A 137,790-nucleotide genomic window follows, 5' to 3' on the forward strand; every position below is an offset into this window, starting at 1 on the left:
CAAGTTTGCAATTACAGCTTCATACTGAAGGTGTATTTAAAGTCAATGCGACTACCAAGTTCGATAGCGCGAGACATGAATCTAGTTCATCGCGCGTGGAAGTAGACTCCTCTCCAGCTATATTTCGCTCTTCCCACTTCCACAAGTCGGTACACAAGCTATAGTATGATCATGAACGCGTAATTCAGCTCGCTTTTCGTCCCCAACCCTCGCTCTTATTCCTCCACGAATATATGCTTAGCACAAGTTCACGAGACACACGGTTATACACTGAGTACTTGCCCAGAATACAGCGATTATTTTTCAATGAGTTGTACCCAAGTGTTGCTACAGCGTACCCTAAAGATATTTACTAGGTTCAACTTTTCCATCATCCAATCACAAGTGAGTGTCTATACACGAGTTCAGGGAGCTGGGTTACAATTGTAACCAATAATAGTATCTAGCGTCATCGCGTCATGTTATGCAACCATATCCAACAACACGGCGTCTCACAACACCATCCACGACCATTTAAATTCCCCAAGACCCCTACTTACAACTCAGTATCAAGATCCATTTGATCCCTTTCAGCAATGCCAAAATGCAACCAACAAGCGTAAAAAGATACTTATTCATATTGCATTCAGATATCAAATATACACATGAATCTCCACTCAAATATCCTATTTCCACGAAACAAGCGCCCTCAATAACGCCTCGAAAAAAAAGAGCTTCGCAAAGCCCACACTTTATCATCCCATCATGCCTGCATCTCTGCATACCAAACAACAGGGTATAACCAAAGAGAGCCCCATCATCTTTCCCATCTTTTCCTCCTCTTCCTCTATCCTCGTTCCTCGCCTATCCGTCCACCGCTCCAATTACATCAATATCCATGCCGCCCCACCCACAAACAACACAACCATCAAGATGGTCAGAATCGCCGCGCCCGCCTTATCTCCAGTCGTAATGTCGCTCTGGAACTTGGGCAAGCGATCATCATCATTGCCACTTCCCAGTCCTGGATTTCCCTCACTAGTACCTCCCGTATCCCTACTGTACGGCGGTGGCACCCTCTGCGCATTCAGCACGCTAATAACGTTAAGTGCCGTCATCTGTGGTCCTACGCCGCCAATCCCATCGAAACCGTTATTCCACCACTTCATACCACACTGATGGGGACCGCCGTTATGTTGACTGGGCCCCTCACACGTCTGGGCGGCGGCAACGGCGGATTTTTGTAGTTTGGGCAGGATCTGCGGGGTGAATTCGGGGGCCATTTGCATGGTAATGCCGAGCCAGCGAGCGAGGTAGGCTTTGAAGGATTCTTGGTCTGCGTCGCAGACTTGGTTTGCTTCGCAGATTTCTACCATGACGCCGCCTTTATCTTCGGGAAAGAAGATGGCCACCTTGTTGATGAACTTGGTGAGTTCGGTGCGCCATTTTTCGGCGCCGTTGGTGTAGTTGTACATCTACAGTATATTAGTACACGGAGCATGAGTTGTGGATGTGACAGTGTCTTACATATGCGGCTCCGGCTATCATAATACCGTAGTTGTAGGTCCAGGGCGTTTGATCGGCGTCGTGACACGGGGGATTTGTGGTGATACTCGTTCCATCGTAGACCTGACCATCACCCGGGAGAATAGGACTTTGCGCCATCCAGTCGAATGCCTTCTCCGCCCATCTGGCATAGGTATCGTTCTTGGTGTACATGGCCAATCGCGCGCCAAGATGGAAAAGTCCTCCGTTGGAAGCAGTATTTTTGTACGTCCACCCATTGAGCCACGGATAGATCTGCCAGCGCATGCCACCGCCGCAAGTGCCATCGGAAACCTCCTTCTGGTAGCGACCTACGAACTGGTTGAAGACAGACTGTGTCATGGCGAGCCAACCGGGCTGATCGGCAGGAGGGTCCTTGAGTTTGTATTCGGCTGCAGCAATCATGGAGAAGGCCCAGAAGACTTGATCATCGTTTCCTTCGTTCTTAGACTGGTTCGAGGGCATCTGCGGGGGTTAGCGACAGACCTTCAGCGATGATACATGGTAATACAGACCAGGTCGAGGTGCTCTCCGAACTGGTGTATCAGTCCCTCGCGAATCATATCGTTGTACTGATCGTCGCCGGTGTAGTGCCAGTAGTCGAGCAGTGTGCCGAACATGGCACCCGCCTGCCACCAGTAGTAGGGTGGGTAGAGGATACCAGGATACCCTCCAAGTACATGTACGCCTTTGTCGTCGATTGTCGCGTACTGCGCAACGAGCTGTTTGGCGACTTGACTGGAGACATCTTTGATGGAAGCTATAGCACGACGTCAGTAAGTTCTACAGGCGCAAACGACTGCGCGACAAGGACGCCGGCGTCTTACCCTCTGAATTGGGATCTAGGACGATGGCCTGGGTGAGCGGTCGCACGACATCTGTTGACAACAGAGAGAGCGCCGCTAGCGCTCGCGCAGGGCTGAACAACTTCATCTCGACATGTGCTCTGCGCCTAGAACAATGCTAACGAATGGCTACCCCGCAAGTGCGTGAGACCAAGTGGGGAGAGAGCAGCTGGGCGGGACCAAGCAAACAAAGCAGAGTGGTGACGGTTGACTGCGAGTATGCAAGTACAAGGGCGGGCGGTGGCGGAGGAAACGGCAGGAAGAAAAGCGAGTGTAAGTGGTAGTAAACAGGCGTCCAGCGGTTTGATGACGGATGTGAGAAAGAGAGGGCCGGGAGTGATCGTCGCAATCGCTTGACGAGGGAATGCGGATGGCGGCAACTGGTGCAGTCGACTTTCAACTCTGCTCGACGAACACGGGCCCCGGCTACCCTGGAAATCGCATGGTCGTATTGGGTGGTGCAGTCAGCAAACCAATACGCAGCTGGATCTTGCTTCCAGCCTGCCTAAACCTCGTAAAGGCAGGTCAAGTTGTAATTCACACTCAAGCGCCGGTCCGCAAGCGGCCTGGACTCGTCCAAGCCACACAATACAGAGTCGACGGCCAACCGGCTGCTCTACCGTCTTGACGTGTTTTGCGAGTAGGGCCCGCCATCTGGGTTGGAACTGAGGGGATCCCGAGTGAGGTGGGGCGTAGGCAGGGAATTGTGGCGCAGGCGCCTGGCTTGGCCGTATTTCACCTGCATTTGTTTTGTTTCGATGCGTTTCTCAGTGGGCAACACCTGTTCGCTGCGCCTTAGTTGCGGCTGGTGAAGATGATATCTGATATGGACGTTGATGATAACCGTCGCACAAGCGTTTCCAAGCAAGCTTGCAGCACTTGCAGCGTGCTTGAGGCCGCGTCCGCTGTCTTGACGGCCCTCTGCCAAGACCGGAGCCAAGCGGATGTCAGGGTTTTGTGGAGACGCCCGGAAATTGCGATCAATGACACTTGGATATAATTAGTCGACATTCAGGCACGACAAAAATGCAACAAAAAGTCGAGGTCAAAGTCGTGAACATGATGCTTTTAAACGAGAGGTAGACGCGCGTTTTGCACGCGGCCTTGCGGAGCCCCATTTTAGTCTTCTGCCTTCCTTCGGCCATCCTCTACATCCTGAACACACCCCAAGTGCTCTCCTTCTCTACACCCTTGTTCTGCCCGCCACACGCCATCTGCAATCCCATGCCAAGCACTCTCCGTGTATGTTCCGGTGGAATAATACCATCGTCCCACAACCTTGCCGACCCGAATGTCGCTTCACTCTCGTGCTCGATCCGTGCCTTTAGCGCAGGATCCACTTTCTTGCCAACGGCTTCCATGACGGACGACAACTGTTCCGCACCCATGACCGAGGTCTTTGCATTGGGCCATGTGAACATGAGTCGTGGAGAGTATGCGCGGCCACTGTACATGTATTAGCGATGCTCTGTCAAAGCGTAGAAATAGGAGTAAACTTACCACATGCCGTAGTTTCCGGCGCCCGCACTAGATCCCACAACGACGGTGAACTTGGGTACATCAACACAGCTCACAGCTGTCACGAGTTTCGCGCCGTTCTTCGCGATACCGCCTTTCTCGGCGTCCTGACCGACCATGAATCCTGAAATGTTCTGAAGGAAGATGAGAGGGATGTGTCGCTTTCCGCACAACTGGACAAAGTGTGCGCCCTTGAGCGAACTCTCGCTGAAGAGAATACCATTGTTGGCTACGATACCCACGGGATGACCGTATATCTTTGCAAACCCAGTCACGAGGGTAGAGCCGTACAATGGCTTGAACTCATCGAAAGACGAGCCGTCGACGATACGGGCGATGATCTCATGGATGGGGATCTGACGGCGCAGGTTGGTACCGACAATACCTGACAGCTCCTGAGGATCGTACAGAGGCTCTTGAAATGTGGGCTGCGAAGTGACAGTTTGGTTGCGGTGCCAGTTTAGGTTGCCAACGCTCCTCCGCGCAAGGACAAGTGCGTGTGCGTCGTCAACTGCGAGATAGTCGGTAACACCAGAGACCTCGCTATGAAGCTTGCCTCCACCAAGGTCTTCCGCTGAGACTACCTCGCCAGTCGCTGCTTTGACCAGCGGTGGGCCTGCGAGGAAGATGTGGCCCTGGTTTTCCACAATGATGTTCTCATCGCTCATACTAGGCACATAAGCACCACCCGCGGTACATGGTCCCATGACAACACTGATCTGCGGGATGCCCATACCAGACATGCGCGCTTGATTGTAGAAGATGCGACCAAAGTGATTGACGTCCGGGAACACATCTGCTTGATTGGGCAAGTTTGCACCACCAGAGTCAACGAGGTAGATGCATGGTAACCGGTTCTCTTGGGCGATGGTCTGGGCTCGCAGATGCTTCTTCACCGTGACCGGGTAGTATGTACCTCCCTTGACCGTAGCGTCATTGGCGACAACCATGCATTGAACACCGTTCACCGTACCGATACCGGTGACAATGCCACCCGCAGGCACATCGTCTTCGCCGTACATGTTGTAACCCGCCATCTGGCTCAGTTCGAGGAACGGCGTGCCCGGGTCAATCAGTGCAGATATTCTGTCTCTAACCAACATCTTGCCTCGCTGTATGTGCTTATCTCTAGCTTTCTGAGGTCCACCTTGCGCGATCTTTGTGTGCAAGTTGACCAAATTCTCCGTGGCCTCGTCCATCTGGCGCTTGTTCTCTTTGAAGTCTGCATTGCTCGTGTCGACTGTCGTGGGGATGACAGAGACGGCTTCGGCGTGGTGGGAATGCGTGAAAGTTGCAGTGTTTCGTACTGTCTGTGGGGAGATCTGGGACTGGGCGTGCGATGGTATCGTAGGTCGAGTGGTGGACGAGAGAAGGCAGCGTTGTGTTTGCGATCGAACGACTACTGAGGGACGAATCGAATGCTTGAGCAAGGTCAAAGCCTCTCTTGAGGGCGCCCTAGGAACCATTTTGAATTGTGAGGTATGTTCTCGGACGGCTTAAGCAACCAATACAGCACACGGTGTCTATGTGAGGGGAAATTGGCTTCGCGCGGTGTTTCGATGTGGTATTGAGGCTGTGATAGTCCGTGGGATAGATTCTTGAATCTTAGCTCAATAACATTGCCTGCCAGAGGTAGACAAAAGAGACACACAAAGGTTCCGTGCTTCCGCTTCAAAAGAAATCAATCTCGTTGTTTGCCGAAGCGCATTCGAAGCTGGCGTTCGGATGACATCTCAAGACCGTTGTTAGCCGTACCGCGGCTCTGCGGGGAAACCACGCTAGTCACAACAAGCAGGTACCAAAACACCGAAGACGCATCGTGATCTAGAGTACTTCATTTTTCAAATTATGAATTCACTATACAGCAGTACATATCAAAGCTTGCCCTCAACTGACACCTCAACAACCTGATCCAAACCCTCATACTTTGGGATATCAAGATTATACTTATCCGCCATCTCCGGGCTCAAGAACCTCCCACCAAGGAAATGCCTCCCAGTAAACTTCTTAACCAGCGGCTTAGGCGCAGTCAAACTAATGAGAGCCGGTGGCATGAAGCCCTTGCCAGGCCCAGAATCTTGCGGGCCTTCCTCGATATCCCAAGATGACGGTGCATCGACGGCGAGAACGGGAATGGAAGTAGATGCCAAAGCCTCGATGACCTTGGGGAAAGGCTCGCGCACTTCGCCCGAAAAACTGAAGCCGAAGATTGCGTCGACGATGTGGTCGGTTTGTTTTAGTGCGCCGGTGAAGTCTTCTGTAAAGGGTACCTTGAGGTCTTCGAGTTGTTTCTTGAGGCGCTGTGAAAGGTTAGATAAGTGCTTGCTCGGTACTTGATGCATTGCATACCTGGTACAACTCATTTTTGCTCTGCTTTGGGTAGTAGATTGTAGGTTGGTAGCCATAGTGGAAGAGATGACGGGCTGCGACTAGCCCATCACCGCCGTTGTTTCCAGGACCGCATGCTACGAGGATGCGCTTGCCTTTGCTGAGAGGTTGAAGTTTGAAGACTGGAAATTTAGTATTGTGGAGAGGGCCTGACACGGTGCTCTCGTACCCGCTTGTGATACTGATAGTCCAGCAAGTTCCATCAACTGATCGATAGAGAATGCGCCCGAGGACATGAGTTCTTGGTCGAGCGCGGCTGCGCTTTTAGCGGAGAGAGTCTGTGACGGAAATTTAGATCTCATTGACGGGCCTGATACAATATGTCATATACTTACTCGAAGAGCCATTTTTTAGTATCGAGGTCACCAAGGTTACGTGTAGTAAAGTTGAGAGAGAGTTGTCACAACAGATACTACTGAACTACTCATGGGGTTGCAATTACATCACTGCTCAAGGATGATGAGGTGAGCGCAAGTACTCGCACATCACCACAGCATTATTAGCTTACGAACTCCCATCAAACAATCGAACCAGCGACTGAAGATACAAAGTCGAGCCCACAAAAGAAAGCCCTCCATACAGTCTAACGTGCACACCAAAGTATCCCACTCGTTGCACGTGCCCACCCGTCTCGGCAGATCCTCGGCCCCAAAAAGATATACCCAAACCTCCAACAACCACCCGCGCCCCCAACACAGGCGTCGCATCAAACCCACACAACACAAGATGGTTCTAAGAATCCGGCTCGCCCGCTTCGGCAAGAAGCACGCTCCCTTCTACAACATAGTCGTCGCACACGCACGGTACGTTAAAAAAAAACCGCCTCATCTACAATTGGCGAAACCCCAATCTCGGAAGTCCGCAAATACTCCAAGACCGATAAAACTAACAATTCAACCTATACAGAACGGCGCGCAATTCCCGCCCCTTGGAAGTCCTCGGAACCTACGACCCCAAACCGCAACCCCCACGACCAGGCGACACCCACGGCCGGCCCTGGAAAGACATCAAACTCGATCTATCGCGCGCACGCTACTGGGTGGGTGTAGGAGCCCAACCGAGTGACACGGCGTGGCGGTTACTGAGCATGGTGGGGATACTAGAGCCGCAGTACAGGGTGGGCAAGATTGCGGGCATGGTGGTTAAGAGTGGGAGTGCAGCAAAGTCACTGATAAAAGAGGGAAACACTGCGGAAGCAGAACCTAGTGTTGTGGTGGAGAACATGGAGGGCGGGACCAAGGAGACTGCCGCATAAGGAGGGGGAGAGTGGGGATCTGAGCATTGATGGAATTTGCGTGGCTGGGGTTATATTAAGCGTTTGAGGATGGCTGCTTGAGGGACGAATGAATCACGATGTGAAGGCTCCGTAATTGGCCGTCACTGTGATTACAGCGGAAAAGAGGAAAGAAGCACAGCACGATATCCAGGCGTTGGGATTCAAGGGACGCCCTGGAAGCAAGACACATGATTGGTGAGATAACATTGGAAAAAGCGTGGTACGTTCTGTACCTCTGCTCCAGATTACTACGAAGTTACATATATACTGTACGACCTGTAACAATACAACAAAACGTCGACATCAGCATCAAGATTGACATAACTCCAACACCAACACCAAAGCCATCCAGCCCCAACCAGTCTAATCCATGTGCCTCCAAGGAAAACTCCCGCTAAATGCGTTTCTTCAAAATTCTCCAGAAAAACCTGTCTCAACCCGACATGATGCTATTCAATGCGAAGCAACCAGAAAAGTATTCGTAATCAAACAAACCACCATAACAACAACACCGTAAATGCTCAAAGCAAGCGCCAAGTTACGCAGCAAACCCCTTCTAAGGTCCCGGTTCGAGTGTCCCTCACTGGTAATATAACCTTCCGCTCCCTCATCTTCATCGTCCTCGTCCTTAACAAGCCGTTGGTGATGTGAAGATTCGGGGTCGGAAATCTTATAGTAGAAAAGCCCCGGAAGTATAAAAGAAATGGTTGTGGACCCCGTGCTACCAACATAGGCCAACACCTTCTCTAGACTGGAAACCGTCATGGCAGTGATGAAAGACAGGATTATCAGAACGGTGGAAATGACTGCGAATCTTAGGTCGCTCATTTCTGTACTCTTGGGGATACCGGGCTTGGGTGTGTTGTTGATGAGGGTGTTGCGGGAGGGACTGCCGGCTTCTGCTTGTTTGTTGCGGAGGCCGCCTGGACGCCACTTTAGACATGCGTCGATACTGGCGCGGCAGGGGTGGATTTGAAGCGGGTACGAGAACATAACGAGGATAACGATAGCGAGACGGCCGATGGTACTGGCTGCTGCGGTGGGGTACATGGATACAATGTTGCCGTGGATGTTGTCGCCGTAGGATAGGTAGCCTGTGATACCAGTGAGAATGTACAAAGCGCACGCGCCGCCAATGGAGGCAAATATGACGGTCGTGGTCTGGAAGTGAGAGTTGTCGGAGATCTCGTTGAGGATGGAGAACATATTTTGATGGCATGTGTAGGCGAAGACAATGACGGGGAAGGCTGCGAGGGCGGAGACGGGGCCGGCCCATTCGAAGACACGGACAGTTCCTCGGTCTGCTATTGTGTCGCCTTTGAGGAAGTGGGCTACGACTAGTATGACGAGGTAGGCGATTGAGAAGAGGGCGATTACACTGGTGTATTTGAGTGAGTCGAGACGGCGGAGGAAGGATAGCGGGATGACGATGAGCCTGTGTTGGTTAGTACATGAGGACCTCGAATTCCAAGTGGACAACCTACATGAAGGCTGTGATCCAGAACTGCCTGTCAACCAGGAACGTGATATCCCCAGCACCCGGTGCGAATCCGCGAACAACTCCCGGCATCAGATCGCCGATGATGATAAGATAGCTGACTGCCACGCCGAAGCACTTGATAGCGATAGCGGCATCGAAGATGATGGACAGGTTCGGATATGTCATCTGGGACAGTGTTGCAAAGGATACGTGTCCGCGATCAATGTATCGCGCGCATCGCGTCTGCAGGTAGAGGCCGAAGCCTGCTGTTGTGCCAGCCCACGCGATAACGAATATGCCGAGGAAGATGCCCATTTTCGAGAGCGCGGAAGGCATGGCGAGGAGACCGGCACCAAGAACTATCCATCATGGTCAACATGTTTTCTAGGGGCTGGTTGGTAAAGACCTTACTGGTGTTGGCTAGGTTGATGACACTTGATATCCATGTCGCCTGTCCTTTGAATCCAACGTCTTGCTTTCCTCTTCCTCTCCTACTTGCGTCAGCGTCAGTCCAACAAGGACGAGATGGGCGTATCTCACCGTCTGCCTCTCAGCGACCCGGTACTCGAAGTCATCGGATCTGCCTCTGTTGTTGGCTCGGGGCCGATGGCGGAGTAGGAAGTCATGCTCTGGAGGGTGCGAAATGCGCGGTTCGGGTTATTGCGCGATCATCCGTCGAGGACTGGCGGAGTTTCTAAAGATGCTGCGATGGCGAGGTCAAGCGAGTGACTACAGTCAGGTGGCTGTGGAAAGTTGGAGCTATCGGTGAAAAGTGAGGTTTGGTGCTCCGCTGACGTCTCGGTCTCATGGCCCCAAAATCTGGGGGCTTATCAGCGGCCGCTAAAATTAACAGCCGGTTCCGCCCAAGGCAGGTACGCGCGACCGCGTGAACTGCCCGGGATGAACATTGAACACCGAATCCACCACAACTATGGACGAGTACGAGGAGGCGGTTCTTTTCACATTTGCGCTGCTGGAGACACGGTTGGATCGCCTGGAGTATGTCTTGGGCGGTCCACACGACACTACCAAGGACAAGCCTAAGGCAATTCCGGACCGCATACACAAGATCGAGCAGTCACTACAGCAGCTAGCCGGCAAGACTGCATTGCTCGATGAAGCAAACAACCTGCGTATGCAATTCCTCAATTGCTCTAGTTTCCAAGGCTAACATCACTAGTGAGCAAGCACAAAGACGTCCTCAAACCACAACACAACAACGACGACGATGATGATGACGACAGCTCCCCACTCGACACCACCCAAAAAGCCGCGTTGGTAGTAGAACGCGCAACAGGCTTCGCAACAACGGCATCACAGCTCCAAGCTCTCCAAGACCAGCAGATACCCACCACTGACGGCTTCACCAAGTTGGCTATTTTGAGACCACGCATTGCCGAAGCAGAAGACCGTCAGCTACAACAAGCGCTCAAGATATCTGAACTGAGGAGAAGGAACGGGTTGTTGAACCAGAGGTACAAGCAGGTCATGTTTCTTGGCGCGGGAAGATGTTGGGTCGACTATAATGAGAGGCTTACCAAGGCGCTGAGGGCACTTGTGAGGGAGGAGTATAGACGCAGGCCTGATAAGGAGGAGGAGGGGGTGACACGCCGTGAAGAGGAAGAAGAAGGAGAAGAAGAAGAAGAGGGCGAGGAGGATGAATCAGAGGATGACGAGCTTTGAACACTGTTGCCAGTCTCTCGCACATACTCAGTTCATCAACTTGGAAACTCAGCGACCGGTGTCATCAGTATCCGACTATCCGCGAAGAAGCACCAGTTGCCTCCTGAGACACTACAACTATTTTCATCCGCATTGCGTTCAACAGGTAAGTCAACTTCATGCGCTGTGCAAAATACCGACGTCAGACGGTTTCAAGGCATGGCTGAGGCGTAGCTGACAGATGCCAGGTGCTTCACTTTTACCATGGGTGACCTTTGTTGAGGCAGCCGCCACAACCGGCTGCCGTACAGTATCTCAATATTATACATCTGATAGAGGTTCTGGGTCGTACCGACTCGGCAGATCAGCAACGGGGGTATGGGGCGAGTGTGACAATCGTTGCAGCGATCTGGACTCTCGAATCTGTTGAAGGAAGACAAAAAGGATGACACCTGCCTCGCATCAAGCAAGCATCCGAAAATGACATATTGCCAAAACAAACCTCTGCGATGACGATGGTAATGTGGGAAAGCAAGCAGTATGTGTGTGTGTTAGACTTGCGATTGTGCCGATGCCAATTGGCCTCTTTCCTACATTGATCCGGAGACAGTTCACCACGTCACGCGTAGCAGCATAGTCGAAATCATAGTTCAAACATGAAAGAGTTTGTTAAGCGCCAGCGCCATCACAAATTTCTAGCTGATGATGTAGAGTGATGTAGTTGCTGCACAGTGATGTGTCTGTAGGGCTGCGGAGCGTTCAGTGCCGTGTTTCATCGTCGTCTCGCATCAGCAGCAGGGTGACGGCTTGCAAGGGTTCCCCGAGATAGCGTAATGCCGCCGATGAGGGTCCGGAGTGTCAATTTCTTGCGGAACGAACTACTGCACATATCAGCCACGCAAATGAGGCGCACGTGTCATCGGCAACCATGGAATATGTGACGGGGGAAACGTGGATGGCATGTGTAGGGAAGACGCAGGGTGCAATGAATTAATGATTTCCAATCTACCAGCGCTGTCATAACTGGGCTGACAGGTCATTCACAATGCACAAGTCCATATTAAAGTGCCACAATTATTGGACGGGGATGTCCTGCGTCTAGAGATGTTCTCGAGGTGTTCTTGAGTGACTCGGGTATGCATGATGAGGCGTCGCCAGCAGTCGTATTCAAGGAATCCCTTTGAACGACGTATTAGCTGGACTGCGCCACATTCTTGGCTGAGGCGGATTGAAGAGTCGTGATTGTGAATAAACGCAGTTGCCAGCGAGTACCCATAGTTTCTGGCCTTGACATGTCGTGCACGCCGTTGTCTACTGTTGGGTGTACAGCATTTGTATCGGCGGCTCGACGGCCTCCAAGTCGACTAATGCACTAGACGCGCGTGTTCTTGTCCAGACCTTTGGCTGATGGGCGCGGTGCCATTTTAATCTCTGCGGGACCCGCTTCAATCCCCGTATCCTTAGCCATTCAGCGCGGCCAATCGAGAACCACTGGGAACCCAACTTGAAACCGTCGCATCTCTCGTCTTCTCCCACCCTCGCTCCAAACCCTCCCTCGACATCCACAGCCTGCTGCAACAATCGCCTACTTCGCAGCCGCCGTCCACGTCGCATTTCCAAGCGCGCCCACCAACACTGCTGGTCACTGGACGCCCGCCTCTCTCTTGCTTGCGCCCTGTGCACCCGTTCGCTCTGCACGACACCAATTACCGAGCCGCCGATATACTTGCCCTTCGCTGCCACTACCACATCACTGACTGCGCGCATTCACTCTCTTTGACTTTCCCGTCCACCACCTCGTTCCATTCACCCATAATACCGCACTCGGCACTCACGCTCATTCTCTTTGCCCGCCTGCGCGACAGTATAGCTTAATCGCCCCTTTCAACCCCCCGCCTACCCACTGGCCAACATATGCCCGCTTACGGCTCACTGGGCGGCTCACCTTCACTACACAAAATGGAAAACGGAGGCTACGGCCAAAGATCGTCGGGCTTCAGCCTGGGTCGCATCATTGGAGATCCCTTTGCGCTGGCCACCATATCTATTGGCATTGTGAGTAATATCCGGAAGTTCGCGGCAGTCGCTGGGAGCCTGCTGGCTAACGTTGTATAACAGCTCGCCTGGATCATCGCCTTTGTCAGCTCCATAATATCTGCTATTCACGGTGGCTTCCCCAACTTCGCGTGGTGGACGCTGGTCTTCATGTTCTTCTGCATCACAGGTGTCACCGTCACAGTCGCCTCGGATGCTGAGAGGACGTACCATGTTGCGGTAGGCAGTCTTTCTCCGAACGCCAAAACACATTTGCTGATTCCTATAGATTGTGGGCTTTCTTGCCGCTGGCCTGGTCTTCACTACCTCATCCGTAAACTCCCTCGTCTACTCCCCCGTCGCTCCCTTTGAAGCCGCGGCAGCCGGTTACATCCTCCTCTCCATGATCGCCGTAAGTCATACCCACACTCCAAACACAAAACCCTCCTAACAACCCACAGATTGTCTGGATCTTCTACTACGGCTCCCAACCCCAAGCCAGCCACCGCACCTTCGTCGACTCCTACGCCCTCCACAAAGAGCACCCAGGCTCCCGCTCCTCGCGCCCCATATCCAACGGCTACACCAACCGCCCGGAAACCCAAAACGCCAACATTCCCCCGCAAATGTACACGTCCGCCCAACTAAACGGTTTCGAAACCTCGTCCCCGGTATCCGGCTACCCAGGCGGTCCCGCAGGTGCCAACGGTCGCAATTCGTCTGCTCCGCAATTTGGCGGCGGCATGAGCATGAATGGCAATAACAACACTATGACGCCTACAAATGACGAGCAACAGAATCCGGAGCAGAACATTGAGTATCCGTACCGTGCAAAGGCGATTTACAGCTACGAAGCCAACCCCGACGACGCAAATGAGATTAGCTTCCAGAAACATGATATCCTGGAGGTTAGCGATGTTAGTGGGAGGTGGTGGCAGGCTAAGAAACCGAACGGGGAGACGGGAATTGCGCCGAGCAACTACCTTATCTTGTTATAGGATGACAAAGGGATGAAGAGACTGGATCTCTCCACCTTTGGTCACCACTTTGGCTGACCGCTTCACGACCCCGCCACGAACGTTTCCTTGTCGTCAACTTGTATCCAAACTTCCACTCGGCACTTCGATGTGCAGTTACATTAGTCGGAGACACCACCATCCGACGAATTTCGCTGTGGACTCCCATTTCTTCTTTCTCGACCGACTTGTTAGCAGCGCGGAACGAAACCGACGTAGCGAACAGCAAAAATGTCGCGTATGTGTGGATGTTTGGGATTGGATACCGTGTACCGAAAGTCGCGCACGGGTGTTCTGTGGCTATACCTTTCTGCACGATACCCCAGTTACAACCTTGTCTTTTTCTTTTACACCAGATTAATTTCAAATCTTTTGTTACTTTTGTACTATCAACCATTCCACCACTTCCGTTCATTTGCACCTTGCCACCTTTTCCCGTTCACTTTCACCCTTCCACCCCCCGACCTTTCATCTTACTTTCTAGATGTGCAGACTACGCACACCATACTCTGTTCACTTCTTTTGCTTCGTTTCGGGTTAAGAATGATTTGGGATGTTTTGATAGGGACCGAGAAATAAGTATATGCTGGGCAATGGTGTTTCGGGGTCCTGTTGGTCGATTATTGACTATGTATTTCCTAAAATTCTTTCCATATCGAGAATATGAAAGAGAGAGAGAGAGAGAGCGAAGACCTACTGGCACACCAATCAGCCAAAGCCATGTACTTGGCACTGTGGAAACACAACAAAATGTTCTAATGGCAGCAGCAGCAGTTGAAAGCAACAAGAACGTTAGAATCACAATCTGAATACGAGCAATGCAATACCAGTTGTTACACCACGAAGTTCCCCAAGACCATTAACTTACGCGCACATCCTTCTCAGTTGTGAACTTTGAGCTTAGCCTCCTTCAACTACCAAAATGGACTTGTTCTACATTCCAGACACACACACCTGACATGAGAACACCGCAGCAGACTGAATAAACATGTGCAATGAAATCTAATCGTTTCGCCCAGCCCTGCACATGACCGCACTGTTCAATCTGGATGAGCGAGAAACAACGATACTGGTAAACCATTACCGGGAGATTCTGTACATATTCACGTATTCACTAAAAGTGTAACCCATATCTCTCCTTTTTTTCCACAATAAATTGCACTGTCCAATACCAACGAACCGAAATGCGAAGGTAGAAACATTGCATGTTATCTGCATCTACATCTGATTTCCTTTGAGCAATGCTATTGTTGAACTGGCAACGTCTTTGATTACCCGGTCAGTGTATTCGAGTTTTGAAGAAATGTTTTGCTGAGGTAGCAAGTGAAGTAATTAGGCGTTGCGCAAAGAGAAAAAAAAAGTTAATAATGAACAAGGTTATTTCCACGTTCACGCGTTGCGTAACTTTGAGAGATAGTAAAGAATGGATTGAACGTCTCCTTCTTATTCTTCCATTGTTTTCTAGCCCAATCTAGCAAGAGAAACTGATAAGAGAGAGAACGGGTATCTAAACGCCAGAAAGAAAAAAGCTCACTAAAACACCAAGAAAGAACTTTCTAACTGCACCCCACTTCCCCCCGATGAGTAAATGCCATCCCAAAACTTTGACATGACAGATTCTTGAAACCGCTCAAACCGCCTTGTCGAATCAAAGCCCACCTCAGGGCCAGAGATAGCGATAACCTTTGTACCCATCTACGACCTACTCCAGCCCGCGGGTATAGTACCCACGCCTAATCAATGTACCGTCTCCACCCATTCGTAAAAAGACACTTCTTCCCCTTATCGTCAGGTCCCACATGGAACCTTTCCCATCTCGCATCCTGTCCAGCCCCAAGAACAAGAATCGTCTCATCGTTCAACCAACCGATGAGTCCCTTTGTCGGTCGACCACCCGGTACACCCGGGATCCCTGCACTCAATGTCGCCGATCTGCCATGTGGTCCCCAAGCTGTCGGTTCATCGCCCATGTCAAACTTGATCGTCGCAGTTGGATAGGTATCCGAGAACTGGCGGGGCAGTAAAGGTATTTTGGAAAGAATACCGTATTTATGCTGCGAGGGGTCCGCTTGTGAGGCTGCGGTCGTTGCAATGACGAGGTCGTAGATGTGCAAGGTTGACTTGTCGGATGTGACGGCGAGGGTCGAGCCGTCGGGCGAGAAGGCGAGGGAGAAGATGGCGGCGGGGTCGACGCCGCGTCTGAGCTCTGCTAGTTTTGTGCACGAGGGAAAGGACCAGAGGCGGATTAAGGTGCCTTGCTCGCTGGCGGTGGCAATGAGGTCGCCGGCCCTGCTTATCCCGATTGCGCGGAGCGGGCTCTCGTGGGCGGGTATGATACTGACGTTGCCCGTATTGAGGTCGTAGATCTTGACTTGGCCAGCTGCCCTACCAGGGAAAGCGACAATGTCCTTACCCAACTCACACAGTCCGAACGGGTTGTTGACTGTTTCGTATTCCGCCGTCTTGGCCAGCGGCACTTTCATCTTGTATATGCATATCGAATTCAGCAATGCGACGATCATGTGTGTTTGCGACAGGCGCACGCGCTGTACCGGCGTTTTGAACTCGACCGACGTGGTGAACCGTTCCGTCTTATCGTTCCAGATTTGGACCTCGTAGATGATGTCAGTGTCGTTGACGAGGAGCCAGTCGAAGTCCTCAGGACGCACCTTGTTCTGAGGGTACTTGGGCTGCTTCCCTCCTCCGACTAGGGCAATGTAACTCTTGTTGCCGAGCATCTCTGCGCAACCGATGCCGCCGCCGACTTCTATGGCGGATGTTAGTACGATGTAGTTGGAATGTGTGGAATGTGTATAGTCGGCATGCGCGGGTTTTGGGTACCTCTGGCAATTTTCTCCTCGCATGTTGTAGACGAAAATACTGCAAGTGTTAGCTGGATGCGATGAGGCTGGAGGCTTTATGCGCGCGTCATACCGCGAAACCCCGTCTCCAAGGCTACCGAGAAGTGAGAGCAGTCTGCGTTGAAGGATGCCGAGAGGACAAAGGGCCCTGTATCCGAGTCCAAAATGGGTCGAGTATTCATATTGGGCGCAGCGAGTGGATGAGATGTTTGTAGGTTGTTTCAAACTGCTATAATGCTCAAGTGGGGCGTCTTGAGTTGCAGTGTGGAGTTGGGCGGAGTGTTGGGCCGGGGAGACTGCGACGGTAAGGTGGCCAGCAAACAATGCGGAAGGCGCTATCGCGAAGTCCACGAGTGTGGTAGACGCATTTTCGCAGCAGCGACTGAGGCAGAGACGAGAGTGAATAGCAGCGGGAGGTTTGGTCAAGAGAGATATCGAGGGTCCACGGCTCCTCGAGCTAGGTCATTTACCATGTCATCCGCCTAAGCTCTCCCCGTAATGCGGGAGCTAGCCTGTTACGACTAGCGTAATTCGAGGAACTTGAGATGGAAGTGCAACTATGCTTTTGAGCCGCATCAACTCTGGTGAGATGCGGAAAAGTACTGCATGCCCCGCAGATCGGACTGAGAACTCAACGAAGTGGTTATGGAATATCGATAGTCCTGAGTTTTGAGAATCGCGAGGACCCTGACGGAAGTACCCCGCTGGGGCCTGCCAGAAATGAAACAGCTTTGCGGCTACCAATTAGACTTGAAGCCAATATGGTCTACAACTATCACTACGTGTAATGCGCGTGCAATCAACCATTGACTCGACTCACTCTTTGTTGTATATCTTGCCCGAAGTAGTCAGTCGCGCCAGGTGGTCGCGCCAAGAAGGAGGTAAGACCGGGGTGTTATACGCTAGCGAGCCCCTTTGCATCGCGCAGGGAGTAGCTGCCAACGTCCCCAAATTTCCACGACGACACCGCTCCGACACAACACCACAGACATACGCCCCCGTCTCACCTCCAAGCAGTCTCGTCTTCACGCCCGACTGTCTCCATTGCGTGTACTCGCCGCCTCCACCACCACCCATCACATTCATCGCCCCCGAGTTCATCATGTCTTCGGTACGACGCTCCCCGACACCACGTCTCCCTCAGGCACACGATGCCGCCTTACCCAACCACAACCACACTTGCCATTGACGACGACGGCTAACAATGTCACAGGCGCTTAACAAGACGCGCAGAAAGAAGAATGTCAAGAAGGGTATTCAGTTCTGTCTGATGGTCTGCGGTGCCTCTGGTACTGGCCGGACAACCTTCGTCAACACCCTTTGCGGCAAGCAAGTGCTCGGACACAAGGAGGTCGACGACCCAACAACTGCACACGTCGAGGAGGGCGTCAAGATCAAGCCCATCACAGTCGGTACGTTGCCTTGATGACAATGCAATCGCCATGATCGTCGTGTACAGCGGCTAACAAACATCAGAACTCGATGAGGAAGGCACCCGCATCTCGCTCACCATTGTCGACACACCCGGTTTCGGAGACCAGATTGACAACGAGGCCAGGTAGGCATCTTGCCGAAACTACCACAACACAAGCTTACCACGCCGCAGCTTTTCAGAGATCGTCGGATACCTCGAGCGACAGTACGACGGCATTCTCGCAGAGGAATCGCGTATTAAGCGTAACCCCCGATTCCGCGACGACCGTGTACATGTCCTGCTCTACTTCATCACACCCACCGGTCATGGGTATGTCTGCCTTACCGCTCAATCCGCTCCCGCTAACACATGGCAGTCTCCGTGAACTCGACATTGAGCTCATGAAGCGCCTGTCGCCCCGCTGCAACGTCATCCCCGTCATTGGCAAGGCCGACTCCCTTACACCCGCCGAGCTCGCCGAGTCGAAGAAGCTTGTCATGGAGGACATTGAGCACTACCGCATCCCAGTGTACAACTTCCCCTACGATATCGAAGAGGATGATGAGGACACCGTCGAGGAAAACGCCGAGCTCCGTGGCCTGATGCCGTTCGCCATCGTTGGATCTGAGGACATTGTTGAAATCAACGGCCGACGGGTACGGGCACGCCAATACCCCTGGGGTATCGTTGAGGTGGACAACCCCCGTCACTCCGACTTCCTCGCCGTTCGAAGTGCCCTCCTCCACAGCCATCTTGCCGATCTCAAGGAGATTACGCACGACTTCCTATACGAGAACTACCGTACCGAGAAGCTTAGTAAGAGTGTCGAAGGTGGTGCTGCTGCGTATGTCCTACCCTGCTATACTATAACATGATTTCAGTACTAACATGCTGCAGTGACTCGTCAATGAATCCCGAGGATCTTGCCAGCCAGTCAGTGCGCTTGAAGGAAGAGCAACTGCGACGCGAAGAGGAGAAGCTGCGCGAGATTGAGGTCAAGGTCCAGCGCGAGATCAACGAGAAGCGACAGGAACTCTTGGCACGCGAGAGTCAGCTCAAGGAGATCGAGGCCCGCATGAACAGGGAACAGAGCGGCCAACTGCAAGACCACGATGCAGACGAGGCCTAGGTGACGACGATGCATCTCTAGCTTTCAGGATCCGGCCGTTGCATCCCGTGCGGTCTTGGTCAAGCAAGGGTAGCGCGCTTGCCCCGGGAAACCATCGAGTCGTCAAAAGGTGTATTGATCATTACATCACAGCTGCGGGGCGTTTGTAATAGGTGGCTTGTTGCAATGCCGACACGGAAGGATTACATGGTCGGATGCCGGGCTTCATCATTTTTTCTTATCTGGGGACCCTTTTAACCGACAGTGATAGCTCTTGGATCACGTCTGTGGCTACACTGTCTTGACATGACACTGACTTCTCGTATGTTTTCTTAGCTCTTTTTTCGATAACTTATTCCCCCGATCTTTCTTGGTCCTTTCATGTAGGAAGTAGTAATTAACCATTCTAATATCACGCTGGTGGTCGTTGTCGATGTGGAATCCATGCTTGTGATTGCTTAGGGTGACTCTCATTGCTGCTTGTTTCATGCGTTCCTCACACGTCTTTGCGTGCCTTGCAATGATCGCTCCTTCCAATCGTGACTGTGCATCTTGGGAATGGGAGCCGCGCCTACCGCACAATGAAATCGGCAGTACCTATGAGAAGCTCTAAAAGCTACTAACACGCGGAGTGACGTTCTCTTAGACAGCCACCCGTCTTCTTTAGACAGCATGTTCAAGGAGACCTGCGCTTTCCGCAAGACTGATCGGACAGTACTCATCGTGTCATGCTTGAAAATTCCAGTCGACGCTCTATTGAGCATCTCGGTCGACGACCCGCTCGGAAGCTACTATGACCAGTGCGAAAGAAACCCAAGCAGTAGTTCGAGCTAAAGCCTCTTACTCTTCTTCGTTCCTGGTGTCGCCCCTTCCGACAGTGACTGGACATGCTAATATAGAGACCCGCGCCTTCCGCAGAATTAATCAACAATATCTCTCACGCTATGCTGAAAACTCCCGGCTAACGCATCTTCCGTTAATCGTGTTGAGGTGGATGGCTATGTGGCGTCTGTACGATATTTGTTCTGTGCGCCTTCCCAAACAATCGCAGGATTAAGTTAGGTCTACCATAGCCTCATTATGCAGAAAGTCGTGTAAGCTAGCAAGCTGCGCCGAACGTATCCATCGGTCTCGCCGTCGGTCGTATCTTCTCTTTCACTCTTACCCAGACGCCCATTCGATGTTTCCCTCAAGCGTCTTCTTGTCCCTTCGCATCCATACCGGAACCCTACTCCGCGGAAGGTACAATAAACTAGCTTGCGTTCACAGACCGATCAGTCTCACAAAACACCGTCCGCATCCACTCGGCAATTTTCGTCGTGCGCCCTTTCTTTTTCTCCGTAGCGAGCTACCTAGGTATTTTCAGCAAATGAACGGGATGCGGCACACCTCGACACCTGAATATCAATGTCATCCCTTGGGGGCAGTAACCAGATACCCTGTCGAGAGGCATTTATTTGCAGTAGCAACATGTCGACTCCCTGGGTCTAGCCTAGGTAAATGCTGCAGCAATGAGAGTGAAGCCAGCCAAACCAACAGTGTCTGTCGGATCACTGCCCGCCAACTCGAGAGACGCTTTTGAACTGGATGACCATGATGCTGGTGCCCTGAACAATGCCCAGACGTTTCTTTCAGAAGGTTGCTGGCGCGGCCTCTTACTCGACTCCCGTATCTATCATCTCGGAGTGAGTAGGAACAACACCTTTCGCGAGCCGTCATTATACTTCGATCAGCGACACCGACTGCTTCCGTCTTCGCACCCACATCCTGCAGCCCAAGCATACTTTGCGTCCGCATTTGCCGACAGTACCATTGCGGAAGCTTGGATAACGTCCTTGCGGAAGCTTGGATAACGTCCTTGATCAACCACCGTTGTATTCTGACCGGCATTATTGAATAGGTGCATGTATACACATACGGCCTGCAGTTCTGATGCACCTTGCTTCCGCAATCGCTGACAGAACTTGGATGGGGGAAACCGTAGAAAGCCACTGCTGCAGTCAATTCTAGGCCTTTACCCCAGGTCTTTCTTCCACCAGGCGACCCTCCCGCACCGGTCAAATTCTGCACGTCATGGTGGCGGCTCGTAGCGACCCATTCAAAGACTTTGTGATCGGTGAGGTCTGCAAGTGCCGACGCGCCTTGCCCTCGCATTTTCCCTATCAGCTTCTAGTCTTGCAGAGCCATGCACCGTCTGCATCGCGGGCGTAAAACGGAACAGTCTTTGTTGTGACTATGGAATCAACAGGCCAGTACGTTGTAATAACGGAGACGTGACGTTCTTGACCACTGCAATGGGTCCCAATACAACTCACTGCAGTAGCCTTTACACAAGGCCGCAAATTGGACCCTCAACAGTCGCCGGCGCTCGTCGGAAGATCATCGCATCTACGGAGCTTCATGCTCTTTGCATCTTGAGGCGGGGATATGCCAGGGATTGGCTTGTCGCCTCTTGACCACATGCCGGCTTTATCCCTGAGGACTCGGGTACGGGAAACACCTAGGCACAGCGACATAAGCCAAGGCAAAAAGTATGCACGTCTCGGTGCTTCAACATTGATTGAGCTCCCAGTTCCAGATCGATTGCTTCCACTCCGTATCATGCCAGGTTAGACATGTTGACCCTGACCACGTCAACGGCCTGACCTTTGGCCGAACAGACAATTCGAGACCCTACGATGCTCCAGAGACTTGCGTTTTCCCCACCGACAGCGCATACATCGGCCCGCTTCAAATCAGATCCCTCTGACTTCGCCTCTCAAGCTCCCTTTGCATATTACGACAGCGACGTATGACCTGTTACAAATCCCTCAAACCAGTTATGATCCATTAGCATACTACCTTGGTGTCGGTCCGCTTGCACATCTTCTTATGCAACATCGGCATACCGAACGTTGCCGCCTCTTTAAACCATGTCTTACAACTCTTCTCACCGTTCAGATCCCTAGATATCGGACTCGTGGCTAGATGACATTGGCTTCATTCTGCCAAGATCATCCAACTGGTATCCGAATCGTGTGGGTCAAGGAGCAAAGCCGAAGCGCAACTATCTGTCCATGTCTCGGTGCTGACCATCATACACAGATGGGTATAGCTGATGCGGATGGGGCTAACCGTTGCTGCAGCACGCCGGAGGTGACCCCGATACGGATGTGTTTCGTTCGTTTTCGCAGAAGAGGGTATCGTTGAGACGACTTGAATGTGTGCAGACGCGTGAGACTCGCAGATGTCCTGGTCTGTTATGCAATGCCGTCCTGGGAACAAATCCTGCATATGCTCAAGGTTCGACTCAACGCCACAACCAGATGGCGGCAACTGCGGCGGGGAACTTTCACACCTACCAACACAAAGTCGTCGCGTACGTTGTCTCGTATTCACAGAACAGAGCGCAAAGAACATGTTCTCGACCGGCGTACATAACCGATACCTTTGTGTATGAAACGTATGAACCGAAGTTCGTCGATCGTTAGAGCGTTTGGTTCTCTGGCTTGCGTGCATGGCGCACGCCCTAACCCCACCTTTTCCCAACGGTTCCACTTTATCGCCCTGATCCGGCTGGAGATGGACGACCATTATCATCATAACCGCGCAGTGCGCGGCTGTCGTTATTATGTTCGGACATGGCAACGCAATGACTCAAAGTGTTCTTTGGGACCGAGGCGGCGATTTGCCGGTTCAGCTGGTCCCTAACGACCCACAGCCTATCAGCTGCCGCGAAAGCCTCGAACTCTATCGTGCCTCGAGACACGCCTTCCCGGCTGTGCGACCTAGCATAACAGCATGTGCACTCGTTTTATGCCGCATCTACAATACGGTCGAGTGTGTAGTAGCTACCTAGCTAGCTAAACGCTTGCAATCTCGGCCATCATGCTATCATCAGCTACTGCGGACTGCTGCGAGCCGCCAGGAACCGAAGACTAGGCATACGCTCGGATGGGGAAAGCAGAGCCTCCTGCTAGCTGAATCTAGTTGTACTGTATACAGGATCGAATCACAAAACCGATTGACGCCATCTTATGCAGGCGGGGTCCCACTGGCATGGTTCGGGAATGCCAGGTGATGCAGGTCTCAACACAGCCGCCAACCGCACGTCAGCAACCCACCTTCAGAGTTTTCAGGAACGTCCTTCGATCTACTGAAGTGTAGCCTGACACGCGCTCGCCGAACTCACCGGACAAGTCGAACCATCGAAACGAAAGATGACGAACTGACATCGAGGCCACAAAAGGATGGTGTTCGCGTGAGCCGCTTGGAGCGCGACGGAGACTACGCATCGACCACATCCGGAAATATCTCTACAAGGTTACTTATTGGATGCAGATTAACTTTACCCTCTTTGATATGTATTACTCCGTAGTATACAAACTCGTCCCGGTTGTGAGCGATTGGGTCTACCGAGTGGCCACCTTGTGTTCTTTCTCTTGACGCTCAATGCAGGGACCCAGCTACCTACCGAACCTACATGTAGCGATACCAGGGGTTTCGTCACCCCCCTTCAACGTTCTGCATCGAGATGGAGTGGACCCATTCCCTGAAAGCGACAATAGATGCGCTCACAGATAAGTCTAGACTCGCCAATCGGGTTGCAGATCGGCCTGGGGAAGGGAAAATATCCCTGCCAACGCTAACTCAGCCACTCTCGTCTTAACCGAGTTCCAACAAGCCTTGGAAATGGAGTCGCTCTTCAGCGGCGGAAGCAGGGGCACGTCTTCCCCGAAAAGCTGAAATCTCACTAGCTGCCTAGTTTAAATCGCTCCTGCTACTATCGAAGGACGATTGTGCACTGGTATGACACCAGCCGACTATACTTGCACGCGACTGCGGCGGTAGAGCTAGTAAAATGCAAGACCCCTCTGACATCACGCACAACATGCTGCCTGGTGCTGGTGCAAGAGCGGGTACCGCTTTTTGCCTTCACCTGGCTGCTGGCGTAACCGGCTCGTCTATCATTAGTTGGAACTTTCTTTTGTACGACCTGCTCGCTTCCTCACCCTACTATTGGTGACGGCTGTATAGCTACTTCTTTCCACCTTTACTGCTGCACGTCAAACCAGGTAGTAGAGCGACTGTACGTTTCCTGTAACGTGAAACGCCACCAGATCACTTAACTCAAAGTTCTACCCTTCTTTTTAGTTGGCGTACTCGATCGATCATACATCTTGTCTTACTTGAGCCCTCGCTTTCTTCTGGATTCATCTTCACACAAGCTTCCTACCTTTTACACACACCTATTACCATTCCGCACGTAGTAATAACCATCCTACCAAAGCCATGGATAGACCACAAGTCTCCATACCTCCAGTGAGTAACCCCAGCCATGTCACATACTTGCCTCACCATACTGACCCGCAAACGCTAGGCTGCGAATATCCTTGGTGTATGTTTTCTCTGCTCCACCCACGTTGTGCAACTTGAGTCATGATACTGACATACGATCTTCTGGTTCTCTAGACCCTCGGCACTGGTGAGTACCTCCGAGACTGTTTGTGGCTGAAAGGACCTACGCTAACTTGAGTAAAGTGTATGTAACCCCCACGTCAAGCCCTTGACCAAAACAAGAAGAGTTCGCTAACGGAGGTTGTGATTGTAGCTGTTGGTGTATACAAATCATCCCACAAATATGGACCAACTGGCGGCGAAAGAGCACAGAAGGCCTACCTGGCACCATGCTCATACTCTGGTCAATATGTACGAACTTCTCGGATGGAACAATGTTTTTGGTAGACTGAGCTGACCAACCATCCACACAGGCGGCGTACCGTTCGGTGTCTACGCGATTGTCCAGAACTTCAACTTTGCTCTCAAGTTTCAACCCCAAGCTTTTGCTGGTCTTACCTTGATCGCATGGGGCCAAACACTCTACTACCACAACAAGTGGCGTGTATGGACTGCGACTCTAGCTACCGTCGCTCTGGCTGCTAGCTTCGGTATCATGGAACTCATTCTCATTCTCACCTTGCGAGGACCATACAGCAGAGGTGTAGAGTGGCCCATGATGCTCATGGCCATCTCAGCATCCGTTATCCAAGTCATTGGTCTTATTCCTCCTTACTTTGAGCTTGCGAAAAGGAATGGTCGCGTCATCGGAATCGGTAAGTGAACATGTTACTACCTGTCTTATTCTCTCTCTCCCCCTTATCCATCGAAGCCGCGTACTGATGTTCCTGTTCAACAGACTTCTGGTTCCTAACCATCGACTACCTCGGCGCTTTCTTCTCCCTCATGGCCGTCGTCGCACAACAGTGGTTCGATGCTCTTGGCGCTAGTCTGTACATCGCTTGCATGGTCCTCGAGACGGGTATCTTCGCTTCCCAGGCTATCTGGCTGTGGCGCGTTAGACATGTAAGAAGGGAGGCGAAGAAAGCCGGCAAGACGTACGATGAGTACGTTGCGGAGAACCAGGGAAAGAAACTACCGAGGTGTGGGAGTGAAGAGACGTTTGTTGATGTTGAGACGGGGTGTGAGAAGAAGACGACCATCGGAGGTGGAGAGTATGATGCTGGTACAGATGCGGAGAAGGCTACCATAAAGGCGTCCACGACCCAACAGGAACGTACCGATGTGACGACAGCAGATGCAACATCCACATCGGCATCAACATTGACATGGACGCCCATATTCGCGTCGATGACAACCGCGCCATCATCCGACACACTTCAGACTCCGCTGGCCGCTGTCTTGAAGACTAGCACGTCTAGATGATCACCATCGCCATGATCAATTGTTCTTATTCTTTCCATGATTACTTGCGAAAAGCTGCATATCTCCTTTGCCTTCATGTCCTGTACGATACCTCACGATGCGACCACGGTGTATTATTCTTTCTTCTTTCTTCCTTCTTCCTCTCTTCAGACGAGGTTTGATGGGAAAAAACTCTGCTTCTCTTCCGGTAGGAGATCAAAAGCTCTTTTCGGTTTGTAATCAAACAAAAGTGTTCCTCTGGGTGGACCTTTCATTTGCTGCTTGGTGGTGGTGGGGAAAAGCGAGGCTTGGGACTAGGCGGGACGGAATGGCATGTATGAATAGGAGTTCGTAATCGACTATTAAGTTAATACTTTCCTTTATTAGTTCAAGGGCGGATTGAGTTTATGCGGGCCGCTGTTACAGGATAAGACTTGTTAGCATCACTTCAGTCGTCATCTACTGCATAAAGCAAGGTGGCATACGCTAAAAATTGACGATCAAAAGCGTTATTGGAGGACTTTCTATACTACCTTTTCTCCATCTGAGCCTTGCCTCGTTCTTCTTTGTTCTCAGCACCAGGTCGGTTGGTAGAGACGGTGCCTTTGAGCTTGGCACTTTCAGCAACACCTTCACCCTTCTTGCTCTTTTCTGGCTGACTGGATACTTGGGAGGTATGGTGAGTGTCGGCATTAGATAGGCCCTCTTGCTTTCCAGAAGTCTCGTTTTGGCTCTTGGGCTTTCCGCGAGGATCGGGCTGTGCTACTTAGCATTGGAAACGTGAGAGCAAGATACACCTGTACGAACCTTATCAGACACGTCCGGAGGCGCCGCTCCTGACTCCATAGATTTTGGAGATTCTTTCGGTCCATGACCCACCAGGCCTGCTTCTTCACCAGGGTCGGGCCTGCCAGCACCCGGTTGGCTGGGGTCGTCTTTCTTCTGAATCTTTGTGTGGCCCATGGCTTCGTTGCTCTTACCATTCTGGGACTCGGGTTCGGGTTCATGCTTAGGCCTATCCGCAGAACTTTCCCCAGCGCCAACTATAGACGCTGCATGGCCTTCTGCAGTGGATTCTTTCTCGGAAGGCGCGTCATTCTCGCCGCCCAACTGCCTCTGAGCCTTATGCGCCTTCGCTTGGGTGTCGTGACTTGATCCGTGGCGTAGATTCTGGTTGCTAGCGAGATAGAGACCGCCAACGGTGACCATAGCAGCACCTGCTATCCTACAAACATACGTTATTCAAAGCTCAATTACCATTACAATGATCAATCTAAGGGAGCTGTTACGCTGGGATTAAACATACCATGGGACATCGCTATTCTTCAAATTGGGGATACTGCGCGTGCTGGCATATGCCCGACTCTGGGTAGCCTTTTGCACTGGATGAAGCCCAAAGCTACGCGAACATTTCGTGACCTGTGTGGTGCTTGTAGTTGAGGCTGCTCGCAGCTTTGTAAAGCGAAGTAATTGCATTGTGAATTGGAGGTAAATGTTGAGTGAAATAAGCATGGCAAAATGATTGACAGTTATCTTGATGATATCCAGAAACTCTGTTCTGCCTAACATAAGAATATCGTCAGAGCGCAGTAATCGGTGCGTCATCGGAGTTGTCGCAACGCAGTATGAGCCTCACCGAACACGTGAAGTTGTCACTGTTCGATAGTGATTGTCGAGCTCGGATCCTCTACGTAAAAACAATGTTTGCTATGCTCGTCAGCAAGTTACAATGGTCCGTACCCAGCTGCACCCTGCGCATCTCCATCTCCCCGCTTCGTCCAATCAACTTAAGCGTATAGATTGTAATGTCGCCAGATATTCCTCACGTGTGTCACAATATTACAAATCGCAGACGTAGACTGTAGTATGTACGGAATGCAATCGTATACAAGCCTACAGAATTAAGGTAAGGTGGGATGGAAGCCCTGTATACCATGGCACAAGCAAACCTTGGCAGTCACGTTACACAGATCGAGCTAGCAAGGTGTTGGCGCATCCTCCCCCAGATAGGCATTTAAAAATAGAGCTCTCCTATCTTAATCGAGCAGTGTTTGGGTACTTTGCTTAGGACTGACGTCATTTTGACAATATTATGATTCACTGCACGTGAAAACACTGTATCCCGTAATTATCTTACTGAATGCAGGTGATCTCCAGCTCTAGTTCTGGCTGAAGCTGAAGTTTCAATATCATTTGGATGTCGTCTACTGATCTACCAATGGTGTGCTGATGATCGGCAATTTAGAGAACAGATGAGGGGACACGTGATTTGTGGGCAGGGATCCTATAACCACACATCGATCTCTAGTCACGCTAAGGGTGTCATCATATCTCATCAATTGTGTGAACGTCAGCAGTTCGTCAGGTTATCCAATCTTGGCTTAAAGACATGATGCTTGACATTTGCGTGTTGGATCGATTATTCAGTAGGTGCGTAAAGGACCTCTTGAACTATGGTCTGGCGATGTTGCTAGAGCGGGATTTGCTTGATATATCTAGATAGGGCTCACCGCTGAATATTGAGCATTTATCGCAATTATTGTGGCTCAAGAAAGGGACGACACATGCCTTCTTACACACATGCTTGGCGAGGCAGCACCAAAAAGTCCATCCAAGACTATCTCTTTACGACTATTTATAAGTTTGTTAATCTGGATGTAAAGCTAATGCGTTGTGCCGGGAGTGAAAACTAGGGATTCTTGAGCTATCTCAACCCTTATGAAGCGGTACCTTACTTGTCCTTGCTAAGGCTATCGAATCACGCCAGCAAACAGCGTTCCGCCGAATGTTAGGTCTTCACTCTATGCCTATCTCCATCGCTACTAGTAGGTATTCATACTCTATTCAGTTTTGCAGTAAGCTAATTAGTCCGTACATGTTCATAGAACTAGCATTAGATGCTTCTGGTCCCTTGTATATCTACATGCCCTCATCATAACACTCGCACCACGTAGTAGAACTTTCTTGCGTGAATTATCCATGATTAGCCAGGTGAGTCGAACCAGGCACAAGTTGTATCTGTAGGCATGATGAGGCCTATATTATAATGAGACATCATAGCTACGAGATATTGGTATTCGGTTAGTGACAACCCTGGAGCGTGGTAAAGCAACATCTAGCCGCGGCCAACGTCCGCGTGGCTTTACAATTGTTTTCAGTATGACCTCAGGAAGAGCTAGTATAGTGAAAAACGTAAACTCCCCGTAGGGAGTGAATTAATTCTCGTAAAACGTCTGCACTGCGAGGGTCCGGTTTAAATATGCTGCAAGTAGCCACTACGATCGAATAAAAACTTATCCGCATTCTTCGACGTTGACTACACACCAAATCTAGCCATGGATATTTCATCATCTTCTGGAAAGTCCCCTTGCAAGCCTCGCTCATGCAGGAACATTTCCTATCCGCCTACTCCACTTCTCGACAAGGAGTCATTCCAGCCGACTCTCCAAATCATATCCTATAATCATGCAACGATCCCGACTACGCCAATGGTGCTCATCTACGACCTGCAAGACAAAGCTCGCCAGTCGCGTCACATCCGTGTCAGTCCGTTGGAAGGTGTTTCGATATCTGCAATGATGGGATTGCGAAAGGAACCACACTATATCTCAATTCTTCAAGCAGCAGAAGAAGAGATACGCAATGCTATGGAATCTCTAATCAAGGCGAATGAGTTCCGCAAACGTTCTCCATCGACCAGCAGCGGTGAGGTTGTTGCTGAGTGGGCTGAGGGATTGGGGGAAGAAGACACGGACGAAGTTGTCCTGCAAGACCTCGAGGGTGAAAACAGCTACTTCGAAATGGATATGCCGATCATGAGAGTAGGCTGTAGCTGTTTGACTGGCTGTTACAAGAGCGTTGTTTTTGCGGAAGACCTAGCCAATCGTCCGTGGCCGAAAGAGTGGGTGGTTACTGTGGAATATTTCAGTATCTTCAACAGTGTATGAAAGCTCACATGGCAAGACATGTTCATAGACTTTCGAACGAATTGCTTATAAAGCGAACCCAAAAATCAGTTGTGCTCTATGGCATCTCGGAAAATCTCATTTGCGATGGCCATTCTCTGCACCTAGCAGTCTCGATGGTTGATGATTCCTAGGAGTACGAGCATTGAGAGCTCCACAAGACTAACCGTTCGCACCAGGGTACCAAACATGCGTTTTGCGCCGAACTTCGCTCTTGGGTCCCACGATCTCACAGTCTTACGGTACCATGACAATGTTCATTCCAAACTCCGCGGGGTTGGTATCCCAGCGTAGCATTACGAATAGTGACGTGCTCAAAAATGACCCCCAAGACCGGAGCCAGGTATGACGACTAAAATACTTCAATTTAGTGGTCATATTCTCTACTGTTATAAAATCATTGTAGCAAGGAAGCTTTTCGAGTCCTGCAAATAAACCTCAGAAATAAATTGATCCTGCGACAAGAAGATTACCAACCTCAGGTTTGTAAACAAAAATGACGCGCGGCAACACTCAAGAAGTCAAAATGCATTACAAAGGCCCAAACACGGGAGACGACTACGTTGTCTACATCGCGAGTGCTGAAGCAGCACGGGACTGGAAGAAAGACAAGACAATCCCACTTGTAGACGTGCTGGATGGCTTCTTCGTCTTCGTGTCACACAAGTATGGTCTTACAAATGGAAGATATCTTAGAGTACTGCTGAATCTTTCTAGACAAGGAGCGCAAGGCATCCTAGATCGAGCGTCGAATGCACAGCTAGAGAGTGAGTTCGGAACGCACAAGATTGAGGAAGTCGCGCAGATGATTATAGAGAAGGGCCAGATTATCCAAAACAAGGTAAGTGGATTATATGTCATTCTTCCTGGTAACTGACAGCTTCGTAGTCATCGAGCAAGGAAGGTGATAGGAACCCTTCGAATGGCCCTGGTATTAGTAGCGGAGGAGGCGTTCACAACTAAAACGACATGTACGGTAGACGTGTGCCAGTGTTGAGTTTGTGCGGCGATTGGGGCCGGGTCGATTTTGTTTACATTGATGATCAGATTCGTCCAAAAAATTGTAAGAATCGTCTATGGTTCATATGGGAAAGCAAGTGAGATGGAATTCCGACATCAGAATATCAGTGCCCGTACTAGTCAGCGTATGTCGCTCTATTGAATACAACGCCTTTGATGTAGCTTACCAGCCACCAATGCTTACCACGTATCATAACTGATGCTAGCAAACCACTGCGACCTAGTAACAAGCTCTTCATAAGAAGGCGATATCCTCCATCACATTCCATTCCAGATTTTATCCAGCGATGGTAACCTCAACCTCAACTCCAGATTCTATATTGATAACAATCTGCTTAACGACCTCGGTAGGAGCCTGTAGATCCACAAGTCCTAAAAGTGCATTAGTCCAGAATGCCGTTCCCATCCAAAAGCCTATTAGCTTCTCTGATTGTACTCACGCTTGTGAATGCGCATCTCATACGTGTCCCACGTGTTCGTACCCTCGCCATTGGGCGCTTTGCGAGTTGTAATCTTAAGGGTTTTTGTAGGCAGACGGACAGGACCCTTGACACGGAGTTCTTTGTGTTTAGCGCGATCTATAAGCTCTTGACAGACTTTCTCGATGGCTTTTACATTGCGAGATGTCAGGGTGATGCGGATTTTGTGGATCTTGGGACCGTCGCCAAAGTTCTTGCCGTCTTTATCTTTGGCTTGTCAGCAATGCATGCGGTGTCAAGTCGCTGCGGAAGCTTTGGACATACCATAAGACATATTAGCGAAAGTAGATGGTTAATCGAGGTCTTTGGTGGATGCGGACGGATGCCTGATAAAGGGTTGAAACTACAAATCAGGCTAGCGTAATGATCACGTCAGATGTCGCTCACGATGACTTATCAATGATGAGCTACTCACAAGTTGCGAAATACATACCACACACTAATACGAAAAGTTAACCTCGAAGGGAAGACATCGCAAACCCAAGGAACATATGTTGACTAGTGGTATCGTGTTCCACGAGCGAGTGAATAACGTAAGTGAGCGGATCAGCCCTGCCACGCGACGCGTACGAGCACTCTTTAACAGGAATAACAAACCATGTCTTTATTTAAACGATCTATATATAGGGACAGGCTTTTCTTAGCTGCTTGGGCATTCGACCTAGGCTAATTAAAACTATCTGAGCAGTATCTCGCTCATACGACATTTCATAAACTACTGTACACGGACGCGTTTACGGTTCTCTTTCACAACATGATACTCCTCCAACACGCACAAAATACTAGCAGGAGAAGAAAAACAAATTTTTCTCTTCCGATCGGAGATCAGAGCCCAATATCTTTCTGGAGTCTCTTCTTGGGTCCGTATGCTGATGAAAGTATTCCTCCACGCGGACCTTTTGCTTGCTTTTCTGCGACGGTGGAGAAAAGGTGGAAGTGAGATAGAGCAGAATAGCAGGTATGAATAAGAGCCCATAATCATTGATACGGCTTTCCTGATACTGTGCACCTTGCTTGACAACTAGGTACGCCTGACCTCTTTCTTGGTGTTGCAATGTGTGCTAAATTATGTGAAACTCAACGTGCTCTCGTCCGCACCCGTCCATCTAACTCACCTGGTACAATATGGCACATCGATGAGGAACAATTCCGCATTTGACTAATCACAACTAAGCCTGGTGCTGTATTGGCATTGTCATTCTTTTCGGGTTCATCGCGCCCTATTGACAATTCTCCGTTAAGCGAGATGGTGACGCCGGGTAGCAACTGGAAGGATTGTGCTTTGTAGGTCCGTCCGCGAAGCTCGTATCCAACTACTATAAAACGGGAGCTACTCACGTCTTTGCATGCACATACTAGTTTCGTTGACTTTTGCTTCTAACTTCTTCGATCCTCCAGCCTTGACATCTGGCCATCACCATGGCTGTAACTGAATTGCAGCTATTCCACTCGCCAGGCTCTTGCAGTACAGCAGCCCACATCCTACTCAAAGAGTCCGGACTTCCCTTCTCAACAGAAAACATCAATGTCATGCAAGGCTTCCCAGTGGAATTTCTGCATCTAAACCCAAAGGGCAGGGTACCGTTCTTGCACATGAACGGCGAGACCATCACCGAGATGCCCGCCATCATGACGGCAATCGCGCAACTCGTCCCCGACAAGATATTCCTTGGAAGCACAAACCTAGAGACTGTTCGATGCTACGAATGATTCAACCTCGCTGGAGAACTGCATGCGCAGGGTTACTTTACTCTCTACCGTCTACATTACTTCACCGACGATGAGGCTGCTTACAAAAATATCCAAGAGAAAGGACGCGCGAAAATTGATAGGTGTTATGGGATTATTGAGGAGAAGCCGGAGGGGTTGCATGCAGTAGGAGTTGCGTTTTCGGCTGTGGATGCGTATCTTCTGTCGTTTTATCGATGGGGTACTGCGAATGAGTTTGCGATGAAGGAGAAGTATCCAAAGTACACGGCGCTTGTACCAAACCTGGCGGGAATGGAGAGTATCAAGAAGGCGTGTGAGGTGGAAGGTATTGATCCGATATTCGGGGGTCGACCGCAGTTGTCGGACAGCATGATCGAAATCTAAGATCAGATGTCAGCGGAAAGTATTCAATAAACAGCGGGTAGCCTTATGATCTATGGCATTTTCTTGACTGGCTGAAAAGGTAGAGGCTATTTGTCATGACTGAACAGACTTAAAATGAGCATCCGGTATGGTAACGGAACTCGCTCCAAGCAAAAGTTCCGTCCCGTTCACCAGATGTCCAAGTTGCTTGGCAATGCAGGCAAACTATTCCCGGAGTTACGGGAAGCCGAGTACTCGGACGAAACACGGTTAGATATCTTCAGGTGGTTGCTGCCGGCAGAGACGATAGATGGACGAGGGTTGATGCTTGTGTATACTAAAGTGCACGCTTCTAAGATGTAAGTCTAAGGATGCAGATCTCACCTATTCTCGGCGGCAGATAAGTCGTTAAAGATATCTTTCTGATGGTCAGTTATTGTTTATACTTAAGACTACACTTCATGTTCGCGTTGCAAGTGATGGACATTGAAGCGAGTCCAACAAGTGCACGAGGGGTTTCCCTGTAGATGCACCTTTACCAATCACGGCCGCCTACGATCGTAGCCACATCGCAGGTATGTCTGGCTTTATCGCACGGATGACCGGCTTCCTATTCGTATCGCATGCTCCGCGCGCTATGGTCTGGCTCATATGCAGATGGGCTGGAATTGCGCTATAAGCATGCAATCCTCATGTGAGCTTCAATTCGTGCGATAGTCGCTAAACGCCTGCATCGGTCATGAACGACTGGAAACTAGTGCGGGAAGCTCATGCGCCATTTGCGTCGTATAACGCGGGGCCTAGCCATACCACAGCTGGTAGTGTAATTTGGAGGGGTCAATGTGGGGGCGTGACGAACGCTACCTAGGTACGATTCGCTTTGTTATTCGCCGTTGCGTTGTCTACAGTGATTTATATCTACACTCGATCTGGTTAATGATATCAACTAAATGTGCGCCATTGCGCCAAACATAGCAGGGAGGCAGAGTGGTATTCGAGTAGACTGACGCAAGCCGGTGACGTGGGTAGACCAAATCCAAAACAAAGAGCCTTAGGAATCAGTGAGCTCATTCGTGCGCCTGTCAGCGGACCGCAGCGGGAGCTATTTGACAGCCGGATAGCCGTCCTCAGCTGTGGTGATGGTGCGAACGCTCTTAAAGAACAAGCTATGGATAGCACGAATTTAGCATGTGCTGAGCTTCCCCATCTATGGTGGTCCACTGACATACCCGCAGCTTTCTTGGTGCGGAGTGACGATCTACATTATGCCACATGCAAGAGCGCGGTCTGCAGTCCAATGAGTAGATGCCACGTTGGCTCAAGGATCCCTAGCGTAAGCAACATGCAGCGTTCGCATACATGATACTCTATCGCGCGGCTTTCGCAGCAGCGATCAGTCTCGAGCGTGTCGCAGTTGTTACAGGAGATCCCAGCATAGTCGCAGATGCCGTGCGTATAAGCGCTTCTCCCGTACAGACATTCCATACGCGCGACGCTCCATAATCCAACGATATGGATTCACCGGAATGCCTTGGTTGAATGTACTGCAGTCGTGATTTGTTATGGAGGCATGTTACGATCACCTCTGACGACGTATATCGCGTGAAAGACCTGTGAAAGCCAATGACACTTTCATCGAGTACACCATCAGTCTGCAAACCTACCATTGCCTTGTTCGATTGAGAAGAACGTTAGTATTATGCAGCGTCTGACAGAGAATTGGACTAAGTAGTCACTGCTCCAACATCCACTGACGTCGCCATCATGCGATACATCATGGCATAGTTGGATTGATAAGGCTGGGTGCTCAGGGTCTCTATAAGTAGACCTCGGGTCGCTATCGAGAGTCTCTTGACCAAAAACGAATTACTTACAAGACCATGGCTGGGGAACCAAGATCAGGCCACGAAAGAGCTGACTCAGCAATCGACGGAATTGACCCGGTCACTAAGACCCTCGTCACAGCGCAAGACTTCTGTACAGCGGTGTCTTCACTGGTAGCGCAAGATGGATTTAAGGTGCTCGTAGAAGTTCTTGATCTCCTGCCACAGCGGGAAAAAGATATCAAAACACGAGACGATGCAATACGACGCCTGGAAGACAAATTAGCTGCGCAAGAGAAGTCCCACAAAGCACGTACCCAACAACAGATCTCGGATTTTGAAGACAGATTTCAGAATTGGGTTGAGGAGAGAAATGAATACAATACCAGATCAAAAGAACTACAGACAAAATCGGACGAGAAGGATAAGGAGTTGGCACTGCTACAAGAAGATCTGAAGATACATAAATCGAGAATAGAAGACCTTGAAGGAGACATTACTCAAAAGACTACGAGGCTGAAGGACATGGCTCAACAAGCTGGGATATTGGACGCGAATCTGCAGAAGATGCAGACAGCTGTGGATAATCACCCAAAAGAAGTAGAGCAATCACACAATGATATCGCCGCTCTAAAGAAGTCACTTGAGGACAGCAAGAACGACTACCAAACACTCGAGGAGAAAGCCTCAAAGACGAAGAAACGTCTCGAGCATCTATTACGATTCTCCGCGAAAATGGAAGAGCTAGACTTGCCACAAACGTAGGTCACTTGAACTGCTTGCTACAAAGCGCGTTAACAATGATATGGTAGGGTCAGCCGAATCAACGATCTATGGCAATCTGCAATGCAATTGGTTGTACGTTTTGTTGACCGAGAATTATCAAAGGACGTTCTCCAGGTATACATCCGTCGCGTGATAAGACTGGTTGAAATGGCTCACGTAGAAACAGATCGATTGGAACAAACTCCGCAAGAAAGATGTCTCGAAGGACAAAATTCCGCTCCCTCAATCCAACTCTGATATAGCAAAAATGATGCGAGTCGCTATAGTTCTTGGTACTCTTGCCACTCTCGTTGATAAGTTCATATTCCAACCTACATATTTGTTGGACGAGAATAGCGGGTTACGCGAGATTCTGTGTCAGCAAGCCAAAATCGATCCAGCCAAAGAAAGATTCACTCGAGGTATCCTCCTTTCTATTTCTGCTGAAGCGCAGGAAGTAGACAGTGAAGAAGAAGAAGAAGACGTTGTCGATTTGGTCGTAGACAAATTGCTCGACGATGCGATCGTAAAGATCTTGATCGATCCGGAAAGTATCAACACTTTCGGAACGGAGTTGGAGCGCCTGGTAATGCAATTCCAGGATCAATGGAAGATCGTGCAGCATGGAAAACAGAAGCTTGAGACGAGCTTTGACCATCCCCCCTCAAATGACCATCCATGGCACGTTCTCGACATGCACATCAGAAACTTCAAAGGCGAACCATCCAACGAAATACCTTATGGTACTAGTATCTTTGAAGAGGACAAAACTGTCATCGTCCCAAGAGTCTATCTTATTAGAACCGAAAACGAACGGATACCACAGACTCACGGTTATGTTCTTCGGAAGACTCACTTGGATGCTGCAGAAGAGGAAGCTCGCAGAGATTCTCCAATCGCCACATCCACCCAGGCACCCTCAGGCCGCCAGCGCCGCAGGCGGTCATCTCAAACTGCGACCGTGACTAGTCACACGCACTCCAGCTCTAGTGGGAATAAGGGTGAGCGTCTTCTTTCTCTAGCTCGTGGGGCGCTAGGTGTTTGAATGGTGTGACCGTCGCATTGAGAGACTTGCGTCTCATTGAACGACACGACAAGGGCCGCTGGCGATCAAAGAAGAAACTGCAGTCTTCGTGCAACATTGTGCACCTCCGTCCAGACTATTGGTCTTGCGTGTGTAGAAAGGTTTATTATAGGTGTTTAATTCACCTGGTGGCTATTCCCAGTAGTAGCTAGAAACCGATAGTATGATGAGACACGAGTTGCTAGTTTGAAGAATGGAATCGGTGGAAGGAACTAACCATCTCTTTTGTTTTTAGCAGAGCAGATAGCTTGAACTACGAAGCTACTATTTCAGATCTGCTAGCGATCTGCCATACATATGACGGAGCATCGAACAATGCTCAAGGTACAACTATACACAGTACAATAGCGCAGGTGTAGATGTTCATGCTTCAAGCCACGCGATGGCGAACATCAAAGCCTAAGACTTGCTGCCATTGGGACCTAAAGAGCCACTCAACCGGAAATAGGCTAAATTTACCAGTACATACTCATTGGATGATCATTCAGCTCATGTCGCATGCTTGGGGATAAACTTGATGTTCGCCTTGGAAATGACGGAAGCCGAACAGGATTTTGGGGTGGAGAGGGTCTGGACGCTAGACTGCTTGAAGGCGGATTAGCGCAAAACTACAACGGTACCGAGGTGGGGTTAAGTATACGATGATGATTAAGCGCCTCCAGCTCAAACTGCCGCCGGGCTCACCCTCGAACTGGATACCAAAACCTCGTCCGCTGGAACGAAAGTCGTCCTTTCAGCATGCCTTATCCACCCAGGATTATTCCCAAAGGGCCGTGGACTACTTCGTTAGATTGGGATCTATGCGCAACATTCTACGGTGAGATACGCATACCATTTCGACACTACGTACGCTCAGGACAAGAACGAACGCATGCCTCGCTTCACAGCTTCACGTCGTTTCCGCGCTTGCCTCTGGAGCTACAACACCATGTACTGTCGTTCTGTGATCACGCGACGCTCTTCCGACTCATGCACGCGTCAACCTCAACGCGCAAAGAAGCCGCAAAACGTTTTTGGTCCAGATCTGCGGCACGGTATCACATCCATGGTGGTGGCCCATGGCTCCTTTCTGGCGGATTCGCAGGCACCACGCACCACGATCTCGAAGCACTCAAGTGTATGCAGTATATTCTTGTAGAGTTCAAGGATCAGTGGCCGATTCTCCACAGTGAATGGGTCGATCGCGGACCGCAGTGGATTGACTTTCCAGGTGAAGAACTAGAGATAAGCTTTATAGAGCAGCAGATCATCGATTTCTGGGATACACTGCGTCGCCGCTTTCCCTGTGCTAAAGACGTTGTGCTGAGCACCAAGTTCTCCCATGATTCTAACGAAGAACCATCTAGAGAATTGGTCCAACTAGCAGACGGGTGCCCGGAAGGCATCTATGCACGCGTATCGTGCTTTCACTGCGATAATAAGGACGGGATACGACCCGTGTGGAGGCAGCTTTGGCAGCCGACCCACTCCGATAGCAGCTCAACGTCGTGGGAGATAGCTGATTCCTCATGGACACCGCGATTCCTCTCACCCCCAATCCAGAAACGTTCCGGACCCGTGGGTACATGGTTGCACTGGGTCAATGATGGGGCCGAAAAATACAACTACATGAATGATGCTCGTAGGATTCTATTCATCCAGGCAATCGAGTCATACTATCTGCACACGCTCAAGGCGCCATGCATTTGCCCATTCGCTAGATGCGGCTTGCAGTTCGAAGAACCTGGACAATGGGCAGCACACTATGTGTCCAGTGACGAAACAGTGCACTTTCTGGATAAGACGTTCTTGTTTCCATGCGAAACGCTGCAGGCTGCATTTGCGCGCCAGGATGCGCGTGTAAAGCTCATACTACAGCGAATCGGCAAGAGATTGATGGAAATGCGAGATGAGTGGGGTGAGGAGGGGAGTGACCAGCGACATTTTGCCACACAGCAGTTCCTCAAGCAGCTACGGGACGACCCATTGTGTGCGTGTCAGAAGGTACCAGAGAAAAGTCGCATTTGGCGTGATTATCAAATTGCCATGAACGACGAGTGGCATGAGAACCAAGAATGAGCACCAGAGAGAGGCGGCAAGGTCGCCAACTTCCTCGCTAGGTCTTGGTATAGCAGTATCGAAAAAACTTTGACTGATGAGTATATTCGTAGCATGCTGAGCGAAACCGTGTGTTAGGATGTTGCTCGGTGAGAGTAAATCTGTATAGCTAGAAGCGCCTTTCTACTGCAAAGAAAATTATGAAATATTAAGCTGTCTTTAATATTCTAGGTAGCACCTAGTCGCTCTTCGCAAGACTGATTATGCTGAGGAATGCCACAATAAGCGCACACGTAGTTACTATGTAAGAACTGACACCCAATGCACCTTGTATGTCAGTCCTTGCAATCGTCCAACAGACACCGAATAAGAGACTGGCAGGGATTGTTACTCCGACAATTACAAGGATGATCAAGCCAATGTTCCAATTTTCTTCATAGTACAAGCCCCATCCCTTTGCTGACACTTGTCCGGTAGCTTGCAATCTACCACAGTTTCGTTTCGGAAGTTGGTTGAGGATGGACATTTCTTTTCCTGCAATCAGTTCAGGGTGTTTCAAGTAATGGAGCATCTTGGACGGTAAAACAGGGGGCCCGAAGTCTAGGGGCCCAGCTGGTTCGCAGTCGTACTCATCGTTTGACGTTAGTGGAACGCACTGACATGAATCTTGTGTGCAGCAGAGCTTGTGGAGACGAGGCTCTACATCGTCGTTTAGACGCAAGTGAAACTTTCATGGAGTAAGCAATGATACTCTGAATATGTCTTGAGCCGTGTTACTCGACTAACCTGTGTGAAATGAATCCCCGTTATTGTCTTTAGTGATGGGAAGAACCAGCGTACGTTGAGAGTACGTGATAATTGTTCTTTGACGAAATAGAACAGTTGCCGACCGCTCTCTATCGTCCCTATACTGTCCTGGCGCAAGGATTGTCCACCTTGGCTCTGGTGCGCACAAGCCAATAGCAGAAGATCTGGAACAAGTGGTAATTCGATATTTGCTGATTTAGGTGTTGTTCTTGTACCAGGACCGCCGTGTCGCGGTAGAAAGTCGTTATGATTCGCGTCTTTTGAAAAAGCCCTTACGAAGCTTCTGGCTGTTTCGCGAATCCAGATTTTTGGTCCCGGGATATAACGTTCACTGGATGAGTGTTCATCGTACGAAGTGGCAGTAATCTTACCACTAGCGGATCGCTCCATCTGCTCTATTAGCCTAGAAATACCACCTATACGATGTTCCTGAACATCTCCGAAAGGGGGGCCCCACAATCCTACAGAACGTTAGCATCATCCATCCCAATCATACGTGAATGATACAAATCGGATCTACTGCAATTTTTGGGGAGCGAGTCGTACTCTGCTTGACCACTTACACATTGCCACCGTAGCCGGATCGATCCTGGCTGTAGGGGTGGTTCCAAACACCCAACCACAACCAGAACAGCTTTGATTATGCCAACAGTCGAAATTGATAATCGACAAAACTTTGACAGTGACGCTACATCACAACGATCTTTTACAGCAACGTCGATGTCTGATCGGCATGAGTTCTTTGGTAAAACGAATTTAGTTAGTCTTGCTCGGAAAAACTGGAAGGCAGAACTGCGAACGAGAAAGGTTCGAAGCCTAGCAAGGTCCTCGAAATAGTCGTCATCAATAAGCGCCAGCTCTTCGATGTCATCAACCTCGGGCTGCGCTTCAACGACCTCGTTCGCGTCTTCTTCCTGCTCTCGGCCATCTCCGTCGCTTCTTCCTTGCTCTACCAGAGGGTGTGGTTGCCGTGAGTTTCTTGGTGTATCGTTGAATTCTTCAACGATGCAATATGCGATATATGGCGCTTTGCTCCGCACGAACCGAGACGCCATCCTCTCTAGATTCGTTTCTGCCTCACGCCGGAGGTCTTTTGCGAACAGTTTTAGCAGCCGCGCAATATTTCGTTGCAGTCTATCCGATTCGACAGACGGGTCCTTCAAAGCCAAGCGATAGAGGCTAGCAAGTTCCACATCCTCCTGAAAAACTCTTTGAAGTTCGACAGTGGCGCTCTTCTCTACTGTTGTTAAGCCACTTGATGTAGAGACCAGCGTTGTCGAAGATTCAATTGACTGTATAGATAGTCTATCGTCATCATATCGCATGCTGTAAGCTGCTTCAATTTGCGCTTGGAACCACGCCTTGTCCTCTATGCGATGCCCTTCACGCGAGAAAAACTCGACTGATGATGACAAAAAGTACTCTTGTAATGTCCATGTTCGAGAGGCCCATGCACTTTTGCGGAATGACTCCTCCCAGTTGCTACGTTGAACCGTCCCTGTCTCAGGCGGAAATGAGAGGTCTGACAAAACGACGTAGCATCTTGTCGCGTCCTTGTACAATTTTGCCATAGATTTGATTGCTTTTGACATCTCGAGAGAGTTCGATTCGATGCAGCATGCATCGATCCAAAAGTTTTTCAGTCCGTCCTGCGATGCCTGGTTGGCACAGAGCCTAAGCTTTCGATAACCTTCCTTCTCCTTGTAGGTGTCATTTAGTAAGTCTTCGAATGAGATCTCGGAGTCGCTCCATGTGTGTGAAAGAATGGCGTAGGGAGGAAGGTTATCATCGTCGAAATCTACCAAGACGGGCTTCCCTGATGCGTCCAAGTGGAGAAGCCGCATAGCGTTTGTGATCCTGGCTTAGCCTAGGAAAGGCGAGGCACAAACGACTTTAGTAGTGTCGAGAGTAGAAAGGCACAGTTGTAACAGAGCAAAGCAGTTAGAAGAAGCTTATGCTAGGCTGGTAGGAAGGCTGTCTGTCAAGGCAGTGCGTGCGACCAGGCTGAGCCGATGCTGGGCACATCAAGCATCCCGCACCGCCCCACCTTGCAACCTGCGTTGGTCAACGTTCGCTATCTGAACTCAATCAGGCTACTGCGTACATGGAATGCGTAGCGATGTAGTTCGTGAAGACGTGAAGACGTATACCTATACAAGGCAACCTAGGTAATGTGCTATGCAATCAACAAGCATGTATGGTATTCCTCCCACAGTATTGTTCTTCCGAGGGCTGGTACCATACGCACTGCGCCGCATGCTCCGAACTTGGCCATCCGAAAGTCTGACCAGCACTATAGTCTTCCCTTCTCCCCTATTCTACCTCTACCTAGTCATGTCTCAACCACCAAATTTCTCCTCAACGCCTCCAACTCCCCATCACCGAGTCCACATACCTCCCTCATATACCGCTCCGCCCCACCAAACCGCTCATCCACCATATCCAAACTACGCAACATACTTTCTTTCCTCGCACCAACCATGCGCAGGCCAGCTTGTCGTCCCTTTTCCAGGATCTCCGGCGGTATCGTCTTTTCCTCACCCACATCCTCACCTCGTATGCTCTTTGCAATGTCTTCGGCGGATAGCGACGAACCAGATGCTTGTGCCGCCATATACTTCCTGAAGCCTGGACTCATCATCAGCCTCGCTACAACATCCTCGCGGATGTTTGCAAGCCCCAGTTCAGTGAGTTGGTACTCATCTGCAATCTGTTCGCGCGGTACACCGAGGAAGTCGAACAGCAGACCAAAGAAGATTCCCGTCCGGTCTTTGCCTGCCGTGCAATGAATGAGTGCACCGCAGCTCTCTTGTTTTCTCCCCTTCTCGCCATTGCTTTGTAGCTGCTGCGGCGACAAACCAGCCAAGTACCTTAGAATCGTGCCAAAAGCCTTGCCAGCGTTTGTCGAAATATCAGCATAAGCCTCGACGAAGCCTCGCACATGTTCATCCATGTACTTTGAGTACCGCTCCGCCAACCTCTCGGGACTATAATCGCTTTCTTCAAATACTGGTGTCCACGTCCGCTTTACACCTGCTTCTTCCATGGCTTGGATCCATCCAGGTCGGACGTCATCCTTGCCATTTGCGTCTTTGCCGATGATGCCAGCCCAGCCTTTGTCGACTTCGGGCTTACTACGTAGATCGAAAACGTGACCTACGCCCAACTGATGTACAGCTTTCCAGCCATCGACATCTAGCTTCGATACTTCGGCGCTGCGGAAGAGGATGTTTGGGCGGAGAGCGGAACCAGATTTCGTAGTGAGAGAGTGGGTGGCCAGGCGCAGGTTGTTGATGTTGTTGATGTGGGTGTAGAACGGTGGGGTGGAGAGAGGAGGGTTGCTTTGCGTTGTCATGTTTAGCTGTGGTGTGGGTTTGTGTTGATTGGCTGGTTGGTTGGTTGATTGATATTGGATTCGGCGGCCGCGTTATGATTCGTATATAAGTTTGCAATGGTGAAGTGTGGATTGTCCGGACAACGTCAGCGAATTCACGGAGGACGGAAGCTATTGTGAGCCACCTATGAATCACTAATCAGCGAGCAAGGATGTTCACCAAACCGTCGTCCGAGGTCAATGTTCGTATGTCGGCTGGTACCTGTGCAGCCCCGCCATCCCACCATCCCACAATCTCTCTCTCACGCTAGCTATGAGCCGAGGTTTGAAGAGTCATGCGCCTAGGTCTGATAGAATGGAAATGGAGTACTCGATTTATCTTTCTGGCAATCTAGCAAGAACACTAGCGATGGGGTCTGAACGCCAAAGTAAAGATGCCACCAACACCAAGACTGAAACGTCTACCTCCTCAGCACAAGACATCTACCACCACTCCTCCGCCTCCCCACCCGCCCAGAGTGGATCTCTATAATTAAGCTCGAGATGGAATTTCACACACATAACACACACACACACACACACACACACACACACATCCAGTCGATCAGATTCGAGAAAACGCTCTAAATTCGACTTGTAGGGGTATACATATGCATCAGCCAAAAATCTCAGCCAAATCAGGAATATCATGGCCAGGCATGTGGTATTCCTTCGGAACCTATACACCCTCAAAATAACATTGGAAAATGAAACCCAGCACATTGTGTGCTACACGCGCCACGACGCCAGCGAAAGCTCTTTCGCATCGCAACGGAAGAGAACAAGGATCTGTGTGACTTTGGAAAGCCCAAAAGGCCCTTACGAAGGCTTATCACACCCAATCCGTCCCAACAACTCCTTGCGATCGCCATGACCAGGAATACTAATCCCGCTCGCACGCGAACTCTCCCTCTTCGCCTGGCGCCTGTGACTCGCCCCGTTTAACCTTGCAAACGTGAGCGCATCGACACCAACTTCCTCTTCCTTTGGCGTCATGGAGCTCATTCCACTCTCGCCGCAGGTAGTCGCCATGTTGAAAATCGTCTTGGTCTGATCAACCTCAACCTCGTCATCCTCGCCCTCGTCGTCGGAGCGCAGGTCATCAGCGCCAGTGCCCTTGAGCACCTTGTATACGACCTTTGCGATGGTAGCAAACCATATGCAGCAGAAGACTTGGAGTGTGAGGAGGAGCGCGAGGAAGTAGTAGCGGATTTGCGGGTTCCAACAAATCGGTCCGTTGCGGTCGTTGTATGCCTTGAGAAGATTGCCCCAGTGGTTGTTGCCGCCGTAGGCTTCGAATTGCGAGGTGTTGGATGCGGGGACAAAGGACGTTTGCTTCGAGGTGGAGTCGGCGAGGTAGCAGCCCGGTGCCATGTCGACGGGGGCGTAGGCGTAGATGGACCAGCAGACCATCATGTAGAGGACGTGGCGGGTGACGATCCAGGCGAGGACGAAGAGACCGAATGCGTAGTCACAGGCGTTGGAGTAGCCCATGTACTTGAGAAGTTTGGCGGTCTGTAGGTGTCAGTTCGTGCTTGCTCGTTCAGTGAGTTTAGACTGCTTACTGGCAAGATGATGTCGACAAAGTCCATGATGGTCAAGATGACGATGCCGACGCGCATGTGGAAGTAGCCGTACGACAAGCACATCAAGGCGGTGGTGAAGATGTGGTGGGTGAACATTTGTGCGTAGTCTTTGCGCTTCTCCTCGATGTTGACAACGAGAATCTGCTGGACCCAGAACCCCCATTGAACGAGGTAGTACCATTTGAAGAGGCCATCGGCTTCCCGGAACGGCCAGCCTTCCCATATGCCGTGGAGGTTCAGCCAGAACTCGGAATGGTACATGATGTACTGTCGCTCTGTTAGTATTGCCATGATGTGTATTTGTTGTATACAACGTACCATTCCTAGAGACCACGACGCGGTGTAGTAAATAATCAACCATGCCTGCTCCTTGAACCGGTCCAGGCCCTTCTTTGTCCTGATACCACCGAGTCTCGCTAGCGGGTCGAGCATGTATTCCATGACTGCCACGCGTACACCGGTGAAGATGACGGTCCACAGTAGTACAAAGGGCAGATCGTCGGTGCCACAGCCGTACATGTCGGTCTCGGGGTTGTAGTAGGACATGTGGAAGAACTTGGAGGTCCGGCTTCGAGCGCGGGGGAAGAATGTGTGGGTGAGGCAAAGGAGGGTGAGCAGGTTGACGGAGATGCCTGTAGTAGTCAGTCTCGGCGTGAGTCGTGGTAGCAGCGAGTGTTTGCGAGAACGTACCAATCTGGTGCTCACAGATGAGCGTGCATATAGAGGCCATGAGCCCCTCATCCTCGACCTTCTTTGCCTGCATCTTCCGCTTCGTTGGCGCATTTGGCAGCTTTTGGGCGTGCATATCTGCCGTGTGTGTCTTTCGCAACGCGCCGTCACGGTTCTGTGTTGTCGCCATGGTAGCTATTTTGCAATGTGCCCCGAGGTGGGGAGCGAGTAGTGTGTGTTGGAGCGACGCTGTCGAAAAGCGGCCCGATCGTGGGGTCAATGGCGGAAGAATGGCCTCCCGGTGGTGATTGCAGTCGGGCAAAGGATTCCGGTGTGCAATGCGGCGTGTGGATGCTTGGGTCAAGTTGAATTGTCGCTCAACAATCACCTCTTAGCGAACGTAGTCGGGTGCGTGTCTCAGCAACCAACAGCCATTGAGCAGTGAAAGGGCCGAAAATGATGGGTAGGGTAGGTCCTCGATTGCGTACGGGAGGAAATGCCGCGGGGGGAAACGAGACGCGCCCGGGCAGAAGAGTTGTCGAGGAAGCGGTGTGGTGGTTCCAAGCAAAGATATTCAGGGTTTAGAGATGGATGGGGCAAGCGCGGATCAACAATTTCCTGGCCTGGCCACGCGAATTGGGCGTTTTCCTGCGTGATAGCTGCGTGTCTTGGTGAGGGGATTGACCAGACGTATCCAATTGCTACCTCTGTATTTCTGGACAGGTGTCGCGGGAGCTAGCAGCAATCGCTATAGCTGTGTCTGGAGCGCGCTATCTGGAGGGCCACTTCAAAAATGGGGCTCGCCTAACTCCGCTGCAGCATGCACCCTCGAGTGCGACGGGGACAAAGCAAGTGAATGTTGCATAGAGGAAAAAGGAGGTGGCAATCCTACGAGAAAGCTCTGTCCCGTCCTTGTCTGCTCCTAATGCAGCCCCTGCAGCCGTTATCGTCAAATTCCTGCAGGTAGCATTGTTGCCAAGAGCGCGCCGATGAAGCTTCGTGCTCCGAAAATCAAGGGTCGCGAGCGTTTCACCTTCCCGACCAATCACACGCCACACGCCTGCTACAGCCCCATAGTACCCCGCCATGGCCTGACTTGATATGCATGCATAGCTATTGGAAGAACCTGGTACGTTGAACCATAGCTGTCACGTCGAGTCCACTATGAGATGGCAAAGGAATGCAATGGTGGTGTTACATTACTACGGCTAAAAGACATAGAACAACTATCCAAATACAACCGCTTACCCATGACGCCAAACAATTTCTCCCAAGTAAATCTGCAGCTCCTTCTACAAACCTTGATCGCTTTCGTCTAGTTCTGATTTTGCGAGTTGAGGATCCTCAGGATAGCGAGGAACAGGTTAATGATGTCGAGGTAGAGGGAGATGGACGCCGCAATCTCCTCCTCAACATGGTAGTGGCGCATAATCATCTGTGTGTCTACCAGAATGTAGCCTGAGAAGATGAGTGCGCAAACGACGCCATACCCTAGCTCGACCGTGCTGCTCTTGGGGAAGAACATGGACATGAAGCCAAACAGTACCACGACCCAAAGCGCTCCGAAAAGGTATGGGATCCAGCTCGTGAAATCGTACTTGGACTGGCAAGCAAACAAGCTCAGCGCGATGAAGATGCCTAGGGTAAAGAAGAGCGCTTGCAGCACAATCTTGGAGTCGGTAAACGAGACAATGACGGAGATGGAGTATGCCTCCATGGCGGTGAAGCCGGCGAGGAACAAGAGGTTGGTCGGGTACGACTTGCGCTTCCAGAAGGTGAGGCCGAGGAAGACGAAAGAGCCGATCAGCGATGCCCACATGAGCGACGGGGTTTGTTGAATGAAGCTCTTGTATGATTCCGACATCATCGATAGCGCGCTTACGGCGGCCGTCGCGAGGAGTTGAACGGTCCTGGCAGAGAGTCAGAATGTGCGACTTTCGTCTCGTCTCGTCGCTACGGGGTACTTACAGGATGGCATAAACCTTTCGAATAAAGGCCATCCGGATGTCCAGCGTGGCCTCTGCCACAACACCGCCGAACTTGAAGTCATCAGGCAGATTGTCGTTCTCGCCGCGAGGGACGCCGCTGAGGAGGGCTTCTTGGGGATCGTTGGTCGCCTGGTAGCTGGGTGGCGCCTGGGAATATGACGGCGCGGGTGCTGCCTCGTCGAGTGAGTCGCGCTGAGGCACGTTCTGGTATTTAGGTGCGCCCATGATGATGAGGTTATCGCAAGAGTCGACTACGTGCGATGCGAAGTGCGAGGTTGAGATGCGCGTTGGTGTAGGTCGAAGGATGAAGCGTCAGTGAGATGCGCTAGGGCTGTGCTGGCTTGATGAGGTCACATCTGAGCCGCGGAACTTTCCTTCACGTGCCTGTGTCACGCAACCCCCCAACATCGAATCTTCCAGCTTACTCCAGGCTACCAACCCCCTCGTTCGCGTTACAGGTACCGGCAGACTCCCAGGTTAACTCTCGAAGCTTCACTCTGTATCGCTATCTGAACTCATTGCTGACCAGCTTCCGCTTCTTGTGTCTTGGAGTGCGACTGCGATCCCAAGCAGCCAGACTTGAGCATCTTGCACCGCAGCTCAGCATACGCGCCAGAAGGATCTTTTGATGCTCTCCTATCTTTGGCTCTGCAAATGTATTTTCGCATAGTCCCAGCCGCACACGGCCCAGGTGCATACGTCTGGGCACGGCTACCAATTACATGACTCCAATGCGGTTGTGCAACCACACTGTGGCTGCTTCCAAGAAAGCCACCATGTATGAGGTCTCAGCCTTGCTGCGAGGCTGTGGTGCGATAAGAAATATTCGCACGCTGTAATTCTTCTTCTCTTGTATCGCTCACTTCGTCTCAATACTGTCCTTTCATCGCGACTTGACCTCTGATGGCTGATCAAACCGCGCCATTCTTGCAAGCCCCCGTCCTACTTCCTCTGTCGATAAATGATGAAGAATTCAGCGACGTTATCCCGCTCATGAACTTAACCCGACGCGCCAACACGGATGCACAGATATCCAAGCAATTCAACTCCCCTGTTCCAAGATCAGAGACCGAGGGCGAGGTGGGAGGTTCCTCTGCGTGGGCTTTGATACTATCCAGCTCGCATACACAAAGCTGATATACGTAGTTCATTCTCAAGATATGGCAGGGTCTTTGCATCGATATCTGCGGGCTCATCAGCTTCGCAACATTGCATTCCTCCCGTGCTCTCTCGCCCCTTCAACAGTCTAACAGATGCCGTAAATTCGCGAATTAGAAACAGCCGCTTCCATGAATGGCGTATGGGAGTCTTTCTCGGTTGCTACACGTCCTTTGTAGTCCTTTGTTGCAACATCGCCATCATCGTTGTTGGTGCAAATCGTGGATCGAGTAGCGACGCCAAAGGTATATATACGATTTACCAAGGCGATGACGTGTCTATTTGGCGATTGAACACCGCTTTACACGTTTTGATCAACGCACTCAGCACAGTCCTACTGTCTGCATCGAACTATACCATACAAGTCCTGAGTTCCCCAACACGGATCGAAGTCGACGCAGTTCATGCGAAAGGGTCGTGGCTTGATATCGGCATTCTCAGCCCTCGCAATCTGCGAGAAATAGCTAAGAAACTTGCTATACTCTGGTTGACTCTAGCTGCGTCATCAGTTCCTCTACATCTATTGTTTGTCTTTATGCGAAAAGTTCTGTCTTCATGAAGCTCAAAGTCACTAACTACAACGCCTTGGTATTTAGAGTTACAACTACATCAGTAAACATGGATTATCAAATCGCTCTGAAGGACTATGATTCTAACTCCTGGAAAGAAATCATGTCCGCCACCGACTCGAGCACGTGGACTGGAGGTCAATTCTGGAACATGACGGACCGGTGGGAGGATTTCTATCAGACACAGTCTCTGGCTTCCCATGGAAATCTGTTTCTGGCGATCGATCGGATAGCTTTCGAAACCAGGCTCTTCCCAATCAATCCGAATCTATCGGAAGCCTTTACGACTTTCCTGGGGAACGAAACTTCTACTCAGTTGTTGGTAGGGGACCTAACAACGGGATTAGCCGGTTGGATTAAAAGTGACTAGTTAACGATAGATGATGGTGATACATGGAAAAACACTAAAAATAGCGGCGACATGCTCAGAGGAAGTTTGCTCCACGTACTGCAAGCATCATCGGAAAAACGAGACGTTATCCAGGATAGAGTGCAAGTCAGCCTCTACTTCATGATCGTCGTGGTATGCTTCAACATATTCAAGCTTGTTATACTGTCCTATGTACTTGTCACAGATCGATCAGCGTACCTTGTCACCCTGGGTGACGCTGCAAGCTCATTTCTGAAGCAGAACGACCCTCATACGAAGGGAAAGTGTGTACAAGGTCGAGATGAGATGCTTCTCAGCATTGGTCATCCGCTAGGTCATCACGACTACACAGACGGAGAGATAGAGGCTTCCTGCCAACGTTTGACAGGGCTATGGCGTCCGCATAGACAGCCGTACAAGCAAGGAGCTACATTCGACCTCCTACTCTTGTAACGCTTCCTTTCCTACTCCTGCAATAGTCGCTGACTATCTAGATTTGTGTTCCTGATGGTCTTGTTCTCGACTTGGGTTGCATGGACTCCAAGTGTAAAGTGGGAATGGGAAGCTGTGTCTAACTCTGCATTGTACAGGTCGACAAGTGCATCTGCTGTAGCCACACTTTGGAGTGCATGGCTGGCGAACCTACCACAACTTTTGGTCTCCTTCTGCTACTTCACGGTGAACCTGGTCTGCACATCTATGGTGGGGAGTGAAGAATGGCAGCACTTCGCAACGTCGAGAAAGAGCCTCAGGGTCACGAAGCCAAGTGGAAAGCAAAGATGCCTATATTTCCTACAACTCCCGTACAGGTGGAGTCTTCCACTCACCGGGATCGGCGGAGCGCTTCACTGGCTCGTTTCCCAAGCGTTCTTCCTTGTTCGGGTGGACAACGTGGACGGAGGAGACTCTACTTCGACGTGCGGAGTCTCTCTCCTTAGCTTGTTGGTCTTGATCGTTGTCCTCTGAGGTCTGTTGTTTACGATATGTGCCGTTGGGCATAGAATGCTCCCAATAAAGGCTCCTCTCGTGGCCTCTTGTAGTCTCGCTATCAGCGCCGCCTGTCATCCAGCACACGACGAAGTCGATGTGCATCTGGCCAAAGTTCAGCGGGTTGTCATAGACAATGCGGTTGTTCATGGCTGCGGACATTGTTCGCTCTCTTCCAGGCCTGTCACAGAACCGGAAGAAGGGAAAACATACTACTAAAAGCAAGGACACCCTCGTTCCTAGTTGAATCCACGCTTCGACCATATGCGTTATGCGATGACTCGGTTGACCGATATCTCGATAGCTGCGACAATGGAACAGTTTTCGCAGCCTAGATCAGAATGTGCTGATAAAGCAAGGTACAGCCATACACTTCGGAGTCTCTTGACAACCAGCTTGTGCTGGCTGATGCTCCCACAGTTGTCACTCTAATACTCTTTCGTACTCGATTTGTAACCTAGGAAGCGAAACACATTTCTTTGGTCGTGAGGCCTAGTCGCCATTTTGTTCCGACATGCGATATCTACTCAACAAGCAGTCGGAGCCCAAAGTCTGCTTGACATATTCTAATCGAGTAACGACAGAACCACAGCACGTAGCCACTGCATCAGCTAGGGGGCACACGAAATGTGCAGCACGGCCTCTAGCTGTTCTATGTGGCCGCAAGAACCATGATGAAAAGCCCGGGAATGAACCATGGTAAATTCTAACAGCGTAATCAGGTATACCAAGTAGCCTCTGGGATCTCGTCCAGCAGTGCAAACCTCCCCAACTCGCGATTCTTGTACGCGACAGGATCATGCAACGTGTGCGTCCTAACATCCCTCCAGAATCGATCCAAACCTACTCTTTGACTCGTCGCTTTCGCGCCTGTCACCTCGAAGACTCCAGAAGTAACTCGCAGGCTGGTGTCCGTTGTGACGACCTTGACGCTTGCGACCCACTCCGCCAGCTCACCTCGCTCTCGCGCCGTCAGCTTTCCACGGATGTTCAAATCACCTGTGTATTTATTGAAGATAGCATCGACTTCTTGGCCTGCGCGATCTGCTAGGGCAGACGCGGCACGGAGGTGAGCGTGGAAGTTTCCATAGCGTTCGAGGATGTAGAACTCATCTGTCGCCTTCTCCTTGTTCTAATCGCACATCAGCAACGTGTAACAGGTTTCTCAGAATACTAATAAACGTACGTCGCCACCAAAAGGCCATGCCCGAGTGCCCTTCACCGTATACCTTGCTGCATATTGCTGTGCACCAAGAGCAATACCAAGGTAGAAATTGCTGAAGACGAGCTGAATGGTTGGGAGAAGTAGCGTCGCAAAAGGTGTCTGCAGCGCACGAGGGTCTGGTTCTTTTCTTTCAACGTCCCAGCCGAGCGCATCCGTCCAAGGCACGCTCACATTGGAGATTTTGACACTACCAGACTCGGTTAAGCGTAGGCCGATGTTGTTCCAATCATGACCGAATTGAATACCAGGCTGATTCGTCTTCGCGAAGGCGAAGATGTGGTTGCCAGTGGCTTCGTAGACGCCTTCAAGAACGGTGAGATCAGAAACAACACCACCTGTGTTGAAGAATTTGAAACCGTTGAAGACGACATTATCGCCGTCAGATTTGATCGATAAATCGCTGTCTCTAGGATTGACAGCACCGCCGATGAAGTAGTTGTTCTCGATTATGAGCTTCTGTAAGCGATCGGCTTGCTCGGGTGAGCCGACAATGTTTGCTGTGGTCGACCAGAGAAGGTGGTAGCCAAGCAGCATGCCGATGGAGCTAAGAAGGTTAATATGCAGAAGTGGTAAACAGGAAAAGATTAATCGTACCCATCCGCTTCGGCTACCTTCCGAATTGCCTTGTAGCCAACACTCCAAGGTTGACCACCGCCACCATACTTCTTTGGGCCAAGAACCTTGAGAAGGCCAGAGTGCTTCAGTAGAGCTACTTCTGCCCGTGGAGACTTGTTCTCTTGATCTCGCACCACAGCATCAGCGGCAAGGACATCGGCGACCTCTTGAGCTCGCTGGAGCCAGCCTACTTCATCTTCCGGTTTGGATGACCACTTCTTCTCATACTCGGCATACACAGCCGGATCTCTGAAGTCGACATCTTGCGCGTTCCCAGGCGCACTGTTAGTTCCGTTGGTGGTAGTCATTATCTGCGTACGTGAAATGTTGATGTAACGCAGTTACCTGGCGCACATCCTCCACGTTCCGATGAATGTCTTTATATGCAGGCTCTCGCTAGGAGAGCCTCGGGATGATACGAAGTTCCCAAATTATTGCGTGCTATTCAATCATAACTGAGCCATCTGTATGGCTGCAGTATAGTAGAGAAGCAGGACGCAGTCGCTTTGATAACAGTAGGGTGTAGACAGGGGTATACCGCCGACATTATGGAGATCAAGTTGTCTGCCGTCAGACCAGCATAGCTAATACCTCCTCATGCCGTGGGGGTGGATCGCGCAATGCAGCAGCGTCACAACACTTGAATGTGGGAGTATGTAGGTGAGACGCGCCGACAAAGGCAGCGCTGGCGGGAGACCCGCATCCATGCATTGATGCTAGCCTTGAGATGGACTAGTCTGGCACCCAAGCTCACCACCGAACCCAGACCGCGTTCGCCATCTAACCCCTCAATCGCATCATCCTCAACTCCACGTAATCACAACCCATCACAGTGTTAGTCAACTGCATATCTCTGAGAACCCTCCTGATAGCCATATTCGAGCACAGTGTCGCTTGGCGGTTACTCCGCCTTCCTGCTCTTTGCAAAGAACCTTGAAGTGTCGCCCAGTGGCAGCTCAACGATCGAATCCTTGAGCAACAGGGCGAACGTCAGGTACCACCCAGTCAATCCAGCCAAAAAGCAAAATGCGCCACCACCTTGCTTGAGCGCGATTGAGGCGGTGAAATGTCCATCTGCCTCGGCAAAATAGGAAGCCGAAACTAACAGGAATCCCAGCTCTACGCAAAAAAAGATGATGATGTATACCAAGTTTGTCGGCAACGAGGCTACAAGAAACACCAAGGCGAAAACCGTCCACACTACGCTATGATTAGTCGCACTGTCTTTCATCGGCGGTCTTGAGAAACTGACTGATCATAAAGAACCCGAGAGCGTTATTGTATTCGTTCACATTGTCTCCATATGCTGCCTCAACACCGAAGGCTGGTGTTAATATCGCCCCATAACCAGCATAAAATAGGCCAAATGCGCTGAACACTGTGTAAGCGAAGCCGTTACCGACTGAGAGCTCCCACTGTGCAGTAACCACCAGGCCTATTATGAAGTCAGCCATGTCTCATACACAACGTATACGTTGTTGACTTGCCGAAAGCCGCTGCGAAGAAGAAATTGGCGACGAAGACATTGTTGGTGGTTACTCCTCGCCATTCCATGAGACTAAGCGATAGCGTGGTCAAAGTCGTCGCGAAGACTCCAATCGGAAGTGCTGTCTTGACATCTTAGCAACATGGTGTTTCGTTCAGTTTGTACCACTTACTCCGGCCCCCAAGGTCTTTGGAGCTGCGACTGGTACAAGAGAACCCTCATGGGTGAGCTGCTTCTCGACATCAGTGGTACCAGCACTGCTTTTGCTGTTCAGGTCCGTCGTCAAAAAGTCGGGCATGGTTGTTTGTATGAACGTAAACTTTCACGCAACCGACTAGCTCTGAACCACAGCCTTTTGTACTGAATTAACATGAATGTTCAACTAATGCGACACCAGTATTGATACGGGATCTGTGTGCTATCTGAGTGTAGGCATTACGACTATGCGATAGTAAATTACGTGCTTCGGCTTTTCTTGTAGAACCCGGTAGTGTTCAGCATCACAATTGAGCCGACACGATTCTGAATCTCCGCCGAAGCATGGAATCATAGGAAGTATTGACACTATAGTGTGGGGTGTACATTATCTAGATTTATCGCTGCAAGTTACGGCAGATCACGTCTTCAGGTTTCCGGATTGTCCCATCGATCAGCAACTAAGGATCGCTGGCAGCCAATGAAATAGGTCGGACTCGTGGTTTTGGAGCAGATGGTTGTAACACAGCTTATCGTTCACGAAACCAGGATCTACGAGTTGCAGGGTTATCGGAGAAATAGACTGCGATCTACAGGGCTCCAATCTAACCTGCGTCAACCCCACAGATCTCACGGATTGTTATATAGCACGCAATCCACGCTTACTATTTGCAAATCTGATCGACAACTGACCTTACATCGACATCACACGGCACCATAGTACAAGTCTTTTTCCGGTATCTATTGTCATCGTCGAACTCGTGTTCTCTCGAACCTTCCATAGTTAACATGTCGCAACGCAAGAGACAGAAGACAGGTGATATTCCCAGAATACCATGGTAGTCCCAAGAATGCAGGGCTAATCATTTTTTTTGGTAGTAATAGATGGCACCAGCGCAAATGGCACCAACGGACATCCCAAGAGAACATCAGACGCGTATACGCCCACAGAGCAATTGGATCTGAACCAGGATCCCGATCGCCTATTATTTGCGTGAGCAGGCTTCGATAACAGGCTCTTTTTCGTGTTTCCTAACCTTTGGAGAATACAGTTATTGGGTTCCCAACGTTTCAGGCGGCCTTGTTGTCTCCAAGATCGCTCAAAAAACGAATTGGGACCTATCATCTAACGTGCGATACGCAAAAACAGCCGAAGTGTATGGTTTCGAGTATGCGCTCACCCAAATCCGTTTCACTGCATCGTATGGAGCCGAAAACCAGCACGAGAGTGTTTCGTTCTCCCAGGCGCTATTGCACAACACGGAGCGTATCAAACTCATTGCCGCTATACTTCCCGGACCGTGGAATCCAACCGTCGCAGCAAAACAGATTGCGAGTATCGACAATTACACTAATGGACGTATCGCTGTGAATATCGTTTCAGGCTGGAACAAGAGCGAATTCACGAGTATTGGGCAGTGGTGGCTCGAGCATGCTGAGCGCTATAGACGCTCTAACGAGTTTATCCGCGCATTGAAGGGCATCTGGACTGCTGGGGAAGAGGGCTTCACTTTTGGCGGCGACTTTGTATGTATACCGTACCAAGCAGGTCGCAAAATGCACATGACGGGATCTTTTGCTGACATTTCACGAACCTCACAAGTATCAATTTCGAAACTACAAATTATCACCCAAACCACTTCAGAAACCGCACCCAGAAATCTTCCAAGGCGGAAACAGCGATGACGCCCGGAACAACGGCGCTGAAGTCAGTGATTGGTATTTCATGAACGGCAATGATCTGGATGGTTTCCGCGAACAGATTGCCGATGTAAAAGAGCGCGCACGAAAAGCTGGGCGTGAAGGCAAAGTACGATTTGCGGTCAACGGCTTCGTCATCATCCGCGAAACGGAGGAAGAAGCGATTCGCGTACTGAAAGAGATCCAAGGAAAAGCCGATACGGAGGCCGTCGAGGCTTTCCGGGAAGCAGTCCAACAGGCTGGTGCCAGTACAGGTAATAAAAAGGGCATGTGGGCAGATAGCAAGCTCGAAGACTTGGTGCAGTACAATGACGGCTTCAAAACCAAATTAATTGGTACAAAAGAGCAGATTGCAGATCGGATCTTATTGCTGAAGAGTTTAGGAGTGAATTTGGTGCTGACTGCGCATTTGCACTATGAGGAGGACATTGAACGTTTTGGCAAAGAGGTATTGCCTTTGGTCAGGAAGCTAGAAGCTGCAGGGAGAGGAAAGGATGTTGAGGATGAGATCAGGCGTACGGGTGATATCTATCGGAAGTCTTAGCAGTCGTATCGTTCAGTATCTTATACAAAGTCTCTCCCTTTCATGCGAGAACACAACGTGTCCAGAGTTAGGCGAGATTAGGAAACGTCTGAGCCGCAGCAATACTCAATGCCTTGGCCGACCCCTGCTTGACCACCGCGAACGTATCTTCATTCGTCCAAAACTCATAGTCTGCAGCACCTTTGCCCGGCTTGTTGATCTGCCAAATCATCCATGGCACCTTGAGTCCATTGAAGATATCGATATGCTGACCTACAACGCTCGCCTTGTCGGAACCGATAGCACCGAATTCCTCGAAAAGCACGAGTTTCTTGGCAGCCTGAGCGTGCTGCAGTGCGATGGGCGCTTTGTTGCGCCATTCAGATGCGCCGCTGTAGGAGTGAATGTCGACGAGGTCGAGGGTTGCGCAGCTCCAGTTTTCGGGAATGTCGGAGTTGGGAAATTCGTTCCCACCACCTAAGAAGGAAGCAGTTAGTATGATGATATCCAGAGTACGGAGCGTTGGAAGGATTCGGGTGGTACACTTGCCTGTTGATATTAGAATTGCACTATTTCCCATCACGCTTCGCATTTTCTTGCTTCGATCACACCACCAATTTGGTGCAGGTGCAATATTGTTGCGCAGATGCCCTTGTCCTTCGTTCTGAATGTTGAACGCGAATATGTAGTCCGATAGATCCTTCCACTGCGGTGCACCTGAGACCAACTGGTTCTTGTGTTGAAGGATGTGCGTGAGGCGATTGTCGAAGTCGTAAATTGGCGATGCGTCCTGGTAAAAGAACGTCACATCGTTCTGAGCGGCAGAGGTCTTCGCACAGTCAACGGCAGGAAGCTTGTATTTCGACATGTATGTATCTGTACCAAAGATATGTCAGTGTCACTGGTGGTTTTACTTCGATTCATGGGAGACCCTACCATTTCCCCAGCAACCTAATTGGTAGCGGTCATGCATAGCGATGACCAGTTTGATGCCTCGGTCATGGGTCTCAACCATCAGTTGATCGATGGCGCGCAGCTGAGTGTCATCGTATGTGCCAACCTGCTGTGGCTCGATATCGGGCATATTGACTGAGCCAGTATCCTTGTTGTTCTGAAGCGTGTGCGAGATGAATATGCGCAGCGTCTTGAGCTTAGCATCTTTGACAGCGTCAAGTACAGCTAGGCGATCAGATCTGTTCATAGTAAGTAGAAACCAAAAGAGGCGTACCATGCTCATACTTCTGATATGCATGAAGAAAGTACGAGTTGACTCCAGCCCAGCTCGAAGAGATAGCTCTTTCATCTAGTGGTTGCGCCGCTAAGAAAGCTGCACTGGTGACGAGCGGAAGCAAGAACTTGAGAAACTGCATATCGGATGTGTTCGGTTCAATGCTACGTTGATGACTATCTTTACACGAGGGCTCCATTCCTTCTTATGCTTCGTTGCCCTGCGTGTTTAACCTAGTGTCTGCAGTCCCCACTCTGTAATTTTGTGTCTCTGATCATGCATCTATGACCTTCTGTTTGCAGCCCTCCGTCTTCGACCTTGCGTTGTTCGGGCGCTCCGACTCTGTTTTCTCCACACTATGTCAAACCTCAATGTTGTAGTGAGTATATACTTCAAAACTAACACCAAAAAAGACATTCCACAGGCGGAGCAGTAACGACCGCATTAGATGGAGTGAGTTGGGCGTAGTAACATCTAGTCGGCATCTATCGGCTAGCCTTGTGATAGACGGAGCCTGGTCGCCGGTGCCATATTTGAACTGGCGTACATGTAAGGCTCACTCGTGTTTTCAAACAACTCCTAGGGATGTTCGAAATGACATACTTTAGTGTAACCCGGCTCGAACTGTGGGTTGACATTGGACACGAGTTGTATGATCGACATTTGAGGGGTAACTAGTGGTTTCCTGACAACCGCGGTTATTTGGTGGTTGGAAGTAGATTTAGCACCGAGGATCACCGCCTAAAGGCCGACACTTCCCAGCGCACGATGCTGCTCGTTCGCGCAGATTGGAGTAGCTTGCGTTAACGCCTTCAAGCACTCTCGTGTGCGTACGCCGCGGAGGGCCAAAAAGAAAAACACTCTCTGCCCATATGCCTGTTCACTTGACACACCCTGGCCCTTGTAAAGCACATTCCCGCGGTGGTTGCAGCTGCGCATGAACGCCATACGGAGCAAAAGATTTCCATCACGCCATGGCTCTTCGCTTCATCAACTTCAATCTCCACATCGATGCTACCAGCGACCGTCGTCAGGGTGCACTGAATGTCTTCCAATCTGACGGGGATTGGCGCAATGCGAAACAACTTCCAACCAGGCTCGGTAGGCTGCAGTCCCGCTAGATATTGTGGCAAAAATGACACTGGCCATGTCGACCGGCCGTGCATCAGGGACGCGTCCTGGCCATGCGGTGTTCGGTCTGACCTCATAACCCCTCAGTGCTTCGCAGGATAGTCTGGATTCGGTGTATCCGTTATGACTCAGATGCGCTTCATGAGCTTTATCGCTTCAGTACCTTGATGCTATGAAAGCAATGCATGAGCTGCAAAGCTGGTTGCATATGGGCTCACAACGTTTGCGGCACTCCAATGAACGAAGCCACGAAAGGCACGCGGTAGTTGGGATGTAGAATCAGCTAAGTGATCAAGATCATTTGTATGGCTAGGAAGCAGCCCCAAGACCACTACGTGGGCCTTGGCGTCTTGATAGATATCGTTGATTGAGAGGCTTTGTCCCAGGCTGTAAACCCCGGCAGAGGAGGCGTAGAAGTGCCTCAGCATCTCGGCCTTGAGCTTGTGGGCCTGCAAACGACATTGTTCCTTGGCAAATGCGTCACCGGACAACACCGACAAAGCCTGCAATGCCTCGTAATATGCATTATTCGATCCACTCGAGGGTCCAAGAATCGGGCCGCGAAGTAGAACCGAGTACACCGCAAGAAGTCATGTTGGATATTTACAAGATCTCTTGCAGAGTCACTCGACAGAAGTGGAGGTGCGGTCACAACACCTGCGCTGAGATGCTTCGCGGCGTAAGCCATGAGATCTCCCGATCGTTGGAAACGTCGCGCGCTTATCTTTTCTTCATCGATCGGTAGCTGGTACTCCTTTATGGCTATGACAGGTGATAACACATACAATAGGGAACATGATACATATGTTGGAAACTCTTCATTGTTGTTGTGGACAGGCGCCTGCGGCCTGCATGAACCAGAGATCGCCAAGATATTGCTCATTGGCTTGGTGACTAACCAGAAGCTCGATGTTACCTGCTGTCGCGTCATAAGTCATGGCTGAGTGAGTGACTGACCGGCTCATGTGATAAGGATCTCCACAGAAGCAAGCGTGGTCTACTTTCGCACCGTCAATCGCGTAGGCGAGTTCGTTAGTGCCAGCTTGGAGGTCAACCAGTGGTCGGTTTTGAGCACCGAGCAATATAGGATTCTGGAATAAAGCCTGTCCCCCCGAACCGCGCACATTGAGGTCGCGGTACGCGGCCACCAACTGACAAGAGCCACCGAATGCAACAGAGTAAGTGTTGTTTCGCGCCTCCGCCAGGAATAGGTTTCACGTTTACATTCTCAACGCGAGCAAGTCGTCAGCTTGGTACCACGAGAGTGACTGCATCGCTTGAGTGATCGCTTTGACGTCGAGTCAGGTGTATGGATCCAGGTTGCTCAGGTGCTAACGCCCATTGTCAGCAAGTGGGAAGACCGTTAGTTGCGCAGAAAGGCTTTCGCATGCGTACAGTTCCCTCGTGGCGGTGTCAAGACAGAAGACCAGTCCATTAGCGACCATGAGGACAGCCCGGCTTGCGCCTCCATGTCGGACATGAACCTGGAACCAAACGGTCTGCCCGTCTTCTGCCTAATTCTCATGGAGCCCGATATTGGCTGTAGAACCTGGTACCCTCAATATTGACCCTTCATGCGGCAGACGTCTCGCCCTTGGCAACTGTTCACGTATCAACAGCCTTTACACCGTCTTGCTGTATTCGATTCAGAGAGGGTAGGAGTACGTGAAACTGGATCGTGCTGAGTGTCTTTGTCGAATACGCTCGAAGCCGATACTTGACGAAGTGGTTTATGGGTTTGGGATTGGTAGAGGTATCTTTTGGCATATTTGCGACCGTTGCGCGTATACAACTTTGCCTACCTGCATGTTCGCTGATGCCGGGACTCTGAAGGTAGTACTACGTTATGCGTCCAACGCGTTCGAGAACATAATGAAGCGGCCATTGCCTACTGCGTCTCAGTGAAACGCTCCAATCACATTGTCATTTTGCTCCTATATCGGAAGCAACATCTATTCCTCCGATGCCTTCGCTGTATACGGCAGGGGGGTCAAGCAATTTATCACCGGAAGCAGACGATATTACGAACATTGGTAGGCCTTCGCTTACATCGATGGTAGTCCAATATGATTTAAGCTTGGCTACTTCCGTCGTTCGCGTTACTCAATGTGAAGATTGAAGCTTTCAGCGCGAGCGTCACACCTCCAGCGTATTGCGACATGCGAGTCCGTCCAATTAGGGGCAGGCTAGCCATGAGGGTGGTGAGAGTCGCAAAATGTACACAAAGAAGAAGCACGATAATCTGCAACGATAGCGCAGCCAAGCTGGGAATGATCGACACATTACCGCGGATCCTGACGCGTCGCGGGACGACCCCATAGGCTGAGCGGGAGTCTGTAGAAGCTGGAAATGTGAAGAAAGAGAGACAAGCCTCGGGTAGCGTGTTCTCCGCGTGGTCGAAGCGGGGGCGCGTGTTCAGATCTGCCTGAATATTAGGCCCCTAAACCCGGACCGGGAATAGCGTCGAATGTTGCCTTAAGGATCCAGGCAGGAGCTCGGCAGTATCTCAACATCTGCATGCTTCCTAGTAATTGGTTTTATCTACAAATTGCGGGTTGCACCGCTGTTTCATCAGCTAAGATGTCTTTCCTGCATTTCCAATAGCCACAACCGACAAGCATACAGCATCATGTCGCCGCCACCCGGTCTCGAGCTCCTGCGCCTAGCACCCGAGCTAGTCGAAAACGTCATCAAACAGCTCAGTGACAAAAAGGACTTGTCAAATGTTCGATTGGCTTGCAAATCATTAGACCAGCACGCCGCTAAAGAGCTTTTTAAAAACGTGTATATCTCTCCAGAGGAAGACCACGTTAACTCTTGGAACAGTATCAGCCAGGACGATGTTATCCGTCGGGTACCTCGACATGCAATTATCCACACGCAACCAGATATTGAAGATCACGGGCTAGGCATGACCAGAGAGCGCTTTCAGTTTGATGAGGATGATGAGGATGCTCCAAATTTCGAGGACGCCATCGCCGCCTTGTCGAGGTTCCCCAACCTCAGCTCGCTGGAGATCGGCTTCACTCCGGAATGCATGGGTCGAAATGCCTATTATTGGCAGGAGGTGGCAGAGGATGCGTCTGAGCGCGAAGAAAAGTTGACGCTCATCTTCCAGGCCATCAAAGACAGGGCAGCAGACGAGAAGAACAGGCCGATTCGCAAGTTGACCATCATACACCTACAGAACTGTCCCACCCCTGAATTCACCTCTTCTGATCTGTTTCGGGACGTTATGGGTCAACTGGAGGAGCTACATATATGCATGGTTCAAGAATACAACGAGCATGGACCCGACCACGATTACACCAAAATTGAGTTGCAGACTTTCCCAGCGTATTTCTGTTCGCACTGGTTGAAGCCCATCTCCGCGAACCTGAAGGCGTTATCTATCTACAGTGCATCAGACAACTGGGGCCCCTTCCCCGGCTACTTTGACCCGAGTGGTATCCCTTTCCCGAAGCTCGAGACGCTGGCTCTGGGCTATTACACACTTGCGCACGACAACGACCTCAACTGGATTCTGGCCATCAAGTCACTACGGAAGCTCATTCTGCACAATTGTATGATTGCTTCCTGGATACGCATCGAAAACAAGAATATGGCTGAGTGGAAGGTCCAGACGCATAATTGGACCAAGATGTCCGGCGGACGCAACTGGTGCGAGTGTTTTGCATACGATGGGAAGTGGAGTCAGTATCTGGACCGCATCGCGGAAGACCTACCAAACCTTGTCGACTTCCGGTTCGGCTATGGGAAAAGCCATGGGTACAGATTCGGCGAGCCTTCGTATGGTGTAAAGGACCGCGACAGCTGTCCTGTTCAGATTTTCCACCAGAGATACATTTGCTTCGATAACGGGATCTTGCCGACGCACTGGCCAGAACCGAGGTATGAGCATGATGAGGGGAGGTTGCATTCATGGCTCGATGACGGGTTCCCAATTAATGTGCACAAGGAGAGCTTAGACGCAGATCAAAAGAGCCTGGATGCACTGCTTCTCATGCTAAGGTCGAAAATGTAAGCGGACCTAAGCCGCGTTTCATATCGCGGTATAGCGTTTTGTTCATCGTATCTCGGAGCATGGATTATATAACTTCTACCACACTACGCTCTCCACTCCTCCTGCAGCCTTTCGATAACCTTCCTTACGTACTGTACATCTGTCACACTCGGAATACCCCTCATGCTCTCACTCTTCGCACTCGTCTTCTCCGTGTGATATACCAATGGGCCTTCGTTCTTCGTATTCGCGCCATGCCCGTACTTACTCTCGAACCAATCGAGAAGCTTGATGGGTGGATTCTTCTTCGGATCACGATCGGAATTGCGCAGCCTGTCCATCCACTGGTCTGTGGGAAGGGTTTCGAATTTGAAGCCAGCAGCGGCCAGAGCAGGAAGCATGTCGCGCGTCCAGTGGAAGCGAGTGGGGTTGAGCACGTGGTAGACGAGATCAAGGGGAGAAGTTTCCATGACGCTTGGAGTATCTAAATCTGAAGAGGGTGTGGCGACGTCGCAGCAGTCCAGGATAATGCGGGCGGCGTGATCGACGGGGAGCCAGGACATCTCCTCGTCAAGGGCTGGAAGCGCGCCCAGCGTGACCGCTGTTTGGATCATGAGCGGTATGCCCTCGGTCGTGTTCCATTGCCCGACTTTTGAGTCGCCGACTAGTTGGCCTATCCGCAACACTCTAGCGTCAGCATTTACTTGCTTCGCGGCGTTGAGAATGATATGCTCAGCGACGTATTTTGAGCGCGCGTAGCCCGTTTTCTGGACGTGCGAGATTTCCGCGACAGGGCCTTCTGGCACTGTTCCTGGTCGTGGAGTTCCAGCAGCGGATGAGACAGACGAGCAGAAGAAGAAGCGCGCTTTGTCTCCGTGTGAGGTGGTCTGGCAGAAATTGATAAAGTTTTGTACAGCAACGATGTGCTCTTTCTCGAAACTCTGCACGGAGATATTGAAGTTTACCGCCCAGGCGCTGTGGATGACTAGAGTGAGCTTCGAACGAAGTTCGTCAAGCCTGTTTGTCCCTAAGCCAAAGTCTGACTTGCTGAGATTGGATGGAACAGCAACGACTTTTTGCAGCTGCTCTTTTGTGGGACTAAGACCTCGCGCAGAGAGGCTCTTCAGAGTTCGCTCTAGTGCAACTAGGTCGGAAGAGGCTCGGACGAGAGCCCACACCTCGGAGACTTGGGAATTCTCGACAAGTTGAGCGAGCAAGTGAGCACCCAGTCCTCCGGTGACACCGGTCAAAGCGACAACGTGTTTTGCGTGGGCTGGCCGTGTCGCAGGTGCGAAAGTCGAGTGCTTTGATATCAAATCATTCATGATCTGTTCGTGATCTTGCATATCTTCCGTCTCACCAGTGCGCAGCCCATGAAGGTAGCGAGCAAGAGCAGCAATGTTCCCAGTCTCATACAGCAAGTTCTGTCCTACCTCGGCTTGCTTGCCACCAAGGTCGATCTCCTTCTTGATCAAGCTCCACATTCGCAGACACTGCAGACTATCGATACTGGAAGCGAAGAAGTCTGATTCTGGAGAGGCTAGTTCCACGCCGAGCTCTTCGCGGAATCGTCGGAACAAATACGCTTCGAGCTCTGGAAGTGGCAGTGCCACGAATCCGCCAATGTCGTTTTCAAACTTCTCGTATGATTCTTCAATCTGTTGCTTGAACTGCTCGTAAACTTGGGCGCGAATAAACGTGCTCTTATCTGTCGCAGCATACTTTGTTCCAGATGGCAGCACGACAACAAGATCCCGCGGGATACGAGAGAAGCTTTCCGCACGAGAGTTTGCATCCTCAACAGCGGGCCAGATGTGCTGCAGGAACTCTTTGTCATTCATGTCAGCCGCCGTATCGGCCTTAATAACCAAGATGCCTGGAAATGTCTTGCCGTCTCCAAAAACGACGGCTTCCTGAACAAACGCTTCTTGACGTATCCGGCCCTCGATCGGAATCGGGAGCACTTTCTCCCCGTTGACCAATGTTAAGCGGTCATCCAAACGTGAGACGTACTTCCAGTGGTTGGGCTTCGTAGGATGCTTTACGAAGAGATCTCGGGTGCGGAAAGAATCAGGCGGGTCGTCTGAGTTGATAGTACTCTTCGACTTGAGGCCATCGAGTGCGACGCACTCAAATATGCTCGGAGCGATCTCGTCCATCAAGAGATACTGTTGTACTTGAGGCAATATGCGAAGATAGTCCCAAGCATCGTCACCTGGTGGTCGGACAGATGTCATCACTCGTCCGGTCTCGGTCGCGCCGTAGTTCGCGCATACATTAACGCCGTACCTCACCAGTTTGTCGCCCAGGTCGTCCGGACAAGCACTACCTCCGTACATGATCAGATCAATGTCGGCTAGAGCTTTGAGCCCTTGATCTGAATCTGCGAGGAGTTTCAAAACGTAGGGTACGCAAAACAGGAGATCTGGCTTTACGTGCTCGATTGTGGCCAGCAGATTCTGCTTGGTGATTGGGTAGTTGTAATTGACGTAGTACATGGGCTTTCCGGAGTAGATTGATCGAAATGTCTCATAAAAACCAAAGCTATGGAATAGCGGCTGCGTCATCAGAGCTTTTCGATCCAAGTTCAGTGCGAATGTCGCGATGCAGCTTCGGTGAGTGAGATAAATGGGCTTTGGTAAGCCTGTGGATCCTGATGAATGGATTATAACAGCTCTTTTGGGGTTTTCGCGTTCTGGGTCATATGCGCGATGGAACACCGGTGCATCCACCCCATAGTAATCGTGGTGTTCGAGCATCTCGAGAATCGTGATGTTCTTTTCGCTGCGCACTTCCCCCAAAGCATCGTAGAATTGCGGGGTTGTCAGGATAGTGTCGCATTCGGCTTGTTCCAGCAATGACAGTATTGCTGGACTTGCGAGCCGCGGTGATAGAAGAAGGGCGGCATATCCTAACCTGTTCAACCCAAGAAGAGTAATGATAAATTGTAGAGATGAAGAAGCTAGTATTGCAATGGTTGGCGCTTGAGCAAGCAACGAATCCTGTTGTTGCGGTCAGATGTGACTTCTTCATCCAGATCAATTTCCACCTACCGCTGGTTCTAGCCCTCTCTGCTGTAACGCACCGACTGCTGCGTCGACAAACCTATCAATTGCTCGTGCTGAATGCTCTTCATAGTCGGTAAGGCTTTCTTTTGGAAAGCAAAGCAGGGGGGAATCTTCGTATTCTGATGCTCGTCGCTTGATTAGTTCGTCGATAGTGTAGATCGCGTCATTGCTTCCAGCCAGGCGAAGATCCGCCGGCGTGGTCGAGTGCTCCTCCTCTGCCTTCATCAACAAGCCAGGCATGATGATGTGTCTAATGCGTTGAAACCTATCCAGGTAGGCTCTTGTACCAAGGTATTCATACTGTTTGGAGCCGCCGTGGTCCCAAATTTTCCGATTGCACGTGATGTTCGGATATCGGATAAGGGACGTGTGCTTTTCCGCAGGATTCGGACATGTTTCCATTGTTTCTGGTTTTCGGTATGCGGGGTAAGTCGATCCGCTGCAAGTGGATAAATATCCCGCCAACGACCGCCAACGACCACCAACCATCATATCGAGACCCTAGGAGATTACTATTCAGGAATGCATGCTCTAGGTCGAGAGGTGAATTTCATGCGCCCATTTTCATTTTACCTGCTGCTTTGAGTCCGGGTATGTTCGACCAACGCCTACCTACAGTCCTCGTCCCATCGGAAATGTAACCCCCATAGTGCACGGGGCTTTCCCCGCGTCTGGGCATGCAGTGGTCCCTGAAAAAGCGACTTGGTGCTTCGCCAAGTTCGTGGAGTCTGGGGAAGAGAGAAACTACAAAGATGGCTGGAGTCTGGGGAACATGAAGCGACATCAGCTTTAGAAGTCGCAAAGCTCAATCGATCTACCATGGCGACTCCCTCTAACGAAGTCAAGTCCAAAGTCTCAATCGAGCACATCGACACACTAGACAAGCCGCAACATGACATCCATCTGGATGAATTTGGAGCAGCGAAAGATTATACTCCGGAAGAAAAGTCTTTGGTTAGGAAGCTTGATAAGCATATGATGGTAAGCCAGCCCCAAAAGTAAGTTCAAAGCAAGGGATTAACAAGGACAGCCAATGCTCTGGGTCATGTACTTCATGAACTTCCTCGATCGTAACGCCATTGTCAACGGAAAGATCAACAACATGCACAAGGACCTCAACCTTGTGGGGACGCAATACAACACATGCGTGAGCATCTTCTTCGTCGGGTAGGAAGTTTGTTCACCACACTTAGGCACTTTCTGATCCTTGCGTAGCTACCTGGTAGGGCAAGTACCCTCAAACATGCTCCTGACTCGTGTCAAACCTTCCCACTACATGGCCGGCTGGACGATGGCATGGGCAATAGTATCGACTCTCATGGTTCTTGTTAAAGACTACCATGGCATGTTGGCATGCAGGTATGGATAGCCTGACTACGTCTCACGATCATGTGCTCATCTCGATAGACTTATCCTCGGAATAACGGAGGCGCCGTTTTATCCGGGAGCGTTGTACATGATCAGCTCTTTCTACACGCGTAAGGAGACTGCAACAAGGATGTCGGTGTTCTACACCGGTAACCTAATTGCGAGTTCTTTCTCCGGTCTTATCGCGGCTGGCATATTCGCCGGGCTGGATGGCAAACATGGCTTGGAGGGTTGGAGATGGCTCTTTTTGATCCAAGGCATCTTCACGGGTACGTCCGAACTGAAATCGCCTGATATCACCAAAGCTAATTCAGTCTGCAGTTCTCATCGCCGTGGTGGCCTTCTTCCTTCTCCCCAATGCGCCTCTACAAACCCGCTGGCTGTCCCCGGCCCAACGGCAACTAGCGCACGACCGCATCGAAAGAGACACCACTCAAAGGCGAGGCAAGGTCAATGTCTGGAAAGGCCTACGAGAAGCAGCAGGTGACTATCGCACGTGGATCTTCGCACTCATGCAGAACCTCCACCTCTCAGCAAACGGTTTCAAGAACTTCCTGCCAACCGTTGTGCTGACGTTGGGCTTCAACCGCACGATCACCCTCGTGTTGACCTGCCCTCCGTACCTCATCTCAGCCTTCGTATCAGTAGCAGTATCCTGGTCCTCTGGCCGCTTCAACGAGCGCACCTGGCACATCACACTGTCTAAAGCCGTTGCAATCGTGGGCTTCATTGTGGGGACTGCCAGCTTGAATATCGGCGCACGGTATTTCGCCATGGTGCTATTTGTCGGAGCAACCTACGGTGTCAATAACATCGTGCTGGCCTGGACCGCCGGTGTGCTAGGGCAAACAGACGAAAAGAAGTCAGTCGCGCTGGCTATCGTGAATACGTTGGGCAACCTGTCCTTCGTTTACACGCCGTATCTATGGCCCGACACCGATGCACCGCGCTTTGGGAAGGCCATGTACGCGAGCGTGGGATTCTCGGCAGGTGTTGTGCTGTGCGCGTGGGTGATGAGATTTGTTTTGATGAGAGACAACAAGAAGATCCGCGCAACGGACAATGAGGCTATCAACTTCTATGTGTATTGAGCGAAACGAAGGAGGTTACTTCAGGCAATCATTGCTGTCAGCTATACTCCTGGCAGACGACGCGGTGCGTTCGATAGTGTTGGGTTTGTGTGGGAGGAAGATTGCACGAATTGCAGCAATGGCTGATCTCGCACTCCTCGCGACGGGCGTCTTGGCTCGTCGTACTCTGAGATATATTGGACAGAGATAGATTTATGAAGTTATCTAGCCCTGGTACCTACGACCCGTCCCGCGCGTTGAGGACCCATTGCACCCCCTCGACGACCACTTCGGGCTGCGTCATCTGAACAAAGTGGCCGCTGTCACGCGCAAACACTAGTTTGCTCTTCGTCGATAGCTCAAGGTGTCGTCTCATGATGCTCTCACTCTTCTCGTCGGCCGTCTTTATCAAGGCGCGTACTCGGCTCCTCTGTTCTTCGCTTCCATTTCCTCTCGCGACGCCTGCCTTGTATATGCCGTTCCAGTCTCTGCTTCGCATACCTCCAATCACATATACTGGCTTGTCGTCAAGCAGCGGCTGCTGATCATTCAACAGCTTGTTTCGCAAAGTGTCGAAGCTTCGTGCGTATTCGTCCTCCTCCCTACGCGCAATCGCCGCATACTTCTCGGTCGATTCATCGGCCATGAGCGCGTCCCACTCAGCCTGCGTCAGCTTGTGCTCCGCTTCAATGCCCTTGGCAACGTAGTGATTAACGCTCTCGGATATGATCTGAAGATCCGGATCGTTGACGTCCAAGACCTGTGGCATCGACTCGTGGTTGGCATCCACAAACACCACGCCAGCAATGTGGTTACCGTTTCCTGTGAGGGCAATGAACTCATTGATCAGGACGCCAGCCCAAGAATGCCCAACGAGGATAATAGGGTTGGTGAAGGGAACGTTCTCTACAAGGTGTAGGAGATCGTGCGCAATGTTCTCGGCCGTCGGTGGGTGTGGAGAGACGTCAGAATGGCGAAAACCAGCGCGGTCGTAGGTGTAGCAGCGTATAGAGGGAGAAAGCTGCCGCACGACGGCTGCCCAGTTCAAACTACTGCTTGCGACACCGGAGACGAAGAGCACTACAGGATCTTGGGAGTTGTTTGGCTTCGGCCCGTAGGTATAAAGGGCGATGGAGCGAGTACCATCTATGTATACTAGGGTTGGACGTTGGGTGGAGTCCGCGGAGGTCATGTTGTCGAAGTATTCTCGTTCGCTTCTGAGTTGGGGATGTTTGTCTTGCTGCGCAACGCGATGCGATGCTTGAAGGGATGCTCAAAATCGCGTACACCTACAATGCGACAGCCTGCGGTTGTCGTTTTAAGCAATGCCGCTGACGCCACGGGCTGTTACACTGCTTAGATATGGCGTTTCCCGCTCGCTAGTCCGTAGTAACCGTATTGAGACCGTACATCCAGGCGCACCATATGGATCGTATTGCGTGATTCATCTTGCGCATCAGTGTGACATGATTCGATGCCTACAGACGTAGGTTGTGCAAAAGTCGTGAGGTAAAACGCAGTTTGTGGGTCGCATTTATAAGCAAAGGGCGCAGCGCCTATCGCAACCATACAAACAACAGCGTTACGCTGCGAAGACGCCTTCGAATGGAAGAATGAAATACTGTTATGTTGGAATCTGTCATGAAGTTAAGAACATTCACTTACCTTACTGACACATGGAGTTATGATACCGTCGTGTCCTTGCTGCACATTCGTGCTTCTGGGGACGAGCCCTGCAGCTGACCCGCAGCATAACCGAAACAGACGCCCCACGCCCTTCGCAGAAAAAAACTGGACAGGTGGTCTGCGCGCTCTCTTAGTGTACAACTTCACCACCTTACAACAGCATAACAACAACGTTTTTAAGAACTTAAACCTCATGGAGATAACTTTCCTCTCTTTAAAGTATAAAGTAGAAGGTTCTTAAGAGAATTAAGTCTTCTTGTTGCTATGTGCAGCAGGTGTGAAAGATCTCCTATCCCCTAGCGTGCCTAGAGGTGTTCAGTTCTTTCCGCGAAGGGCGTGGCCCCAAGATTTGGATCTGTGGTACCTGACGATCCAGCAACTGCATTAAGCTACAATGTGATCCTTTTAGGACAACATGTCTTCGTGGTACCCCTACAACCTGAGTACGCCTCGGATCTATGCAAACTTGTCGAGGATTCCAGCAATGCATCGCTATATGACTGCCTTTTCGATGATCACCCTAAATCGTCAGCCTCGCTTAAGTCATAGCTCACGAAAGAGGCAGCAACAACGAATCCTTGTGCGGGTACCATTCACCTGTGGGCATTGCATAGTTAATGCATATGGATTTACCAACATGACCTTCATGCCAACACTGCGACGCATATCTTCTGCAACAGAGGCGATCTATTTGATCGGCCATACGTTTCAAAGACCTCAGGTCTCGCGGATACAGATGGAAATGCGACAGTCCGGATGCGCCATAGCGCCACGCTGCAGAGCGTCTAAGCCTTATATACGAAAGAACATGTCGGCAACACATGATCGCGCGAGGTCGCAACGGCGATACAGCGTGGTTTTCGGCCTTACATTTAGATTGACCCGAGATGCAACAGGGATTCGAAGCGTAGCTGGACAAGTTGAATTTTGACCGTGCTGACCGACAGAAGAGGATCCTGGGTTTGCCCCCCTCCGGGGTCATTCGTGACCGGATGCCCGGAATTTCCTTCGATTGTTAGCTTTGTTTCCTGTTGGCAACCAATCCCGTCGTGGCGTGGCGTAGTTTGTAAACCAATAAAGTTGCGCATTAGGCGCAACCGACCCCATGGGGAGCAATCCCCGCATCTTGGCTCTCGTGGCGGTCTTCGCCCTCGCTGGGCGTGACTATGTTACCTGCTGGCTCGATTGATTCCAAGAAATCTCGGGCCAGTGGTGGCCGAAGGTACAACATATATACACCTAATACTCATATCCCTTGTACGTTCCAGCACACCTCCTTCCCTTCGTTCTTCCTCACCACCATCGTGTGGTTGACTCGCGCCGCGAATCTCCATCGCATCGCTTCAGTCTTCTGGTGAAGTTGACCGAACTACGACCCTCCCTCCCTTGAGTCACTATCGCAATGGCTACGGTGCAGGATTCCGCCAGGAAGGAGTCGGTGGCACAGCCAGACTCTTTCGATGCTGGCATTCACTCAACGCAGCAGCAGCTCGTTGAGGCTGCCGTCGCCGCCTCTGAGGCTGAAACTCAGCTGCCACGTATGGAGCTCTTCAAGCGCTACCGGCCTGCCCTCATCTATTCCTCGCTTTTATCCATGGCTCTGGTCATGGAGGGGATGGATGTCGGGCTCATCAACAACTTTTTCGCCCATCCCGCCTACCGTCGGAGGTTCGGCAACACTTATAACGTGGATGGAGATTTGGTTGTCTCAACCCGATGGCAAACGATCATCGGCGCCGGTAACAACGTCGGGTCTATCATCGGTCTCCTGGCCAATGGTTGGCTTCAGTCTCGCTACGGTTCTCGCAGGGTGTACTTGGTGAGTCTTTTTGGGACTCCACGATCTGTAAACCCGCTAATCATGAGTTATTTCAGGGCGCGATGGTCCTTATGGCAGGCACTATTTTTGTCCTCTTTTTCTCAAAGAATGTTGAAATGCTCCTCGTCGGGAACATCTTGTGCGGTATTCCCTGGGGTATCTTCCAAACTCTTACCACAGCCTACGCTGCCGAAATTGCCCCCACCGCCATGCGTGGCTACCTGACTGCCTGGGTCTCTATGTGCTGGGGTGCTGGATCTTTCCTAGCCGCAGGTGTGCTCAGAGGCACCATCAGCATTGAAAGCAACGCCGGCTGGCAGATCCCCTACGGTCTCCAGTGGATGTGGATTCCCCCTCTCTTCCTCGTCGCCTGGTTCGCTCCCGAGTCGCCCTGGTACCTTATTCGCCGTGGCAAGATTGAAGAGACTGAGAAGAGCCTGCGCCGCTTGGCCCGCCCAGGACACTACACCGAGCAGTCGATGCGCGAGATGCTTGCCCTCATGCATCACACCAACGAAATGGAAAAGCTGGAAGCGAAGAACGCTAGCTATGCTGACTGCTTTCGCGGCGAGAACAAGCGCCGCACACTCATTGTCTCCATGGCCTGGATTATTCAGATCTTCAACGGCCAGTCCATCACTAACTATGCCGCACAAATGCTCCGTGCTGTCGGCATGAGCGCTACCGATGCCTTTAGCTACACTATGGGTATCCAATCAGTCAACATCTTCGCCACTGCAATCGCCATTGCTCTCATGGGCTCAGTTGGCCGCCGCACTTTCTACCTTTACGGCTCTGCCTCCATCGGCCTCTGCATGCTCGTCGTTGGCATCATGGGATTTTCCGTAAAAAACGCCGCAGACGTTGCCATCCCCGTTGCTGTTTTCCTCATCTTTGTTCAAATCGCTTTCAAGATCTCTCTTGGCCCGACCACCTATGTTATCGTGGGCGAGATGGCCTCGTCTCGCGTCCGTGCCCAGACCATCGTCATTGGTCGTGCCCTCTACGTCTGTGGTCAGATTGCCGTCCAGCAGCTCAATCCCCGCATGCTCAACAATGATCCTACTGCGTGGAACTGGGGTGCGAAGACTGGCATGTTCTACTTCGGCTTTTGTCTGCTCTGGGTGATCTGGATCTTCTTCTTCCTTCCCGAGACCAAGGATCGATCCTTCGCTGAGATTGATTACCTCTTCAAGAAGAAGACGCCCGCCCGCAAGTTTCGCACTGCTGATATCGACTGTAAGTTCAAGTGGCCCCTTCTTCACCAATCTGAGTTCTCTATAACTAACTTGTCTTCTTAGTGTTTGAGTTTACACCAGAGGAGAAGTTGCAAGAAGATGTTAGTACAAAGAGTGCAATGCAGGGCTCGGTAAGAGAAGTTGTGTAGCTAGCGAATAGGGTTCCTAGCATAGTAGTAGCTTGTAAAAGCCGTGTTTCTAGGCGCAGAGTACGTGTGCAATAGAATTAATTCGTTCACCTTGAAACCGCGCCTGGGTATTGTGAAGCATTTTTCGAGCTGTGAATCTAGTGATGCTCTAGTCTCGTGTGATATAGCAGGTGGGGAGATGTAGTCAGTCGTTAAAGGCACGGAGGTACACCTGTGCTACACGCTACATCCCCTCGCCCAATTTTCAAGACTACATTTATACTCGCCCCTAGCTCTTTCCCACAGGTCTACCTTGTTGGTTTTCTAGCTCGTACACCGCACATCTTACATAGGGCGACCAGCTCCTAGAGTGAGCAGCTCGAGAGCGGCTCCGTGAGTACCTTTGTGAGCACTGAATCACTAAGCTCCAATGAATTGTTGGCGACTTGTTGCTTATAGTGGGACACAAAGTTTGTCTTGTCTATGCGTTATGTAGGATTGATGTTATCACTCCTTCACAAGCCACAGCAGACTTCTTAACAATCAAGTCAATGCTGTAAGGAGCTATAGTCAGGGAGCTATCGCGTAGGTATACAGGAGTTTTATTTGATAGAGAGCTAAGCTTAAGGCTACATGGCTATCCATCCGTACCTCGGTGTGAACATCGTTCTTACATGGTTTATGGTTGGTTCTTGGGGAATGAGTGGGCGATGATGGTCGAGGTGTACTGACACGATCGGAAGACCGATGTAACAACATGGTGGTTGAGAAGCAAGTATTAATCCTCAGACTGAATGCAGCGTTGAATGCAATGAACTGTAGGATTTTGTTGCCTAGGTCTATATACTGATAAGTGTGGGTAGTGCTCAGTGTCGCTCAGTTGTGTGGATGCACTAAGTCCTGAGCCGTAATATGACTGCTGACAGTCATCAGGCCAGCGTTTTGAATGCGCCCATGATTCGAGAAATTTATGTCCTCGAGAACCTCGTTCCGATGGTAACAAAAAGTAGGCGAATTGTCTTAAAGACGGTGTAGACGCTAACGCAAGGCAGAACACAACTCGCGCACATGTAAGCAAGATGCAGTAGAAGTTTCTAGATGTATAATTCTACTCCAATCTCCAATTACTGTTCCTCACGGTGCTGCACGGTCGTGCATATTCGTAGTTTTAGTAGGATCTTAACAAAAGCTCACTACCCACTTACAACAACCACTCACAACAACCACTCATTTGTAGAGTACGAAGTGAATGCTGAATGAATTGATTGGTATATGCTAACGAACTTTGAGCGACTATGTTTCTGCGCGCGTGCGAATACATACTAGGATTTATACAAGTAGTGTACGGTGGCATAAACGCTGTCAAACGAAAAACCCAAACAAGGAAAGGCAATACGGAGTAAAATAAATGGCTTCCCTATCTCCATTTTGCATAGGCATGTCCGATTAAGAAGTGCTAGAATTAGACTCCTAAGTTTGCGCATTCCGCGCGTAATGCCAAAGTCCCATTTGCATCACTGCCTAGAGTGTCAATGATCTTGCAGAGCCCTTGCAGTAGGGTACGGGCTCTCTCCACCGTGACGATATGGGTATTGGCAAAAAGTTTGATCTGCAAGCGGTCTCCCTGAGGATAGGATGCGACGAATAGAGAGGGTGGGACGAGATGTGGGTTATCATAAAACTGGATCTTAGACTGACCCTCCGATGACTGAATCTCCGGATGCTCGTCAATATTTTGGTGTTGGATTACCGACCCGAAGGTGGCGTCGGTAGGCCACTCGGTGCAGTTCTTTATGATGTCTTTGAAGCCAAGCGAGTCAGATTCTCCTAGCGCAAGGAACTGTGCTTGGACTAACTGTAACAGCTGCTCCGTCGTACTGAGAGAGTCGAGATTCACGCGTACAGGAATGATGTTGAGGCACGCGCCGACCACTGCTTCAATTCCTTGCATCGCAGAGTTGCGCCCCGCGACCACATTTCCATAAACCACGTCTTTATTGCCGGTGATTTGCGATAGAAGGAGAGCCCATGCTGAGCTGACGAGAGTCGCGGAGGTGATCTTTGATGGCAGATGGGGAAGATCCACCACTGCCTCTTCGTAGATGCGCATTCGGTGACTGAGCTCAATGCTACGTCGTGGACGAATACTTGGCTCTAACATGGTCGGAGAGGATCCTTGTAGCAGTGTCTTCCAGTATTGCCCGGACGAATTTTGCTTGTGCACAGCATATGATAGGAACTTGGAGAAGTCCGGGCCGCGTGAAATAGACACGCTGTTGTAGCTGTCCACGAGAGACTGGAAGATTATGGGAAAGGAGATCCCGTCATACTGTGCATGGGACAACCGGAGGATGAGTCGTATCCCTTGGGTCGCGTGTCTGAGAAGCACAAACGCGATGGGAAGCTCATTGGCCGCAAGCTGCTGCAGATCCTGTGTGCAGAACTTGTATGAGGCTTGATCGAGATCTTTTTCCACCGCATGGACATGTAGTGGGGTGTCTGGTTTCTTGAGAACGACTTGCCAGAACTCACCCTGGAGGCGCAAGAAGAGTGCCCTCAGGATTGGGAGCAATTGCATAATGGTAGCACAGCTTGTCTCGAAGCGGGCCACGTCCAAGCTTTCCCCAAGATTATGGTAGAAATAATTGGCATGCTGTCCAACCGTGATACCATCGAGCACTGCCTTTTCTTGGAAGCTTGTGAGTGGCAGAATGTCCGTGACATCATCGGAACGGACCCCCATGTTCAGCAAGTCCATCTCTTTCATAAGCGAAGCTCTGATGTCGGAGTCGACATGGATCACATCGTCAACTTCTTCGCTGTTTTGCTTCGACTTGAGACCCTTACAGGCGAGTTCGACGAGCTTGTCATGGTGAAAGATACTAGTTACGGTAAGCTCTATACCGACCTTGCGAGCCTCAGCCACAAGCTTCATCGCCGTGATCGAGTTCCCACCAAGATGGAAGAAGCTTTCGTCTAATCCGATTGATTCTCGTTCAATTTTCAGTACCTTGGACCAAATCATTTGCATATGTCGCTCCGCAGCAGTCTCTGGCTGTCGAATCAAGCCACATGAGACCTTTGGCCTTTGCATCATTGTTACAAGAGCTCGGCGGTCGACTTTGCCATTCTCATTAACAGGCATCTTCTCCAGGATATTGATAGATTGGAGAATCATGTAGGGGGGCAGTTGAGCTTGTAGCTTCTTCGAAAGCTGTTGCTGTACTCTCTGGTGGAGCTGCTGTCGCAAGGGTTGACTGCTGAGCAAATGGGACGGTCGACCATAATGATCAGTGGGGAAATTGAACATGGTTCTGTTCTCGCCATTGCATGGCTTGTATGGGTGAAAGATTGCGTCGAGTCCACCTTTTTGGGAGTATTGCCTCGCCTAGCTGATCTCGACCCTATAATCGGCTTCTTGGGCCAGCTCCTGCAGATCGAGTGCCGACATTGAAGAGCATTTCCCAGCTGCATGTCGCGCGACTGAGATCCAGTCATGGCGATCCGATCCGCTGTCAAGAGCCTCGATTACATGCCTCTCGAGGATAGTTTTGCTATATGGAATGTTGCTGATCGCCTTCACTGGTGACTCAGATGGAGTCCGGAGATGCTGTAAGAGGGAATCGCGGTTCAGTCCTAGCTTCATGAAATCGGACCATTCATGTAGGCCGACATCGTAAGTTTCGTGTCGCTGTTGGGATCGGTCTTGGTCTTCACGTTTGGCGTGTATGGCCGCCGCATAACGATAAGAGCTGAGCTCGTTAGTTGCCTTCACCCTCTTCGGCAGAATCTCCACGTGATCGACAATATGGGACAGGCGACTTGACAGTGCGGTGAAGAAACCTGGGTCAACTAAAAGCTCCAGCTCAGTTCGTGCCATCTCCGTCATCATCCGGCGAATCTCTTCCCTGCTGGCCGTCTCCGCCTTACGTAGTGCTAGGCTGGCCAGGAATTGCTTGTGCATCGCGAAGGATCGCATATCGCCAAAGAACAGAGTTTGGACCCCTGGGAGCTGCAAAAGATCCTGGATCAACTTAAACAGGTACTCTTGACTGGGAAAGTATTGCGCGACCGAGTTAATGATGACGAGGTTGGGTGAGACGTCCTCCAGTCCAGTAACGTCCGCTGCGGTGCCCTTGTACACCTCGACTTTGTCTGAGAATGCAGGCGTCGACTGCACTGTCTTGACAACAAAGTCTACCGCTCTTCCAGATGGCTCCAATCCTGTGTATTTGACAAGACCATCAGTCATGTCGCTCTTGAGCAAATTGAAAAGTATCATTCCAGTACCAGTACCAATCTCCAAGACATTTCCCGGTTCTTGGCCGTTCAGGATTGTGTCAATGGTCTCGTCAAGCCACTCGTTCATATCTCCTATGTCAATTCTGCTCCCATCGTACATCGAGTTTCAGCCGATGAAATCTCTTCCGATAGTGTCGGGTTGCAGATTGCTGACGTCAACGTACGTATCGGCGTCGAAAAGCTCCTCCCACACCTCAACATGCTCGTTTGCGTTGTCTTCGTCTTCGTTTTCGGTCAACTCGGATATCTCACGGACAGTTACGAATCCGATCAACTGAGGCTCGCAACCCTCTTCATGTTGTAGGACAGTGACTGCATCGCTAATGGCGTTGTGGCTGCGTAAAGCGTGCTCAATTTCTCCAAGCTCGACACGGTGTCCTCGTATCTTTATCTGTCCGTCGATCCGACCAAAAAACTCAATTTGTCCGTCAATAGGTCGGTAACGCACGTAGTCTCCAGTCCTGTATGCGCGTACCGGCCGATCCTGGATCTTCACATTGACAAACCGGTCAACATTGCGCTCGGGGTCTGTGTAGCCTCTGGCAAGGCCATCGCCAGTTACCACAAGCTCACCAATTACCCCGAGAGGTGCTAGGCGCTGGTGTTTGTCCATGACATATGCGCCTGAGTTGCTTATTGCCCGGCCGATAGGCACTCCGTTCGTACAGTTTTCCCCTTCACACAGACTATAGATGGTGCTTATTACCGAGTTCTCTGTTGGCCCGTATGCGTTTGTGACGGCTTTTCCTTCCATGAGGCGCCTTGCAACGAACAAGTCGCGGGAATCCGCACGGTCACCAGCTACATAAAGTGCATCCAATACCGCAACAGTGCTAGGAGACTCATCAATGCAATACTTGAGTATAGCGGGAGTGAATATGGCAGTCCGGATGTGCTCTTGCTCGAAAATGTTTGAAAGAGCCCTCGAGTCCAATACTGTCATAGTATCATTGCAGACGAGGGTCCCGCCGTTCAGTATTGCTCCATAGATCTCCCACGCTGAAACATCGAAGGCGACATTGGTCAAGTGAGCCATAGTGACGGGAGATGGCAAATGCTGTGCCATATTGCTCTGCTTCACTAGCCGGACTATGCCACGATGCTCAATCATGACTCCCTTAGGTTTACCAGTAGAACCCGAAGTGAACATGACGTAGGCCAAACTGGTAGGCGACGGGGCACCAGTGGCGTTCAAATGATGGGGGGTGAGATTTACTCGGCAATTGAAAGCTTCGGCGATTGGAACAAGTTCAACATCTTTGAGGTCAATCGCGGGTGGTTGTGTCTCAGATCCTAACAGAACAAGCTTGTTCCCTGGTAACGTCGAAAGGATACCTTCCATCCTGGCTCTCGGGGTCTTGGTATCGAACGGAAGATAGGCCATGTTTGCCTTGAGAATGCCGAGGAATGCTGTCACCGTCTGACACGAGCGGTTAGAGTACACGCCTATAAGAGTTTCGGGGGCGAAAGAATAACGCTTCCTGAGCCAATTGGCGAGAATGTCCGAATCTTGGTCCAACTCAGCGTATGTTATCTTTCTGGAAGCATCCTTAACGGCTGTCTTTTCGGGACATCGAGACACTTGCTGGTGGAACAGGTCTATGATGCTAGTCTCACGCGGGTATTCTGTACTGACAATATCGACAAGGCCCATATCTACGAGTTTTGTGTAGTTCTCATTCGTTAACAGTGGGAGAGAAGCAATTTCCATGTCAGGTTGTCGAAGACCTTGGTCGAGGACTCGATGAAATACTGTCAGCATGTTGCTAATTGTTGCTGACTCATACAAGTCTGTGGAGAACATTACAGAGCATCCCAATGAGGCGTCTTCTTGGAAGACATGGAATTCCATGTCAAACCGCGTCGTAGATGGTGCCAATATCGGCTCAACGTCCACGTCTTCCAAGGTGAACTGCCCTAAATCTTGTTGAGAGTGTAGAGCAAAGATGACCTGCGCCAGTGGATTTCGAGACAAGTCTCTGTCCCTTTGTAGTGTAGAGACAATGTCTTCAAAAGGTACATCCTGATTGGCGAATGAGGAGACGACGGTTTTCTGAGTCTGCAGTGCTAGCTCTCGGAAAGACTCCTGTTCAATCTTCATGCGAATACATTGTAGATTGACGAAAAATCCGATCATATCCTTGACTTCCCATCGATCCCTGTTGGCGTTGACAGTCCCAATGTTGGCGTCCGTGGCACCAGTCAAACGGAAGTGCGCGGATCTAAAAGCTGCAAGTAGGACAGTAAACGGCGTTACGCTATGTGCTTTGCAAAAGTTCTTCAGCTGGTCCAATAAAGAGCCCTCAATTTGGAGCTCGCTAATGGAAGCGTCTCCTGATAAGGTTGGTGGACGAAGCTTGTCGCAGAGAAACTCTGCTGGCTGACTTGTCTCTAGCTGCTCGATCCAGTACTGTAGTTGTCGCTTGTGCTCAATAGCCTGCTCAGTTTGTCTTTACCAAACAGAGTAGTCTCGGTATTGGATGGGGAGGGGCTCTATCTGTGACAAAGGGTCTTGCTTGCGAAGCGCGATGACATAGAAATTCGCCAACTCTTTCTGAAGAACATCCACGGACCAACCGTCAGAGATTATGTGATGCATAACCATCGATAGCACAAAGGTCTTCCGTTCGTTCAGCAGTCGGTACACGGAGACCCTCCATCCGGACTCGGACGTCAAATCGAACGGAGTGGTCTGGTCTCGATTGAGCGCATGTGCCAGCGCCGTCTCGTCTTCAATGTCAACGACCCGTAGTTCTGTAGGATTGAAAGAATGAACTGTTTGCACGCCAACGCCGTCTTGGGACGAGAACGTCGTTCGTAGCGTTTCGTGCCGCCGCTCAAGGCTGGAAAGCGCAATTTTAAGTGCGTCAAGCTGGATTGATCCCCGAAGTTTCATGGCGCAAGGCATTAAGTACCAAGTCAGCCCGGGATAAAGCTGCTCCACGAACCAGAGCCGTCCTTGAGCAAATGATTGCTTAACCGAGCCATTGAGGAGACTTTTCGGTATCTGTCTGACTGCTTCGTTGGTAGATGTGCCCTCGTGGTTGGCGGCAGCCTCTAGACTAGGTTGTCGGAATATGTCTGCAACTGTTATCTTGAGTCTAAGCCTTCGAGCTTCGCCTACAACTCTCATCGCTGCAAGCGAGTCGCCCCCAAGTTGAAAGAAACTGTCATCGAGTCCAATCGAGACAGGGTCCAATTTCAAAACCTGTGCCCAGATATTCTGCATCTGTCTTTGCGCTTCCGAGCTTGGCTGTCGCAGTGATGGCCTGGCTGCGGTTCGCCGTTGTACGTTAGTTGTGAGTGCTCGACGATCCACTTTTCCGTTTTCATTAACGGGCATCATTTCGAGAATTGTGATGACTTGAGGGACCATGTAAGAAGGAAGCTGAGCCTGCAACTGATCCTGTAGTTGTTGTTTGATTTCCTGTTTGACCTGCTGTTGTAACGGCTGACTACACCAGAGGCGAGTAGACCGGTGTTGATGATCAGTAGGAAAACGGAACATGATTCTGCCCCGTCCGGGTTGCGGTAGCTGATACCGATGGAAAATGGCATCGAATCCGCCATGGTGAGAGTACTGCCTTGCCCAGCTGATTTCGACCTTGTATCCAGCCTGTTGAGCAATTTCGCTCAGACTAAATGCGGAAAGAGAAGAAGACTGTTCAGCTTGCTTTTGAACCACTGACAGCCAGTGACCAGCGTTTTCGGTTCGAATGTCTTTCCCACCTTCTAAGAACCTGATGATGTGCCTCTCAAGAACGGTCTTATGGTTCGGAATATTGCTAATAGCAACGGTCGACTCCGATGACTTCTGCAAAAGCTTCAAGAGAGATTGTTCACTTAGTCCAGTCGCCACAAAATCTTGCCAGTGTTCATGGTTAATTTCTTGCACGTTGCTAAGTTGCAACCCTTGAGAGGACCTCTTAGTGTGCACAACTGCGGCATAACGGTAACAGCTCAACTCGTTAGTCGCTTGCATGATCTTGGGAAGAATCTCTACATGCTCAACGTAGTCAGGAAAGCGGTCTTGTAACGAAGTGAAAAAAGCCGGCTCGACGAGTAACTCCAACTCATTCTGCTCAATCTCGGCTATTCTTTGCCGTATGTCATCAGGAGTCGGCTCTTCGCCGACAACGTAGAGAGCTTTGGTGACGCGAAATTCCTTGTAGAGAGCGAAGGAACGTATATCTCCAAAAAACAGCGTGGTGATGGTGTCTCGTTTTAGGAGATCTTCCACAACCTTGAGAAGATATTCCTGGCTTGGGAAATACTGAGCTACTGAATTGATCACCACCATATTCGGAGCAATCGAACGATCCATTTGGTTAATGTCCGCGGCTGTGCCTTTGAAAACATGAACTTTGTCGGCCAGATCGGGTATGGATCTTGCTGTCTGTCTGACAAAGCTCACAGCTCGCTGGGACGGATCAAGACCCACATAGCTTTGCAGCCTGCTAGTCAGATTGAACAGGATCATGCCTGTTCCAGATCCGATCTCGAGGACGTTGAGCGGTCGATCATTGCTGCCGAAGATTGTGTTCATCGTATCACCCAGCCACTCACTCATTTCGCTCTTGTCGATGTCGCTTCCATCGTACTGTCAGATAGCATGTGTTGCTGTCTGATGGAAGGCCATCCAGCAGGCAATTTAGCATCGGTGTCGATTGCAGCCATGTTAGCCGACCCGCCTCGATCCTACTTCGGCCTTATTTGTACGAGAGCATATACATCGTGATAGCACCACCTTCAGGGAGGGGGGACAAGAAAAGAATCAACATCTATTAATTCTATGCATTATCTCATCTAATCTGACAATTAAGAGTCTCATTGCCTCTACAACGAGCGACAAACTACCAAAATGGCAGCAAATCAGAGCCAGAGGGACGCGACAGTCATTCTCACCGACTCAAGCAATTGGATCCCCTGGTACCGCCAACTCAAGCTAAAGTGCCAATCGCAAGGCATCTGGCCTTTAGCAGACCCCGAAGGAGTACGACTCCAACGCATACGACCAGAGGTTCCGCTACCTCCAGACATCTCGCAATACGAACCTTCAACGAATACGAGCAATACCTCAATTGCATCATCACATACGGTCCGAGTTGGGAGAAGCAACGCACGGGGAGCAGCGCAGGACACGATAGACACGTCGACAACTGCCTCGCAAAATCCTGTAATACCAACGCGGACATCAGATCTCTTAGACAAGGGACAAGAGGCATACAAGGAGGATCGCGAAGACTACAAGCTCCGCCTCGAATTATACAAGATACTTAAAAAGGACTATTAAGAGGAGAACAATAGAATCTCAAAGACGGTTGAACACATCCTTACGACTGTAACACCGCATCTGCAACTTAGTTGCTGCGCAGAAAATAGAACGCTGCGCGAATAGACAACCTCCCTCCAAGACACAGTCAGAGTGGACGTAGATAAAGAAAGGGCGCAAGTACGAGAGAGATACCACGCCGCACTCAGGCCAATGCGAACAACCGCAAATTGGGAGACATAGCTGAGTGAATATGATCAGGCAGCAACTCGAGCTAAGACCCTTGAGGTAGCCGAGGTTATGCAAATACAAGCCATGATAGACGACTTCCTGGGCTCCGTATCAAAAGTGGCATTAACCTGGACCGCAGGGTTCTAAGCGCTAGGATACGATAAGAAAGCTATGAACAGGAAAAGGATGATGAAACTCTTCCGCGAGTTTATGAGCCTTCACTATCTATTAAGAGGGAAGCCAAAGAGCGCCTTCGCGGTAGGAGACTTATACGCGGCGAGCGGTGAATCCGACTCGAACACACAGAGGGACGCCTCCAGTGTGGAAACAAGAGCGCCATCTAACAACAACAATTAAGGCCGGGGAAACCCTAGGCCATCGAACAAGCGAAAGATAGATAGTCAGAGTACTAAAACCAAGCAGTTCCTAGAGAGGAATACAGCGACAGCTGGAGACATATGTCCTGCCTGTGAACAGCGCCACAAGATATCTGACTGCTACTATGTAAATACAGCTAAGGCACCTAAGTAGTTCAAGCTAAATCGAGGCGTCACAAAACTAGTACAGTACAAACTTGAACATAACACTAACTTACAAAGAATAGTACAAGAAACAAACCTAGGAACAAAGCGACCACGCCTAACTACGGCATCACGCTTAATTACGCCCTATATTAAGACATTACAAACTCTAGACCCCACTATTAAATGACTAGATAGGCGCGCGATCGCAAGACTTAAAGAGAGCACGATGGAAGCGGCATTTAGCGCAAGCTAACAAGGATATCTATTAAAGGATGCATTTATCCTAGACTCTAGCTCGACTACGCACATCTACAATAATCTCTTAAGGCTTAAGGACGTACGCCTACCAGCAATAGGAGACTACATCTGGGCTGGAAATACGAGAGTCTGGATACGAGGATACGGAAATGTCCTTGTAACAACCAAGGGAGCACAAGGGGAACACACTCTCCGCTTAGACAATGTAGCATGGTGTCTAGATTTCCTCTGCAGCCTGATATCATTCGGACTGCTTAGAAGACAAGGCATATGGTAGGAAAACAGAGAAGACCTAACCAGCCTTCGACAATAGGACGGATCAATCATTGCTACCCTATCAGAACAACACGGCCAATAGGTCGTTAAGAGCCTAGCAGAGCCAGCTGCAGCCTTCCATGTGCGTATAAATCGAGCCAAACAACGATCGCAGAGGGCGACAGCAATGCTATAGCACAAGCGCCTTGGCCACCCTGGTCCTTCAGCTATTAAACACCTCGTACAACAATCTGAGGGGGTGAAGATCATAGGCATTACTACAGTGCAATGCGACGCTTGCGGCAGATCGAAATTAAAGCGCCAAATACGCAGAGCTCTAAGGTTAAATAACGAAGGCCCTAGTAAGAGAATTGCTATTGACTTCTATAAATATGAAGCAGGCAGCTTTACAAAAGAAAAGAGTTAAATGCTAATTACCTGTCGATACTCCTGATACGTTTGGGACTTCTATTTTAAGGATAACAGGCTAGCACGCTCTATAATCCGCCAACTAAGCCTTTTCGTCCAGTTCATGAAGAATTAATTTAACATTACGGTTAAGGTCATTAAGACAGACAATGAAATCGTCACAGTTAAGCAAGAAGTTAAGAGATAGTGCACGTCCCTATCGATCAGAATCGAGCCTTCCGCTCCAGATACACAAGCACAGAACGGAGGAGCCGAACGCTCAGGGGGTGTGATAAAAGAGAAGGCACGCGCAATTCGACTAGATGCGAATCTTCCATGGGAACTCTGGCCAGAAATCACCAGAGCGGCAGTATACCTGTACAATCGAACGCCAAATTATCCAAACAAGTAGAAATCGCCTTACGAAATATTCTTCACGCGCGCAGCTGCTATGAATAGCATAGTCACAGGACCCTGAAGACTAAATCAAGCTCATCTGAGAGCATATAGGTGCAAAGCTTTCGCGATGACAAATGATACACACCGAGGAAAGTCTAGGCTGCAAAGGCTAGACCCAAAAGCCTGGATCGGGTATCTGGTGGGATATCAGTCAACTAACATCTACCGCATTTGGATCCCATCTATAGCCAAAGTAATCAGCACCCGTGATGTGGTGTTTGACGAAGAAGCAGTCTTTAATGGCAAAACTGAGGATCTGATGGACAACCTCATGCATAACACCCTAGAGGAAATTGCGACTTGGGTAAAGACAGTCGAACTCCCAGGTACTCAGAGCCAACAACCAGAAACGGAAACATTCTACGAGGACGATACAGTGCAGGAGGAGACTCCGCGTAGACAACAACCCAGATACCACCGAGGGAGGAAAGTCATAGAGGCATGTCCGACGCCGCCACCGACTCCTCCGCCAGTAGCCTTTCTTGTTCAAGAAGAGGTGAACAATGACAACAAGACAAGCCTATCCAACCAGGCCACATCAATGACGGTCCCATGGGCAGCCGCCTTCATGGCAGGCACTGAGGCTGGACATATTGGTCAACACGAGGGCAAGCCAATCGATAAAGCTCAGCTGAAACGACTAATGGCCAAAGGGATCAAACCCCATCGCAACCAATTGCCATCATTACCTACAGCACACTCAAAACTGGAAGAACACCCACTCTACAACATGTTCAAGGAAGCAGAAAGAACACACCTCGAAAGCCACAAGCAAATGAAATCCTGGATTGAGATCCCAGCGTCGCCAGTCAAACGAACAGGACAGCAAATACTAGATTGCATGTGGGTCTATACGTATAAACTTGATAAGCATCACCGCCTCAATAAATGCAAGGCAAGACTTGTAGTGAGAGGAGACCAGCAACGCGATATCACAGCCCAAGACACGTACGCAGCGACATTAGCAGGCCGCTCATTTAGGATGCTGATGGCAATTGCTGCTAAATTCGATCTCGAACTAAAGCAATACGACGTTACAAATGCGTTTGTGCACGCAGCGATCGATCGAGAGATATACATGAGGATGCCGCGAGGATATCAGAAGCCCGGCACTCTACTCAAGGTACAGAAGGCACTATACGGCCTCCGCATCTCGCCATCACTCTGGCAAAAAGATTTCACAGCAACCTTAGTCCAAATCGGATTCAAACAAGTCCCGCAAGAGCTATGCTGTATAATTAAGGATGGAGTGATCATCTTCTTCTACGTGGACGACATCATAATCGCGTACCACTTAAAGCAACAACAAGAAGCAATAGATGCAATCGAGCGGGTACAGAACAAGTATCTGTGCACCGGAGGAGACGACCTTCAGTGGTTCCTTAGTGTAGAAGTAATACGCGACTAGACTCAGAGGACAATTTAGCTATTATAAGCCGCATACGTCAACAAAATTAGTTAACTAACGAGCCGACAAGACATAAGACATGATACGCTAATGTTAAGTATTGAGCTTAAACCAAGAGACAGCCTAGCAGAGCCAGCCGAAATCAGCCGATATTAACGCAAGATTAGCTCGCTGTTGTTCGCAGCAGTCACCACGAGACCCGACATAGCATTTGCGACATCACGACTCGCTCGCTTTCTAGTCAATCCAAGCACAGAGCATCACGACGCTGCCGACCGTGTGCTCCTCTATCTCAAAAGGACAAAAGCCCTAGCTCTTGAACTTAGCAGAGGCGAAGACCTTAAGATAGCTAGCGACGCGTTATTCGCAGACAATACATTAGACAGGAAAAGCTCTTAGGGATACGCTATCAAGCTATTTGGTAGACTTATCGCCTAGAGAGCAAGCAAACAAGATACCGTCACAACGTCAACGACAGAAGCAGAATTACTTGCACTGTCTTAAGTAGCTAAAGAGGCAATTTTCACATCGCGATTGTTGAAGGAGCTCCAGGTGACCCTAAGCGATCTAATTATCACAATTAAGTGCGACAATACCCAGACTATCCGACTAGTAAATGAAGATGTAGCTAAGCTCCAGACAAAGCTGCGGCACGTTGATATACACCATCACTGGCTACGACAAGAAGTTACCCGAAAGATGATTAAGGTAGAGCATATTCCGTCTGACAACATGATCGCAGACGGATTCACCAAGTCACTGCCAGCTAATAAATAGGCCAGTTTCCTTGATTAACTAGGACTTGTTAAACGCAAAGAAGCCTTGTTAAAGGAAGTTGAGCTTGAGAAGTTGCAGGAGCAGCTAGAAGGCCTTATAATGTAGGATTGAATAACTAGTTTGTGCAGCTTGCAATAGGGCTCTAAGCTGAGGGGGTGTGTTAGATAGCATGTGTTGCTGTCTGATGGAAGGCCATCTAGCAGGCAATTTAGCATCGGTGTCGATTGCAGCCATGTTAGCCGACCCGCCTCGATCCTACTTCGGCCTTATTTGTACGAGAGCATATACATCGTGATAGCACCACCTTCAGGGAGGGGGGACAAGAAAAGAATCAACATCTATTAATTCTATGCATTATCTCATCTAATCTGACACGTACATGGAAGTCCAGCCAATGAAGTCTCGCCCTATGGTCTCTGTTTGTACTTTGTCGATAGACTCGTAGGTGTCTTCATCGAAAAGCCCTTCCCATACGCTAACCTGTCGTGTTTCGTTGTCGTCATCGGCGACTGGCGCGTCACTGGCAAGAGCTTGTCTTCCAGTTTCGAGTCTGCGCAAAGTGATGAAAGCCGCTATCTGGGCATCTTCAGTGCTTCCATACTGCAACACTGCTGCAGCGTCATCTACCGACGAGTGTGTGCGAATGACGTGCTCAATTTCGCCCAGCTCAACACGTTGTCCTCTAATCTTGATTTGTCCGTCGATCCGGCCGAAATACTCGAGCTGGCCATCAGCTGGGCGATGACGGACGTAATCACCTGTTCTGTAAGCTTGGACCTTCTCACCGTCACGAATTGTGACTGAAACAAATCGATTGAGGTTCTGCTGAGGATCAATGTAGCCTCTCGCCAAGCCGTCCCCTGTGACTATTAGCTCACCCACTACGCCTAGCGGGACGAGCTTCTGCAGCGGATCCATAACATATGCGCCGGAATTACTCAATGCACGACCGATAGGTACTCTGTCGGTATACGTCTCCTCAGGTGGTACATGATAATATGTGCTGAATCCTGTGTTCTCAGTCGGACCATAAATTTGTACCAATTTGCCAGACATGATGCCACGAGCTGTATATACATCCTCGGGGTCGAGTCTCTCTCCTCCCACGTAAAGGGTGTCGAGAACTCTTATAGCGTCGGGACATTGGGATAGGTATTGCTTGAAAAGAGCAGGAGTCATGAAGACAGATTCAATCCTTTCATGTACAAACATGCTTGACAATGCTTCGTAATCGAGCACTGTCATGTTATCAAAGCAAATTAGCGTACCACCATTTAGGAGTGTTACGTAGATCTCCCATGTTGATGCGTCGAAGGCCGTGTTAGATATGTGAGCCGTCACGGCATTCCGTCTGTGAAGGATCACGTTGCTATGTGTGGCCAGTCTTAAGATGCTCCTGTGTTCGACCATGACACCCTTCGGTCGACCAGTTGATCCTGAGGTGAACATGACATATGCCAGACTCGTAGCAGAGGGAAGGCTTTCTGAGAATCCGTTGGCTAGGTTCCCGTTTTCATTGACTCGAGGTTGCAAAAGATCATCGATATGAAGGTACTCAATATCCTTCGAACTGAGATGAGGAACCTCCATATCGGGTCCAAGCAGCATGGTACCGAAGCGGTCGACTGAAGACACGATGCTCTCTATTCGGCCGAGGGGTTGCTTCGAATCGAGGGGAAGATACGCGAGTCCTGCCTTCAAGATGCCGAGATATGCAGCAACTGTCTGACAAGATCGGCCAGCATAAACGCCAATCAGAGTCTCCGGGGCAAAGCATCGTCGCCTCAGCCAGTGAGCAATAGAATCCGACTTTTCATCTAGCTGAGAGTATGTCATAGTAGAGGAGGAGTCTTTGACTGCCACTGCGTTAGAGCAGACGGCTACTTGTTCGCAGAAGGCATCGATGACTGTACAGTCAGCCTGATAATCGGTTCTCTCTATGTCAATCAATCCGAATGAGTCGAACTTGGAAAAATCCTCATTCGAGAACAGAGGCAACAAGCCGACGCCTGTTTGAGGATTGGCCAGGGTTGTTTCTAGAATCTTCTGAAAGATGGACAGCATATTCGTGATTGTGTCGGGGTTGTACAGATCTGTTGAGTAAAGAACTTCTCCCCGTAGCCCATCCTTCTCCTGGAAGAAGTGGAACTCAAGATCAAATCTTGAGGTGAGCGACTGATCGATATATTCTGTATCGATCCCCTCGAGACTGAATTCTCCTAGACCGAGTTGTGAATGAACAGCAAATACAACTTGGACTAGTGGTTGACGTGATGTAAGAGGCTGAAGCCTTGGTTAGTAGTACTTGGCCTGTGGCCTTCGTTATAGCTGGTTGGGATAGGCTGCAACCCTCGGAGCGTTGTCGGGGCTTCATCGGCGCTCCACGGACCCTTAGAAGTTTCTCGAACCTAGCACTACGTGATACATAGACTCAGCGCAAGCGTAGTGTAGCTTCTCTATCGAATTCATTACTGTTATACCTTGCACTTATGGTCAACCCATCGCACCCTTACATTCGGGGACATAGAGGATGGGGACGAGCTCTCTCGATAGATCGACGACGTCCTTCGCCATTGCGTTTGCCGCACATCATTCTCGGCGGACTACACATGCATAGCATTTTTCGTTGTTTTGTTCGATATCTTAATGACGATAGTCAAACTGTGAGTGGTCACGTCTCAAATTGTACATGGCGACAGATGGACATAGGGGCATGTGTCGCAAAGTTCGGTGTCCAGGGAGTTGGCCAGCAGCACTACATGACTGAGGTCGTGCTCTGGTCACGACATTGCTGTAGAGGATGGCTTCCACAAAATGATCTCGAAGCAAGGCTAGTATAGGTAAAAAATACGGTAACTGAGCCACAGGGATGACGGAAAGTCACGATTTCATCACGGTCGTGTCCCAGCTCGTGTAGGAGGGTGTTACCACATGTAGTGGAATTAGTCATCGAGATTATAGCTATACAGCATAATTCTTGAAGCGTAATAGTCATTCACTTGCCACTACGACCTCTACGCAAGATTACCATGCTCTATCATCATTCCCCTCGTGCTCTTACTCCACCACAAACACCTAATTAGCCATCCACCGACTCAGAAACAGAATAATCGCGTCCGCCCCAAGATGCGGCAACGCATACCCAACCTCCGCATAGTTCATCGTCACCAACTCATCCACCAACTCATCCACCGCCAACATCGTCGCCATCAATGCAACAGCTCTCACATCCCCTTGCTGTAAGAAGATTCCCGTAATGATACCAAAGGTTAGGTTGCGACCACCCATACATTGGACGAAACCGAATGCGAATGTGTCGGCGGGGATGGGCATGCCGAAGCCGGCGCCGAAAGTGATGGGTGTGAGGAGGGCGAAGAGACTGGTGCTTAGCAAGAAGCCAGCTACTCTATAGTTGGCGAGTAATTTGAGTGGAGTGGATATGAGGGGTTGTATTTAGATGGAATGAATGTCTTGTGTGCGTATAAAGTGGTGGTTGTTTTGGAAAACGTTTGGGTTATATGTTTTGCGGCCATAGTAAGCGGCTTAGATAAAGTCCTAGGGGCCGTTTTCTTGTGTGCTTTTGGACCTGACGTCATGCTTCTTTGCTCTGCCACACCCTAAATTCACCAATTTCGCTGCCATCTCTCCTCTAACGAATGAGCAATTGATGTGGTCATTGGATTCATGATAACCATATAGTTCAGAAACATTATGCGCCATTCTCAAGGTCTCCAGCTGGTTCGTAAGTTGGTCTGTCTCCGCGAAGCCCTAAGCGTGTCCCAAAAACGCCACGAGCGAACATATCATTGTTACGGAGACGGAAAGTGGATACCAATGCTCGCCAAACGAGCGAGTATCTGTTGGCAGCGAGAGAGCTGAGACGCACAGTGAATCTCGTTGTTTTTGAAGACTTTTATGGCTGTAGAGAAAGTAAAGAACGTGGAGCCGGGCCCATATACTTTCAACTCTGGTTGTAGGAAGTATGGCATACTGTCGCAGATCATTTCTGCGAGAGAGAAAACTGTGTTATGGCTGATGTGGCTGCATGAGCGCTGTGGGTTCGCTTTGTAGGCATAATCTTTGATCGCAACTGTTGCTTCGTCGAGCTCGTTAAGATACGTTCTTGCGATAATCTGCAAGGCCCAACAAAGAGTCAAGCTGCTTGCGACCAGAAGATTTGCGAACCAGAGTGAGTTCCCATACGAGGCTTCTGTGTATTCAGAATCCGGTTCCGACCAAAACAAAGGCGATTGTGCTTGTGCTTGTGCTGATGTCTCCCATTCCTCAAGACTTCTGATCATGTTTAAGAAGTCAGTCCGGAGTTGTTGAGTCTCGACGATGTTGGATATACCAGAAAGTTCTCCTAGTTCAACGTGTCTCTCTAGAAGAGCCGGAAGCTGAGTAGCTTTGTTGAGAAGTAACTGCATGACAGATACAGGCCGCCCATTGAAAGGTATAGTGATCCAGCGTGGCAGTGCAAGGAACGTTTTGCGTCTATTGTGGATTGCGGTGATCAACTGAGGATTACGCATCCATAATTAGTACAACATTCGTTCGAAACAAAAGTCGCCAAAACCTACTAGTAGGGGCCTGAAGCCAGCGAAAAGTGTATGCAGAATGCCAGTACTGAATGCTTTCGGTCCGAGGCGTTCTATCAGATCCCCAACGCCTTTTGCATGCGTCATCCAATCAAACCTCAGATCTGGGATCACGACCTGATTGATCTCGTGGTCAGATAAGACATGAGAGAACATGACTTGGGAACTTACATTAGTCACTGACAAGCACATGATCGCAATACAATGTTCCCACTGAAAGACACCATGGGCTTCCTCGAGTGCTTTGCTCATCTGACGGAGCGAGCCTCCGTACATTACAAGCATCCTGGATTGAGACTCCTCAGTCGTAAGACCGTCATGCTGCAAAGCCGCCGCCATTGTCTTGATCGCAGATATGAGGAAGGGTTTGTCCGTTGCGGTCTTGGTGACAAGTGGAAGTACTTCAACCCAAGCTCCACAGACTTGGTTGTGATTTATATCGAACTCTGCAGGGGCCTCGCTTTTAACAGGCGAAAAGTGTCGGATGATAATATCAATATCTTGTTCGAGCTCATGACGACTGACTCCAGGCTGAGCTGTCATGTAAATATATGAACCTGGTTGAGAGCAAATTTCGACTTGGCTGCTCTCATGAATGTCGGCATTAAACGTTGTTCTCTTATCTGCCCAGGTTCTCCTACTTTCCATATCCGTTTTGGCCCGTGATTGGATTGCAGGAGGAACTGTATGGATGAAGGTAAGTTCTTGGTGGTAACCGCTACACGGAATTCGATGAAAAGTACACTGAAAGCATGCTGGTTGCTTTCCGTCACACTTGGGGATTGTCAGCATTCGTAAACCTATACTGTATGGCTACTTGTGCGTTACGAGCGGCAGAAACTTACAGCCAACTTCCGAGACCTGCAGTTTTGACATACGTTCTTTCTTTTGCCCCTCATAGTCTACCTATCTCGGCTTAAGATATTTCTATAGTCGGACCTGGCAGATTAGCGCCAAGAATTCATCAGTAAACGGAGCTGAAGTGTAATGAAGAGGGAGATTGCAAGGTAACCAACTAAGGAACGTTCGATCGCCAAGGCTTTAACATGCGTCCTGACTAAACGTAGGACCGATTAATCATCATATTCTCGGCGGGGTTGCATGCTATAAATAGTTTAGCGCAATCATTCCGAAGCGTCTTGGCGAAAGTACTTTCCTGAAACCGACTAGATCGGAGAGTGATTAACGGTGGATGACAAAGTACGGTGTTACTGGCAAGGTAAACCTTCACACATCGCACTCGGCGTGAGGCTCGGAGAGAGCATTCTTAAGCCAATTACGAATTCCGGGGTTTAGCTTGAAGCAGGGCGAAGTGTTAGGCGAAGACTTACAATGCGTGGACAAGGAGCGTACGAAGTGGCCCTGTTGAGGAGGTATATAAGTCAAGTATTCTTTAGCCCAATGATGCCTTCAAACTTGACACTCGAATTCTAAGTATACAACCAATTAGTTATTCCCTCAACCACAATCATCAAAATGGCTACACGATACGAATCTGTTCATCAGTCGCCGAAAGGTCCTGGTGACGAACGTCCTACAGCCTCTCAGATCATCAAAGACGAACAACTAGGCGGAAAATGGTCAGATAAAACGATCCTGTAAGTGTGACTGTAGAAACTGCATGTGAGACAAATACTGATTTTATGTACCCACATTCAGTATTACCGGCTGCTCTTCTGGAATTGGTGTCGAAACAGCGAAAGCCTTGTTCGAAACCAGTGCTACACTCTACCTGACTGCTCGAAATCTCAACAAAGCAAAGTCAGCACTTGGCAGCAGTATGATAAAGAGTGAGCGTGTTCACCTTTTGGAGTGCGACCTCAACTCTTTGGCTAGTGTACGAAAGTGCGCAGACACGTTTTTGGCCCAGCACAATCGTCTCAATGTCCTGATTGCCAACGCAGGCATCATGGCCTGCCCAGAAGGACGCACCGCAGATGGTTTCGAACTCCAATTTGGCACGAACCATCTTGCTCATTTTCTATTGATCCAACTTCTTCTTCCTACCATGGTGAAGTCGAGTACTCCGGAATTCCAATCGCGGGTTGTTGTTCTCTCGTCACTTGCTCATCGCATGGGAGGCGTCGATCTGGACAATCTCAACCTCGAGAAACCATACCACGCCTGGGCAGCTTATGCGCAAAGCAAAACCGCCAACATCTACACTGCCACCGAGCTCGATCGCCGCTACGCAAGCCAAGGCGTGCGCGCTTATGCGGTCCACCCCGGCCTGATCTTTACCGGGCTCATGACGAACGTGGACGAGGAGATGTTGGCTCACTGGAACACAGATCCCAACGTCCGCAATGCGACCAAAAATGCGGAACAGGGTGCGGCTACTACGGTGTGGGCAGCTACCGCACAGGCTTTGGAGGGTCAAGGCGGGAGATACCTCGAAGAGTGTCAGATCTCGAAGCCCGCTCCACCAGACGCACCAGAGTACAAGGCTGGTCATGCGCCTCATGCATATGATGCAGAAAAGGAGAAAGGCTTATGGGAGAAATCTCTTGAAATGGTCAAGCCTTTCATGGCTTAACGCATAGTTTCATAGTTATGTGTCGCACGGTTGGGTGCGGTGTTGCAAGTACGAGAAATTATGAAGTGTATGTTTATTGTTCTAGCATCATAGCTCAGCTTATATGGAGGTCATCGCACGGCGTTATTAGTAATAAGGTTTAAGTTCCCGACAACGCTTGGCCTGCGACATTATGTAACTGTAACAGGCTAGAGCCCGGATACTAAGTGATCCTCGGTGGAACCTTCGGAGCGTCCTCGGCACTCTAGAAGCTTCGAGATGCTACGCGAACGACAAGCTAAACGTATATAGATATCGTAGCACCGTATATCGGCTTTCCTCTTTATCGAATACAATCCTATTACTAAGCATCAGCAACCTTTGCGCAGCCCCTTACAGTAGCCGTATAAAGACTAATCAATACTAACGTGTTCCACCACTCACTGGCCATCCCCACTAAAGTTAACGCCACTTAACGCACTACAACTCTACAACAGTAGCAGATTATATTATAATATTTTGTACTAAGGTAGTCTGTTACTGTCTAAATTGGGTCCTTGTATGTCCTTGTACATAACACTTCGTACACGTTGGTGGTGCGCGCTGACGACCTCGGGTAGCCTGAGCTTGTTCAACCTCCGCAACCACCCTTTCTGCCTCTGCAGCGAGCTGCTGGCCTTGCTGAGCCTGTAGCGCTCCTCCACGAGCTATATACTGACGCCGCTGGTCTCTCCTACGTTGCTGGCGCTGACTAGCCGTACGAAGCTTTCTATTCTCCTCTGCGAGTATAGTCGCTGAGTTTATGGGAAGCTGACAACCTTTGACAAGCTGGCGGATAGCTTGGCTTGTTGGGCTCTGTGACTGGCGACGAAGCAGCTCCTGTACGTGACGAGGCTGCTGCTGAAGCTGGGCTACTATACGCGGTGTCTCTGCTGTCCATGCGACGTTGTTGTCTGCTGTTGTCCCTAGTGGAGACGGCGTACGGACGACTGTGAGCGACGATAGGACACGATCAGGACACGATCAGGACAGGGAGGGATAAGCCATGTCGCCTGGCAGCCTGCCCGAATGTTCTGCTGCGTGAATACTGTCGGCTGGATCCGTGTATAGATCGTGAGGACGTCTATCTTGTCAATATGGTAGACGCCTTGGCGAGCGAGCTCCTGGATCTCGTGACCGTACGCTCGCTTGAGCGGGGAGAAGCAGCCCACATCAAGTGGCTGGAGGTGGTGGGAGGTATGGGCTGGCATGCAGAGAGTGATAATCTTGTTCTCTGTGCAGTACTGGTCGAACTTAGGCGTAGCGTGGCTGCTGTGGCCATCTAGGATAAGAAGCTGGTAGACTCTATGCGTACGAGGCGCTGTATATCTATCGAAGTGCTTTACCCACTCTACGCCGAGCTCATCTGTCGTCTAGCCGTTGTCTGATACAGCAAGCACCCAGTCTATAGGGATGTAGTAGTACTAGCTAGCCTGGTGGAGCTTCCTAGACAGGATCACGAATGGCGGAAGACACCAGCCAGACGCGTTGATACACTCGATAGTCGTAACCCAGTCTCTGTTACCTGGCTGTACAGTGACTGCTCGACCTATAGTGTTAGAGCTAGTGACTACCTTAGACGTCGCTGCGACGCCCATCATGAAGCAAGTCTCATCAAAGTTGTACGTGTCTGTGTCTAGTATCCTATAGGCCTGGCGCGTCTCCTCTATAAGCTTAAACCACGCTGAGATTGCGACAGGATCCTCACAGCAAGCGCGCTGGCTGTGGAACTTTCTATTCCACTTAGTCTGTAGCTCCATACATGGGCAAATCGATATGCTTTAGCGTCGATATATCGATATCGAAACTCACCCGTTTTCGATATATCGATATATCGATGAAAAAGCTTGGCAGCCCTTACTGTAACACGGGACGGCAGAGGCTGAGCGAGGAGGACGATTATGGTCCCAACATGTTTGCTTCTCTCGCTCGCGCCTTGGCCTCTGAACCTGCTCATAACCTGCGCTCCACGCGTTAGGAGATGGACAAGAATTATTCTCACGACCTCCCCACCTAGTGTAGTAATACAAGAGCTTTCCCCCACTATTCTCTTGTAGTGTGAAGCAAATACTATTGCCTATAACTACCCCTCACACTTACAACCTAAATATCTCTGCAGATACGTACTTTTATCCCTTAATATCTATTAACAAGCCGTTTTTTAACCTGATTAGTACTACTTACCTATTACACCATAGAGTCCTTTTTATTATTAGATGTCGCACCATCTAGCTCTGCTAGCAACCTAATTAAGTTACCTAGTAACTTCTAGGATGTTATGGAACGACGTACCGTACCAAGCCAGAAACGTGGATCTTAAGGCACTTAAGAGTTTATATGCATGATGCATCCTTAATGGGGCCCTCAAACATCAAAATCTAATGCTTTATATTATTGTCGCACCTAGCACCTATTATCTTAGCAACAGCTACGTTAGCAGCGTTTGAACGACGCAGATACGTTATTATCTTAAGGCCTTTTACCTTTAACTGCAGCCCTACATCGTACGTTCGATAGGGAAGCCTACAAAGAAGTAGTAGTTGGATTACTTACCCGACAGCGCCTACTATTTAGCAGTGTTAAGTGGCTAGAGATGCAAGCTCTACTTCTAGCCGCTAATCCTAAAAGTGGCCATTTTCTTATTAAGTCTCAACGCACTGTTATACGTCTTATGGCTGCTAATTACGTCATGTACCGAGATTAGCTTTAAGATACTCTTACTATAGCTCGCAGCCTAATTCACTTACAAACAGATATCTAGACGTCGCCCTATTAAAAGGGCATGCTTGCTATCTGCTAGCAATAGATTAATCACGAATATAAGCTTTAAAAAGCCTTGTTAGGCCTAGTTAAGTTACCAGGAGACTACTTAGGATTATCTTAAGCATCCTTAATCTATTAGGTTCTTAAACAATACGAGATCACGTTAAACCTTAGGTAGTATACAGGCGACAACGCGACGTTAAACGACACTTGTCTAGAATCTCTAGCATCTCGATTACTTAAAGAGCATTAGGTTTGTTTTCTACGTTTTCTAGGTATCTTACTAACACTATATAGGTTAAGTACGACCCTAAAAGGCGCCGTATACGCTGTATAGCCTATATTATCAACCTATCCCTTTAAGCCTTCCTCCTCGCGTCTTCTAAAGAAGCTCTTATCGCCGCGTTGTCCGTAGCAGCTAAGGTTGATAGAGAGGAACTTTTTAATAGGTTTTCCCTTATCTTAAGTTCTAATAACTTAAAAGACAACGCTCGCGGCCGTAAAACTTGGCGAGCAATCGCGAAAGGCCGTAGAGCGCGACAGGCGAGCGAGAATCCTTAACACTAGGATTTCGATAGGATAGGCCGATTACCTGCACTCGAAAAGCTTCACGACCTAGGTATCTAGATCTATCGCTTACTACAACGCGATAAGGACTAGCTTAAGGCTATTAGGATACAGATAAGGATTGATAATATAACGCGGTAGTCATCGTAGTATCTGTTTATCGATAAAACACTGCAGAAATAGAGTAAGATTAAGGTCTTTCTCGTTAATTACGAAGACGACCTAAATAGCATTAAGCTTACTGCTAAGGATTAGGATATCCTTAGCAAAGCTCACTCATTCTTACAACCGTTTGTAGGTGCGACTCTATACGCAGAAGGGGATAAGTCATCAATTAGACAGAGCCTTAAGATTATAGATATTCTCCTCTACTACTATAAACAAGAGAAGGTAAAGTAGACGTCTTATTAGGTATCTTTACTAATAAGTTATTAGGAAAGATACTCTACGCCTAGTTAAGAAGATCCTTAGATGCTCTACGCTATTAACATGGGATAGTATGTCCTTAGTAAGTACTACAGCCTTACAGACGAAGCACCTGTATACGCTGCAGCCCTTCTTCTCGATCCTTTAAAGCGGTTAGCCTATATTAAAAAGAACTAGACCTGAAGCTAGATAGCGCCAGCAATTAATAAAGCTTATACACTTTAGGTAGAGGATTATAAAACGGCTTTAATCCCTAGTTCCGAACCTGTTCAACAGCCCTAACATCGAGATCTCTTTAGGTTTAATCGTTTACGCCGCAACTTAGCTGTAACGACAGCTAATAAGGATAAGGATAACTTTAGCGTGTTTATTGAGGCCACACCCATTGCGATTAGCTGTATAGCTTTAGAATAGTAGTGCCACGAGGATTAGAGACGCTAATATCCAAAGCTTAGCTAGATAGCTATCAATATACTCTCAATCCCTGCTAAATCTGCAGAGGCAGAAAGGGTGTTTTCAGGTGCAAGAAGGACTTGTAGATACGATCGACTCAGGCTATCGTGTGCTAATATCGAGAAAATCGAGTGTATTAGTAGTTGGCTTCACCAGGGATTAATTACGCCTTCATCCAGGTCCGGAAGGGGATTTCAACTTGAACCAGGCGAAAATAAGGCTATCCAGGGCTAGATAGATGAAGTAATTAATGAGATAACGTGGTTTGAGGACACTTAGCTAGCTAATTGATTTTTTATAGCTTATGTCATCGATAACGATCGATATCGACGTCGATATCGATATAAAAAACTTCGAATCGATATCGATATGAAATCTGCTATTTTATATCGATATCGATATGCCCATGTCTGTGTAGCTCAGACTCGCTGTTGACGAAGCGCGACACCCACTTCTAGCCAACAGGTTGTGGAGGTGGGTCTTGGCTGCGCGCAGCGAGAAGAGCGTCTGCCATCCGTCGTACGTCGATAACCTGGGATGGAAAGCCTCGTCGATCAAGGTCTAGGATCCATTGAACGAGAGCCTGCTCCTTAAAAGGATAGAGCTTACGTTTCTGGGCGTTGGTAATAGCTTGAGGCTGGATACCTTGGAGGCGGCGTTGAAGAGTTGTACGAGGCACTACGCTGACTTTTTACTTGGTTTAGTTGGAGCGCTTGAGCAGCAAGAAGAGTTCTACCCTATCCCAGGGCACTAACTGAAGTTAGGGCTAAGATATATGACCATGGCCATCAAGCCCTCAATGGCGTTTTCAGCCAATCACCTGAGGTAGTGGGAGACACCCATGCGCTTCCACCTCGATCCTACTTCGGCGCCAAACAGCAACAACAACAATAGACCCAAGTCGACTAGCACGCAACGCGTACGTGTTTCTTCTGTCAACAAGCCGCTGCTATCTACTAAAAACGCGTATTATATTGCTAGTATCTCTCTTCTTTGCTTTCTACTGCTTGCCGCTACTACTGCAGTTACTGTACAGTCCCTAACTATGGATTTGTTTACTTTCTATGCGCCCTCTAGCGTACTGCTGTGCAAGCCATGCGGCTATGCTGTTCCGCCTACTACTCTTGCCACCCACATTAGAGTTCACCACCTTAACGATGCGCGTTATGCTGCTATTAATTCCTTACTACCCTCTCCATTACGAAAGCCAGCTGACCTGCTCGCAAACTATCTCCTTAACCAATACCACCTCCTTAATCCAGCAACTACCATACATGGGCATTGTAGAGCGCTCTACACCCACTCTACAGCACTCTACACGATAGAATAGAATAGTGGTTATTCTACTCTACTCTATTCTACAAGTTTCTATCCTGTAGAGGAGTAGAGCACTCTACTACTCTACGCGCTTTCTGATTGGTCAATTTTATCTTATCTTTTGATTAGATTTCTACAAATTCTACAGGCTTTCATACTAGTATCTATTGACCTATTACGTGACGCTGGATATCGTTGAGCCATTTATGGAGCTGGCTCTATGACTGCTGGTATCGTGTGAGTAGTGGTGTTATGGAGTGTTTGCTCTTTGTACGTGAAACTGGACTTTCCGTGCACCTGAGACATGCCCTAGTCTACAGCGCAACTACAAGAACTAGTCCGCGACCATCTATAGCAATCAACCCAGTTATTATCCCTTCTTCTCTACCTCTTCAGAGTATCCAGCTCTGTATTAATATCATTACTTTGCGAATCAACATGTCTGTATCCCAGGCCTCGTCATCGCTTTTAGATACTCTTTCTACTCCTTCTATACCCTGTATCTCACAATCCGGCCCTTCTACCCTCATCCCTCTGTCCTCTAGCCCTCCTTCCCTTCGCAGCGTGTCCACAGAGTCCTCTATACCTCAAACAGCCTAGAAATCGATATGGGTATACTTTCGGCTTGCAAGGGGTACAGAGGCACAGACTGGAGAGGTTGTACAAAATGGGAAGCGTCGACAAAAGACGCTCCGTTACTGTATTTCCTGTTCGAATGAACCAAAGCCTAAAGTATGGCATACTGTCTATACTTTGGCCGCTCAGCATCACGTTAAAACAAAACATAAGGCTTAATAGAAGGAATTTAAGCAATCGACTAAAGAAGAGCGCTCTTCTTTGGGCTACGATCCCCGCTAGGTTCTTATTAAGAAGTTTGCCCTGTCAAATACTAATACCGCTCGGGAATTAGTTTTACGACAGGCGTACAACAAACAACGACATATTCAAGCGATGATAGCTCTCTGCGCACGACGACTCCTCCCTCTGAGTGCTATTGGCTGGCCAGAGCTTTATGAACTACTCTTGTCTGTTAATCTAGAGATTGACGATCTCGCACCGTTTAGTAGAAGAAGCCTTGATCGTCTTCTAAAACTAAACTTCAAGAAATACAAGAAACAGCTTCAAAATAAACTCTAGGAGGCTATTAGCGATATTCACATCTTAACGGACATGTGGTCATCTCTAGCTCGTAGAGCGTATCTCGCTATCTGCGCACGCTGGATAGATTATACATACAGGCTTCGACACGGACTTCTTGCCCTCCTACAGATTCTATTTAGCCACTCTGGTTAAACACAAGCTATCTACATTATTAACGTCCTACGGTCGTACGGGATCCTTACAAAACTCGGCTTCCATACTGGTGATAACGCGACATCAAACGATACGCTTCTACAAGAGCTTGCACAGCTTTTAAAACAAGAATATCAGGTATGTCTTTATCTCTAGTGTGGTTTATACTAACACTATTAGATTGATTTTGATCCGAAAGCCCGCCGTGTTCGATGCCTTGATTATATTCTCAATCTCGCCCTTTAAGCCTTCCTCCTTGCTCGCTTAAAAGAAGCCCTTCAAGCGATTGATCGACACGCAGATGTAGATCCATACGAGGTCCTCTCTACCTCTCTTAGCGTACCTATAGCTGACGATAACCTACAGTCTGTACAGTGTAGGGATCACGTACAGAAATCAAAGGACAAGGATAAAGGCAAGCAGAAAGGATTCGAAGGCTGGGGAGCAACTCCTGCTTTAGAGAAGCTTCACAATCTTGCTGTTTGGCTTCGTTATAGTACGAACTATTACGATCTGTGGATGCTAGAAGTCGGAATCACTTTAGGCATTGATAATGATACAAGATGGTTATCGTGGTTCTAGGTCATTAAGCGTGCGAACAAAAAGAGGGATGAAATCAAGGAATTTATCGCAAAACACGATGAATGTGAACTATTCCGACTCCAGAATCGTGATTGGGATATACTGGAACGTACAGAAGAGTTCCTATCTGTTTTCAATAGTGGAACGTTGTGGGTTGAGGGCCATAAAGCATCTCTGTCACAAAGTTTAGAGATGATGGATGTTATACTTACTTATTTTGAAGATCAGAAGGTTGTATCCACTATTCCCTTATTTTGCGAGGTTATACTAATGCCTAGCTAGGCCAAATACTCTTCTCCAAATCATGATGAGTTTGTCGATGACCTACGAATGGTCCATTCTATCGAAATGGGCTGGTTTATCCTTAATAAGTATTATGTGCTTATTGATGAGACTCCCGTTGTCGCTGCTGCTCTCCTCCTTGATCCCTCAAAGCGGAAGTCTTATATTGAGCAAAACTGGCCTACAGAATGGCATGAAAGGACTGTTAATACTTCTCAGGCATTATGGGCTAATAAATACAAGCTTCTTCCACTATCCTTGACATCGGATAACGTGGATACAGCTGTATTCCCGCCAAATGGCCCTAAACCACCTAAAAACGCGTTTGATCGAATAAAGCAGAAATTGAAGGTTGCGACCGCGAAGCGCGATGACGATGATCTTTTATCGTTTGTTGAAGGCTGTCCTATTGATATAGAACCACTAACGCCTTTACAATGGTATTCTCTCCCCCTCCCCCTCACTAGAACTAGTGCGATTAATAATCGGATAGAGCGTTCTACACACTCTACAGGGTAGAATAGAATCAGTGTCTATTCTACAGTGCAGAGTAGAATTAGGGTCTATTCTACTCTACTCTATAATGCCCATGTATGATTATTGCTGAGTACAACGCGTACGTACCAGCTGTTGCCGCCTACCTTCGCGAAGCCCGGTCGCTCATACACGTTTCCTTTGACAACTGGACCTCAACTGGCGGACAGTACGCTTTCACCGGCCTCTGCGTACACTACCTTAACAGCGAGGGCAAGCTAGTTAACTACCTGCTCGGGTTGCCTAGGCTCCACAGGGCGCACACTAGCAACAATATCGCCTTAGTAGCGGCGACAATACTGCAGCTATTTAGTGTTAACGACACAAGCGTTGGATACTTTGTGCTTAACAACGCAAGCAACAACGATACTGCGGTTAAGTCTTTAGCAGAGGAGTTCAACTTTACTGCGAGCGAGCGGCGGCTGCGCTGCTGCTGCCACATCCTCAACCTAGGCGCGCAATTAGTAATTTAGGGTAAGGATCGTAGCGCGTACGAGAACGACGCCGCTCACCTTAACAACGAGGAGAAGTACATAGATAAGTGGCGCAAGTACGGCCCTATTAGCGTCCTTTTTAACGTAATTGCATCTATCTGCACGCCGCAAACTCGACAGCTATTTGAGCGCCTCTAGCGTGACGAGGCAGAGGCGATAGGCGTTACAGCTAACATCCGGCAACTTGTCAAGCCTGTTAAGACGCGCTGGAATAGCTATTTCAACACTTTTGTGCGCGCAGCTGAGCTACATAGTCCTATCAACAGCTATATTAAGATCAAACTCAAGGAGCACAGTGCCGCAACAGCACCATCACGACGCCGGAAGAACCGCGAGCAGCTGCCTGCTGCGCAGTCGCGACTATATGTACGCGAGGGCGGACTAAGCGGCAAGGACTGGGCCACGATTACAGAGTATATCCAACTCCTCGAGCCATTCGCCGAAGCTACACGGCTGCTTAAAGGCCGCGGCCGACATGGCCGCCACGGCGCTATATAGGAGGTTCTAGTAACGTTTGAATGGCTTCTTAACCAGCTTAAGGCTCTTAAAGACCGCCTTAAGGACATTAATTACGAAGATCCTGACGCGCCTAAAGACCATCTTGTTACGCACGTTAACCTTGCGCATAGTAAGCTTGCTGAGTACTACGAAAAATTCGATAACGCGCCTGTTTATTACGCCGCTACCAGTGTTGCCAAAAAGCAAGTTGACTTGCTTGCTTGTTCAAACTTGCTTGGTTCATACTAAGCAAGCAAGTTAAGTCAGAGCTGCACAGCGAACCAAGCAAGTCAAGTTAGCGTGCCTTACTTGCTTGACTTGCTTGGTTTACTTGGTTAAATTAACTATAATCGACTGTATAGCAGATCTCGCGATGCTTTTTTAGCCTTGCAGTTCTTTTTAGTGCTGTAACTACCTCAGCTATTTCCTAAATAGGCTACAATAGGCTACACAGCTGCTAAAACAGCTTAGCGCCCTACTCCTATCCTAACCTCAGCCTTGTTTTAAAGCTTGTCGCGATTTCTATTTTCCTGTATCGACGCTTCTTTCTGGTATTTTCGACTGCCCTAATATGGCCAAACGCCGTGTACTACATACCTCTTCGAGTAGCAAACGTTTGAGAGTAGCTGCTGCTACCGACGACGTCATCTCAACTCCTGCGGCCTCATCTTAGCCAGCATCTCAGCTAGCATCTCAGCGTCAATCGCCTCGTAAAGCCCTCGCTGCCGTAAGCTAGGCCACTGTCTCGTCGCTAGTCCCTACATTCGAGTCGCAGTTTTTGGAATCGCATGTAGAGGATAATATCGTTGCGCCTACTAAGGGTAGCAGGGCTGTTACGGTAGCTATAACTAAGGCTAGAGACAAAGATAATAGCTAAGATAAGATAAACAGCGCTGCTAATAGCTTTGACGGCATTGACTAGGCTTGTTTACCTAGCTACATAAAGCTACTAGCAGGCTCTAAGCGTCCTAAAAGCTAGATTTTTTAGTATAGCTACTGCGTTGTTAAGCGCTAGGCTACTAATTAGATCTGGTTTGTGTGCAAGTACTGCTACATCCACAAAACTATTGACGCTAGCAGTAGTAGTTTGTTTAATATTACTTAGGCTACTACCTTAGCAGCTACCTATCTTAGCTAGCTAAAACGTGGGTATAACCTTATAAAAGATAGCCTAAAGTTAACGCTAAGAGGACAGGGGCAGCTATTATTACGGTAAGCTTTTGACGCTAGATTAGAGATGCCTCAGCCTACCGCTAACGCACTTAGAAACTTTAACGTATAAGGCTTTTGAGTAGCTACTGTTATGTAGCTCGTTAACTAAAACTAGCCTCTTAGTAAGCTTACAGCGCCTAATTTTAGAGAGATGATAAGGTTTACTAACCTAGAGGCAGAGGCGGCATTGTGGGTAAGTTACACGAGCGTTTCTACATTTGTAATGAGGTTGTTTAGGTCTATACAACCGCAGGTTGTCGACGCCTTATTAAGCGTAGTAAGTAAGATACATGTAAGCTTTAACGGCTAGACGACAAAAGGTAGTAAACGTAGCTTTTTTAGAGTAGTCGCTTACTTTGCTAACGCAGCTAGAATAATACAAGACCTGCCTATCGACCTGCCTGAGCTCGCTGGCGCCTATACTAGTGAGGCTATTGCTAAAGCTATCTTGATAACCCTCTTGGCTTATAGAGTAACTAGTAACTAATTAGGTTACTTTGTACTAGATAACGCCGCTAATAACGACACTGCAATCGCCGCGCTTGCCCGCGAGTACAACTTCGACCTAGCTTACTAGCGCCTCCGCTGCAGTTGCTACACGCTTAACCTAATTGGCTAGGCTATTATATTTAGTAACAATAAGGACGCCTACGGTAACACTTAAGAGCAGTACAGTACTAAGGAGCAGTACATGCGAGAGTAGCGGAAAGATGGCCCTATAGGCGTCCTAGTTAACGTTATCAACTATATTAAAACGCCGCAGCAGTACGAGCTTTTTCGCAGTTTCTAGCGCCGCGCTAACAACAACCTGCCTACTAAGGAGCGTCTTAAAGTACTTGAGCCTGTTAAGCTTGTTGTTACTCGCAAGAACTCCTACTATGCCACTTTTGAGCGAGCTACTAAGCTTTCGGCTGCTTATAACTTGTACGCTAAGCATTACATTAATAGGATTATCCTCGAAGACGCGCACACTAACAAGTAGAACAATAAGCGGCCTAAAGCTCTAAGCTAGATAAGATTAACTAGCCTGCGAGCTGCTAATTAGGCAGTAATTGCAGAGTATTAGGACTGCTTAACGCCGCTCAAGTACGCCACAAAACGGCTTAAGGGCCGCAGCAAAGATAGCAAATTTAGGGCAATATATAAGGTTATACCAGTTTTTGAGTATGTACTCAGCTAGCTTAAGGACTAGGCACGCCTATTTAAGCAGGTCGATTTTAACGCTCACCTAGAGGCCCCTAAGGATTACCTTAAGGTCAACCTCCTTACTGCATAGGCCAAGGCTAACGACTACTACAACAAGCTTAACGCCTTGCCCGCCTACTACGCCGCTATATGCCTCTACCCGTACTATAAAACTTACTGCGATGTAGCCTGGGCTAACAAAGCTAGGTAGCTTAGCAGTGCCAACGTGGCGTTTTAGCAGCTCTAGGCGGCGTACAAACCTTAGCGCCTACGCTAGTTGTACACGGCTGTAACGAGTAGCAACAATATAGACGAGGCAATTAGCGCTATACTTAGTAGAAACGTCGGCCGAGAAGCTCCGCTAGACAAGTTTGAGCGCTAGAAAATGCAGGAGCCGCAGTGGACGCAGGAGCAGTATACAGCGAATAGCAATCTAGTCTAATACTAGATTTAATTACTGCTAAAATACCTGCATTTAGCGCAGTTTGCTATCGATATTATAACTATCCTAGCATCGAGCAGCGACTGCGAGCGCCTCTTTAGCGAGCTTGGCGACCTACTTAAGCTAAAGCGACGAGCTCTAGGTAGTAAGCTACTCGCAGCTCTTTAACTAGTAAGATCCTAGGTGCGAGCTAGCTATAAACTAACTATTTATAGTAAGGCTAAGCTTTTAGACAAGGAACTTTTAGATAATTACAATATACTTAAGTAGGACAGTTAGCTTAGTAATGTAGTAGTGTTTAGTCCCTTAGCAGTTAAGTAAATTAAGTACTTAGAAGCAAATTAAGCAAGTTAAGCAAGCAACAAATTGCTCCCAAGCAAGTTAAGTTACGCCTACTCTCTAACCAAGCAAGTCAAGTTTGAGGCAGTGACTTGCTTGACTTGCTTGTTGGCAACTGTGGCCGCTACAGTCCTCCACCCGCACTACAAGAACCACCTTGCGGCGCTCTAGAAGGTGCCTAACACCCATGTCACCGCCCGCGACGGCGTCCACTATCGCGATGGCTGGCTTAATAATAACCATCAGGCGTTCTTGCGAATGTAGCAGGAGCGGAGCAACGCTGCGGTTGACGTAGCCGACGCAGTAACGCCACCACAAAAGAAGCCCCGGCTAGGGTTGTCAGCGTCGCGATCAGCCTTTCTGCAGTCGTCGATTGAGACTAATCTGCGGCAGGTAGAAGCAAGTCTGAAGGAGGATGAATACGAGATTTGGAGGCGGCAACCGGCGTTAGCTGAAGAGGATCGGCTGTCGCCAGTGATCGGCATGGAGGGAGATCTGGCCACCTCCACGATTCACCTCCATCTCCATACCGCCATGGAGACTCCATATAATTCTGAACCGACCTGATTAACCAGTTTAGTAGTAGTGAAACAACGTTCGTCGCAACAGGGTGGAGAGAGAATGTCCGTGCGCAGGGTGTTTCAGCAGAGCTGTAAGAGGCTGAAGCCTTGGCTAGTAGTACTTGGCCTGTGGCCTTCGTTATAGCTGGTTGGGATAGGCTGCAACCCTCGGAGCGTTGTCGGGGCTTCATCGGCGCCCCACGGACCCTTAGAAGTTTCTCGAACCTAGCACTACGTGATACATAGACTCAGCGCAAGCGTAGTGTAGCTTCTCTATCGAATTCATTACTGTTATACCTTGCACTTATAGTCAACCCATCGCACCCTTACAATTGAATTCGATCCTTCTGTAGCATCCGCTACGTCGAACTAGCCTCTTTAGAGTAACCTCCATAGCAGTAACGACCGAAGCCCCCTAGAGCTACATCTAGACGGACGCCTTTTAGAGCGATATATTGAAGATACTGAGTGATCAAAGAACCAATCTCAGTTAAGCCGTTTCGAACCCACCGAGGGTTAACGAAGAGCACTTGCAACTAGCTGCAGTGCTACACAGCTTGGTACACGTACAAGCACCTAGAAATATAGAACGGTCTACTAAGGATCGTTAGATAAGCCTGCTATCGTCGCGGACATTAGGCAGCACCAGAAACTGAGAAAGGTCTACCGAAGACCGTTAGATAAGTCCACTACTGAAGGCGTGGCCTAAGAAATCGACCTACCTACACTGGCACAATGGCAGCAGCGGATGCCTCTGCAGTAGGGCTGGCAGTACAGATAACGCAACTGTACTACGACGGTGTAAGCAATAAGGAGATACGAGGATCTCTCTAGAACCTATGTAGGGCCTAGGGGATAGATGAGCCTGCAGTCTAGGAAAGAGTACAGGAAGCTTTCTATATCTGGAGTACGATAAGAACTGCGCTGCAGAGGGCTAGTTTAAGCAATGTCTCTACTCCCTAGAGCAATAAGGATTCAGCGCCCATGGAGACAGGAGACCTACATCTTCTAGCTACTACAGCTACAACTACAACCGTAAACCTAAACAATTAGCTGCTGGTATGGCTAGCTACCCTTCTAGCTGCAATACAACCCGTAAACACTGTTAATACTGCCGCAAAGCGCCGCTAACAGCCTAACCCGGACATGTTTAATAGTACAAGGAAGCAATACTAGGTCTTCTACTAGCAGCTAGCAGCTAAGGTAGAAAATAACAAGAATAATTTCGAGAACGATAAGATAGCATGTAATTACGCCTTCGTGAGACTTAAGGGAATAGCTACTACTCTGACCCTGCTATATATAAGCTAGATAAGAATATCTAGCAAATGGGATTTCAACTAACTTCTTAAGTTCTTTAACTAGATGTTTAGAGATCTACACAAGGAGGAGAGAGCTTGTGACAAGCTTTGGTCTATGTCGCAAGGGAACAAGAACATCCGTAGCTACGTAATGGACTTCCAGGAGCAGTTACTGCTTTCTAACAGCAGCTTGGACGAGAATACAAAGATAATGATCTTTAGAAAAGGCCTCGCTTACAAGCTCTAGGACAAGCTTGTAGGCCTAAAGAGCAAGAATCTAGAGGAGCTACAGAGCAGGGCAATTGAGATCGTCGACTAGCTGTATCGGATGGACTTGCATACTAAGGGAACTAAGAACCGCTGTCGGGAAGACAGATCCCTAAACAAAGAACACGGGAATAAGCACCATTCTCCTTCCCTAATACTAGAGGATAGAATGGAAGGTGTAGAATACATAGGGAGATCCGGGAGGCCCCGCCGACTTAGCAGCTCTGAGTATAACCAATTACACCGTAAAGGACGCTGCTTTAACTGTAAACGTAGAGGATATGTGTCTGCTACTTGTGCAGAGGATAAAGGTTTATCTAAGAAGAAGGAAAAGAACAAAAAGACAGCTGTGCTAAAGGCCTCTAGCTCTAAGACTACAGAGTAAAGGAAGAGCAGGAAAGCCTAGAAGGAGGAACTAAGTAGTGACGAGGAATTAAGTAGTGTAGATACCCTAGAAGAAGACAGCGACTCGGGAAAAGACTAGCTCTTACCTAAAGTCACTAGCAAGAGCTGTATGTAAGTTAGCACAATTTAGCAAAAGAGTGGGCGTCCTTTAAGAAGGACATGAGCAGTAATAGGATTACTGTCGAGACACTAGTTAACTAGCATACCTTTGCTTTAACCTTAATTAACACTAGAAATCTCTTATACTCTCTTATAAGCCCCCGCCTTGTTAAACGTGCTGGTTTATAGTGCCTACCTATCTCCCCCCGCGTGTTAGAAGGAGTTACTAAAGAGCCTAGGACTATTAGAAGAGTCGCTAGGCTTACTATTGACATTTAAGGCTACAAGGACACTATATGGGGATACGTTGCGCCTTCACACCTAGGGTATGATCTTATACTTAGACGCCTGTGGATAAATAAGAGACAAGTTACTATTGCTCTATTAAAGAAGTCTATCTATATCCATTTATTACACTAGAGGATCTGCCTTATTAGCACAGAGGACTGCCCTATCCCGAAGGACCTACAGCTGAAGCGTATTAGTGTAACAGCTTATTACACGTACATCTAGCGCTTGAAGAACGACAAGACAGTACAGATATTCGCAGCCTCTCTTTAAGACATTAAGAAAGCGTTAGCCCTAAAGAAGAAGGTTGATGTTATGTCCCTTCTTCCTAAAGCACACTAGCACATGGCCTGGATCTTTAACCCCAAAACAGCTGCAAAGATGCCTCCTCTGCGCGGACTAGAGATTGATTATCGGATTGAACTAGAGAAGGATGAGAATGGCAAGGAGAAGGAGCTACCCTAGGGCCCCTTGTACAACATGAGCAGAGGAGAGCTCCTAGTCTTACGCAAGGAATTGATATCTCTCCTCAACAAGGGATAGATTAGAGCAAGCAGCTCCCTAGCTGCCTCTCTAGTGTTATTCGCAAAGAAGCTAGGAGGAGGGCTACGCTTCTGCGTAGACTATAGAGCTCTTAACGCAATCACTAAGAAGGACTAATACCCGTTACCTCTAATCTAGGAGACCTTTAACAACATCGCTAAAGCAAAATAGTTTACAAAGATTAATGTATTAGCTGCTTTTTACAGGATAAGGATTAACGCGGGAGACGAATGGAAGACAGCCTTCTGCACCTAATTTGGATTGTACGAGTAGCTAGTTACCCCTTTTAGTATAGCAAATGCACCTAGTACCTTTTAGCGGTATATTAACTGGACGCTTCGTGAGTACATTAACGACTTCTGCTTAGCCTACCTAGATAATGTCTTAATCTACACTAACGGTACCCTAAAGGAGCACTAGCAAAACACAAACAAGGTCCTTAAGGCCATGGGCAAAGCTGGTTTACCTTTGGATATCAAGAAATGCGAGTTCAACGTTAAATGTACAAAGTACCTTAGGTTTGTGATTAAAGCTAGCAAAGGACTAAAAATAGATCCTAACAAGGTTAAGGCTATTAAGGAATAGGAACCCCTAGTGAACGTAAAGGGAGTGCGTAGCTTTCTAGGATTTGCGAACTTCTACTAACGTTTTATTAAGAACTACTTAGAGATAGCAGCTCTACTTACAAGGTTAACTAGAGATGTTACCTTCTAATAGGGAGAAGTAGAGTAACAGGCGTTTGACAAGCTAAAAGAGATCTTTATTACCGAACTAGTACTTGCTTAATAGGACCTAGATCGAGAGACTATCTTAGAGACTAACTCGTCTGGTTACGTAGTTGCTAGAGTACTATCTTAGTACGACGACTAAGGGCTGCTACGACTAGTCGCCTACTACTTAAAAAAGATAACTAGCGCTTAGAGCAATTACGAAATCCACGATAAAGAATTGCTTGTAGTAATCTGCTGCATAGCTAAATAGGACGGAATGCTGAGGTCTTTAAAGAAGTTCACGGTAATTACTAACCACAAGAACCTAGAGTACTTTGGGAAGCCTTAGCAGCTCAGCGAACGCTAAATGAGATAGGCCTAGTTTCTCAGAAAGTTCCTAAACATAGAGATCGCCTACTAGCCTGGAGCTGACAATGTTAGAGCTAATGCTCTTTTAAGAAGACATTAGGATATGCCAGCTAATGGTTTAGATGCACGGATCTCTTAACGTTTCCTGCAGGTCTTTAAACCCGCTACTGCTACGATAGACAAAGACCTAGCTAACGACGAAGCACTAAAGATCTTTTGGTGTAGTGTTGAGAGACCGACAGTTTTCTCCTACCTAGTGTCTGCACCTCTAACCCTACTAGCTTAACACAGGTTAGAGTAACTATAGGAGGAAGCTAGGGAAAAAGATTAGGTGTACTAATTGGCCTAGAAAGCGGTTAGGGACGGTGAACGCAAGTTTCTAACAGCTTTAGACCTTAAGCTATTAATCTCAGAGTGTCGCTTAGACGACTCTAGTAACCTATTATATTAAGATCGAAAATGGGTACTAGACAGTGAACCTCTAAGGACTGGCATTATACACAAAATGCACTCTTTAAGGGCCTTAGGACACCTAGGAAGAAACCTTACATACCAAGCTGTTGTACAGGAGTATTTCTGGCCTTTATTAAGCAACTTAGTTCGCTAGTATGTACGGAACTGTTCTGTTTACGGACGAGTAAAGCCTTAGAGAGATGGCCTCTAAGGGCTACTACGGCCTTTACTAATTCCTGAACGCATCTAGAAGGAAGTCTCTATAGACTTTATAACTAGCTTGCCTAAAAGTGAGGGCTGTACTAACCTAATAGTAGTAATAGACTGCCTTAGTAAGGACGTAGTACTTATAGGCTTAGCAGACATTACGACAGAGAGTGTAGCTAAGGCGTACATAAATTACGTCGTTGTATACTACTAGCTACCAGACTACATTACTTCAGACTGAGGCTTACAGTTTGTAAGCTACATGTAGGCTAGGCTTTGTGAACTAATAAGTATTAAGCGAAGACTATCGTTAGGATACTACCTAGAGACCGATGGATCTACGGAGAGAATGAACGCGACGGTACAAGCCTACCTCCGCGCTTTCTGCGACTGGAATTAGAGTAATTGGAAATCTAACCTAGGAATAGCTAAAATCGCAATTACAGCAAGGGAAGCGCGGTCTACAAGGATGTTACTATTCTTTATGCAGCACGGATACGAAGTGGACCCTGTTTAGATTGCTATTAAGTACGGCCTAGAAAACAAGCCCAAGGGAAAGAGAGTGCAAGACGAGCATAAAAAGGCTGAGAACATCGTAGAAAGATTAAGGCAGAGCATTTAGCTAGCTTAAGCGATCATAGGAGAGGCCTAATAAGACTAAGAACTGCAGGCTAACAAGAGACGGAAACAAGCTCCTTAATTCCGAGTTAGTGACAAAGTATAGTTAAAGCTAGGCGACTACTTTAAGACTAAGAGGCCAAGCAGAAAACTTAACTAGAAGAACTTGAAGTATACGGTACTTAAGATTGTAGGACTAAGCGCAGTCAAGCTAAACACTCCTAGACGAGTTCATCTAGTATTCAACGTCAACATGCTAAGGCTCGCTTTATCGGACTCGTTACCTAGTTAGCTACAAGATGATAACGAGCCAGAGCCTATTGAGGTGGATGGAGAAGAGATGTATCTGGTAGAGGAGATCCTGGAGGAGAGAGGCTAGGGGCACAGAAAGCAGTACCTGGTAAAATAGGAAGGCTATCCTGATCTAACTTGGGAACTAGCCGTAAATCTAAAAGAGACTAATGCTCTCAAAGATTAGAAACACGCCGCACAGGAGGGATCTAAGCCTAAGAAGGGGGGTACTGTAAGAGGCTGAAGCCTTGGTTAGTAGTACTTGGCCTGTGGCCTTCGTTATAGCTGGTTGGGATAGGCTGCAACCCTCGGAGCGTTGTCGGGGCTTCATCGGCGCCCCACGGACCCTTAGAAGTTTCTCGAACCTAGCACTACGTGATACATAGACTCAGCGCAAGCGTAGTGTAGCTTCTCTATCGAATTCATTACTGTTATACCTTGCACTTATGGTCAACCCATCGCACCCTTACAAGCTTCTAACGTCACTCCATCAATCGTATGCTAGTTCCTATCAACATCATCATCACTATCTCCATTAGTAACCTATTTTGATATATCCATTGCTACAATGGCGTAAGAAGCCAAAGTACCGAAGGATTGATGAGCAGCTCGAGGATACCCGAAAGTGGCCTATCCCATCCCTCGTTCAAAATGAACTAGATGCCTATCTTACTGATCGGCGGGAGACCGACTTATCGATCGTCCCGTTCAAGTACTGGATGCGACCATCTGTTAAGGTGCAGTACCCTAAGCTCTCTCGCATGGCGATTGACCTCCTCTCGATCCCAGCTATGAGCGCGGAGCCAGAGAGGATATTCAGTTTAGCTGGTGTTACTTTTTCTCCGCGTAGAAACAGACTCACTGAAGATGCCCTGGAGGCAGTCACATGCCTGGCGAACTGGGGAAGAAACAGTTTAATTACGATAGGCAGCCATAAACAGGATGTAAGAGGGTCTCAGGTTATTAGTGAGACGGCAGAGGAGAACGACGACTATCTCCCTTCCCTCTTTGGGTTCGTTGACGACGACTATGGACCTCTCTTTGAAGAGTCGCTGGCGGACAGTAGTAGTAGGAATGGAGAATAGATAGTACTACTTCAATCCATCAGTTTGCTCCATCATGTCACGGGGTCGGCAGGCAGGGAAGATAGGTGCACGTGATCAGTATATTCACTACGATATCGCTGACAGTACGGGGTCAGGCTAAGACAAGGACGTAGCTCAAGGAGCGTACGACAGGGCGCGTTCGCGCAGGAATTTCAGCGATCGCGCAGCTGCTCGCTTAGCAGCTTGGCGCGTTCTAATAGGCTATCTAGGTCAGCGCCGTGACACAAGATAGATTATCAAGCGCACCCTCATGATAGGGGAACCTAGTAATTACGCTAAGCAAGTTAGCTTGAAAGCTAGCTGCAACACCAAAAATATCTCGTGAGATGAACTTTGCAGCAAGCCGCACAACTTCAAATTCTTGCGCTTAGGTACCAAATATAACAAATAGTTCAAATATTTAGTAATGTTCATATTTGTTTGTTTGCTAGTCTTGAACAGCGTATTTTGTTTGTGTTTGTATTTGGCTTGGCAAATAATACTCACAAATATTTGCAAATTATTTGCTTGTTGACCACTGTGTGAACTACAACCAAAGTATCCCAACTTAGCTAGGCTGGCGTTTGATGTTCTAACGATACCTGCTAGCAGCTGCGAGTGCGAGCGATTGTTCAGCGAGCTCGGTGATCTATTAGAGCCAAAGAGACGCAAAACAGGAGCTCAATTACTGGCTACACTGCAGTGCATTCGAGCTTGGACACGCGCTGGATTCGAACGTCCAACCCTAGGGATCGTCGAGAAACTAGAGGCAACGCGTTCTGAGATGCTGCTGGAGGGAGAGTATGATCTGTGCAACTGGGAGGCGCACCCGCAGTAATCTGCATGTATGTTAACTATAATAATTACCTAAGTTACCCAAGTTATGGAAGTTTACCGACCAAGTTGTGCTAATATCGCTTCCAAGTCAAGCAAGTTTCGTTACTACCGCAAAATCGTCCCAAGCAAGTCAAGTTGAGTCTCAAAACTTGCTTAACTTGCTTGTTGCGAACTCTGTTTGCTTGTAATGCAATGAACTCTTCCTCTTCCTCTTCCTCTTCTTCTTCTTCTTCTTCACTCTCCGAGTAGGTTTAGGCAGATGTTGTTGAAGACAGATCGTGTAGCAAGGGACCAAGAGCGAGTATGGTACATGGGTTTTCTAATCAGATTACGCTAAAATGAGTGCTTACCTCTGCTGAAGGAGAAAGGAAAAGAGAAGAGATAGTAGTGCACAGTTTATATTGTCAAGAGCTAAGGAGTAAGTATACCATTATCGAGGATCGGGAATCCTTCATCGTTGAAATATACCGACTGCCCAGTGCGATAAGAATGCTGAAGAGCAGTGCAAATCTTACCTGCCTCGAAAGCATCTTCCGCAAGGCAAGTCAAAGGCTTATTAAAAAGAACCGCATTAGCGAACTCAGTGATATCTGTCAGAAACGTCTCAGGAAAGAGCTGGAAGGCGTCAGGCACGGTCTGCTTGCGAACGCCATGCTTGTCTCGGATCTCGACGTTACTAGCAGTGCTGACGATACCGTGTCCTTTGGTACCGCACACGCGCGTTGAGTCCTCGAACCCGTCTGTCGTCGTCCTAGCGAGGTGTGTCGTCCAGACCTTGCCGTTGGTGAACTCAACGAAGCCCCAGGCATTATCGGCGTCTCCAAACGCGGCAAGATCAGTGTAGACCGCTCGTTGGCCGATAGCTGTTACCCGCTTGACTTGCTTCTTCGGGTTTGCGAGGCCGGACTTTACGTCCAAAAGATACCGTCCAGTGTCGATCTGCGTGACGTTTAGCCGTGATCACTTGAACCAAGGGGGCGACTCACATGATGAATGCCCATGTCAAGAAAAATGCCGCCAGAATGCGCAGCGAATGCAACGAAATGACCTGTAACAGTGAGCCTACGGCACAGAGCACCTAACGCACGTGCGTTCACTTACCCGCTGGATCTTGTACATCGCTCATCCAGGTCTCAACCGCGTGAATCTCACCGAGCTCGCCGCCGTCAATGAGCGCCTTAGCCTCACGATAAGACCTATCATCTAAATCATGATGAGCTTTGTTCTTTTGCTGGTAGGAAATTCATTCGCTTGAGGAGTTGAAAACATACATCGGCGAGTAAATGGGACAAGGAACTTGAGATCTGGTCGGGACTGGGCCTTTTCGATCACGGTAGCGGTGGTGACGACGTCTACAGAAATGGGCTTCTCGCACATGACATGTAGTCCCAGGTCGAGAGCTTGAACAACTAAAGGAGCATGTGTAGCTGTCGCTGTGCAAATCAAGATAGCCTGTGCTCCGCTGTGCTTCAGGCACTCTTCTGGATCTGTGAAGTGCTTAACGGTCGACGGCAGGTTTTGCGTAGCCCAAGCATCGGTGCCAGACTTGGTGTCGCAAACAGCGACCAGCTCGACTAGAGGTTGCTCGTAGGCTAGGATCCGGGCTCGAATAACACCCAATCGGCCCAAGCCGAAAAGGGCGAACTTTAGACGAGGGATGGCAGCCATTGTGACGATGTGTGTGGCGTTGGTGCTCGGACGGTAAGGACGACAGGGTTTGCGTCAACAACGACGGTGGAGAAGAAAAGCAAGAAGAATACGTTGAACCTGCGCAAGAGGATAAAATGAAAAAGTAGATCAAGTCGGATATTCTCAAGAAATTTACCCTCAACACGAATCTCGCTCCAGAACGCTCTTGCTCGAACCCTATATATTCGGTGCGAGACTAACTTAGCATTTCGGCGAATCGCTCCCCGTTGGCAACCCAGTACAAGAATCGGTGGAGCATGTGCGACACGGTGGATAGAATCCATTCGAGAGCTGTCCGATTCCAGGACTCCGGTAGGGGCATGATGCGGCTCCAGACCTAGGATTTTCGGGGCCCCGCGTCTAGTGTGGAGATGCGCTATTCCCGATCTGGCTATTTTCGCCGACTGAGGACGAAGATCTCCGAAGCAGGCGACTTCCCCCACAAGCAACTATACTCTCCGTCTTTCACCACCCTTTCCCAAACGCCTTAATCGTGAACGCTCACGTGCTTATCATGCCCGCGCAACGCCGGCCGAGAACTAGACCATGCGAGCAATGCAAGTGTTAGTGGAGACTAGGCGGGTTCCTGTGATATTCAACGTGCTGACGATAACCACGTGGAAGTGAAACATCTAAAATGTACGTCTCGTGTCGTACCCAGCACGTCTTATTGATGAGTCCTGTCTAATCATGATCCGCCGGCTTGCCAGGCGACGGTGAATGTCCTTGCGCATGTTGCCAGAAAGCGGGTGTCGAGTGCAAGCCTGGCAATCGATCTCTACGTCTTAGGGTGTATACGCCACCGACAAAGAGGGCTGGACCCGAGAAAAGACCTTCACCTTCGCCGAATCATGCTCGTGACGTCTTTCCCACGTTCGCTGTCCCTATATTGGGTTCAAACTCTGTGCCACCTCTTGCGTACTGTTCGCCGCCCCACTCAGGCGGCCGGCGGGATACAAACGGGCTTCCACCCGTGGGCACAAGTCCGATTCGAAGATCCTTTTCAGGAGACTCGCCGCTGTCCCAATCCCAATCGACTGGCGGCAGAAAGCGGGATGCTCCTCCGAGGACTATGGCCCGAGACCGCCTACCGTACGATGGAGGACAGACAGCCTTGCTTGACGAGGGCTCGGATAGTTTTGGACCATCTCCAAGCATGCCTAGCTATTCCGGAGATTCGGATAGAGGCGAGGTCATTGCAGCCGACCTGGGGCCAATGTTGCTTCCATCCTGGAACTTCCAGGACACGCCTAATCCTCCTACAACGCCCGGGGCACTGGGTCCACAAGAAGCATGCCTCATTCGTTGTTTCGCACAAGATTTGGCCACAACAGTAAGTGATCAAACTCATGAAGGGATTCTAGGCGTGGATTTTTAATTGTTACTACGTAGTTCGATACCACGGACAGAACCGGCCATTTCGCTACACATCTTCCTTTGCGGGCTTTGAAGAATTCCTTAGTCCTCAACGCTATCTGCGGAATCTCAGCTCAATACCTACTACGCATGTCCACGAAGTCATCGTCACCGGGTGTTATCGAGTTTCAAGGGACAAAGCTCCCACATCTCACGGAGGAGTCAGTGATACAGTACCAGAGCACTTGCATTAATCTTCTAATTGATGCTTCTGCCGACCCAGAGGGGAACGCAGACGGCGACATACTATCAGCGATTACCATCCTCCGATTCCACGAACAAAACGATGGTAAGAGCATGCATACCCACCTCTCTTGCCTTTCCATCTGGCTACCTGCATCGACTCTTCGAACAAGACATCATAATCTAACCCAGCGTATCTAGTTTTGATGACCGGGTCGGACTTTGAAGTCTTTCAGCGAGCGGTTCAACATAACTTTGAGACGCAGTTCGCCCAAGGCCGCGGGTTGGGACAGGTTTTACCCAGCCTTTTCACCTCCCTTCCCATCTTTCAACCAAGCCATCTGTCGGCGAATATTGCCGCATTCCTAGTAGCCCTTCGGATGGAGATTTGGGCTGTGCTGCTGTATCAGCGTCCCATGAGATTGCCACTCCCATCGTTCAAGGACTGCCGACATGTCGACGATGGCGAGGTGGATGACGATTATCTATGGACCAGAAGAGTCCTCGTATGGTGCGCACACGTACTAAAGCTTCATTTCGGTAGCGATGGGTTCGAGGTGAGCGATGACGGCTACGCGAGCGCATCGGAGCTGTGGGGCGCGCTTAAGGCTTTCGAGTTCGATTGGGACACGCGACCACCTCCCTGCTTCCAGCCCCTCTATTTCCGGGAAAACGCGCCAGAACAGGGACGCTATTTCCCCGAGTTGTGGTTGGCCAACCCATGCCAAGTCATGGCTCTCCAACACATCGAGTTCGGGCGGATGATGCTAGCTAGCCACGAGGCACAGCTGCAGAATCGGAGGCTAGGGGGCGGTGAGCTCGCCTCCCAGGCTTCCGAGGCGCTTTTCTTGCATTCCATGAGAACTATCTGTGGACTTGCGGCATGCCACTCAGATCGACATGAGGCCCTTACGGGCGCTGCTGTGGCGATTTCCATGTGCGGCAAGTACGTACGCGATTCTAGGGAGCGCGCAGCTTTGATGTCGATCCTCAACAAGCTCAGGAACGATTTCGCTTGGAATATCAGTCACGCTGTGAATGCGCTTAGCGATGGGGCTGGGGGTGCGACCCAAGGTGAGATACGTACATAGTGCGCATATGCCTCACGAGAACATCAATCACCTCTTCTTGTGCCATGCTTCTGACGCGATGTTCGAAATGGTTACCATAGCGATACGGGTCACGTGGAGGTAGTGACAAAAGGGAAAGCGAACCTTTCAAAATAGGGTCGTACAACTTTAGCAGACAGTGCCGTTTATATTTCCTTGTGGCAATTCTACTGTAGCCCATCTAGCGAGAACTTGCGAGAGGACCATACCAGTCATCAAATCCGAGATCCCAGCCCCACATCGGCGTGTTGATGCGCTTTGCCTTGCCATTGGCAGCCAGATTATCCAGCAGCGCCATATCTTCATCGGACAACTCAATGACTGTCTTGTTGCTAACGATCCTCTTCTCATGTACAGACTTTGGCAAAACAACCACTCCCTCGTTGACGTGGTAACTGATCAGAATCGTAGCAGGGGACACATCGTATTTCTTTGCAACATTCTGGATGCTTTCATCGGACAGGATAGGTGCGCCTAAGATGGAGGGATGAGGTCAGCAACAGCCAAGTCGAATCGTATTACGTGGAAGATCTTCCACTTACCCGCTGACCCAAGAGGCGAATAGGCCTCTAGCAATATATTGTGCTTTGCACAGAAGTCTCGGAGCTTGTGTTGGGGCAGAAAAGGGTGTAGCTCCACTTGGTTGACTGCGGGGACGACATTCCAAGTCTTGCTCAATTTCTCCAGGTAAGGAATCGACCAGTTGGCAACTCCAATAGCCTTGACTTTGCCAGACTTGTAAACCTCTTCCATCTGGCGCCAAGTCTCACTTTGGTCCCACTCTCGGTCAACAGATCGTGTGCCGTCAGGATTGACGGGGAGAAGCTCGCTCGATTCGTTCTATAGCGGTGGTCCCGTGTTAATTGTTTGCTACAAGGTAAACCAATAGAGGGCAGGATTCGCACTTACAGGAACCAGACGTACCGGCCAGTGAATGAGCTATCGAAGTGTTAGATCATCATCCTTCTGTACATCCATCGCGATGCCAGCTTGTCACGTACGTAAAGGTCGAGGTAGTCTGTGCCCAAGGCGTCTAGTGATTTCTGAAGACCCTCCTTAACGTTGGGCTGATGGGTGTTCCAGAGTTTGCTCGTCAAGAATATCTCCTCACGAGGCACGCCACTGCCCTTGATACCTTGGCCAACCTCATGTTCGTTGCCTGAAGAAAGGATCCGTGTTAGTCTCTGAATCGTAGTTCGAACTTTTCGCAATGGACCGTACCATAGATTCTATTTCGCAACTAGTAAGCGCAATGTTCAACACTGTTGGAGTGGATAGGGCCGTTATCACACCTACAAAGCTGCGTCGATGTGACGGTAACCCTGCTTCAGGGCGAAAGATACTGCATCGCGGACCTCGCCTGGCTCCGACCTCCAGGTACCTTCACGATTACGATTAGCCTTCCCATCCATTTCTTCTCCTTTGTCTAACATCAAACTTACCCAGACCAACAGCAGGAATGGTCGTTCCTGTGTTGAGCTTGAAGTGAGAAGCTACAGGAGCCATTGTGATTGTGGTCGTGTTTTGCGAGATGGAGGCTGTATCCTTCGTCTGGCCTTTGGATCCTTGAAACGAATGGAGGGCTCACGCTCTTGATGGAACACGCAAAGTTTCCGTGATAAATCTCAGATTGTAGCAACCTAATAGATTGGATGTGCTTAACATTCACGTTGTTCTTGCCGCGTTTATGTAGGAAAATCATACAAACTCGAAGGACGAGAACTTAGTAGTTAGCCTCATGTTCGCCGAAATTCCTGCATGCAATCTATGCCGAGAGGACGGGCCCACATCAAATGTTCCGCCGAACAAGAATTGGACTTTGGTCTGAAAACAGCAATACCTGCCCTGTGAAGAAGTGTGACTACTATTTTATACACCATGACATAATGTCAAAGATGTCTAGGTTACCATGGTGCCATTTACCTTCGGTTCATTTGGATTACTAAACACGTGGCGCTTCCCCCGCAATGCGGCTTCTCCTCTGTCGGCCGCGTAAGCAGCATAAGTTGGTCGGGTCGCCGAATATTTACGAATCGGGATATTCTGGCCGGTGGCGCTGTCTTTCTTCGTGGTAATCCCCAGATTATGCACGACTGCGACCAACAAACGACTAGCTCGAATGCTGTCCGTTCGCAGACAGAGATCAACCCCAGAGCGTTATAGCCTTAGAGACCGGGCGCCATCGAATGTGGGGTTCTGGCCAATGCAATCCTTCATGCAATGACTCGATCTTAGACTCCCATTCATGCGCGTCCTGTTCTTTACCCCGTACACATTCACGCCCCATGGGGTCGGTGATACTAAAACCTCGGGGCTTTTAGTTTCCAAGTTTTTTCTCGTTTCGAGGCTTACCTGTTCTATCGCGAGGTTCTTATAAAGCTCGTCATTTCTCTCCGCAATTTCCCTCTCCGTCGCCAACTCATTCCAGCAATCTCTCGCTTCTTGTTCCTTATCTACTACTTCATTATGGAGAAGAGCGACCACTACGATGAGCTGTCGAAAGCAGATGCCGACGTTGCCAAGGTAGAGAACCTCGAGGAGAACCCAATCGTGGATGTCAATGGCGCCGATATCTCATACGGAAAGAATGGCATTCCGGGACTTATTGGATCACCTTACGTCTTTGGTGCAGCTTGCCTGGCGTCACTAGGTGGCTTTTCCTTTGGCTACGACCAAGGAGTCATCTCCATCATCAACGTAATGCCACAATTCCACGCCGTATTCCCTAAGACAGAGACTCCGTTCGGCAAAAGTTTCATGACTGGCATGCTGGAACTCGGTGCCTTTATTGGATGTCTCTTCATGCCGGCGCTAGCCGATAGGATTTCTCGCAAGTGGGCCTTGACCGTCGCCGTCGTCATTTTCAACATCGGTGCTATCATGCAGACGGCTGCTCCAAATTACGGGGTGTTAGTTGCTGGGAGAACTATTGGTGGCATTGGTGTGGGAACACTAGCAATGGTAAGTGTCGCTCCTTATCTTCCGCTACTCTAGAGGGCCACAATTCTAACCTGAACGTGTTGGGAAACAGGGCGCACCCATCTACATATCAGAACTCTCTCCACCGAATCTTCGAGGTACACTGTTAGTGTTGGAATCAATCTGTATCGTATCCGGCGTCGTCATCTCCTTCTATACCACATACGGCACGCGTCATATCGCCAGCGAGGCATCTTTTCGACTCCCTTTTGGCCTACAGATGGTCAGCGCTACATTCCTCGGCGTCGGACTTCTTTTCTACCCGTTTTCTCCTCGATGGCTTGCCCTCGTTGGTCGTAAAGAAGAATGCCTACAAAGCCTAAGGCGCCTCCGGGGCCTTCCTGAGACGGATCCTCGCGTGCAGGCTGAGTTCAATGCTATTCTCACTGAGGTAGAGGTCGAGAAGTCGCTGCAGGAGAAGCACCACCCAGGGGTTTCTGGTTTCAAGCTGGAGATACTCGGCTGGCTGGACCTACTCAAGAAGAAGACATGGCGCCGCACAGCCGTGGCTGTTGGAGCCACCTTCTTCCAGCAGTTTTCTGGGGTCAATGGCTTCATTTACTACGCCCCCACTTTGTTCGCCTCTCTTGGTCAAGATCCGGAGATGGCGCTTACTATGTCTGGCATCTTCAACATCCTGCAGCTAGTAGGTGTAGCTCTCTGCTTCGTCATCATCGACCACGTCGGCCGCAGACCCTTGGCTATCTTTGGTGCTCTTGGCGGCGCCATCACCTGGGGGATCATGGCGGTGTTGACTGGACTCTACTCGGATGACTGGTCTGCCAACACTTCGGCAGGATGGGCAGCCGTGGCTATGGCGTTTATATTCATTCTGGTCTTTGGAATGTCCTACTCTTGTCTTGGTTGGGTCTTGCCAGCGGAGGTGTATACGGGTAGCTCTCGAGCTAAGGGTGTCGCCCTCGCGGTGTGTGTAAACTGGCTCTGCAACTTTACTGTTGGTGTCGCTACTCCACCTATGCTCGAGAGCATCGGGTTTGGCATGTATGTTTTCTATGGGTCTATGTGCTTTCTAGCGTCTATATGGGCATACTTTCTGGTTCCCGAGACGATGGGCAAGACTTTGGAGCAGATGGACTTTGTCTTTGGGGATGGTGCCGCCCAAGAAGAGAGGGAAATTCTTGAGACCCGCGTGCGCCGAGGAGTCGGGGCTGATCACGGGATAGTGTAAGACCCAGTTTGTGGGTCAGAGGGATCATGCTGGTCAAGTCATTGCTTCTTGGCGTGAAGCCAGTAAGAGGTGTGCGAATTTTAAATTCGAACCGTTCCTGTTGTACAAAAGAAAAGACGACCATTTCGTAGCAAATATACTTCTAAACACAGCAAGTGAGCCGTCTCCGTACCTATATAACAAATGATAAAAGGATCGCCTGATCCTTCTAGAGACAGTTCAGCACATGAGCGGTGGATGTCTACTACATCGAGTTATACGGTTGCTGTCACTATAGTAACTTTGCTTGGATTTGAGTGACTATCCGGGACATGGAATCAATTGACGCGTATTGTACGTAGTGAACAACTCAGCTGAAGCTGAATGTTAAATTTAAGATAATGAGGGAAGCCCACTACCCACATCACTGCGTACACTCGTTAGTGGTAGGTATGAATCTTGATGAAGATCACATCCATTACAACGACCATCTTTACTAATCGAACGAACAAGGATCATCCGTATCACCGAGGGGAGGTGCTCCGAGAAGATACTGATGCAATTTCGTCTCTTGGGTATGCTAGCTCACCACTAGATGCGCGATTCTTCTGAGTGCGCGGACCGTGCGGCCCCTTCCAATCGCAAGCCGGCGGTTATGGGAAGCAGAGATTTCTGGGTATACCCAGCCACGTTGCATTCCTGCAGTATCATCGGATGTCAATCTTCCTGAGGACTTGAACAAGGCGACCCACCCTTCGGGGAACGGCATCTACGGACGGTGAGTTCCTGGCAGGAATCTTTAGTTGATACATCCGCCGAAAGTTGCCATTTCAGGTAAAGCGCTGTTTCCTTCCACTCCATTCGGCGGTACCCCACGTTCCGCCATCCCGCCTTTCCAGCACTAACAACGTCGAGAAGAGCGGAGTGCAGAATGAATGGGTTATGCGAATGGCCAGACCTGCCGTTCTTGTCGCTGGTCTTCCATGTCTTGGTCCCTCTTAGCCGTGGAGAACCAACCGCCGGAATTCGAACTCCACTCACAGGCACGCCAAACTGTAGGGGGAGAGACGCGTGTTTTCCGCCGGAGCGCGTCACTTCAGGCAATGCTAGACAATCTTGTTATCGCGAAGGGCGCCTCTATGTGACAGTCCCAAGTTTATAAGAGCCTGCCTTGACGCCGAAATGCCGTCAACGGTAATTGGCAGCATCAAGTTCACTGTCGACCTTTTGTCTTTCCATTTACGCCGCTTAACACGACAGATCCATAGCGCGAGACGAAACAATGGGTTCCATCGACACCATGCCCGCGCCCGATTTCAAGTCCGACATCGTCATCGGTAAACATGAGGTGCCAAAGCCTCCCGTAGCCGATGATTTCATGTACGACTTCAAATACAATCATCCCCTCCCCACGACCGATCTACTAGGCATTGATATACCCGCCGATTGTAATGCTCAAACCGAGGCAGAGGGTATTGTGGAGAGACTCTCCAATGCCATGAGAAAGGGAGACGCCCACGCTTTTGCCGACCTATTCCTCGACTATGGTGAGTCTTCCTACATCTTGCATCTTGCCGACGCACTGCTCGAGAATGTGCGTGGCGTGCATTCGAGCTATGACTGACATCCACTCTTCTCTTTCACAGGCGTGTGGCGCGACAAGCTGTCATTCACATGGGATTTCCGCACATTCAATTGGCGACCAGCAATCCTGAAAGCTGCGACCGATCTATTCCCCCATACCCGAGCGAGGAACTTCCACTTCCTTAGACCTGCGCCAAAGATTGCTCGACCATATCCCGACATTGCCCACCTGCAATTTGTCGTATCCTTCGAGACAGATACCGTAGTCGCTTCCGCGGTCATCAATTCCGTTCTGACCAAGAATGATGGATGGAAGATCTACACAATGCACACGGTTGCCGAGGATCTCATCGATCATCCTGAAGTTTCCCCTGAGGATGGGCACATGACTGGTTTGATAAGTTGGGAGAAGCAGAGAGCACTGGACGTTGATGCCGCTGACCCTGAGGTTCTCATCATTGGTGGCGGACAAAAGTAAGCATCCTAGCACGGTTTCCAGGTTCTCCCATCCCTCCCACTCTCATCTTCCCATCCTATACGCGGCCGTGCACAGGTCGTGGTAACATCATGACCTAAATCCCATTTACTAATCCGGGTATCACAGTGGTTTAGCCATGGCAGCACGACTCAAGGCCCTCGGCATGGACAATTTGATCATCGAGAAAAGCGACGAGATCGGTGATATCTGGCGGAAGCGTTACGAATACCTCTCTCTACATTTCCCTCACTGGCCTGATGCGCTGCCGTACTTTCCGTACCCCAAGGGCTGGCCAACCTATACCCCAGCTCAAAAGCAGGGCCTCTACATGCAGTGGTACGCTTCGGCACTTGACCTGAACGTCTGGACCAAGTCCACCGTCACCGACGCCAAGCAAGATGAGCAAGGCCGCTGGACCGTTACTGTGAACAAGGAAGGCAAAGACACCCGGGTACTTCACCCCAAGCAGCTGGTCATGGCTACCTCGCTCTGTGGTCTGCCCTCGATACCGGATGTCCCTGGCATGGATAGGTTCAAAGGCACGATCCGGCACTCCAGCGCTCACGACAGCTCTCGAGGTTTCAAGAAAGTCTGTGTCGTTGGAACATCATCCTCTGCGTTCGATACGGCTTATGACTGCTCTCGCCGCGGCATCGACGTTACCATCCTTCAGCGATCCCCGACCTATGTCATGTCTCTTACCCATTCCGTACCGCGCATCCTAGGAGGCTAAGCTCCGGATAGTAGGACCCGCGATATCCCGAAACTGGAGGAGCAGGACCGGCTATTCTTCGCAACACCCTGCGGTCCTGGTGAAGAGCTTGGTAGGCGCAATGCAAAGGTCTTGGAGGACCTCGATAAGCCGCTACTTGATGGTTTAAATGCTAAAGGCTTGCGAACATGGCGAGGTCAGCGCAATACAGGGAATGCGACGCTAGGCCAGACTCGCAATGGCGGGTTCTACTTCGACGCAGGCGCTTGCAAGGAGATCATAGACGGCAAGATCAAGGTTGAGCAGGGCTATATCGATCACTTCACGGAGGACAAGGTGGTCCTGAGTGGGGGTCGAGAGAAAGAGTTCGATCTGGTTGTCTTTGCGACTGGTTACACAAACACCATCGAATCTATCCGTCGGACACTTGGAGATGAGATCGCGAGCAGAGTCGGACCTATCTGGGGCGTGGATGAGGAAGGAGAAGCCAAGACGGCGTTCAGGGAGTCTGGTGTGCCGAATCTCTGGATCATGGTTGGCTTCCTACCTATGACTCGTTACGTATCCAAGCTGCTTGCGTTGCGGCTGAAAGCACTTAAAGAAGGTATCGCTCACCCGCCGTATAAGGATTGAATACGATTTGCAGTAGCCTAAAGAATGATAACGTGCCCACCGCTGAATGGCGCACACCACTAAAATGGCGCACCTCTACATAAAACTACCTTTGCACATTAATAACACTCCACCACAACATGCAATAAAGGCGTACAATAGCTAGAATTAATCCTCTACTTCTACTGCATCTTTCTTGCATGTGCGCTTGTTATGTCCTGCCTCGCCGCAGTTCTTGCAGCGTCGAATACCTCCTGCACTACCACCTGCCCCACCCTCCCCCTGACGCCTCTCCACCTCTAACTAGATCTCAACATCCCTTTGCTCAACTATATCCTCTGCCTCTGCCTGCGATAGGGTTCCTCCCTTCTGGATTCGCTTTTTCTTGCGCTTTTTACGTTCAGATGCTGCCTGGTTTGCCTCCTTAAGGTTGGCTATTCTAGCCTCAAGCAACGTGTGTAAGTGCACCTTCAAAGTTGATCCCTTTTTGACCTGCAGCACTATCTTAATAATAGAATTAGGTAATAATTCCTTGTAGTCTATTATCCTCTTGACAAGCAGCGTCGTTTAAGCCTCTATCTCCCAGGCGTTGCTTAGTGTTTTAGGTTGCTAAGGGGTAGGCCCTAGTGCAGGTAGTGTTGGCGTACGAGGCTGTACTTCAAGCCTAGATAACACCACATCTAGGTTATGTAGGACTAAGCCAGTTGCTTAAAAGCTTAATAAGATATTGTTCTTTAAGAACGCCTTGTTAAATATTAGCTTGAAGGCAGCTAGGAAGGCTTTCTTGTCGATGTAGTAGATGTAGCTGTCTGCCAAGCCCCTAAGTTCCTTCTTGTACGCCTGCTTTAGCGGGGCAAAACAACCCACATTAAGTGGCTGTAGGATGTGCGATAAGTGTAGAGGCATGCAGAGAGTGATAATATTGCTTTGCTCACACAGATCCTGGAAAGCGAGTAACTTATAGCTCTCGTAGCTATTAAGGATAAGTAGGCGGTGACTACCTACTGTTCGAGCTTCTGTATGCTAGATAAAGTGCTGTAACCAGGCTAGACTAAGCTCGTTCGTTGTCCAACCGTTGTTACTAACACTTATCCTCTAATCTTTTAGGTTATTATAATACTAGGCCTAGTTGTAGTGCTTTGCTTTAAGGATAAGGAATAGTGGAATTAACTACCCTATCGCGTTAATGCTAGCAATTAACGTTACCTACTCACGATCGCTAGGTTGAACTCTAAGTAGCTTAAGGCGTCTCTTAGAGGCTGTTACTACTTTGACAGACCCTCTAATGCCTATCTAGAAGCTAGTCTTATTAAAATTATAGACGTCTTCGTCTAAGATCCTATACTTAGCCTTAATGTGATGGGCTGGAGCCCAGTTGGTGAGTCCTCGATGATATCTCGGTCACGTGCGCGAGGCGCACTGTCCACAGATTCCGGGTGCCCCCCCTGAGCACCCGGATTCTGCGTAAGCGAGCCCGGCAGAAGGTTATCCCGAGCTGCCGCCCCCTGAACGACCTTTAGAACCCTAGCTACCTGTAGTTCTCTTCTCTATTGAATACAACTCCAGTATACCTGTGCGATAGCTCCCTGAGCGTAGCCCCTTACATTTTGTATTCGATCCCAATTAACAGAGCCTTGCTTTAAGACTCTGTTAACGCGACGCGCGTTAAGCTTCTTGACTGCCTCTTCTGTTACGTGCGAGTAGGTTAATCTGCTGCATGGGATTGGTGTTGTACGAAGGCACGAAAGGCCTTCAAACAACAACTAGGCATAAGCTATTGCAAGATTGCTAGCCTAGGACTGCAGCTTCGTAGGACGCTCAGTTAACGCGCTACTGGCCTCGCGTGACGTCCAGCGGTGAACGTGTATAGTGTAGCTAGTAGATCCTAGTTGCGCGCGGAGTACCGTTTAGTAAAAGCCCTACGCGATACCTCGACAGTACAGAGGTGTAGGTCCTGCTGTCTGCAAAAGACCTTCGCAAGAAGGTGAGCGATTGCAGTTGAAGCCCTGTTAGTCCTCTAAGGATTGAGGAATAGGCAACGACCCTGCGCAACAGCTAAATTGCAGCTAAGAAGCGAGCTGTCGTTAGAAGTCCTATCGGTCCTCTATTGAACGGGGCATAGGCCGCGATACTAAGTCAAAGTACCGACTAGTACGAGATCGCGAGCGTAAGGTTAAAGGAACTACTAAAAGTCGCGACCACAACGGCAATTGAAAGCCGTTTAGATAAGCCTTGCTATTAAGAGCAAGCTATAGAAGCCCTGTACAGTGACAGGCCACGGAAGCCCTACTAGTCCTTACCGTAGAGGAGTAGGCCACGACGCGGAAGCTTACGAGAAGCTTAGCTACTAGACTAGAGCGATCGAAGGAGAGAATACTGATCGGGAAGCCCTGCACGAGAAGCAGGCACATACAGAAACGAGCCCTCTAATAAGGAATCAGAACATGGAGGACAACTTGCCCAACCTCAACGCGGAGGAGCTGTCTGCCTACGCGTCAGCTAAGCACCTTGCCGGAGTACCAGGCGATGAAATAGAGCAGAGTATCGCTCAGATGCTTAGGAATGACGGATGGAAAGAAGCTGCGATAACGCCAATGATTAACGAGATTGCGCGGAGAGTAAAAAGCGTAGCGGGAAAGAAAGGGTCACCTAGGAGCTCACCGAAGACCCCTCAGAATGCTACGGCCGAGATAATAGCCCAACTAGTCCAACTACTCACCCCAATAACCGCTCGGTTAGAAGCCTTAGAACAACAGGGTTCCCAATCAACCCCGCAGTCGTCTGAGAGCCAATTAGGGCTAGGAACACCGCTAACGGAACACACCACGAGGACGAAGTACCCTCATCCAGAGCTGTTCAACGGGGACAGGTCTAAGTACTCTGCCTTTAGATACAAGACTAAGGCGAAGCTGTACAACGACTACTAGGGTACACCTAACAGGATAAAGATCGCATACGTAGTTAGCCGTTGTTCTAAACGAGCTTCAGACGTTATCCTCCCCTAGGCAGAACAGCACCAAGAATACGGCTCTATTAAGGACTTGTGGAGTTTCCTCAACCAGCAGTACGACGACCCGCACCTAAAAGCTAAAGCACTAGACCAACTCTCGAACCTGCGACAAGGAAAACGTTCAATTCGAGATTACCACATGGAGTTTAATCGATTAGAACTCCAGGCAGAGGTGCGGATTAGCGATGCGCAGAAGAAGAGTATGTTCTCTAAAGGATTAAGCGTAGAGGTTCAGAAGGCCTTAATCCTCGCAAGGGAGGACCTATCGTTCGAAGAATTCGCACGTGAAGCGACTCGTGTCTCGGACAACCTGTACTAAGTAAATATGGCTACTCGTAGTTAAAAGGAGTTCAGCGCTTACTATAACTATAACTCCTACCAACAAGTTAACCGAAACAGTACGAGAACTCCTTCTCCGCCCGAGAACATGGACTAGGAGCCAACGAAAGTTAGTAAGGCAAGCACGAGAGACAGGAAACTGAACAGTAATCAGATAGAGTGCTACTTGTGTGGTAAGAAAGGACATATAGCTAGGCACTGTGGGAAGGGTGTTAAGCTAAGGAACACTAAGGTGAGCAGAGCAGCTTAGCGCGAGCCTTCGCCTACCTGTAGGTGTCATGCGGAGACCGAGGATAGTAGCAATTCGGAAGACTCGGAAAAAGAGTAGCTCTAAACTAGAGTCTCGGCTCAGAGCTACTAAAGATGGATCGGCGAACACGTAGCGAATAGAACTAGTTTTAACAAAAGCACATAAACACGAAACCGCTTACGGCACACCTAATCGTGAATACGGTGAATAACGCAACCGCGTTAATAGACAGCGGTTGTCTGTGCTACGCACTAGTTAGTAGGAAGTTCGCTCGCCGAAGCCGCCTTAAGCGCTTCTTGGTCGCCCCCTAGCTGATCGAAGGAATTAACGGGAAGTTGTCGAAGATTAATAAGGTCTCTCGATTTGAGTTTGATATGCACGGCTACTGAGAGGTCGCCTACGCATATGTGATTAACTACATAGACGAAGACGTCGTCCTAGGCAAAGGGTAGATGGACTACCTAGACGTGACGATAGCTCTAGCTAAAAGGAGCTTATTTATCTACTTAAAGGGCATTTAGGTAAGGTGTAACGAAGGCGTTGTTAACAGGAACGCATCCTAACAAGTAAACGCAGCTACGTTCGCGAGTCTCCTAAGGAAATCCAGAGATCTAGAGGCTAAAGTGCGAATATTCGCTGCCTCTATCGCAGACATTAATAAGGCGCTAGCACTAAAGAAATTAGTAGACGTAAGAGTATTGTTACTGAAACACTATCAGAGCTATTACGAGCTCTTTAACCTAAAAGAAGCTGCGAAGCTCCTTCCTTATAGAGGGCCAGGAGTAGACTACTGAATTGAGCTCGAAACGAAAAACGGTTAATAGCCCCAGCCGCCGTAGGGCCTACTGTACGGCATGTTAAGAGGCGAGCTCCTAGTACTCTAAAAGGAACTTACGTCTTTGTTAGAGAAGGGGTTCATACGCGTAAGTAGCTCGCTAGCCTTAGCTCTAGTACTATTCGCGAAAAAGCTAGGAGGAGGGTTACGCCTCTGTATTGACTACTGAGCGTTAAACGCGATTACCAAGAAGGACAGATACCCGCTGCTACTTATCCGAGAGACGCTTAACAACCTAAGCAAGGCGAAGTGGTTTACGAAACTAGACGTGATCGCAGCCTTCCACAAGATCCGTATAGCGGAAGGAGACGAATGGAAAACAGCCTTCCGAACGCGCTTCGGTCTTTTCGAGTAGTTAGTGACTCCGTTTGGCATAGCTAATTCCCTAAGCACCTTTTAGCGGTATATTAACTGGACATTAAGGGAACACCTTAACGATTTCTGCTTAGCTTACCTTGACGACGTGTTAATCTACACGGATGGCAACCTGCAACAACACTAAGATCACGTCTGAAAAGTCCTTGGCAAGCTACAGGACGCAGGCCTCTACGTAGACATCAAGAAATGCGAGTTCGAGGTAAAGTCTACTAAGTACCTTAGTTTTATTATTAACGCAGGGAAGGGCATTAGGATGGATTTAGACAAGGTTAAAGCTATTAAGGACTGGGAGGCACCTAAGACCGTGAAAGGAGTACGGTCGTTCCTTAGGTTTGCGAACTTCTACCAAAGGTTTATTAGAGACTTCGCAAAGATAGCTGCTCCTTTTACGCGCTTGACAGGCGACGTAAGCTTTACCTAGGGAGATAAAGAGCAGCTAGCGTTTGACAAGCTAAAGGAGATCTTTACTATAGAACCTAACCTAGCGACGTTCGACTCTAAACGAGACACAGTTCTAGAATGCGACTCTTCTAGTTACGCTGTAGGAGGAGTGTTGTCTTAGTACGACGACGAGGGGATACTGCGTCCTTGTGCGTACTTCTCGAAAAAGAACAACGCCCACGAATGCAACTACGAGATTTATAACAAGGAACTATTAGCGATTATCCGTTGCCTAGAAGAATAGGACGCTGAACTGCGTTCAGTTAAGAGCTTTAAAGTGATTACAGATTACAAGAACCTAGAGTACTTTATAAAACCGAAGATGCTAAGCGAACGTCAAGTCCGCTAGGCAGCGATGTTGAGCTGGTTTAACATGGAGATTCTGTACAGACTAGGGAAACAGAACGTACGAGCCGATGCACTCTCACGCAGAGAGCAGGACCTACCTGAGGATGCAGACGATAAGCGCCTCCGAAAGCGTATTATTCAGGTCCTAAAGCCGACCTCTTAGTGCTACGAGGAGAGTAGTGAGGAACAAGATGATCTACTAGTGAGCTGGGTAATGTCCGCGAGGATACGCGTAGGACGAACAGGAGTACGTCCTAACCCGACTGAGGAATAGTCGGAAGACCTAGTTCCTACCGTAAGCGAGAGCAGCGTAGAACAGGTAGAGCGCCACGGTAAGGCGCTTGGAGAACAAGTTGAGCCCGAGGGCCTAGCTAGCTAGGGCGACAAGCTAGAACAACCTAATAAGCTCGAAGAGCTATAGTTAGAAGCCCTAAAGGACGATCAGCAATACAGGAACGCTATGCAAGCAGTAATAGATTAGGAACGAAGGTTCCCTCCTAGCCTGGGCGTAAAATGCTTGATCTTAGAGTGCTTAGTTAACAACCAAGGAGAACTGTTATACCAAAGCAGGAAATGGGTGCCTAACAACGAGAAGTTGCGCACCTGAATTATTAGCGAAGCACACGATTCCCTTTTAGCTGGCCACCTAGGCAGGGAAATTACGTACAGGATAGTAGCTCGAGACTTCTTCTGGCCAGGTATGTTAGATAATATTAGACGCTACGTAAGGAACTGCGATACTTGCGGAAGGACGAAGCCATAGAGAGAGGGTACCTAGGGATTCTTAAAACTATTACCACTACCTAATAGGATATAGAAAGAAATCTTAATGGACTTTATTGAAGGACTACTAGAGAGCGAAGGCATGACCTGCCTTCTAGTCGTTACTAACCGACTAAGCAAAGGGTCTATCTTTATCCTATTACTAGATATCAGAATAGAAACAGTAGTCTGAGCGTTTATCAGACAAGTAGTGGCTTACTACTAGTTGCCTAACGTGATCACGTCCGATAGAGGCAGCTAGTTCGTTAGCGTCCTGTAGGAACGTCTTTGCGAGATCCTTAAGATTAACTGACGGCTTTCTACTACCTTCTACCTACAGACTAACAGAGCAACAGAACGAATAAACAGCGTGTAGGAAGCATACATCCGAGCGTTTATTAGCTGGTCACAAGAGGATTAGGTAAAGTACTGCCCTATAGCTTAGATCGCTATTAATAGGAGGGATGCAACATTGACAGGAGTCGCCCCGTTCTTCCTCTAACATAGGTACAACGTAGATCCTCTCTAGCTAGACACCTCGCTAGGAGCTAAAAAGAAAAGGTACACTGCTAAAGAACGTTTAGACCGTGACAAGGCTGAGGCTATCGTGGCTAAATTCCGAGACGTGTTCGAGCTAGCACAAGCGAGCATAGCTGCAGCGCAAGCTAAACAAGAAAAGCAGACTAATAGGCACTAGAAGGAAGCAAGGAATTATAAGGTTAGCAATAAGGTTTAGCTAAAACTCGATAAGCAATACTAAACGGGCTGTCTGTTACGAAAATTAGACTAGAAAAGCGCTAAATACACAGTAATTGAAGTAGTTAATAGCCATTTAGTTAAGCTAGACACCCTAAGAGGCTATTACCCTGTTTTCCATGTCGACAGATTACGCCTAGCAAACTCCGACCTACTGCCTAGCTAGGTTTAGGACAACTACTAGCTACTACCGCTACAGATTAATAGTAAGGACGAGTAGGTAGTAGAGGAGATCTTGGAAGAGCAACTGCGACGCCGTAGACGTAGATAGAAACTGTACTTCGACGTTAAGTAGAAAGGATACCACTAGACGACCCTCGAACTAGTAGAAATCCTAGAGAATACAGAAGCCCTAGACTAATAGGAAGAATATACGAGAGAATATCGAGACGAAGAAGGACGCCTACTAGAAGGGTTTTGACGAGATACCCCCTAAAAAGGAGGGGAGGAGAGGGGTAATGTAATGGGCTGGAGCCTAGTTAGTGAGTCCTCGATAATATCTTGGTTACGTGCGCGAGGCGCACTGTCCACAGATTCCGGGTGCCCCCCCTGAGCACCCGGATTCTGCGTAAGCGAGCCTGGCAGAAGGTTATCCCGAGCCGCCGCCCCCTAAACGACCTTTAGAACCCTAGCTACCTGTAGTTCTCTTCTCTATCGAATACAACTCTAGTATACCTATGCGATAGCTCCCTAAGCGTAGCCCCTTATAAAGGCACCTAAGTGGTTTAAGCTAAATCGAGGCGTCACAAAACTAGTACAGTACAAACTTAAACATGACACTAACTTACAAAGAATAGTATAAGAAACAAACCTAGGAACGAAGCGACTACGCCTAACTACGGCATTACGCTTAATTACGCCCTATATTAAGATATTACAAACTCTAGACCCTACTATTAAATAACTAGATGGGCGCGCGATCGCAAGACTTAAAGAGAGCACGATCGAAGCGGCATTTAGCGCAAGCTAACAAGGATATCTATTAAAGGATGCATTTATCCTAGACTCCGGCTCGACTACGCACATCTGCAATAATCTCTTAAGGCTTAAGGACGTACGCCTACTAGCAATAGGAGACTACATCTGGGCTAGAAATACGAGAGTCTAGATACGAGGATACGGAAATGTCCTTGTAATAACTAAGGGAGCACAAGGGGAACACACTCTCCGCTTAGACAATGTAGCATAGTGTCTAGATTTCCTCTACAGCCTAATATTATTTAGACTGCTTAGAAGACAAGGCATATAGTAGGAAAATAGAGAAGACCTAACTAGCCTTTAACAATAGGACGGATTAATTATTGCTACCCTATTAGAACAACACGGCTAATAAGTTGTTAAGAGCCTAGTAGAGCTAGCTGTAGCCTTCTATGTGCGTATGAATTGAGCTAAACAACGATCGCAGAGGGCGACAGCAATGCTATAGCACAAGCGCCTTAGCTACCCTAGTCCTTTAGCTATTAAACACCTCGTACAATAATCTAAGGGGGTAAAGATTATAGGCATTACTACAGTGCAATGCAACGCTTGCAGTAGATTAAAATTAAAGCGCTAAATACGCAGAGCTCTAAGGTTAAATAACGAAGGCCTTAGTGAGAGAATTGCTATTAACTTCTATAAATATAAAGTAGGCAGCTTTACAAAAGAAAAGAGTTAAATGCTAATTACCTGTTAATACTCCTAATACGTTTAGGACTTCTATTTTAAGGATAACAGGCTAGCACGCTCTATAATCTGCTAACTAAGCCTTTTCGTCTAGTTTATAAAGAATTAATTTAATATTACAGTTAAGGTTATTAAGACAGACAATAAAATCGTTACAGTTAAGCAAGAAGTTAAGAGATAGTGCACGTCCCTATCGATTAGAATCGAGCCTTCTGCTCTAGATACACAAGCACAGAACAGAGGAGCCGAACGCTTAGGGGGTGTAATAAAAGAGAAGGCACGCGCAATTCGACTAGATGCGAATCTTCTATAGGAACTCTAGCTAGAAATTACTAGAGCAGTAGTATACCTGTACAATTAAACGCTAAATTATCTAAACAAGTGTAAATCGCCTTACAAAATATTCTTTACGCGCGCAGCTGCTATAAATAGCATAGTTATAGGACCCTAAAGACTAAATTAAGCTTATCTAAGAGCATATAGGTGCAAAGCTTTTGCGATAACAAATAACATACACTAACGTGGTTTACAAGCGAGTGACGCACCCACGCGAGTGACGCACTTTTGCCAAGACCTCACCAAAACCACGACTACACACGACTGTACAGCACCGTTAACAATAGTAATTAGAAATCGTAATACACTATTCTACTCAGAATCTACTTCTGCATCCTGCTTACATGTGCGCGAGTTGTGTCCTACCTCGCCGCAGCGTCCACAGCGTCTTTGAGACGATTCGCCTACTTCAACGCGCGCCTTCTTCTTTGCCTTCTTCCCATCGCTGCGCGCGCCAAACTCCTTTAGAGTCGTTAGTCGAAGACCTTCCTCTACTACAAGGGTCCCCTCCTTCTGTACTCGCTTTCTTTTATACGATTTACGTCGCGTAGCGGCCTCGTTAGCTGCTTCAAGCTTAGCGATACGCTTTTGCGACAACACTAAAGCATGCGCTATCATCTCTGCGCCTTTAGAGAGGCTTTTCACCGCCTCAACCATCGAAGTAGGCGAGCTATCTACATGCCTCTGAAACCTCTCGAGAACTAGCTTCGTTTGAGACCCTAGTTCTACGGTATTGCTTGGGGTTTGCGACTGCCAGGGACCGTCCTCGACCGTGGGTAACGGTGGAGTACGCAGGCGGACGTCGAGCATCGATATAACAGCCTCTGGATCGAATAGAACTAAGCCAGCGCCTCGAAAGCCTCCTAGGATATTGCTCCTTGTAATAGAGGCCTTGTAGGCGGCAATAAAGCACGGTAAGAACTCTGTTTTCGTGATGTGGGTGATCTTGTTGCGCATCAGCTTCTCGGCTTAGCACCTATACGCCTTCTTTAGCGGCGCAAAACAGCCAACGTCAAGCGGCTGCAGTAGGTGCGAGGAGTGTGGAGGCATGCAGAGGGTGATAATCTTCTTCTCCTCGCAGAGCTGGTAGAAATCGATCGAGCTGTAGCTCTCGTGACCGTCGAGAACTAGCAGGCGGTGGCTGCCAACAACCCTCCCCTTTGTATGCCTGTCAAAGTGCTCTAGCCACTCGATACCAAGCTTGTTTGTCGTCCAGCCGTTCTCAGAGACTGCAATTACCCAGTCTCGAGGCAGGCTCTCCTCCTTGTACCAGGCGGAGAGGTGGTGCTTGCCTTGGAAGATGATGAAGGGTGGAATCGCCCACCCCGTCGCGTTCATGCCCTAGATAGCTGTAACCCACTCCCGGTTGCCCTGCTGCACTGTCTTTGGCCGTCCTCGACGGTTTGCTGCTGTGACTACCAAGCCAGTCGATATCACGCCCATCATGAAGCCAGTCTCATCAAAGTTGTACGTGTCTTCGTCCTAGATGCCGTACTTAGCCTTCGTATTCTGTACTAGGCGGAACTAGCCTTGTATAACCTCAGGATCCTCGCAGAGGGCTCTACTATAGTCGTACTTTCGATTAAACTTGACTTTAAGCTCAGGGCGACGCTTTACGAAGTTTGCAGCCCACTTCTTGCCAACTAGCTTCTGATTGCGGATCTTAAGCAAAGAATTAGCCATCTCTTCAACGTCAGCGAGCCTAGGCGGATATCCTTGCTCTAATAGCTTGAGAACATGCCTAACAATCGCTACCTCTTTAGATCCTCGAAGAGCTATTGAGTTAGGCGCGCGATCGCGTCGTTGAGGCGTCCCAGCGAGTCGCCTTCGTAGTGTTGCTTCAGAGACGCTATAGATAGCTCCAGCGCGTCGCGTCGTTAGTGTCGCGTCTCTTTGGATAGCCTGTATCGCAAGCTGTATATCTGCTTCGTTTGAGATCATTTTCACGCTGTTGCGTTGAGGCATTACGACTTGATTGAAGTTTGGTGAGGTCTTAGCAAAAGTGCGTCACTCGCTTGGGTGCGTCACTCGCTTGTAAACCACGTTATTCCCTTTAAGTTATTTAAGCTCTCCTTTACAAGCAGTAGCAAGTAGTAGCCCTTTACTAAGATGTTGTTTAGTCCTTAGTAATTAACATAGAACTAGAGGCCTCTATCTAGCTTCTTAACAAACAGTACAGGCAAGGTAGTAGGCGAAGAGCTTAGCTAGATAAAGCCCTTCCGCAGGTTCT

At 49.3% G+C, this 137,790-nt stretch overlaps 36 protein-coding genes across 36 annotated transcripts; 16 read left to right on the forward strand and 20 right to left on the reverse strand.

The window, feature by feature from the left end:
- Window positions 1–863: 863 nt before the first annotated feature.
- On the reverse strand, window positions 864–2,457 carry ALTATR162_LOCUS11646 (uncharacterized protein; the record flags this gene model as incomplete). Its single annotated transcript, XM_043319288.1, has 4 exons — window positions 864–1,454; window positions 1,507–1,989; window positions 2,040–2,284; window positions 2,352–2,457. 4 exons carry the CDS (start codon window positions 2,455–2,457, stop codon window positions 864–866), a joined length of 1,425 nt encoding a protein of 474 aa, XP_043175223.1.
- Window positions 2,458–3,517: 1,060 nt separating this feature from the next.
- Window positions 3,518–5,353, reverse strand: ALTATR162_LOCUS11647 (uncharacterized protein; the record flags this gene model as incomplete). Its single annotated transcript, XM_043319289.1, has 2 exons — window positions 3,518–3,815; window positions 3,870–5,353. 2 exons carry the CDS (start codon window positions 5,351–5,353, stop codon window positions 3,518–3,520), a joined length of 1,782 nt encoding a protein of 593 aa, XP_043175224.1.
- Window positions 5,354–5,761: 408 nt separating this feature from the next.
- Window positions 5,762–9,657, reverse strand: ALTATR162_LOCUS11648 (uncharacterized protein; the record flags this gene model as incomplete). The annotated part of the gene is made up of 7 exons (XM_043319290.1): window positions 5,762–6,187; window positions 6,237–6,397; window positions 6,445–6,553; window positions 8,047–8,986; window positions 9,036–9,390; window positions 9,443–9,522; window positions 9,572–9,657. 7 exons carry the CDS (start codon window positions 9,655–9,657, stop codon window positions 5,762–5,764), a joined length of 2,157 nt encoding a protein of 718 aa, XP_043175225.1.
- A 305-nt stretch (window positions 9,658–9,962) lies between these two features.
- On the forward strand, window positions 9,963–10,714 carry ALTATR162_LOCUS11649 (uncharacterized protein; the record flags this gene model as incomplete). Its single annotated transcript, XM_043319291.1, has 2 exons — window positions 9,963–10,164; window positions 10,212–10,714. 2 exons carry the CDS (start codon window positions 9,963–9,965, stop codon window positions 10,712–10,714), a joined length of 705 nt encoding a protein of 234 aa, XP_043175226.1.
- A 1,938-nt stretch (window positions 10,715–12,652) lies between these two features.
- Window positions 12,653–13,725, forward strand: ALTATR162_LOCUS11650 (uncharacterized protein; the record flags this gene model as incomplete). Its single annotated transcript, XM_043319292.1, has 4 exons — window positions 12,653–12,748; window positions 12,812–12,967; window positions 13,017–13,139; window positions 13,189–13,725. The coding sequence occupies 4 exons, from the start codon at window positions 12,653–12,655 to the stop codon at window positions 13,723–13,725; spliced, it is 912 nt and encodes a 303-aa protein (XP_043175227.1).
- Window positions 13,726–15,476: 1,751 nt separating this feature from the next.
- Window positions 15,477–16,786, reverse strand: ALTATR162_LOCUS11651 (uncharacterized protein; the record flags this gene model as incomplete). Its single annotated transcript, XM_043319293.1, has 3 exons — window positions 15,477–16,510; window positions 16,585–16,623; window positions 16,678–16,786. The coding sequence occupies 3 exons, from the start codon at window positions 16,784–16,786 to the stop codon at window positions 15,477–15,479; spliced, it is 1,182 nt and encodes a 393-aa protein (XP_043175228.1).
- Window positions 16,787–17,706: 920 nt separating this feature from the next.
- On the forward strand, window positions 17,707–19,147 carry ALTATR162_LOCUS11652 (uncharacterized protein; the record flags this gene model as incomplete). Its single annotated transcript, XM_043319294.1, has 6 exons — window positions 17,707–17,715; window positions 17,818–18,016; window positions 18,081–18,162; window positions 18,211–18,348; window positions 18,395–18,862; window positions 18,916–19,147. The coding sequence occupies 6 exons, from the start codon at window positions 17,707–17,709 to the stop codon at window positions 19,145–19,147; spliced, it is 1,128 nt and encodes a 375-aa protein (XP_043175229.1).
- Window positions 19,148–24,792: 5,645 nt separating this feature from the next.
- ALTATR162_LOCUS11653 (uncharacterized protein) lies at window positions 24,793–25,828 on the forward strand (the record flags this gene model as incomplete). The annotated part of the gene is made up of 3 exons (XM_043319295.1): window positions 24,793–24,814; window positions 24,877–25,218; window positions 25,302–25,828. The coding sequence occupies 3 exons, from the start codon at window positions 24,793–24,795 to the stop codon at window positions 25,826–25,828; spliced, it is 891 nt and encodes a 296-aa protein (XP_043175230.1).
- Window positions 25,829–26,336: 508 nt separating this feature from the next.
- On the reverse strand, window positions 26,337–27,283 carry ALTATR162_LOCUS11654 (uncharacterized protein; the record flags this gene model as incomplete). The annotated part of the gene is made up of 3 exons (XM_043319296.1): window positions 26,337–26,564; window positions 26,615–27,032; window positions 27,114–27,283. The coding sequence occupies 3 exons, from the start codon at window positions 27,281–27,283 to the stop codon at window positions 26,337–26,339; spliced, it is 816 nt and encodes a 271-aa protein (XP_043175231.1).
- Window positions 27,284–29,295: 2,012 nt separating this feature from the next.
- ALTATR162_LOCUS11655 (uncharacterized protein) lies at window positions 29,296–29,754 on the forward strand (the record flags this gene model as incomplete). The annotated part of the gene is made up of 1 exon (XM_043319297.1): window positions 29,296–29,754. One exon carries the CDS (start codon window positions 29,296–29,298, stop codon window positions 29,752–29,754), a length of 459 nt encoding a protein of 152 aa, XP_043175232.1.
- A 514-nt stretch (window positions 29,755–30,268) lies between these two features.
- On the forward strand, window positions 30,269–30,735 carry ALTATR162_LOCUS11656 (uncharacterized protein; the record flags this gene model as incomplete). The annotated part of the gene is made up of 3 exons (XM_043319298.1): window positions 30,269–30,438; window positions 30,490–30,613; window positions 30,661–30,735. 3 exons carry the CDS (start codon window positions 30,269–30,271, stop codon window positions 30,733–30,735), a joined length of 369 nt encoding a protein of 122 aa, XP_043175233.1.
- A 334-nt stretch (window positions 30,736–31,069) lies between these two features.
- ALTATR162_LOCUS11657 (uncharacterized protein) lies at window positions 31,070–31,545 on the reverse strand (the record flags this gene model as incomplete). The annotated part of the gene is made up of 3 exons (XM_043319299.1): window positions 31,070–31,164; window positions 31,233–31,478; window positions 31,536–31,545. 3 exons carry the CDS (start codon window positions 31,543–31,545, stop codon window positions 31,070–31,072), a joined length of 351 nt encoding a protein of 116 aa, XP_043175234.1.
- Window positions 31,546–32,690: 1,145 nt separating this feature from the next.
- ALTATR162_LOCUS11658 (uncharacterized protein) lies at window positions 32,691–32,981 on the forward strand (the record flags this gene model as incomplete). Its single annotated transcript, XM_043319300.1, has 1 exon — window positions 32,691–32,981. The coding sequence occupies one exon, from the start codon at window positions 32,691–32,693 to the stop codon at window positions 32,979–32,981; it is 291 nt and encodes a 96-aa protein (XP_043175235.1).
- Window positions 32,982–35,224: 2,243 nt separating this feature from the next.
- ALTATR162_LOCUS11659 (uncharacterized protein) lies at window positions 35,225–39,074 on the forward strand (the record flags this gene model as incomplete). The annotated part of the gene is made up of 4 exons (XM_043319301.1): window positions 35,225–35,928; window positions 35,980–36,067; window positions 36,120–36,874; window positions 38,039–39,074. The coding sequence occupies 4 exons, from the start codon at window positions 35,225–35,227 to the stop codon at window positions 39,072–39,074; spliced, it is 2,583 nt and encodes an 860-aa protein (XP_043175236.1).
- Window positions 39,075–42,192: 3,118 nt separating this feature from the next.
- Window positions 42,193–43,215, reverse strand: ALTATR162_LOCUS11660 (uncharacterized protein; the record flags this gene model as incomplete). Its single annotated transcript, XM_043319302.1, has 1 exon — window positions 42,193–43,215. One exon carries the CDS (start codon window positions 43,213–43,215, stop codon window positions 42,193–42,195), a length of 1,023 nt encoding a protein of 340 aa, XP_043175237.1.
- Window positions 43,216–44,052: 837 nt separating this feature from the next.
- On the reverse strand, window positions 44,053–45,678 carry ALTATR162_LOCUS11661 (uncharacterized protein; the record flags this gene model as incomplete). Its single annotated transcript, XM_043319303.1, has 4 exons — window positions 44,053–44,748; window positions 44,799–45,086; window positions 45,138–45,451; window positions 45,510–45,678. 4 exons carry the CDS (start codon window positions 45,676–45,678, stop codon window positions 44,053–44,055), a joined length of 1,467 nt encoding a protein of 488 aa, XP_043175238.1.
- A 1,125-nt stretch (window positions 45,679–46,803) lies between these two features.
- Window positions 46,804–47,701, reverse strand: ALTATR162_LOCUS11662 (uncharacterized protein; the record flags this gene model as incomplete). The annotated part of the gene is made up of 2 exons (XM_043319304.1): window positions 46,804–47,398; window positions 47,457–47,701. 2 exons carry the CDS (start codon window positions 47,699–47,701, stop codon window positions 46,804–46,806), a joined length of 840 nt encoding a protein of 279 aa, XP_043175239.1.
- A 2,664-nt stretch (window positions 47,702–50,365) lies between these two features.
- ALTATR162_LOCUS11663 (uncharacterized protein) lies at window positions 50,366–50,710 on the reverse strand (the record flags this gene model as incomplete). Its single annotated transcript, XM_043319305.1, has 1 exon — window positions 50,366–50,710. One exon carries the CDS (start codon window positions 50,708–50,710, stop codon window positions 50,366–50,368), a length of 345 nt encoding a protein of 114 aa, XP_043175240.1.
- A 568-nt stretch (window positions 50,711–51,278) lies between these two features.
- On the reverse strand, window positions 51,279–52,708 carry ALTATR162_LOCUS11664 (uncharacterized protein; the record flags this gene model as incomplete). Its single annotated transcript, XM_043319306.1, has 3 exons — window positions 51,279–51,692; window positions 51,747–52,329; window positions 52,380–52,708. 3 exons carry the CDS (start codon window positions 52,706–52,708, stop codon window positions 51,279–51,281), a joined length of 1,326 nt encoding a protein of 441 aa, XP_043175241.1.
- A 903-nt stretch (window positions 52,709–53,611) lies between these two features.
- ALTATR162_LOCUS11665 (uncharacterized protein) lies at window positions 53,612–54,184 on the reverse strand (the record flags this gene model as incomplete). Its single annotated transcript, XM_043319307.1, has 3 exons — window positions 53,612–53,835; window positions 53,864–54,011; window positions 54,059–54,184. 3 exons carry the CDS (start codon window positions 54,182–54,184, stop codon window positions 53,612–53,614), a joined length of 498 nt encoding a protein of 165 aa, XP_043175242.1.
- A 686-nt stretch (window positions 54,185–54,870) lies between these two features.
- ALTATR162_LOCUS11666 (uncharacterized protein) lies at window positions 54,871–56,326 on the forward strand (the record flags this gene model as incomplete). The annotated part of the gene is made up of 4 exons (XM_043319308.1): window positions 54,871–54,898; window positions 54,961–55,075; window positions 55,134–55,608; window positions 55,727–56,326. The coding sequence occupies 4 exons, from the start codon at window positions 54,871–54,873 to the stop codon at window positions 56,324–56,326; spliced, it is 1,218 nt and encodes a 405-aa protein (XP_043175243.1).
- A 67-nt stretch (window positions 56,327–56,393) lies between these two features.
- ALTATR162_LOCUS11667 (uncharacterized protein) lies at window positions 56,394–57,675 on the reverse strand (the record flags this gene model as incomplete). Its single annotated transcript, XM_043319309.1, has 3 exons — window positions 56,394–57,181; window positions 57,242–57,484; window positions 57,534–57,675. The coding sequence occupies 3 exons, from the start codon at window positions 57,673–57,675 to the stop codon at window positions 56,394–56,396; spliced, it is 1,173 nt and encodes a 390-aa protein (XP_043175244.1).
- A 3,618-nt stretch (window positions 57,676–61,293) lies between these two features.
- ALTATR162_LOCUS11668 (uncharacterized protein) lies at window positions 61,294–62,688 on the forward strand (the record flags this gene model as incomplete). Its single annotated transcript, XM_043319310.1, has 1 exon — window positions 61,294–62,688. One exon carries the CDS (start codon window positions 61,294–61,296, stop codon window positions 62,686–62,688), a length of 1,395 nt encoding a protein of 464 aa, XP_043175245.1.
- Window positions 62,689–62,771: 83 nt separating this feature from the next.
- ALTATR162_LOCUS11669 (uncharacterized protein) lies at window positions 62,772–65,975 on the reverse strand (the record flags this gene model as incomplete). The annotated part of the gene is made up of 2 exons (XM_043319311.1): window positions 62,772–65,669; window positions 65,721–65,975. The coding sequence occupies 2 exons, from the start codon at window positions 65,973–65,975 to the stop codon at window positions 62,772–62,774; spliced, it is 3,153 nt and encodes a 1,050-aa protein (XP_043175246.1).
- Window positions 65,976–66,554: 579 nt separating this feature from the next.
- On the forward strand, window positions 66,555–68,194 carry ALTATR162_LOCUS11670 (uncharacterized protein; the record flags this gene model as incomplete). Its single annotated transcript, XM_043319312.1, has 5 exons — window positions 66,555–66,716; window positions 66,766–66,902; window positions 66,951–67,094; window positions 67,143–67,372; window positions 67,425–68,194. The coding sequence occupies 5 exons, from the start codon at window positions 66,555–66,557 to the stop codon at window positions 68,192–68,194; spliced, it is 1,443 nt and encodes a 480-aa protein (XP_043175247.1).
- A 217-nt stretch (window positions 68,195–68,411) lies between these two features.
- On the reverse strand, window positions 68,412–69,365 carry ALTATR162_LOCUS11671 (uncharacterized protein; the record flags this gene model as incomplete). The annotated part of the gene is made up of 1 exon (XM_043319313.1): window positions 68,412–69,365. The coding sequence occupies one exon, from the start codon at window positions 69,363–69,365 to the stop codon at window positions 68,412–68,414; it is 954 nt and encodes a 317-aa protein (XP_043175248.1).
- A 1,896-nt stretch (window positions 69,366–71,261) lies between these two features.
- ALTATR162_LOCUS11672 (uncharacterized protein) lies at window positions 71,262–73,065 on the forward strand (the record flags this gene model as incomplete). Its single annotated transcript, XM_043319314.1, has 3 exons — window positions 71,262–71,678; window positions 71,735–72,917; window positions 72,980–73,065. 3 exons carry the CDS (start codon window positions 71,262–71,264, stop codon window positions 73,063–73,065), a joined length of 1,686 nt encoding a protein of 561 aa, XP_043175249.1.
- A 1,441-nt stretch (window positions 73,066–74,506) lies between these two features.
- ALTATR162_LOCUS11673 (uncharacterized protein) lies at window positions 74,507–76,222 on the reverse strand (the record flags this gene model as incomplete). Its single annotated transcript, XM_043319315.1, has 1 exon — window positions 74,507–76,222. The coding sequence occupies one exon, from the start codon at window positions 76,220–76,222 to the stop codon at window positions 74,507–74,509; it is 1,716 nt and encodes a 571-aa protein (XP_043175250.1).
- A 210-nt stretch (window positions 76,223–76,432) lies between these two features.
- ALTATR162_LOCUS11674 (uncharacterized protein) lies at window positions 76,433–81,916 on the reverse strand (the record flags this gene model as incomplete). The annotated part of the gene is made up of 3 exons (XM_043319316.1): window positions 76,433–77,429; window positions 77,511–79,756; window positions 79,808–81,916. 3 exons carry the CDS (start codon window positions 81,914–81,916, stop codon window positions 76,433–76,435), a joined length of 5,352 nt encoding a protein of 1,783 aa, XP_043175251.1.
- A 5,385-nt stretch (window positions 81,917–87,301) lies between these two features.
- On the reverse strand, window positions 87,302–92,184 carry ALTATR162_LOCUS11675 (uncharacterized protein; the record flags this gene model as incomplete). The annotated part of the gene is made up of 2 exons (XM_043319317.1): window positions 87,302–89,221; window positions 91,708–92,184. 2 exons carry the CDS (start codon window positions 92,182–92,184, stop codon window positions 87,302–87,304), a joined length of 2,397 nt encoding a protein of 798 aa, XP_043175252.1.
- Window positions 92,185–93,012: 828 nt separating this feature from the next.
- On the forward strand, window positions 93,013–94,072 carry ALTATR162_LOCUS11676 (uncharacterized protein; the record flags this gene model as incomplete). The annotated part of the gene is made up of 2 exons (XM_043319318.1): window positions 93,013–93,134; window positions 93,196–94,072. 2 exons carry the CDS (start codon window positions 93,013–93,015, stop codon window positions 94,070–94,072), a joined length of 999 nt encoding a protein of 332 aa, XP_043175253.1.
- Window positions 94,073–114,921: 20,849 nt separating this feature from the next.
- ALTATR162_LOCUS11677 (uncharacterized protein) lies at window positions 114,922–116,178 on the reverse strand (the record flags this gene model as incomplete). Its single annotated transcript, XM_043319319.1, has 4 exons — window positions 114,922–115,449; window positions 115,497–115,558; window positions 115,612–115,713; window positions 115,782–116,178. 4 exons carry the CDS (start codon window positions 116,176–116,178, stop codon window positions 114,922–114,924), a joined length of 1,089 nt encoding a protein of 362 aa, XP_043175254.1.
- Window positions 116,179–117,271: 1,093 nt separating this feature from the next.
- On the forward strand, window positions 117,272–118,889 carry ALTATR162_LOCUS11678 (uncharacterized protein; the record flags this gene model as incomplete). The annotated part of the gene is made up of 3 exons (XM_043319320.1): window positions 117,272–117,532; window positions 117,592–117,904; window positions 118,000–118,889. The coding sequence occupies 3 exons, from the start codon at window positions 117,272–117,274 to the stop codon at window positions 118,887–118,889; spliced, it is 1,464 nt and encodes a 487-aa protein (XP_043175255.1).
- Window positions 118,890–119,088: 199 nt separating this feature from the next.
- Window positions 119,089–120,413, reverse strand: ALTATR162_LOCUS11679 (uncharacterized protein; the record flags this gene model as incomplete). The annotated part of the gene is made up of 5 exons (XM_043319321.1): window positions 119,089–119,381; window positions 119,450–119,747; window positions 119,817–119,846; window positions 119,909–120,066; window positions 120,350–120,413. 5 exons carry the CDS (start codon window positions 120,411–120,413, stop codon window positions 119,089–119,091), a joined length of 843 nt encoding a protein of 280 aa, XP_043175256.1.
- Window positions 120,414–121,373: 960 nt separating this feature from the next.
- Window positions 121,374–123,075, forward strand: ALTATR162_LOCUS11680 (uncharacterized protein; the record flags this gene model as incomplete). The annotated part of the gene is made up of 2 exons (XM_043319322.1): window positions 121,374–121,868; window positions 121,939–123,075. The coding sequence occupies 2 exons, from the start codon at window positions 121,374–121,376 to the stop codon at window positions 123,073–123,075; spliced, it is 1,632 nt and encodes a 543-aa protein (XP_043175257.1).
- A 1,261-nt stretch (window positions 123,076–124,336) lies between these two features.
- On the forward strand, window positions 124,337–126,461 carry ALTATR162_LOCUS11681 (uncharacterized protein; the record flags this gene model as incomplete). The annotated part of the gene is made up of 4 exons (XM_043319323.1): window positions 124,337–124,652; window positions 124,701–125,112; window positions 125,243–125,809; window positions 125,864–126,461. 4 exons carry the CDS (start codon window positions 124,337–124,339, stop codon window positions 126,459–126,461), a joined length of 1,893 nt encoding a protein of 630 aa, XP_043175258.1.
- Between the last annotated feature and the right edge of the window lie 11,329 nt (window positions 126,462–137,790).

Source organism: Alternaria atra (genome assembly GCF_907166805.1).
Source record: "Alternaria atra isolate CS162 genome assembly, contig: 35, whole genome shotgun sequence".
Classification (NCBI taxonomy): domain Eukaryota; kingdom Fungi; phylum Ascomycota; class Dothideomycetes; order Pleosporales; family Pleosporaceae; genus Alternaria; species Alternaria atra.